We start from the raw sequence: 143523 nt of genomic DNA, 5'->3' as shown, positions 1-143523 counted from the left end.
AAGGCAACCTCCATCCCTGGCCCCATATACATTTCCCAACACTAGCTCTCTGAAAATCATCCTCTCCCAAACCACTGTGGAATTCTCCTTTGGGCAGTCTCCATCCAAACTGGTTAAAGGAGAGTAGCTTTTCTGTTCTGCCTCTTCTCTGTTCTCTGTGGGTAGTGTTCTTGCATCAGATGTCCTCACCCTCTGGCCTCGTAACCTGTGGCTTCTCCCAATATAATGCTTCATCTCTCAGCAGGTTCTCTGTAGGTACTTGAGTCTGGGTGATCAGATGTAGCCTCTTGCCCGGTTTTTGTGGCCCCAACACAGGAAGATATCCTGGAGCTAGGCTGATCTAAGTTTTTCCAAATTAGTTTATTCTTTGCACTTTGGAAATCTTTCATAAATTGCTTAATTTTGTTCAGCAACCAATCATATTCTGGGGGCTTTCATTTCTCCCTGAGACCAATTAGACATACCAATATCTCTAAAAGGTGTACTATAGCTTCCTCAGGTATTATTGCTCCTCTCTCTGTATCTCTTTCTGATACATTTGACTATCTACCAGAGTTACAACCTTTAGGGAGATCTATACATTTGACTATTGTCCAGAGTTACACCCGTCAGGGAGATCTATACATCTGACTATTGTCCAGAGTTAAAGCCTTTAGGGAGATCTATACATTTGACTATCTACCAGAGTTGCAACCTTTAAGACAGTGGTGGGGAGCCTGCAGCCTCAAGGCCACATGTGGCCTTCTAGGTCCTCGGGTGCAGCCTTTTGACTAAGTCTAAGTTTTATTAAGGGGATTTGTTCTGTGAAGTTTGGATTCAGTCAAAGGGCCACACTTGAGGACCTAGAAGGTCACATGTGGCCTCGAGGCCACAGGTTCCCCAACTTGCTTTAGGGCCCTTCTCCTTTTAATTGTATGGTAAACTGAATGAGCATGGGATATGCCAGTTCTGGTGTCCTACAATAGCCGTACTGCTTTTCTAGTCTCCACAGCTATTACTGGAGAGCCTAATACCAGCATCATATCAGTTCAGGTTTGATTTGGGACAAAATAAAGCACTTGAAGTCACTGAACAGTTAAGAAAAGGAGGTTTAATTTGCCCTAACAAAGCAAGGATATACCACAATGATACCCTGGTATTTGCTTCTCTAGATGCAGCCCCCTTGTTTCCATATAGAAATGTGTCTGGTCAGCAGGACAGGCTCACGTGGTCTTCAGATATCCACTGAGTCAGAAGGGCCCCAACTCCACATGGCTAGGATTTTTTATGCCTCTGGTACCCAGGAAGCAAGAGACCAATCAGGTCCCAGGGATACCTTTGTTGCCTTTTAGGAAAAAATAATCTCTGTTTCAGGGAAACAGGGGAACCCTGATCCTGTCATACTTGCCAATTTCAAGTGACTTCAGGACTTCACACTTGCAACATACACGTGACTTCCAATTTTGAAGTCTTTAGACTCTAAACAATTCTAAGAGCTGTTCCTCTAAGACCTATTAATAGCCTGCCTCTTTTTTCTACCTCAGATGCCTGCCTATACTATAATGTTTCAGTCACTTTACTGATGGAGACATCCTAGGCTTATTCTCCACAGGCACATGGCTCTTTTCCTGAGAAAAGTTCACTTTTAGACCTGGGGGCTCCACTGTGGTGCTACAACATACACTGCGCAGTATGGAAGTATGATTAACCTAGATAATGTGTCTCCACTGATTACCAGAGTCCCAACTCAATGCCGAATCCTCTCATCCTCTATGAGAGGCCCAATTTCCAAGTACTTCTAACTACCTACCTGGGACTTTAGAACAGTCCATATCCATCTTTGGGTTACTTACCAAAAATGGTCAGTGTGCTTTCATCTTCCTCATCTTGCTTGGTGAGTACTTTGCATGTGCCCCAAATTTCCATAAAGTCTTGCAAAATGCTCTCAGAATCCTTGTTTCTTAAGCCCTGTGGCACTCCTCCAACTAAGAGTCCTCCGTGTGGCTCCAGCCGTACTGCCATACACCAGTGCCCTAGGAATGCAATATCCACATCACTCATAGAAGCTACCATGCTTGTGATGGGTGCAATAATACAACAGATACTAATGCTTAAATATTCAGCTATGCTAAAGTTATCTCAGAAGAGACTTGTCTGATTGGTAAAGGAAACACCCCAGGTAAAAAGACTATCCAATTATAGTCTGGAACAGAAGAGAGAAAAAAATATATCAAATTTCTCTAGTGGATCCCTGCACAACTAAGGCATCCAAGAAGGAGAGTCTTGAGTAGGAAATATCTCCAGTGGGTTCCAGAAATTATAGATGGTACACCAAGAGATTCCAGAAGAGCCCCTACATCTACCAAGTAGTCCCTGGCTTTACTGTAATGGAGCCAGGTCAGTTATATTTCCCCCTCAATGTTCTCCTGAGGAGTTGGAATGTCTCCTCACTTCTGCTGCTTTGAGCCTCCATTCTGTTAGCTGTTAGCTGCCAGTGCCATTTAACTAATTAACATCAATTAGCTGCCAGTGTCATTTAACTAATTAATATCAATTAGCTTTTACAAAGGGCTATTTACTTCAAAGATGTAGCAAAAACAGAAGTACACCACTGCTTCTACTCTTAGGAAGTACACTCTCTCCTTTAACACCCTGGTCCCTAGGGAAGAATGAGCTTAGCCTTTAGTGTACTTTCTACAAGGATAAATGTAAGCATCACTGCTGAATGAGCCTGTGTCTCAGCTAACAATAGGCTTGCTCCTGGAGCTTGCTAAGTCAAAGCCAGACTGCTTAGCTGCAAACCCCAGCACAGGCTCCATTCCTGGTCCCATCAGTGGCTTGTTCTCTTGACCTCTTGAAGCTCACAAAGTCATAGTCCTTTCCAATCCCCTACACCTAACGTGAAAGAACAAATACCAAGACAAAGTACCAAGGCTCATATTCGTGGGCCATGTTGGGACTGAAATAGTGGGAGTTGAGGCCTCTCCCCTCACAAGATTGTTTCTCCTTTCACCAGAATACCAATAGACAAAAAGCCAAACCAAGAGAGGAAGAGAGGTCAACTAATGCCTTCTAAATACACCCTCAGCCAATTCAAGAGGTATCCTGTTCCCCACGTGGTTAGCAGACTGTAAGTAGTAACAGAATGTCCAGACATATTCCAGAGTCCACATGGGACTTTGCCAGGAACTCTGCACATCACTTGTCTTTGTTTTTTTTTTTAAACATTTTTCCCCATTAGTTGTGTTATGAAAGAAGAATCAGAACAAAAGGGAAAAACCACAAGAAAGAAAAAAAAAAGTGAAGGGGCAGCTAGGTGGTGCAGTGGATAGAGCACCGGCTATAGAGTTAGAAGGACCTGAGTTTAAATCTGGCCTCAGACACTTAATACTAGCTATGTGGCCCTGGGCAAGTCACTTAACCTCAACTGCCTCACCAAAAGTAAAACAAAACAAACAACAACAACAAAACACAATGAGCTTTTTCTCACCAAAAAGCAAAAAAAAAAAAAAGGAAAAAAAAGCGAAAATAGCATGTTTCTATCAGCAGCCAGACTCCATAGTTCTTTCTTGGAATGTGGATAGCACTTTCTATCATGAATCTTTTGGAATTGTCTTAGATCGTTGTATTGCTGAGAAGAGCTAAGTCTATCAAAGTTGGTCATTGTAAAATGTTGCTGTTACTATGTACAATGTTCTCCTGGTTCTGCTCACTTTACTCAGCATCAGTTCATGTAAGTCTTTCCAGGTTTTTCTGAAATCTGCCTGCTCATCATTTCTTATAACACAATAGTATTCCACTACATTCATATATCACAACTTGCTCGGTCATTCCCCAATTGATGGACATCCCCTCAATTTCCAATACTTTGGGCTTTATCAGAGTTGATTGCCAGCCTCAGGAACACCCACTCTTCCAAGCATATAAACTGTGAGCCCACTTCCATGATTTGTCTTTGGTCTAAGAGAGATAATTATTAATAAAATTATTCATTACCCAGAAACTATGTCTCTTGAACTTTTTAAATGTCACAGAGCCTGTGAGCTAAAGGGAAAATTACTTGTCCTAGGACAGAGTCTGGGGAAAGAGCTTGATATCTAAAATGAGAGCTTTGGTCCCTTGGCCCTTCCAGTAAACCTTGAGGCTTGAGAACAAAGATAAAGGGGCTGGAATCAGGTCCTTTCTTTCCAGAAAGCTGTTGCCTCTGGATGTTAACTTGACTCAACAAAGAATGTGTTTTTCAATTGTGATATGGTAAAGAGAACCAGCACACTTGAAGTCAGAGAACCTGGCTTAGAGATTGTATTCCCAGTGCCTAGCACAATGCTTGGCACATGGGGGGCACCTAATAAATACTTGTTGATTAACTGATATCTCTTCCACTTCCTAGCTCTGGGACCTGGAGATCCAGCCTGATGTAAGTGACTTATTCACAGAATCATTGATTTCAAGCTGAAATGGACCTTGGAGCACATTCAGTTCAACCCCCACATTTGACAGAGGAGAAGACTAAGGCCTAGAGAGAAAAAGGGACTTACCCAGGGTCATAGCAGTGGTAAGTAGAGGACCCATAACTTGAACCCAGATCTTATGAGTCCAAACCCAGTGCTCTTACCATCACACCACATAGTTTCCTCATTTGTTGAAGAAGTAGGGGGAGGGAAGGGGAGGAGGGGGAGGGGAGAAGGAGAGAGAGGAAGAAGAGGAGGAGGAGGTTAATAATTCCAGGGTGTTGGGGAGATAAAATTGGAGAACACATGGGAAGACATTAGGGATAATCTCTATAACCTCAGCGTAAATAGAGCTCCCTCATCCTTCAAGAGGTACAGATGAGAGGGAGTCACTTTAAAAGTTCTGCCAAAATGGCTTAATGAGGTCACAAATGGTCTCTTTCCCAAAAATCGCTGTACAGTTAATGAGTAACCTGGAGCTTATAGCTGCCTGATCCCTGACTCAAGGCCTCCCATGGCCTGACATCTAAAGTCCATGAAGACTCAAAAAGCCACTCCAGTGGTGGCCTATGCCCAGTCAGATGCCTAGCCAAGAATCTGCCTCTACTGCCTGCCTTTTCCTTCTGAGAGAGGTTCAGCTTTATGCTGGGAGGCAGAGAATCAGTCAGCTACATTCACCAGGAAGTCAAAGTCACCTAAATATCCAAAAACCACAGGAAAGGAATATGATTCTTGCCTTGGTATTAGCAAATGGCTTCCATTTCCACAACACTCATGCTCTTCTTGTGAATGCCTTCCCAAATCATCTTCCTTTTACTGCCAGATTTCTCCAAAGAGTAGCCTTGTACTCATTGTCTCCACCACCCTCAGGCCTTACTCTTTCCTTAACCCCTTTAATCTGGTCTCTGACCCCAGAAATCAGTTGAAAGCTCCCTCTTCAAGGCTCCTAACAATTTCCTCATTGTCAAATCCCACAGTTTTGGCTCAGTCCCTATTTATCTGACCACTCCCTTCTCCTGGATCCTCTCTCTTCCCTTGAGTTCCATGGCACTGCTCCATCCTCGCCCTCCTTGACACTCTCTTTCTGGGTCTCTTGCTGGCTCTTCTTCCTCCTCTTGCCCTCCAAATGGAGGTGTTCACCAAGGTCCTTTTCTCAGTTCTGATCTCATTTTCTCTCCCTTCTCTCCTTTGGTGGTCAGGCCCATAACTTCAGCATTCCCCTGGAGTTGGATGCCTTCTCAATTTTCAGACCTAACCTTTCCCTCAAATACCTTTCTTTCTTTTTTGAAATTGTTTTTCTTTTGCTTTTTGTTATGAAGAATTTGGAAAATAACAAACATACATGAGCATCTCTATATATAAAGAAGAGTAAGAGTATAAATGTAACCTTGACTTGTGTCTATGAGGTAGATTTATACAATAAGGCCTGAATTCACAGTGACCGTGCACTTAATTCTAAAATGGCTCCTGCTTATGCCCCCAGTTAACCACAGCCTGGGGGTTGAGTTCCCAGTCCTGTGCTAGGAAAGGTCCCTCTCTTCTGTGTGGTTCCCATTGTGACCCCTTGCAACAGACAAAGGGACAAACATAAGGACAGAGTTGACCACAGAAACTTATGAGAAATAATGCAAAATCCAGAAACTGTATTCTTTAATAGAATACATTTAAGAAAAACATAAATGAAAGTAAGGTTGGGGCAGGGTACAGCCTGCCCATTGTTCCTCTCTCCCAGGACCTGTTTCTCTTTGCACTCCTGCCATAGCTGGGTGGCTTTTTGGCAAGTAACTTAACCTCTGCCTGCCTCAATTTCTTCATTTGTAAAATGGGGATAATATAGCACCCACCTCCCAGGGTTGTGAGGATCAAATGAGATAATAATTGTAAAGTGCTTAGCACAGTCCTTGGCACACAGAAGACACTTCATAAACGATTATTCCCTTCCCTTCCCTATGCAAAGACCATCACTTCTCCCTTATTCTTTCCTCAAGAGTGCTCCGAACTCTCACCATTTCCATATGTGAAAAAACCTCTGTCCCATATCCCCCTTCTCCCCCCCTCACCCCATCCAAAGGCTGGTCCCAAGTTAGTTTATTCTCTTACCAAACTGGGAAGAACTATAAATCTCAAAGGGTTTGGTGACCAGGTAGCCCTTTGCCAAGGGTTGTTACATGTGAAATTGCAAATTGCATTATCTGTAACTTGTTTTTGGATTGAGGTTCTTAAAAACCCATCTACTCAATTCAGCATTTTTGTTTCAAGTCTGTTCTGCTTGTCTTTGTTTCATTCTGAGCCTCTTTCTGTTCTATTCTGGGTGTTTTTCTAAAGGCTAGTCTCCCTCTCCCCCCAAGTCCCAAAAAAACAACTTTCCTTTGTAACAAGTTTGCATCTAGGCATAGAGAAAAGACCCACCTATTGCCTGTGGTATATCTCATTTGGCACCAGTCAGAGGCAGAATGGGCCAACATCACCTCCCTTCCCAGAAGGGGGAAATGGGATTCATCACCAGCCTTTTGAGGTTGTAGCTAGACATTGCAATGATCAGAATTTCAAAGTTGTTTTACTTTACGATGTTGTAATCACTGTTTAACTGGTACTTCCTTTCTGGCTTGCCTAAGCAACTAGGCAACTCTTGTCTCTGTTCACCACTACTCAATATGCTAAGGGACTTGCATTTTTCCTGACATCTCTGGCCATGATGGCCGAACATCATTCAGGCTGTCCACCTGTCATAACACTTGGGGCAGGTCATGTAACTAGGCCAGCTTTTTCTATCATATTTTTCCTTGATGACAAACAACATTTATTCCTTTTATTCAAAGTTCCTTATTTGTTGTATGGCATAACTAGCTTATATCCCCACATACTTCTCAGAGACGAGTCCTTTAAACATGGGGTTTCACTAAAGAGTAAGCTAAAAAATTAATTGAAACAACAAAGTCAACAAAGGTACAGGATGTAAAATGATCAGCAAATGATCAGCATTCCTGTATATTAATAACCAAACCAGTAGACATAGAAATTCCATTCAAAAGAGTTATAGAATGTAAAAGTCCTTCTGCCAAGACACACGGGACTATTTGAATGCAGCTACCAAATACGCTTTACAGAAATACAGACCTAAATAACTGAGGAAAGATTATGAGAGAAGTGATTATTGTCAACTTTACCCAGAGGTTTGATCAAAAGAATAAACAGAATCAAGTTGTACACATGCTATATATGTGCTATTTATTCTCTTTAAGCCAGAGATGCATGATGAGAGGTCAGACTAATTCTGAACTCAACTAAAGCTTGCTGAAGGAGACTTTTATCCCCTTAGAGCAATCCCCCCTCCCTTCCTGACTCAGGATGCCTGTGTCAGCCAAAATTATAGTCTCCATATGTGTTAACCATAATATGAGAAAGGAATTTCTTAATAGGATAGATTCATAAAACAATAAGATAAGAGAGGTACCAAAGTATCAATTGAAATTATAGATCCAGGATGTCTGTGTTTCTTCTATCATAAACATAACATAACATAACAGTGCTCATAAACACAGGAAAAAGGGATGCCATTACTCAAGATAATGGCTAACAAGGGAGAGTCATAAAACAATAAGATAAGGGAAATGTCTGGTGGGCCAGGTCCTTGGCAAAAGAATGTTCCCAGTCAGCAAAATTCAGCAGGAGAGCTTGGGTTCACTCAGAGAGCAAAGCAAAGCATGTCTGCTATATCAACCAGGGTGCTTCTTCTGATTGGTTAGTCCAGGTTTGGGGCTTTTTCAGGTGATGATGGCTCAAGTTGGTTTGGGGCAGAGGGCAAACTGATTTACATTCCCCTCCTTTTGGCCAAAGGTGCGCCAAAGACACCACCTGCAGACCAAGGAAGGCATGGGGAAAACTTCACTCTACCTCACAGAGTAGGAAGGGTAGCTTCAGCAGCCTTTTGCAATGCCACCCAAAGCACGTTTCTGCAGGCCTAGTCCAGATTTTTGGGAAAGTCATCTACATCAGATGTCATCTCCTTCAGGCCCCTAAGGAACCAGAGGGCAAGGTCTCCTACGGGCTCAGATGTCCACTCATAGCGGGTGTCTTCAGATGATCCAGAGGTCCACACCCACAAGTTGGTAGCTGTGGGAGTAGTCAGAAGGACCTGGTAGGGGCTCTTAGAAGACATATGGGTTGACAACTGAGAAAAAACAGCCTAACATAGGTCCTTGGTTAAAGGCACGTAGAGATGATCCAGTTTCCCAGCCCAAAGAATTACTTTATAGAGTTAGGAAAAAGAATAACATAATTCATCTGAAGGAACAAAAGATCAAGAATCTCAAGGAAAATAATGACAAAAAAGTGGAAAGGGGGCCTGGCAGTGTCCAATCTTAGTCTAGTGATCCATAAAGCAGTAATAATAAAATTATTTGGATCTGGTCAAAAACTAGAGTGACCAAGCGGTAGAACAGTTTTGGAAACAGAGTGTTTGGGCAGCAAGGCCCAAGAGCCCAGCTAATGGGGAAAGGACTCATGGTTGGGACAAAAATCGTACTGACAGAAACTATGCATAGACTCAACATCTCACACTGTCTACCAGGATAAATGAACACATAATTTAGAAAATAAAGATGGCTCATAGCTAGTATTTATATAGGGTTTTATATATATCACATTTTTTCCTCACAACACTCAAGTCAACAAGCATTTATTGAACACTTACTATGTGCCAGACACTCTGCTAGGTGATGGGAATATGAAGACAAGCAAAAAGAAAGACAGTCCCTACCATTAAGAGCTTACATTCTATTGAGGAAAACTACACATAAAAAGGAAGCTACAAAGTAGGGGGAGGGGTGGGGCGTATATCACTTGGTAGAGAAAAAAGTCCAGAAAATATGAAGCAGAGCCTCAAGAGGAATAAAGGAGTAAACATGGCAATGGAGGTTCTGGGAAGAACTGACCAATTAGAGGAAGGGACCCCAGGGGCAGAGGTATCTGTGAGGAAGGTGTTACTATTATCTCCATTTTACAGGTGAGGAAACTGAGCCTGAGAAAGAGTAAGTGATTTGCCTAGGAGTACACAGCTAGTGTCTGAGGCAGGATTTATTTGAACTCAGGTCTTCTGACTCTAAACCCAGAGCTCTAAGCACTATATCATGTCACCTAGCTGCCTTAAAAAGTAACATCAAAATCAAATAAGCTTAGTAAGAGGGATAGTAGTTAGGGTTAGAGTTAGGGAGGGACAGTTTTTAAAACTAGATATTTTAGAATATTTTAGAACTAGACTTTAATCTGAAATTGACTCCTGACTAATGGCATCAGACAAGGAAGAGACAGGTCTGGAAAACTACATACTAGATTTTCTGTTAGCGATGGATTTTAAGTGTTAGATATGTGGTTCCTTCCCTAAGTTTGATAAGAGGCATGGAGACCTATTGAAGCACATGAGAAGATACCAAAAATAGACAGAAGCTTGCTTTTAGATGCACAAGGTACCTGGTAATAATATTCAGCACCAATAAAGAAAGATTGCAAGAAGAACCTTCAAGGGACTGTTCCATGCCTCAAGCTAAAACCAACAGCAGAGTTGGTAATCCCAACCATGCTAGCACCTATTGAGGGAGAAACTTCGCCTGCAAAGAGGTTTTGTATGCCCTGCCCTACCCCCATGCTAACTGAGCACCCTCCATCTCCCTGCATGTCTCTTCAGAAGGACCCCTACACAGCTGGGGAGGGTCAGCAGTCAAGAGCCATGAATTTAGTATTGCCCATTGAAAAGGCAGAAAACAATTTCAATGAGTTCATTCTTGGTCACAGTCCTAGCCAAGAGAGAATTGAAATAAACCAGAAGAGAAAGGAACTCAACACAGGACAGGTCCCTCCAGAAGTAGGAGGACCTAAGAGAATTAGCCATAAACCCATTATTTGGGATGTTCCTTGGACATTTGTAACTTAGGTAGCAGAAACACCATCAAACAGGGAAGCCGATAATAAAATCTGAAAGAGCAAAGTATGGAGATTAAAATCGTCCAATCTAAAATAAAAGAAACTTCAGGCAGAGATCTGAGCCAATGGCACTTTATTAAAGTGTCCTTGGTCCCCTTTAATGAAGGGGACCTCAGATCTTCCTCACAATATGAGATCCTTCCTTCTTCCGGGACCTTGTTTTCATAGTGTTTGATACCCAAAGACACAAAAGAAGTACAGTAAAATACAGGATCTCGTTGGTTGATAAACCTTGCTCCTTAGGGCCAAAAATGACATATTAGTAGGAAGTCTCAGGTTAGGTGAAGCATGGGGCATCTCCACTGACTAAGTGATCATAAGATGGCCATAAGATGGTCACTTGTTCATGGTGGACAAGAGAAAAAAGGTACAAAAGAGGTACAAAAATAAGTTGAGGGACTTTCCAAATCATTAAGACATCCCACCCATGCTGGGTTTGGACATGGAATTTGAACAAAACGGGATGGAGATATTTTTGGGAGCATTCTTGTGGTTGCACAAGTAAGCCTCACAACTTGGTAAACAAGTAGGGAACATTACATTAAAGTTTGAGGTACGTGATAAGAACCTAATTATCCCTACATGATTTATGTAAAATATCAAACTAATTAATACTGATTGGAATTGAGTAAGGGTCCAAATGAATTATTTCTCACAAAAACACCACCAAATAATCCTAGCAATCCACAGTTACAATTTCCAAAGAGAATGGACCAGACTTTCAAATAAGAATATCAGATATTATTAAGAAAGTGCAGGAGGATTTTAAGTGTAATGATACTGGGAAGAATTTTTACTGTAAAATATTAAATCCTGTGAAGAAGTAGCCTAGTTACAGAGACTCCCTAGGACAAATCACTCGGAAACCTTTCAGAAAATAACTCATGAGGCTTCACTGCTATGTCAAATCCCAACATGAATTTTATGTGAATTTTTTTGTTTTTTGTTTTTTTTCCACTTAATATTATTTTTTCCAATTACATGCAAAGATAGTTCTCAACATTCACTTTTATAAGATTTTGAGTTCTAAATTTTTTCTCCCTCCTCCCTCTCCTCACTCCCCAAGATGGCATGCAAGCTGATATAGGCTATACATGTACTATCATAGTAAACCTATTTCACCTTGTGAAAGAAAAATCAGAACAAAAGAGAAAAACTACGAGAAAAAAAGAGAAAATAATATGTTTCTATCAGCAGCCAGACTCCATAGTTCTTTCTTGGAATGTGGACAGCATTTTCTATCACCAATCTTTTGGAATTGTCTTAGATCACTGTATTGCTGAGAAGAGCTAAGTCTATCAAAGTTGGTCATTGTAAAATGTTGCTGTTACTATATACAATGTTCTCCTGGTTCTGCTCACTTCATTCAGCATCAGTTCATGTAAGTCTTTCCAGGTTTTTCTGAAACACACCTGCTTACCATTTCTTATAGAACAATAGTATTCCACCATATTCACATATCACAACTTCAGCCATTCCCCAACTGATGGGCATCTCCTCAATTTCCAATTCTTTGCCACCACAAAAAGAGTCGCTATAAGTATTTTTGTACGTGCAGATCCTTTTCCCTTTTTTAAGATCTCTTTGGGATACAGACCTAGTAGTGGTATCGCTGGATCAAAGGATATGCACAGTTTTATAGCTCTTTGGGCACAGTTCCAAATTGCTCTCTAGAATGGTTGGATCAGTTCACAGCTCCAACAATGCCTTAGTGTTCCAATTTTCCTACATCTTCTCCAACATTTATCATTTCTCTTTTCTGTCATATTAGCTAATCTGATACATAAGAGGTGGTACCTCAGAGTTGTTTTAATTTGCATATCTCTAATCAATAGTGATTTAGAGCATTTTTTCATATGACTATAGATAGCTTTAATTTCTTTCTCTGAAAACTGCCTGTTCATTTCCTTTAGCCGTTCTCTATATATTTTAGAAATGAGGCCTTTATCAGAGATATGGGCTGTAAAAATTGTTTCCCAGCTTTCTGCTTCCCTTCTAATCTTGGTTGCATTGGTTTGTGGAAAACTTTTTAATTTAATGTAATCAAAATTATCCATTTTGCATTTCATAATGTTCTCTATCTCTAGTTTGGTCATAAATTCTTCCCTTCTCCATAGACCTGACAGGTAAACTATTCCTTGCTCTCCTAATTTGCTCATGGTAGTCACCCTTTATGTCTAAATCATGTACCCATTTTGACCTTATCTTGGAATAGGGGGTGAGATGTTGGTCTATGCCTAGTTTCTGCCATACTATTTTCCAGTTTTCTCAGCAGTTTTTATCAAATAATGAGTTATTATCCCAGAAGCTGGAGTCTTTAGGTTTATCAAACAGTAGTAGATTACTATAGTCATTGACTACTGTGTCTTGTGTACCATAACCTATTCCACTGATCCACCATTCTATTTCTTAGCCAGTACCAAGTAGTTTTGATGATTGCTGCTTTATAATACAGTTTTAGATCTGTTATGGCTAGGCCACTTTCCCTTGCATTTCTTTTGATTAATTCCCTTGATATTCTTGACCTTTTGTTCTTCCAGATGAATTTTGTTATTATTTTTCTAGCTCTATAAAATAATTTTTGGTAGTTTGATTGGTATGGCACTGAATAAGTAAATTAGCTTAGGTAGAATTATCATTTTTATTATATTAGCTCAGCTTACCCGTGAGCAACTGGTGTTTTTCCAATTATTTAGATCTGACTTTATTTGTGTGAAAAGTGTTTTATAATTGTATTCATATAGTTCCTGGGTTTGCCTGGGCAGGTAAACACCCAAATATTTTATATTATCTGTAGTTATTTTTAATGAAATTTCTCTATCTCTTACTGCTGGGTTTTGTTAGTAATATATAGAAATGCTGGTGATTCATGTGGGTTTATTTTATATCCTGCAACTTTGCTAAAGTTATTAATTATTTCAAGTAGTTTTTAGCTGATTCTCTAGGATTCTCTATCATCTGCAAAGAGTGATAGCTTTGTTTCTTCTTTGCTTATTCTAATTCCTTCAATGTCTTTTTCTTTTCTTACTGCTAAAGCTAACATTACTAGTACAATATTGAATAACAGTAGTGATAATAGACATCCTTGTTTCACCCCTGATCTTATTGGGAATGATTCTAGCTTATCTCCATTACATATAATGCTTACTGGTGGTTTTAGATAGATGCTACTTACCATTTTAAGGAAGACTCCATTTATTCCTATGTTCTATAGTGTTTTTAACAGGAATGGGTGTTGTATTTTGTCAAAAGCCTTTTCTGCATCTATTGAGATAATCATATGATTTCTGTTAATTTTGTAACTGATATGGTCAATTACACTGATAGTTGGGGGTGGAGCCAAGATGGCGGAGGGAAAGCAGTGACTGTCTTGAGCTCTCTCCCAAAGCCCTCCAAATACCTAAAAAAATGGCTCTAAACAATTCTAGAGCAGCAGAACCCACAGAAGGACAGAGTGAAACAAATTTCCTGCCAACAACAGCCTGGATGGTTGATCAGAAAGGTATATCGTGTCGGAATGGGAGTGGAGCGCAGTTTGGCGTGGGTGCACAGGCCGCAGCGACCCTGGAGCAGGCATCAGAGGACTGAATCCCGGGCAGCAGTGGCGGTTTCCAGACTTCTCAACCCCTGAATGCCAAAGACAACGTAGAAGGTCAGTGGGAAAAGTCTGTGACTGCGGTGACAGAAGGAGCTAGGTCTCAGCCGCAAGTCCAGAGCGTGCCCTCTGGGCAGCAGCTGCTTCCTGAGCTCCTGGCCCACAGACTGAGGGGGATTCGAGTGGCTGATCAGAGGGGCATTACAGGGATCTCTTTGCTAGTACTGAGGCAGGAATCTCTTGCTTTACCAGTGCTTGGATCTGGGTCACAGTTCTGAGGGGCGGTCCTGGGGCGAGGAGGAGTGCTGGTGTGGTGGAGCTTGTTGTGGCTGTGAAGAGAAAACACTTTGCCCCTTATCACAGCACCTTGGAAGAACTGAAAATTTACAGGTCCCTAGAAGTACCTCTGAAAACAGCTGTACAAACCCCTGAAGCTTGGGACAGTACACTCTTCACATTGGAAGCAGACTTTTACCTTAACAAAGAGTTTAAAACTCAGGTAATTGGCCGGGATCATGAGTAAGCAATGCAAAAAGAGTCAGACTATATTATCTTACTTCGGTGACAAAGAAGATCAAAACATACAACCAGAAGAAGACAACAAAGCCAAAGCTCCTACATCCAAAGCCCCCAAGAAAAATGTGAATCAGTCCCAGGCCTTGGAAGAGCTCAAAAGGGATTTTGAGAAGCAAGTAAGAGAAGTAGAGGAAAAACTGAGAGTGATGCAAGAAAATCATGAAAAACAAGTCAACAGCTTGCTAAAAGAGACCCAGAAAAATACTGAAGAAAATAACACCTTAAAAAATAGCCTAACCCAAATGGCAAAAGAGGTCCAAAAAGCCAATAAGGAGAAAAACGCCCTAAAAAGCAAAACTGGCCAAATGGAAAAGGAAGTCCAAAAGCTTACTGAAGAAAATACTTCCTTAAAAATTAGAATAGAGCAATTGGAAGCTAGTGACTTTATGAGAAATCAAGATCTGTAAAACAAATCCAAAAGAATGAAAAATTAGAAAACAATGTGAAATATCTCATTGGAAAAACAACTGACCTGGAAAATAGATCCAGGACAGAGAATTTAAAAATTATTGGACTATCTGAAAGCCATGATCAAAAAAAGAGCCTAGACATCATCTTTCAAGAAATTATCAAGGAAAACTGCCCTGATATTTTAGAACCAGAGGGCAAAATAGAAATGGAAAGAATCCACTGATCTCCTCCTGAAAGAGATCTCCAAAGGAAAACTCCTAGGAATATTGTAGCCAAATTCCAGAGTTCCCAGGTCAAGGAGAAAATATTACAAGAAGCCAGAAAGAAACAATTCAAGTATTGTGGAAACACAATCAGGATAACACAAGATTGAGCTGCTTCTACATTAAGGGACTACAGGGCATGGAATATAATGTTCCGGAGAGCAAAGGAGATAGGATTACAACCAAGAATCACCTTCCCAGCAAAACTGAGTATAATCCTACAGGGGAAAAAATGGTTATTCAGTGAAATAGAGGACTTTCAAGCATTCTTGATGAAAAGACCAGAGTTGAATAGAAAATTTGATTTTCAAATACAAGACTCTAGTGGAACATGAAGAGGTAAACAGGAAAGAGAAAATCATAAGAGACTTACTAAGGTTGAACTGTTTACATTCCTGCATGAAAAGATGATATTTGTAACTCATGAGACCTTTATCAGTATTAGGGTAGTTGGAAGGGAAAAAATTATATGTACGTATATACAGATATAGATAGATAGATAGAGGACACAGGGTGAGTTGAAAATGAAGGGGTCATATCTGGAGAATAAAATTAAGGGGTGAGAGAGGAATATACTCGGAGAAGGAGAAAGGGAGAGGTAGAACAGGGTAAATTATCCCACAAAAAAAAAAACAAAAGAAAAGGCTCTTACAGTGGAGGGGAAACAGGGGAAGGTGAGAGGGAATGAGTGAATCTTATTCTCATAGGATTTGACTTAAGGAGGGAATAACATACACACTCAATTGGGTGTGGAAATCTGTCTCACCCTACAGGAAAATAGGGGAAGAAGGGGATAAGAGAGCAGGGGAATGATAGAGAGGAGGGCAGATTGGGAAAGGGAATAATCAGAAGCAAATACTTCTGAGGAGGGACAGGGTCAAAAGAAAGAATAGAATAAATGGGTGGGTGGGATAGGATTAAGGGAAATAGAGTTAGTTTATCACAGCATGTCTACTATGGAAGTGTTTTGCATAACTGCACATGTATAGCCTATACTGAGTTGCTTGCCTTATCAATGAGGGTGGGTGGGGAGGGAGGAAGGGAGAAAATTTGGAACCCAAAGTTTTAAAAACACATGTTTAAAAAAAAATGTTTTCACATGCAACTGGGAAATAAGAACTACAGGAAATGGGGTACAGAAATCCATCCTGCCCTACCGGAAAATTGAAGGGGAAGAGGATAAGAGAAGGGGGGGAGAGATAGAAGGGAAGGCAGACTAGGGTAAGGGGTATTCAGAATGCATGCCATCTTGGGGTGGGGGGAGGGGGGAGATGTGGTGAAAATTTGGAACTCAAAGTCTTGTGGAAGTAAATGTTGAAAACAAAAAAATAAATAAAAATTACCATTAAAAAAAATTACACTGATAGTTTTCCTAATATTGAACTAGCCCTGCATTCCTGGTACAAATCCCACCTGGTCCTAGTATATTATCCTGGTGATAAGTTGCTGTAATCTCTTTGCTAATAATTTATTTAAAATTTTTGCATCTATATTCATTAGAGAAACTGGTCTATAATTTTCTTTCCCTGTTCTGGCTTTTACTGGTGTAGGTATCAGCACCATATTTGTATCATAAAAAGAATTTGGTAGGATTCCTTCTTCACCTATTTTTCTAAATAGTTTATATAGTATTGGAATTAACTGTTCTTTAAATGTTTGGTAAAATTCACTTGTAAATCCATCTGCCCTGGATATTTTTTCCTAGAGAGTTCATTGATGGCTTATTCAATTTCTTTTTTCTGAAATGGGGTTATTTAAATATTTTATTTCCTCCTCTGTTAATCTGGGCAATTTACATTTTTGTAAATATTGATCCATTTCATTTAGATTGTCAGATTTATTGGCAATCAGTTGGGCAAAATAGCTCCTACTTATTGTTTTAATTTCCTCTTCATTGGTGGTAAATTCACCCTTTTCATTTTTGATGTGGGTAGTTTGGTTTTCTTTTTTCTTCAAATTAACCAAAGGTTTATCTATTTTATTGGTTTTTTCATAAAACCAGCTCTTAGTTTTATTGGTTAGTTCAATAATTTTCTTAATTTCAATTTTATTAATCTCTCCTTTGATTTTCAGAATTTCTAATTTAGTATTTAATTAGGGATTTTTAATTTGTTCTTTTTCTAGGTTTTCAGTTGCATGCCCAATTCATTGATCTCCTCTTTCTCTATTTTATTCATGTAAGCATTGAGAGATATAAAACTTCCCCTAAGAACCGCTTTCACTGCATCCCATAAGTTTTGGTATGTTGTCTCATTATTGTCATTCTCTTAGATGAAGTTATTGATTTTTTCTATGATTTGTTGTTTGACCCACTCATTCTTTAGGATTAGATTATTTAGTTTCCAATTAATTTTTAGTCTATCTTTCCACGGCCCTTTATTACATGTAATTTTAATTGCATCATGATATGGAAAGGATGCATTTAATATTTCTGCCTTTCTGCAATGGATCGTAAGGTTTTTATGCCCTAGTACATGGTCAATTTTTGTGTAGGTACCATGTACCACTGAGAAGAAGGTATATTCCTTTCTATCTCCATTCAATTTTCTCCAGAGGTCTACCATATCTAACTTTTCTAAAATTCTATTCACCTCCTTAACTTTTCCTGTTTATTTTGTGGTTAGATTTTATCTGGTTCTGAGAGGGGAAGGTTGAGATCCCCCACTAGTATAGTTTTGTTGTCTATTTCTTCCTGTAACTCACTTAGCTTCTCTAAGAACTTGGATGCTATACCATTTGGTGCATATATGTTTAGTATTGATATTATGTCATTATCTATGGTACCTTTTAGCAAGATGTAGTTTCCCTTCTTATCTCTTTTAATTAGATCTATTTTTGCTTTTGTTTTGTCTGAGATCAGGATTGCTAGTCCTGATTTTTTTAACTTCAGCTGAAGCATAATATATTCTGCTCCAGCCTTTTACCTTTACTCTGTGTCTATCTCTCTGCTTTAAATGTGTTTCTTATAAACAACATATTGTAGAATTATGGTTTTTAATCCACTTTGCTATCCACTTCCATTTGACGGGAGAGTTCATCCCATTCACATTCACAATTATGATTACTGTATCTTTCCATCTTATTTTCCCCCCATTTATACTTTTCTCTCTCCTTTCACTCTTTCCCTCCTCACCAATGTTTTGCTTCTAACATCCATCTCCCTTTATCTGACCTCCTTTCTATCAGCCCCCCTCCCTTTTCTTTCCCCTTTCTCCTACTACTTCTTTCCTCCCTTCTGCCCTCCCCTCTATCCACCCCCTCCCTTTTCTAACCCCTTTCTTCTCCTACTTCCCTATAGAGTAAGATAGATTTCTATAACCAACTGAATGTGTAAGTTATTCCCTCTTTGAGCCAAATCTGATGAGAGTAAGTTTTAAACAATGCTTGCCCTCCCTCCCATCTTGCCCTCTACTGTAATAGGTCTTTGTGCCTCTTCATGGGATATAATTTACCCCATTCTGCCTCCCCTTTTCCTCTTCTCTCAGTACAATCCTCTTTTTTTTTACCCCTTCATTATTTTTATCATCATATCAAAGTCAACTCGCACCCACACCCTCTGTCCATGTACATCCCTTCCAAATGCCGTAATAAAGATACAGTTCTCAGGAGTTAAAAGTATCATCTTCCCCTGTAAGGATGTAAACAGTTTAATCTTATTGAATAACATGTGTTTTTTCCTGTTTATCTTTTTTTTGCTTCTCTTGAGTCTTGTATTTGAAGATGAAATTTTCTGTTCAGCTCTGGTTTTTTCCTCAGGAATGATTGAAAGTCCCAGTCCCCTATTTCATTTAATGTCCATCTTTTCCCCTGAAAGACTATGCTCAGTTTCACTACATAGTTGATCCTTGGTTGTAATCCAAGCTCCTTTGCCTTACAAAATATCATATTCCAAGCTCTCCAATCTTTTAATGTAGAAGCTGCAAGGTCCTGCACAATCCCGACTGTGGTTCCATAATTTTTTTTTTCGTGAGGCAATTGGGGTTAAGTGACTTGCCCAAAGTCATACAGCTAGTGAGTGTTATGTGTCTGAGGCCAGATTTGAATTCATGTCCTTCTGACTCCAGGGCTGGTGCTCTATCCACTGTGCCACCTAGCTGCCCTGGTTCCATGATATTTAAATTGTTTATTTCTGGCTGCTTGTAGTATTTTCTCTTTGACCTGATAATTCTGGAATTTGGCTACAATATTCCTTGGAGTTTTCATTTTTGGATCTCTTTCAGGAGGTGATTGGTGGATTCTTTTGATGACTATTTTGCCCTCTGGTACTAGGATATCAGGGCAATTTTCCTTGATAATTTCTTGAAAGATTCTGTTCAGGCTCTTTTTTTGATCACAGCTTTCCATTAGTCCAATAATTCTTAAATTATCTCTCCTGGCTCTATTTTCTAGGTCAGTTGTTTTTCCAATGAGGTATTTTACATTTTCTTTTGTTTTTTCATTCTTTTGACTTTGACTGATTCTTGATGTCATTAGCTTCCACATGCCCAATTCTAATTTTTGAGGAATTATTTTCTCCAGTTAGCTTTTGTATTTCCTTTTCCATTTGGCCAATTCTATTTTTTAAGGAGTTGTTTTCTTCAATTTTTGTCCTTCCTTTTCCAAGCTGTTGACTCTCTCTTGAATACCTCTCATTTCTTTTCCCAATTTTTCTTCTACCTCTCTTATTTGACTTTTAAAATCCTTCTTGAGCTCTTCCAAGAAGGTTTTTTGGGCTTGAGATCAATTCATATTCCCCTTTGAGGTTTTGGATGCAGGTATATTGACAATGTTGTCTTCTTCTGAGTTTGTGTTTTGATCTTCCCTGTCACCATAGAAGCTCTCTATGCTCAATTTTCGCTTTTGCTTCTTTCTCATCTTGTTTGCCTATTTCCTGGCTTTTTAAAGTGGAGCTCTCCTGCTGGAGCACAGGGGGCACTAACTCAAGCTTCTTGTGTTGGTCACTGGCTTTGTGCACTGGGGCCTCAGGTGCTGGCAGCTAGAGACTGTAGGGTCTGGCAGCTTACCTGGTGCTGAGCTGGGGTCCGAGTGGTGGTGTCTTGTGTGTGCTAAGGCCAGGTAGGATTTTTCTGCATTTCCCCAGAAGCATGGGGAGTTCTGGCCACTGGAGGCCACCTACCCTCCTGTGGTTGCACTGAAGCACATGGAGGTCCTGCTATTGAAGGATGCTTGCCTGCCTGAGGCTGTACCAAAGCATGGGGAAGTCTGGCAGCTGTAGGATGACTGTCTACCCCAGGCTATGCTGAAGCACATAGAGGTCCAGCTTCTGGAAGACTCCTGCCTGCCCGGGGCTGTGCTGAAGCATATGGTGGTTCTCCAAGTTGAGACCTGCCAGTTCCCCTGTCTGTGCTAAGGCATGTGGGGGATCCTAGTGTTGGTGGTTACCGGCTCCATCATGCTGGGGCTCAGGATCTCCCACTGGTTTGCTGAAATGAGGCTTGCTGCTGGCTTGCTGGGATACTTCCTATCCTGCAATACATGCTCTCTTTTTACCTAAGTGAGATGGACCTTTTTTGCTGGTCCTCCAAGTCTCTCAGACTAAAAGACTGCTCCATTCCATCTTTCCTCTGGTGCCACTGTTCCAGGATTTGTTCTGGGGTGCTATTTTATGGTTGTTCCAATATGAGAAAGGGACAGCAATTTATTGCTTACTCTACCATCTTGGCTCCTGTAAGTCCCTTATGTAAATATTTTAAATGAGGATTTGTACTCATCAATTTAGTTCTATTGATATCAAACCATGACATGCTAGCTGATGTAGAAAATCCATCCCTAAAACCATTTACTCCTCCTGAAGCAGGGGCTCACCTGAGGCATTGCCATAACATAGTTCTTGGACCAGGTGGATATGGAAAACCTTGATCCAGAGGGGCATATTTCATATGCCAACTTCTCCACCAGGACTGTCCCATGGCAAATCAATGATCATTTCCCTCAGAATCATGGGTGGAAACAGGGCTCGTGTTACTGGAGCATCCTCTAGCAGTTCTTCAGATACAAAGGGTACCTACTTCCCTGGGATTTTGAACCCTCTACCAACCCCGACCACAGAGCATTCACATTACACTATGGAATTTGACTATTCTTCAAACAGTCCTACTCATGGATCTTACAGCTCTGAGCACTGACATTTATGCAGGGGTAAGTCAAAATGCTCACTTCAACCCCATAGTTTTATATTTAATTTATGGAAGTGATAATCCACATTCTAATGAAGACAGAGAAAGGCTATGAGCTATATGACAGGAGAACTAATGACTTGGCATATTTGGAAGATCTAGTCATAGTGACTGATACCTCGGATGGGTAGGTTACATTTTTATGGGATAAAATATGCATCCTTATTGATTGGTGGCCAAAGAAGAAGAGTACTCTTCACTCAATTCCAGGTTCAATACCAAGAATGTCATAGGAGAACACATATCTGTACCTCAGAATCCTTATGCAGTTCCACACTGCAAATGTGGTTAGTGATGAGATAATTAATATGACCTCTGATTTAGACTTCATAGACAGCTTGAAACCATTACCCTGGCAAAAACTAGATGTAGTAAATATTTTTGTTTTACCCTGCATCCTTTTTTAAATCTTAAGAATGGTATAGTCCCCAAAAGACCCTTCAGACTCTTGGATAGAATAATCAAAAAGAATAGTAAGAGATGGTTATAACTCCCTCAAAGAGCCAGCATTGAACTCTGCCCTATAAATTGAGTGGAGTGAATTTGCTGCCATCAATTGTGGCATTTGATATTAGATAAGGGGCTCATGGGGTGAGACTACTGGCCTGGGTTGGCTTTCTCACTGTTTCCTCAGTGATATGGTAAAGAAGAGAATTACACAAAGCACCCAGCCAGAGGACCTTGCCACTTATTTGAATGGCTCTCTGGAGGAGGAATTTGGCAATAAGAGCACAATCACATCAGACACCTGGTACCAACTGCAGGTAACTTCTCATCAGTTTTCCACAAAGATTTGAACACAGTGGAGGGCAGCCAAGAGCATTTTATCCCTATGACCTGATGATAGTTCTTTGGCCCAGAATTTTAAAGCAGTGTCCAGACAGTTTTATAAGCAATGGTCAATCAACAAACCAGATCAGAGTAAAGTGTCAGTTATCTATAGGCTCCAACTTAGAACAGATCCTTTACTGGGTGTGCAGCCTGGCATTTTGTCCACAGAGCCAGGTTAGAATGTGTTCTATTGAATGTGACCAGGAGACTTGGCTCTAGAAACAAATACTCTCAGTGGTATGGGACATCAAATGAAATGCTGTTCCATGCTCTTTGCCACTGCAAACCTCACTTAAGCCCAAATGAGTGAAGGCCATCAGAGCATCAGAACTACAGAGGTTTGGATGAATTTCACTGCTCCAGGGTTGGAGGAGACCCTTCAACCTGACTTAGCGATCCTCAATCACACAAACTATGCTGCCACTGGCATTGATATTACCGTGCCTTTTGCAAAGAGAGACTCAGCCTTTCAACCCATCAGAGCAGGCAACACTGAAAAATCTCAACTAGCATCTGGTTCAGGTAGTCTCCAGAATATATGGTGATGCAATGAGAATAGGGGCTGGGGGAGGCTGGGATCTGACCGGTGACTCTGAGATATAGATAGATGTAGATATAGATGACATAAAGAGGGAGGGAGAGAGAGGAAAAAAGAAAGAGAAGAAGAAGAAGAGAGGGAGGGAAGGAGGAAGAGATCATTTCAGTGGGGTGAGAAAGTATACAGAGTAAATATAAATTAAAGATTTTTAGTGTCATGGGAGAGGGGAAGGGGGCCAGCTAGGTGGCTCAGTGAACAGAGTGCCAGGATTGGAGTCAGAAAGATTCATTTTCCTGAATTCAAGTCTGACCTCAGACACTTAATATTCCAGACACTGGACAAGTCACTTCACCCTGTTTGTCTCAGTTTCCTCATCTATAAAATGAACTGGAGAAGGAAAGGGCAAGCCTCTCCAGTATCTCTGCCAAGAAAACCAACAAACAACAGTTTGGATACAACAAACAGTTGGATACAACTCAACAACAACAGTCTTTTTATTATTTTAATGGCCACAATAAAGTTTTATCCTCTTTTAATTCAAGAAGCAGGTGAGAGTTTTCCTTATAGTATAGGGTTGTTGTGTAAGTTGTTTTGTTTGTTGTTCTTTTATATAGAAACAGATATTGACAACATATGTATATGGACTTAAAATTTGTGTTGTCATGTTTTATCACTGACATCTATGTATTTATTCAGAAGTTTAAAGATGAATCATATCAGTGTAATACTTGTATATTTTAAATATTAATTGATTAAAGGAAAAATATCTAAAACTGCTACTATGAAAACAGAACAATGGTCAGTGATAGGAACTAATATAATCAACGTGAAGGCTAGCTGATCCAGCTGAGCTGCATTGTCTCTCTGCTGTGGTAGCCCGGGTGGGTTTCCTTTCAGCAAATGTAATTAGGCTGGCTGACTTTGATGACTTTAGGAAGTTTGGGACTGTTCAAAGAAGAATAAATTCTGGGTGAGTTTCAGGGACTTGGGAAGGGCTGCATTGTCTGGGTTTCCTGAAGAAAATATTCCTTGACATAGATATGTCCCTGTGTCTCTTCCCCCAGAGGCAGTAGCTGGCAGAGAAGGAGCTGGGGCAGAATGTGTGGTATATATGCACCAACACCCTCCTCCCCCCCCCACCACAGTGTCTAGTGACCTTTGAAAACATTTTTTCCCAGTCCTGGTGGCCAAGGAAGAAGAGCATCTTCAAAATGGCAGAGTAAAACAGCACAGCTCTCTCATACAATTTCTCCAGCAAGGAGAAAAAAAACAAAACACCAGACTGAGTAATGATGAAGAAATCAAAGGCGAAACTATAGCAAATGCATTTTCCAGCCCAGGTCCATGCAATGACACTAAGGAAAGGGTCCAGCCTGAAAAATCTGTCTCAAGGAGCTCAGCTCAGGGAAACTTTTCAGCACACAGACTAGGGGCGGGGGGGGGGGGGGCCCGCAAACAACCCAGGGAAAACCTCAAACTTCAGTCAGATAACTGAATGTAGGGAAATGGGAGCTTGGACACATGGAGCCTGCAGATGAGTCATTCTGATCTCAGACTGGGGGTCAGGAGCCTATGGGGCTCAAACAAGGGAGAATGAGGCACAATCATGCTACATCCTGCATCAGACCCCGCAGGCAAAACTCACTGGCCTAAGCTACCTCTGGGGTCCTTGAAGAACACAGCACTCAGGATCCAGAAGAAGCAGTGACAAGCCCCAGATCAAATAGATCAGAACCACCAAAGGGGCCACCTTTCCTTCCAGAAATGCAGAACCTGGTCCTGACACAAAGGAGTATATATAGACATAGAGCACAGGTGTGAGTTGAAATATGAAGGGATGATACCTAAAAAATAAAATTAAGGGTTGAGAGAGAGGAATGTACTGGGAGAAAGAAAAAGCAAGAGGTAGGATGGGGTAAATTATCTCACATAAAAAAGGCAAGAAAAGCTTTTCCAGTGGAGGGGAAGATGGGGGAGATGAGGGGGAATGAGTCAACCTTACTCTCATCAGAATTGGCTTAAAGAGGGAATAACATACACACAATTGGGTATAGAAATCTATCTTACCCGACAGTAAAGTAGGAGGGGAAAGGGAATAAGAGAAGGGGGGGACATGTGATAGAAGGGAGGGCAGATTGGGAGAGGGTGTAGTCAGAAGCAAAACACTTTTGAGGAGGGAAAGAGTGAAAGGAGAGAGAGAATAGAATAAACTGGGGGGGGGGATAGGATAGAGGGAAATACAGTTAGCAATAGTAACTGTGAAAAAAATTTTGAAGCAAGTTTCTCTGATAAAGGCCTCAGTTCTCAAACACAGAGAGAACTGAGTCAAATTTATAAAAATAAGAGCCATTCCTCAAATGATACATGATAAAAAGATATGATCAGTTTTCAGATGAAGTAATCAAAGCTATCTATAGCCATATGAAAAAATACTCTAGCTCACTATTGATTGGAGAAATGCAATAGGACAGAAAAGGTACATGACAAATGTTGGAGGGGATGTAGGAAAAGTGAGACTTTGATGCACTGTGGGTGGAGTTATGAACTTATTCAACCATTCTGTAGAGCAATTTGAACTATGCTCAGGGGGCTATAAAACCAAGCATACCCTTTGAGCTAGCAATACTACTACTAGGTCTGTATCCCAAAAGAGATAAAAACAAAAAGGAAAAGGACCTATATGGACAAAAATATTTAAAGCAGTTCTTTTCTGGGGGTAAAGAATTAAAAGTTGAGGGAATGCCCATCAATTGGGGAATAGCTGAACAAGTTGTGGTATGTGATTATGATGGAATCCTATTGTACTATAAGAAATGATGAGCAGGATGCTCTCAGAAAAACCTGGAAAGACTTGCATGGGCTGCTGCAAAGTGAAATGTACTGTGCAGGGAGTAACAGCAATGTTGTGACCAGCTGTGAATGACCTAGCTTTTCTCAGCAATACAATGATCCAAGACAACTCTGAAGGACTTATGATGAAAAATGCTATCCATCCCCAAAGAAAGAACTGATGGCATCTGAATACAGATTGAGCATACTTTTTTTTTTTTTACTTTTTTTTCTTGACAAAAAAAGTCTACGTTTTCTTTCACAACATGACTATTATGGATATGTTTTGCATGACTACACATGTATAATCTATATAGAATTGCTTGCCTTCTCAATGGGGGTGGGGTGGGAGGAAGGGAGAAAATTTTGAACTCAAAGTTTTAAAAACAAATATTAAAAATGGTTTTTACATGTAACTGGGGAAAGTAAAATACTAAATAAAAGGTAAAAAAAAAGATACTAAAAGAAAGTCAAAGGAGTGAAAAAAAATAGAGGAAAATGTGACATCCCATAGGAAAAACAACTGACCTAGAAAAGAGATTAAGGAGAGATAATTTAAAGATCATTGAACCATTTGAAAGTTGTTAACAAAAAAAGAACCTAAACTTCATATTTCAAGAATTCATAAAAGAAACTTGCCTAGATTTCTTAGCGCCTGAGAGAAAATTAGACATTGAAAGAAACCCCCAGTCACTTCATGAAAGAAATTCCAATACAAAAACTCCTAAGAATATTGCAGCAAAAATCCAGAGGTCCTAAATCAAACTAAAAAAAAAAATATTGCAAGCAGCTAGAAAGAAATTTGGCAACCACCCCTCAAAAGGAGCTGAAAATAAAATATCGGAATAAAATATTCCAGAAAGAGTCTAGACTTACAACCAAAAATAATTTATTCAACTAAACTGAATATAATGCTACAGGGGGGGAAATGATCTTTAATGAAATAGAAGACTTCCAAGCATTCCTTATAAAGACCAGAGCCAAAAAGAAAATTTGACATACAAATACAGGAGTCAAGAAAAGCACCCTCCTGATGTCATTGGTCCTCTTCAAGAACAAAGGACTAATGACAACAACAACAAAAAAAAGGTAAATACCTTTAACATAAAAAAGGTAAATAAGTGAGCTATCATAAAAGATTAAGGAAGGTTGAATTGTGCATAGTCTTATGTGGGAATGATGGGGTATGGGCCCAAGCTGATACCTTTGCCCCTCACCCCCAAAATAATTTGGGTCCCATTTGTCTATGGGCCCCAGATAAACCTTAAACTTTCTTTGACCTCACTCTGGTCTCAAAAGGTGCCTGAAGCTATACTCCATTCAACTGACTTTTCCTTATCTCTTTCTTATCTCTTTATTCTGATGGACCAACTCTCCTTATCTCCCTTTTAAATCCTAATGAAGCCTAGTCTTTGACCCCACCTTTGATCTTATCAACCTCTTCCTTCCAGTTCTTTTTTCCATTGTTCCATTCTCAGGTGATCCCATTCAGTCTCCCAGACATTCCCATTGGAATTCTCCCTAAACTCCCCCCAGCTTCAGGATCTTTCTCCCAGCCCCTCCTCTGGTTGCCCAAAATTACTTGAGTGTATATAAGATCCACCCTGGCCCCCATTTAAAGGCTGAGACTTCCTCATGCCCGCTCATTTTTATGGGCGTCACTAATGTTCAGATTCCTTAAGAGTCTGACCTGTATGGCCCATCTCTAATAAAACTCTGTCTCTGGCTGAAAGAGGATTTGGGTCGAATTCTTTTGGGCAGGACCCGTGTGTTGTGATCTTGGGGTTCCAGCACCCCTGAACCTCCAGACCTCATCATATGGTTCCCTGCACTGGGAATAACTGCCAAATCCCAACTCTTCTCCAGCCAAGACTGGAAGGTACGTGAGCCTCCCCCTCTCCCTGATCCCTGTTTTGTCCTGTGGCCAGGAGGGGGATTTCCAAGCACCTAGCTAGGCTTGGCGTGGAGGTGCTTTTCAGGCCTGACCTTTCAGATCCCTCCAGGTCAGAGAACTACAAGGCTGTCTCCAACTCCGCCTGACCTCTCAGGTTCTGTGTGAGCACATGGACCTGAGCACACCTTCCTCAGCATAGAGGACAGACTCCCTATCAGGAAGCGTGGGCCCAATCCTTTCAATTCTCTGGGCTCTAGGGAATTGGGAAAACTTTAGGTACCTTTTTTTCTTTTTTTTTCTTTTAAGTTTTTGTAAGTTTTTTGTATTGCTTTTTTTGTTTTGTTGTTTCCTGAGGCTTATTCAAGCCCCCATACCCGCAATGGGTCAATCCTCTTCAATTCCCAAGAATTCACCTTTGGGCTGTCTTTTACAAAATTGGAAAAAATGTAGCTTCTCTAAAGGACTTAAAAAGAAAAAGCTGGTATATTTTTGCAACACTGTTTGGCCTCAATATCACTTGGAAAATTATGAGGTGTGGCCCCTTTTTGGGACACTACAGCAAAAAACCCTCTCAGAATTAGAAAGATATTGTTGCAGAGAAAGAAAATGGGTAGAGATTTCCTACTTAATGGCTTTTGTTGAGCTTTCTCCTGACCCCATTCTCAGAAAAGATTGTAAGATGCTCATAGCTAGAGCTATCCCACTAATGGGGAATGGGGATCAAATGGACTTTTTGGATGATCCTCTTCTTATGGTTCCCAGGGTTATGGTACCCCTGTCTTCCCAGCCTCCATCAGCACCACTTCCCCAGCACCTATCTCCACCCCATTCTCCTCTGGCCTCTCCAGCTTGTGAGAAATGATCTCTCAGAAGTGAAGCCTCCTCAAAGGGTTAATAGTTCTTGTTAATAGTTCTCATAAAGGATAGCAATTAGGAGATCACTGGTCATTTGGAGAGAGCTGTCTCAGTTAAATGATAAGGTCAGAAGCCAGATAGTAAGAGGTTAAGAAGAGAGTGAAAGGAGAGAAATTGGAGGCACCTGTTGTAGTGGCCTTCTCAAGTAATTTAGTTGTATTGTTGAAACACACTCCCTTCTGACCTTGTCAAACCCCTCCTCCATCCTGTTTTTTTTTCAAGCACATAGCAGAAAGAATAGCTCTACCCCCAACCTAAATTGTTTACCCTTGCAAAACTTCCCACCTTTTTGTTGCCGGGGAAGATTTCTGTGAATAGATTGTGCCCCCTGAAGCCCAGCCAATGGGATAAGGGGAAGGGGGTTAGGGAGGAGGTGATGCTCGAGTTAGGGTATAAATAAGCCTTGCTTTCTGTAACCAACTCGTACCCCCTGGCTGTGCTCCCTGGCCGGTGCCATTAGTGGGACGAGGGGCAGTATCCTTTCTCATGAAAAAGCAATAAACTCCTTTCTGCTTTCAAGGTATCTAAGTCTTTGTCTTGATTTTGAGTAGTGGTCTCTGTCCCACACAAGTTAAGTGACTTGCCTAGGGTCACACAGCTAATAAGTGTCAAGTGTCTGAGGCTGGATTTGAACTCAGGTCCTCCCAACTCCAAGGCCAGGGCACTATCCATTGTACCACCTAGCTGCCCCAAGTCCCCCTACTTTTAAAAAAAATGGACAAATCTAATACCTAGAGAGGACAGCGAGGTGGTGCCATAGTGGATAGAACACCGGGCGTGGAGTCAGGAAGACTCATCTTCCTGAGTTCAAATCTGGCCTCAGACACTTACTAGCTGTGTGACCCTGGGCAAGTCACTTAATCCTGTTTGCCTCAATTTCCTTATCTGTAAAATGAGCTGGAGAAGGAAATGGCAAACCACTCCAGTATCTTTGCCAAGAAAACCCCAAATGAGGTTCACAAAGAGTTGGACATGACTCAACAACAACAAATAATAGTAATACGGAATTACATAAATTCTTTCAGATCCATCTGAACATTCGCTGACGTCTATCCATACGGCTGCCTAAATACAAAGGTTTTGGATACATTTTAGTACTAGGATTTGGACATGTTTAGTAACAGGCCTTTGATATGTTTTAGTAACTATCTTTGGATATGTTTTAGTGATCACTGATAAAGTCTTAGGTTGGATTGAGGTTCTCACATATAGAATTGTTTTTCATTGTCAAGAAACTTTTTATGGGGGCATGTGCCAGCCGCGCCGTGTACTCTCCTCCTATAAGGAGCAGGCTGCCAGAGTCATACTTACCAGTCTTCGGTCCCCAACTGGATAAACACAGAGACGAGCCTACCAGGAGGTGCCAACACCCGAGCTTTATTCAGAGGCCATCACAGCAAGGCCAAGCAGGAAGGCCAGAGCAACAGAGCAGGAGCAAAGACAGAGCGTGATCCGACCACGACCATTCCTTAAGTACCTACTTAGCCCCTCCTCCTCAGCCCGCCTACTAGTCAATGATTGTAGGGTCAGATACCGGAAGGGGATGTCTGAGTTTAGCGCACCAAGGGAGAGGAAGTGACGCAGGAGGCTAGGACTGGATACAGGAAGGAGACGTCTGGGATTAGTGCATAGACAAAGAGTAGGTGACCTAGGAAGTCAGGCCCAGATACCGGGAGGAGGCGTCTGGGGTCAGTGCTACACAAAGGGAAGGTACGTGACCCAGAAAGTCAGGAAGGACACAGGAAGGAGGCGTCTGGGGTTGACATTGCATATAGGGAGGGGACTAAGCAAAGGGAACTCGTCCTCTGCTGTCCCACTCCCACGTGTCACAGCCCCCTGCCTCAGGAGCACATGCTCTGGCTACTTCCTTGTATCCTGTTCCTTCCCCAGCTTATCGCAGCTCACATAGCACTGCCCACTGCCTCAGGACTTCTCCGTATCCAGCCCATCCCAGTTCACCACAATTCTGCCTACCACAGCCCCTGCCTCGGGAGCGTGAGCTCCGGTTACTTCCTAATACCCAGTTCCTACCCCAATCTTGCCACAACTCCCACTTGGCAGTAGCCAACATCAGACAGTCCCTCACAGGGGCAGCTAGGTGGCTCAGTGGATAGAGCACTGGCCTTGGAGTCAAGAGGACCTGAATTCAAATCTGGCCTCAGACACATAACACTCACTAGCTATGTGACTCTGGGCAAGTCACTTAACCCTAATTGCCTCACCAAAGAAAGAAAGAAAGAAAGAAAGAAAGAAAGAAAGAAAGAAAGAAAGAAAGAAAGAAAGAAAGAAAGAAAGAAAGAAAGAAAGAAACTTTTTACTACTACACCTGGAAGTATCCCCGATCAAATTATTTTACAAAGTCTGATTCTTCCTCTAGCCTATGGATGGTATTATCCATCGTAGCTCTGGTGCTTACAAGGTTTGAACTGACTTTCCTCATGTGAACTAATTACTGGAATGTAATTAGATTTTGACAATATCTACTGAATTATACTGTCTTATCACTAGCCTGCTTAATTGGCATTATTAGGGAACTTCTACAAGGGACTGGGACCTGGGAAGTGAATCTACTGAGAGGAATACCCCTTCAAAACTGCCCTAGGAGCAAGGTCCATTTCAGGTGTTGTTAACAAGGGACACTCCAGTTAAGGACTCCAGGATGTTGATTCAGGATGCATGTCTCTTAATGAGTCTAAATGACACAAAATTTCCAAAGGAAAATATTTCCCAGAAGTAGATGACTTCATGAGGTAGACAGTTAAACCCAAGACAACAGGATAAGAAATCTACTGTTTAAATGAACATTAATTAAAAGTTGCCCCTATGTGTCTGATCAAACCCTTAATATTTCCCCAGCACTTGAATTGCTTTGGGGAGCTAGGGAAGAATCTGAAGAAGCTTAAGGTTGGTTGCCAATAATGGGTTGGATCAAGGAAATGCTAATGATTGCTATTGTATTATTTTTGCTTTACTGTTATATTGAATGCTTCCCAATGCTTATATCTGTGGAAATGTTCATCAAAAAACTTAATGCATCCAAAGAGAAGTTTGATAGGTTGTACATGAATATGGCTGAGATACGCGTGTCAGGCAATCAATAACCAAAAGCGAGAGTGTGGTAAGAGAATATTTCTGTATTGGCTTTATGACCACCATTTCGTTAAGACAGCTAGCTTAGAAGTCAACTAGCTAGAGTCAGCAAAATCAAGCTGTGACATCAATTATAGCCTTGTTGCTATCTAATTAGTTCCTACTCCATCTGCAAATTCCAGTTAAATCCCCTAGTATTTGCTGATCCTTTTATTATTTTATCTGATGTAGAACTTCCCCTTTTATTATTTCTTTGATGTGCAAATCTTTACCTTCTCCTTTGCCCACTGTAAAATTCCAACTAGACTCAACTTGCTAACGTAATTAAAGACTATCTAGGGTTTCTGAAAATGCTATTCAGGATCCACTGGTTTTTGGGTACCATGGGACCATGCTATGAGCATGTAATAAACTGGTTACTAAAATGCCTTTGCATGTTGATCAGCAGAAGTTATTTATCAAAAAATCCCTGAATATTTTTATGTCACAGTCCAAGACCCAGACCTTGAACCCAAGAGCCTTGGGAATAGCCATGCTTCCAGCTTAGTGTCCTCAACCATCATCCTGAGAAGCAGCCTCCGTGGAGATGCAGCCTGGCCACTGTTCCTGCAGGAGCTGCAGCCACAGCTACTTAAGACTCAAAAAGGAAAGTACTTGTCACCAAAGTCCTTGGTCCTGGCCAATGGTTCCACACAAAAACTGATATTATGTTATCAATGGAAATAACATTAAAGAAGAGGTATTACCATTTGTTTGGCCATTGCACCCTAAGGCCCATGGGACTTTTCCGGCTGACTTGCAACTGAAACTTTCCTATGTGTTGTCTGCCCCATTATATTGTGAGCTCTTGGAGAGTTAGGGACTGGCTAACTTCTATTTACCACTGCTGAAATGCCTGCTTCTGGGAGAACTGTGAGGGCGCGTAATTGAGGGCGAGAGTAGAAGCGCGACTCGTCCCGGAGCCGGAGGGGCCCTCGGGTAGCCTGAGGAGCCCAACCCCCCCATTTGCCCCGGAGGAAACTGAAATGCAGGTAGGCCGAGAGCCCCAGGTTCACTGACCTCGAACTGGCAAGGTCTCTCGGGAGCCGCCTTCAAAGTCCCGTCCCAGATGAGCGGTTTCCGCCGGGGCGGGGGGATGACGTAGGAGGCGGGCCTGTGACGCCAGGGGGCGAGATGCGGCCAGGGCCCTGGGTCTCCTCAGGGCTCTCTCCAGACACCAGTGGCCCGGTATCCTCGCGAGAGGCGTGAGGCTAGACCCACGGTCCCCAGACTGAGCAGGCGCCATGGCGGCTGTGCCGCCCCCCCAGCCGCCGCCGCCGCCGTCGCCGCCGCAGCTGCCGCCGTCACTGCCAGCGGCCGAGGACGCGGGCGCGGGCGCGCGCTCCCCAGGCACCTACAGGCCTTTTGAGCCGCAGGCGCTGGGGCTGAGCCCGAGCTGGCGCCTGACGGGCTTTTCGGAGCTCAAGGGCTGAGGCTGCAAGGTCCCGCAGGAGGCGCTGCTCACGCTCCTGGCGGGACTGGCGCGGCCCCTTGTGGCTCCGGCGCCCGAGCTCTGCCCCGCGCCCGACGGTGGCGATGGCGGGGACGGGGCCGCGCCGGATGGCCCCGGCCCGGCTTCCCGGGCCCTTGGTGAGTGCAAGTGCGGGCAGTGTGAGAGGACAGGGGAGGGGGTAAGGGGGACCATGGAGGGGGGTCGGAGGGGGAGGGGGCGAGGGTGAGAGGAAGGAGGTGGGAGGCGGGAGGAAGAGGCTGGGGGGCAAAAGAGGAGAGGAAAGCAGAGGAAGGAGGTGGGAAGAGGGGGCGAGGGAGAGAGGTGGGGAGGGGAGGCTGCATCTCCAGAAGAGGTGGGCCAGGACCCAGAGGTTGGGGAACGGGAAAGAGAGAGAGCCCTCTGACACTCCCCCAAGCCTCCCCTCCCAGGCCTGGCGGGGAAGTGTTCAGGGTCGTACTGAGGGCTTGAGACTCTCAGAAAAGGTATCCCTGGTTTAGTTCAAAGTTCTGGAGCTCAATAGATTTACAGCTCTGAGGTCATAGAGACCAGTCCCCTTCATTTGACAGAAGGAAACTGAGGCCCTGGGAGGAGAAAAAATTACCTACAGTTACCCAGGGACTAGGTGGCAGAGCCTGGGATTTGAACCCAGGTTTTCCTGCACTCTCTTCCCTGGACCTTACTGACTTAAATTCTTATTAATTTATTTATTTATTTTTGAATTAATTTTTAGTTTTTAACGTTTACTTTCATAAACTTTGGAGTTTTAGATTTTCTCCCCCTCCCTCCCCAAGATGGCGTGCAATCAGATATAGGCTCTACATATACATTCCTATCAAACATTTTCACATTACTGACTTAAATTCTTAAAAGAGAATGTTTGCGATGATTGTGCTCTGGATTTTAGTCTCCTGTTGCCCCCAGGACTTCCGGTTGTTTTTTTTTTTGTGAGGCAATTGGGGTTAAATGACTTGCCCAGAGTCACACAGCTAGTGTTATGCGTTGAAGGTCGCATTTGAACTCAGGTCCTCCTGACTCTGGGGCCAGTGCTATATCCACTGCGCCACCTAGCTGTCCGTAGAACAGCCAACTTTGCCACCTAAACCTTTACATCAAGGATTACCCATTGTTTCCTAAGCTCTGAAAGGGGCGTTGGACTCCTCAGGATTCTAGCTATGCTGCGCTCCCCCATTCTGGCAAAGAGAAAGTAAATGACTTTTAGCCCCACAGCCCTTCTTTATCCAGCCTGGAAATGGAGAGGGAGGGTTGGGAAGAGGGAGGCCACCTTCATCCTAGAGATTGATCTTTTGCCCTGAATTCACGAGAACTGTCACAATACTAGAAGCTTCTTTGACATTGGGAAGGACTTATTTCTGAAAACTGTTTATGGAGTAGGGAGAATGGGCTAGAGCCTGGGAAGGATCTAATATCTTAGTCTTGGGAGCAAGCAGGATGTAGTTGAGAAGGGAATGCAGAAAATTTGGATTAGACCTGGGATGGCCAGCAGCCAGTGGGAGAGGTTTAGCTCTTGGCATTGAAATTGCTTGTCTCTCATGTAGGGATAGGAATGGATTCTTGTGTGATTCCCTTGAGACATGGAGGTCTCTCACTTGTGCAAACCACAGACTTCTTTTACCCTTTGGTTGAAGACCCTTACATGATGGTAAGTGTGAAGAGGAAAACAAACTTCTACCAGGTAGCCTGAAGGGGAGTGTCTCTAGCAGCCACACTGGCTGGGCCACAAATGGTCTTAGGCCAGAAACTCAAAGCCCCCTCCCTGTGCACTGTTCAGTTAGCTTGTTGCCCTCAGTGTAGCATGGAGTTCCAGATTCTCTCCTTCCCCCTTCTACCCATTGAGAAGGCAAGAATTACAATACCCATTCATTATACATGTGAAGTAATGTAAAACATTTCCACATTAGCCATGGGGGGGGCAGGGGGTAGAGGGGGAAGGGGCAGCAGGAAAAGCAAGAAAAATAAAAGAAAAAAAAAGTGCTTCAGTCTACACCCAGAGTCCATCAACTGTCTCTGGAGGTGGATTACATTTTTTTATATTTTTTTTTCATCATGAGTCCTTGGAAATCATCGTTGATCATTGTATTGATCAGAATGGCTAAGTCTTTGACAGTTGATCATTGTTACAATACTACTGTTACTGTGTATAGTTTTGCTTGTTTTGCTCTCTTCACTTTGCATCAGCTTATATGTCTTCCCAGGTTTTTCTGAAATCATCTTCTTCATCATTTCTTGTAGCATAATAGAATTCCATTACATTCATATAACAGCTTGTTTAGCCATTCCCCAATTGATGGCATCTTCTCAGTTTCCAATTCTTAGCTTCACAAAAAGAGCTGCTGTAAATATTTTTTTCCATATAGGTCCTTTTCCCTTTTCATTGATCTCTTTGGGATACAGACCTAGCAGTGGCATTGCTGGGCTAAAGGGTATGCAGTTTTATAGCCCTTTGGGCCTAGATCCAAGTTGTTCTCCAGAATGGTTAGATCAGGTCACAACTCCACCAGTACAACACAGATGTTTTTCAGGACCTTGCCTGCCTGCAACTCTGGGCCCACAAGCTGAGTGGTAGAGAGGGAAAAAACAAAAAACCAATGCAAGCCTGGTAATTGGGAGACCTGGGGCCTAGACTTGAGTAAACAGCCTACTGTCTGACCTGGGCTCTTTTTTCCTCTGTAAAACAAGGGTCAGCCTCAATGATTCTAAGGTTTGTTCTAGCTTTTGTGCCCATTACTGCCCCATAAAGGGCCAAGAGTTTGCAGGTCTAGCCCTGGGATTGAGAATTTTTTTTGTTAACAGGTCACCTTATGTAATGGGGCTCATCAGCTGCAGGTCATGTGCCATGGCTCCTGGCTGACTGGTTGTGTGCTTCCTTTTCTAGGGACGAATTGCCTGTGCCAACGTGCTCAGTGACCTCTATGCCATGGGCATTACTGACTGTGATAACATGCTGATGCTCCTCAGCATCAGCCAAAAGATGAACGAGGAGGTGAGGGGGGGGGGGAGGAAAGGGAGACTTTGAAGAAGTGGGCCAGGCTGAGGTCATGGGTCAGTACAAAGCAGTTCTTGGCTGTTTTAAGACCCACAAGGATACACTAGCTTGGGCTCATGTACTGAGTAGTTGATTTTCCTTTATAACTGTTAGGATCATACTGCTTTTAAGAAAAGACTCAAGAAATACTTTTTTAATGGAGAGAGAAGCCCTTTAAGTAAAACTGATTTTATAAGGTTCACGTTTTTTTTTAAAACTTTACTACTGGCTAAGGGATAGTAATGATTTAGGGGAGGCTGTGTGATACAGTGACCAGAGCTCTGGATTTGCTATCTCCTGATAGCAAAGACTTGGCTTTGAATCTCACCTGAGAAATTTACTAGCTGGGTGACCCTGGATAAATCACTTGACATGTCTGGGTTTTGGTTTCTTTATATGTAAAATGAGGTGGTTGGACCCTCTGATTTCCAAAGTCTCTTCCAGCTCTGTTTGTACTCCTATGATTTTTCAATGTGAAAGACATTTTCTTTTCCTACAATGTAAACTTGAATTGGTTTTCCCCACCCCTGTCCCCTATTTGATCTGTTCCACCCAAGTACTCATGCCAAAAATCTCAAGGAAGGTCCCTGAGAACTCTCTCATTCCTTTATTTTGTTTTAAATGTGACACCTTATACATTCACTGAGGTGCCAATGGAAAGGAAGCTCCTTGAGGGCATTGCTTTTCCCTTTTTCCTTTATCTCTACTACCTGTTACAGCCCATCAGCTTAGGGCTTTACCATTGTTCACTGTCTGTGGAAGGCCATGGCAGAGTCTGCCATCAGCTGTTTGGTAAATACCTTCTTTGTGGGAGGCCCCAGGCTATAACTGGGGAGAGACACAATCATGCAGAACAGAGAGAGGTTACTTACTTGTAGCACCTCTTGGTGCTTGTAAGCCTACTGGGGAGATGAGATGGATTCTGTCTCTATGAGAGAGACAGAATACAGTTCAATATACCAGGACATCTATCACCAGGCTGTGAGCAGTAGTGTCCAATGAGTGTCCTAGGATATACAGGAGGGAAATATCCCTGAGGCTTTGTGAAAGAGGCATTGCGGTGGAGCCAGATTTGGCTAGGAAGAGGAAAGGGAGAAGATATTCCATGTGGGAGGGTCAACCTGATGGACTTCTCTTCCAGGAACGAGAAAAGATCATGCCCCTGATGGTCAAAGGTTTTCGAGATGCTGCTGAAGAAGGAGGAACCTCAGTGACAGGGGGACATACTGTGATAAACCCTTGGATTATTATTGGAGGTGTTGCTACTGTGGTCTGTCAGCCTAATGAGTTCATCATGTGAGTAGACGTACAGAGAGCTAACAAACCAGAAATGTTTGTTTAATATAGAATTGAAAGCTGAAAGGGACTTTGGCAGTCATGTAGCCCAACTCCTTCGTTTTAGTTGAAGATGAAGGCTCAGCAGGGCCCCTCTCTCTCTTTATTTTTTAGGTTCTACTTTGTGTTACTTTTCTTTCTAGATGGATAACCACCTAAATAGAAAGAAGAAAGTGAATTCTTTACAAAAATTGATCTTCCTGGCTTTCTCATGGTACCTCCAAGACCTCTGAGGCCTATGGAGCCTTCCTCTTATGGTCCCTTTGCTTTATTTCAGTGAGAAGATATCATGGAGAGTACTAGACTTGGCATCAAGAACACCTGGATTCAGATTCTACCTCAGCAAGTTGTTTAGCTTCTGTCAGGTTCAGTTTCCTCATCCATAAAATGGAGATTATTATAATAGCAACTGCCTCACAGGGGTAATGTGAGGATCCAATGAGATCTTATCCATAAAGAGCTTCACAAACCTTCAGGTTCTTGAGAGATGTTGACCTCACAGGGTTGTTACCAGGAAACCCCTTTATAGACAAAGCCCTTTGACCTTTGTAGACATTATTGCTCTCAACCTTCTGGGGAGCAGCTAGCAGGCACCATAGTACACAGAGCTCAGGCCTAGAGTCAGGAAGATCTGAGTTCAAATCTGGCCTCAGATACTTACTAGCTGTGTGACTCACCTCTGTTTCTTCATTTGTAAAATGGGGATAATAACAGCACCTACCTCTCAGGTTTGTCGTGAAGATCAAATGAAATAGAAATTAGTTAGCATGGTGCCTGACACATAGTAGACACTATATAAATGTTAGCTATTATTTTGCCATTTCCAGCCTGTGTACCACTGGCCAGGGCAGGATAAGCTGGAGACTTTGGGATAAGGGCTACTTTTCCAAAGTCACGCTCATGGATCCTCCTTGGACTTTTTCATCATTACTGGAATTGAATTGACAAGAGCAAGCTAGAGCCTTGTGGGCCACTTTGTTGCCAGAGGCAGAAAGCAAGCAGGCAGTATTTAGTTGCCTTGCATGAAGAATCTAAGCCTTCTGGGGTTCAAGGCCCCTTGTCTCCTTTTCCTTTTGGTGCTTAGCTGCTTCTTTCTTTCTCTAGAGATTGCACTAAGCTCTGAGTTATCAAGGCATAGTCAGGGACTCATGGCCCATGTTCTATCCCCTCTGCTCCCTAAGGAACTCACCTAGTACATCTTTTGCTGATGGAGGGGGAGTCACAGGCACTCACCACCCAGATGCCAGCACTTGCACTCAGAGCTTGACCATGAATTAACCTAGGGACTCTGTAGATTCCTGAGAATCCATTCATTTGTTCACTTAGATATATCAATACAAAACACTGCATTAGCCTACCCACTGCAAGTATCCCTGGAACAAAGATGTACTCTGTAAGCAAACAGAAGTGCTTTCTTTTTCAGGCCAGACAGTGCAGTTCCTGGGGACGTGCTTGTGTTGACCAAACCATTAGGAACCCAGGTTGCTGTCAATGCCCACCAGTGGCTGGATAATGTAAGCATGGGGAACCCAAGCTGGTCTCATTGACAATAAGCTATTGTATTAACATCCAGGAGAACAAAAGTACAAAATCAAGCAAGGCATCTGTGAAGTTGTGAGCCATAAGTCTTTAGTAATGACATGACCATGGGAACGAAGCCAGACACAGAACACTTCCTGGAAGTTCAGAGATTGTTTAGTGAGAATAACAAGAAACTTGATGATTTCTTTTACGAAGCATTTGCTATGGGCCAGGCACTGGGCTAAGGGCTGGGAAATACAAAGAAAAAGCAAAAACAGACCTGTCCTCAAGGAGCACACCATGTTTTAATGTAATATAACCATTCTCACCTTTGTCCTCACGGTCAGAGAGTCAGGCCTGCTAAGGATTCACCAGCCCTGGAGCTGCTAACTCAGCAGATGCTTGTGATCAGACGTCATGAAGCTTCTTGTTACTCCCACTAAATAGTCTCTAAACTGTGCTATGTCTGGCTTTATTCCCATGGCTATGTCATTTACTAAAGGCTTAATGGCCCACAACTTCACAGAGAAAGAAAGAATCAAAGGCAATGGAGATGAAACCAGAGCCAGGGATTCAGCATCTTCTTGGCTTCTCTCAATTTATGCCAGTAAGAAACCCCTTCATTGGAAGAGGCCTGCTAACTTGACGGTAAACAAAAGGACAGGTGAAAAAACTCCACTCGGACTTTGGCCCAAGATTTCTGGCTTTCTCATTGGACTGTTTCAGCATCCCTACCCCTAAGGCTGAGGGACCTCAGCCTTCCTACCAATGAATTTGATCTGTTCGTCCTGAGAAGAGCAGAAGCAAGGCATACTCATATAAGTGATGAGCCAGAACCATTGCCACTGTAACAGTTGGCACAGGCTTTAGCACCCTGCTCTGCTCCCACCCTCACTTAAAATGAGGACAGACTATTGTTAGTTCTTAATCATTGGCACAAATGGAGAAAGAACAGGCATAAGTAATAGAAAACTTACTCTGATTTTGGAACTTTGGACCAATACACTGAAACTACTCATGGAATTGGAGTTAGCAACTGAGAAGCTTCCTGTGTAATATGCTTAGGCCTTCTTGGTCCTCGGGCCTTGCTGTTAGCCCAGCACCTAACTGGATAGCTAACAGCTCCTTGGATCCTAGCCTCATCTATATGCCTTACATGATTAAGAACATTGATCTCATTAAGAATAATGACCTCATTATTGGAAGCAGAGAAAGCCATTGTGGCTCATGGCATTGGGGAAATCAAATGCTTTCAGTCTGGGGATGATATTATCTTTCTTTTCTAGCCAGAAAGATGGAATAAAATAAAGCTGGTGGTGTCCAAAGAAGACGTCGAATTAGCCTATCAAGAAGCAATGTTTAGCATGGCTATGCTGAACAGAACTGGTAAGAGCCCTTAGAATTCTGTAACATCTCACATCTCCAAAGGAGTACTTTCCTTCCAGCCCTGTAAGGTACTGTTCAGTAGTACCGTCCCCATTTTATAGATGAGGCAACAGGCTCAGAGACATCTATGAAACTGGCCAACACACAGCTAAGGAGTGTTGGAACTGGAACTCATCCAGGTCTTCTAATGCTCTTTCTGCTGTTCCACATCAGAATCCTAATTCAGTATTGGAAAGCACTTCCTAAGTGTAGTTCAGTCACCTTTTTAGAGCTAGGAAAACAGATGAGACCCAGAGAGATCCCACTTGGGGGAACTGAGGCCCAGGGAAGGGAAGTGACTTGTCTGAGATCACTGACACAGCTCAGACTAGAAGCTCTGACTCACTAAGTCCTGTCATCTTTCCTTCCCCAAGGCCTAGTGAATAACTTCTTCCAAGAGGAAGCTACCTCACACTGTTAATAGCCATTGTACCTGTAGGACTTATATTTGAGGTGATATTAGCCTTTTTTTTTTTTTTAGCAGATTTTTTTTTCCAGTTCCAAATTCCCTTCCTCCCCCTACCCAATCCCCCACCCAGTGAAAAGGCAAAAAACCAAAATCTGTTGCAGATATGTATAGTCACTCAAAACAGGTGTCCACATGGGGGGGGGGGGGGCAGGGGGCAGGCAGGGCGTGGTAGGACAAGAGAAAGAAAGGAAAAAAAAACTGCTTCAGTCTGCCCTCCAAGTCCATCAGCTCTCTCTGGAGATGGGCGGCATGTTTCATCATAAGTCCTTTGGAATTGTGGTGGTTATTGTATTGATTAGAGGTACTAAGTCTTGTTAGCCTTTTTACTGATTCCTTTTGTTTGTATAAGTAATTTCAAACCCATTCTCCACCCCACCAATAGCACCAGGTTGACTTCCCTTGTGAGAGAGAAAAACAGTTAAGCAAAAACATTCAGTAGTGACCACATAGGATTTAAGTAAGTATCCACCATTCTGTCCCAGCAGTCCCCTGCTTCTGTTATGGAGGAAGAAGGAATGTTTATTTCACTATTTTCTCCAAAATCTACGTGGTTTTGTCATTACTTGAGTTTCATTTTAGTGATTTTTTTCCGTTTACATTATTGTCATTGTTTATATTTTCTTGGTTCTGTTTATTCTACTGTGCAACACCTCAGATCTTTGCATGTTTCTCTGAATCATTCATATTTGTCGTTTCTTACTACATTCATAAACCATCAGTTTTTCAGCCAATTCTTTTTTTTTCCCCCAGTTTTTTTCTACCACAAAAAGTATTGGTATGAATATTTTGGTGTATATTAGACCTGAATTTCTGTCTTTGACTTCCTTGGAATATATGCATAATGGTGAGATTGCTGGATCTGAGGGTATGGATAGTTGTCACTGTCTTGCTTAATTCCAAATTGACATCCAGAACAGCTGGACCACATCACAGTACCCCCAGCAACGTATCAGAGTGCTTACTCCTCCCACTGCCCTTCCAACATTAACTTCCCATCTTTTGGCATCTTTACCCATTTAACAGCTTAGGGATTTTGGAGTGTGTTTTCTTATGGTTACTTAGACTTTGTAATTCTTTTTGGGGGGAAACAGTATCTCTTGAACATTTGTCTATTAGGGAATGGCTGTCACTATTATGTATTTATGTCAATTTCCCATATATTTCAGATATTAGACTAATCAGTGATATTTGCTGCAGATTTTTTTAAGCTGGGAAGCAGTCATTACTTTTAAATGTTTCACTCCTAGTAAAGCATTTCAGTTCTTGGTCCAATGTTGACCTTGTAATTGAAGGCCTGGTTTTAGAGTGATAATGATAACTCACACTTCTGTAGGCCTTTATATACATTATAACCAAGGAAAATGTTCTTTTTCCTAGGATTTTGTTATTACTAGCTAGCATTTATATAGAGCTTTATGGTTTGCAGAGTCCTTTAGAGTGCTATCTTATTTAATCCTCACAATTCTGGGAGGCAGGTGCTCTGATAATCCCCATTTTACAGATGGGGAAACTGAGGCAGGTTGCGAGGTGAAGTGATTTGCCCAGGGTCACACAGCTAGTGAGTGTCTGAGGTGGGATTTGAACTCAGGACTTCCTGACTCCAAGTCCAGTACTCTCTGTTGTGCCACCTAGCTGCCTCTCAGGGATTTGAACATCAGGCATAAGATATTTCCAGGACTTTGATGAGACCATCTCCATTGCTGGAGATAACTCATAGGGTAGGAGGGTGGGGGAGTGGGGGAAATGGGAGGGAGGTTCTTCCAAAATAGCACATTAATATTAAATGGCAAAGCTGTTTTCCTTAATAAGTGAATAAAAGATATGAAAAGGTAGTTTCAAAAGAAGAAATGCAAGCTATGGGAAAAGACTCAAAATGACTAATTAGAGGAGTGCAAATTAAAACGGGTTATGCCTCATGTCATCACACCCTACTTATCCCAGTGATTCTGCACCTCCTGGCTGTCCTTGTACAAACTTCCCCTGTCCGCCTCATCCTGATACCCCCACCTCTCACCAAATCCCACTCCAAATCTACCCTCCTTCCACTGTGTGCTCTGGAATGCCTGCTTCATAGGTAACAATTGAGCTGTCATCTTAAACCTTTTCCTTCTCTTTCCATCTCTTCTAGCCCCCTGGCCATGCTTCCCAACACTGCTTGTGCTTTTCATTCGTAACTCCTGATTCGCTGGTCAGGGTAGGGGAGTTGGAATATTACTTGCTTCTCATGGCAGTAGAGGGAAAGAACCTGGAAGTGGCAATGGGGAGCAACTAGGATCCTAGTGCCAGCACGTCAGCTATACAAGTGGTCATATCTTTGACCTTGCAATCATCCACAAGTGTTCTGCTTCCGTGTTCGTGGACTCTGAAATTCCTTTATCTGATCATAATTTTTCCCTCTGCTGTAAAAACCCCTAACCCTGTTCTTTGCCTCTACCTCAACCTTTAATCCCTCAAGCCCTCAGTTCTCTGACAGAGAACTGGATGGAGAAGAGGAAATAGGCATTTATTAAGCACCTACTATGTGCCAAGCAGCTACTATTATCCCCATTTTACACTTGAGGAAACTGAAGCAGACAGACTCAGAATCACACAGCTAGTGAGTATCTGATGCAAGATTTGAACTCCCAGGTCTTCTGGACTCCAGATACAGTGCCCAGTCAGTTGTGCCACCTAGCTGTTCTGCCTCTCCTCCCCTCCTCTTGACCTCTGAGTGAACTAGATCAGTTCTATACTATCGCCTTCTCAAGTCCCTTGTCCAATTATCTCTCTCCCACTTGTAAAATTTCTTGTTTTAATTATTTTATATCACATATATTTATCTCTTTTTTTCCTTTTTTTTTTTTGGTCTGTATTTTTTTTTCCAGCCAAAGACAAGGTTTATTAGAACATCTGCCATATTGGCCAAACTCTTAAGGAATCTGAACATTACTGAGCTATTGGCTAGATTTTAATAATCTGAGCACCTTAATGGAAACAAGATGGATCTTATATACAGAAAGACTGGGAGGGATCTAGGAGTGGCCAGGTAGTCTGTGGGGACTGTGAGGTAATAGAACGCCTGGGACCTGGACCACCTGGCCAAGGGAGAAGGATTAAGGGTAGGAAGTGGGGGGTGGGGGGGCATAGGGAGGTAAGACAATGGAGGGCTAGGCTAGGTTAAGGGTTACAGAATTGGAAGATTGGATGTAGCCACAATGAAAGGCCAGTTGATGGGCTTATAGCCTCAGGCAAGCCCCAGAGATTTGGCTATGGAAATGTCCAGGGTTTTTCCTTCTGGGGTCCAGATCCCAACCCCATCATTCCTCCCCCAGACAAATGGGACCCAAATTCTTTTGGTGTAAGGGATAAAGGTCTCGGCTTCTGAAACTGCTTCCTGCTGGCAAGGGGCTCTAAGAAGAGGTTGACTGGAACCGAGCACAGACTGCATCCAGGGAATGATGGGGGGACCATTGGCTGGTACCCACTGTTTTCTATAAACTGTAGGTGAATGGCCTATAGCCTGGAAGACACAAATCTGACAGAAAAGATTGCAGGGCCCAAATTACAGGATAAAACATCTTTAGCTCTGTTTGGATTCAGATAACTCAGTTTTCCAATCATGCAGTATCAAATCCACCTCATAGCCAGACTTAGGAATAGCCAGGTGGGTAGCATTCCTTTTCAAAGCTAGGTGGCACAGTAGATAGAGCACCCAGCCCTGGATTCAGGAGGACCTGAGTTCAAATCCAGCCTCAGACACAGAACACTTACTAGCTGTGTGACCCTGAGCAAGTCACTTAACCCCATTGCCTAGCCAAAAAAAAAAAAAACTACAAACAAAATCAAAGGAACATAATGGGGAAACTGAGCCAGGAGGATCCCATCTTAGACTGAGGCTAAAATTGTCCTTTCGGCTTTTCCCAATGCTGACTTCTCACCAGTATCACATTCTCCAAGTAGCTTGTGGCATTTCTCTCAGATGGTGTATTTGATTATCGGATGGATTATTACATTCCATCAGACAACTCGAAATAAAATCCTATGAGCTTTTACCTCAAACAGCAAGTTTCACTAATCACAGCTTAGGAAAAACTTTTCCAGGATTTACATCTCAAATTTAAATTTGTCCTGGTGTAAAAAGCCAATCATTAGAGATTATTTTTATATACTTGCAAATTCTCAGCAAGACAAAACCAAACAAGCTTTTTGGCAAGTTTACACATTAAAACAATAACCAACAATAGCCAAATTATGAAAAGTTGCTTGACATAACTGATATAAAAAGTTCACCAATTTGAAACTTGAAACAAACCCATTACCAATCAGTTTTGTTAAATGCATTTCCAAATTACTTTGCACGGAGAATCAACATCTCATCATTAACCATTATAACTACAACTTTAAAAGAGCTTGCTTACCCAAGTTTAGAGGCCAGCTTCTTTAACTTGAGCAGGATGTACTAAACCTGGGTGATGCTTCCAAACAAAGGTTGCCCTACTGCCCAAGGCCGTTGCCAGTGGGGACCATGCTGTAGCTGCTGCCCCTCTCCCCTCCTTCCTTTCCCCAGGTGGGGGAAGGCAAAAATCAAAGGTGAGGGGGAAAGGGTGAACTCTCTTCTCCTATGGGAGAAGTTAACAGATACCCTCTTGACTCAAGGGAAGGGAGTGACCAGGGTTGTAAGGAGGTGTTTCAAAACTCCTTAATGATCAATCACCAAACCTCCAGAATCTGCCAAGATACTTTTAGCTGTTCTAACTTTTCCCTGTAACCTCCATGAAGGAGGATTCAGGGGTGTAGAGGGAAGGGAGTGAGTAAGCCTCAGGGAACCAAAAAGCAACTGCAGTTTTTCCAATTCTCTGGGGCCAAGAGAATTGACAGATTTGGGCATATGCTTCCGGATAGGGTGTCCATCCTTGTCCTCTATGCTGTGGAAGGTGTACCCAGGTCCATGGCCTCAAACTGACTCAGTGGACTGAGAGCCTGAGAGCCTCAGGCTGAGTGCAAGACAGCCTCATAACTGTCTGCCTGAAAAGCATCTCCAAGCCTTGGTGCTTGGAGAGCATCCCCAACTGCAGAGCAAGAAAGGGGGGGGGTGGAAGCTTACATAGTCTTGGCTGGAGAAGAACTTGGGGTTAGGCAGTTAGTATGGGCCACCAAAATGTTGAGGTTTAGGGGTGCTGGGACCCCAAAATCACAAATGGGTCCTGCCTGAAAGAATTCGACCCAAGCCACCTTTTAGCCAAAGACAAGGTTTATTAGAACATCCACCATATTGGCCAGACTCTTAAGAAATCTGAACATTACTGAGCTATTGGCTAGATTTTAATAATCTGAACCTGGTCTGTATTTTTTTTTAAATAATTTAACTTAATTTTCTTTTCAGCCTCAAATCCTCTCCCTCCTATCCCTCCCTCAACTACTGAAAAGGCAAAAAAAAAAAAAAAAAAACCCTGCTCATTACAAATATATATAATCATGCAAAACCCAATCTTGCCTTCCCCTACCCTGAAAAAAGGTAAAGAAAATATGCTTCAGTCTGTATCACTTCTCATTCAGGTGGTAGATAGTGTGTTTCATCATAAAGCCTTCAGAATTGTGGTTGGTTACTGTGTTGATCAGAGTTCTAAGACTCAAAGTTCATTGTACAATATTGTTGTTATTGTGTAAATGGTTCTCTTGATCCTACTCACTTCACTCTGCATTAGTTAATATAAATCTTCCCAGGTTTTCCTGAAACCATCCTTTTCATCATTTCTCATAGCACAGTAGTTGTGCTATGAGTTGTTCAGCCATTTTCCAGTTGATGGCCATCCCCATGGTTTCTAGTTCTTTGCCACCAGAAGAAGAATGGCTATAAATGTTTTTGTACACAGGGGTCCTTTACTTCTTTCTTTGTTTTTCGGTGAGGCAATTGGGGTTAAGTGACTTGCCCAGAGTCACCTAGCTAGTGAGTGTTATATATGTCTGAGGCCAGATTTGAATGAAGGTCCTCCTGACTCCAAGGCCAGTGCTCGATCCACTGTGCCACCTAGCTGCCCTCCCTCTTTCTTTGATCACTTTGGGGCAAAACCTAATAGCAGTATCGTTGGGCCAAAGGGTATACAGAGTTTAGTAGCCCTTTGAGCATAGTTCCAAATTGTTTTTCAAAGTGGTTGGACTAGTTCACAGCTTCCTTGTGTTGGTGTGCCTGTTTTCCCACAGCTCTGCCAGCATTTGTCATTTTCCTTTTCTGTCAACTTAACCAATACAATGAGTGTAAGGCAGTACCTCACAGTTCTTCCAAAATGACATTAATATTAAATTGCAAGGCTGTTTCTTAATAAGTGAATAAAAGATATGAAAAGGTACCTCAGAGTTGTTTTAATTTGTATTGCTCAGAGTTGTTTTAATTTGTATTGCTCTAATTATTAGTGAGTTAAGCATTTTTTCATATGAGATATTGTTGGAATCTCCTAATATTTTATTTTAAATGTATGTATTAATATTCATTAGGGAATTTGGTATATAGTGTTCTTTTTTTGTTTTGAGGAGACAACTAGATGGCACAATGAATGGATAGAGCACTGGGCCTGGAATCAGGAAGACCTGAGTTCAAATGTGGACTCAGACACTTACTGGCTTAGCTGTATGACCCTGGGCAAGTCTCTTAACCTCTGCTTGCCTCATTTTCCTTATCTGTAAAATGAGGACAATAAAAGCACCTGCCTGGTAGGGTTCTCCTGAGAATCAAATGAGATAATACTTGTAAAGTGCTTACTTAGCACAGTGCCTGGCACATAGTATGTGCTGTATGGTCATTATTATTATTTTGACTGTCCCTGATATGTTTGTGTCATAGAAGGAATTTGGTGGGATTCTTTTTGCCTACGTTTTCAAAAGTTCATGTAGTATAGATTAATTGTTCTTTAAATGGTTGGTAGAATTTGCTTGTAAATCCATCTAATCCTGAGGTTTTTTTTTAGCTCATTTGTGGTTTGTTCAGTTTCTTTTTTTGTTCTATTAATGGGTGAATTCATCCCATTCACAGATATGATTGCTTGTGTTTCCCAACATCCTATTTTCTTATACTTTTCCTTTTTTATTTCCTCCTCCCACTTAAAACTGTTTTGCTTTTGACTTCTGCCTTCCTTAATCTACTCCACTTCTTATTCTCCCCCTTTTCCCTTAACTCCTATCCCTTCTGCTTCCCTTTTGGGTAAGATATATTTTTTTAATTCAGTAAACATTTATTAAGTGCCTGATATATGCCAGGTACTGTGCTAAACACAAGGGATACAAAAAGGCAAAAGACAATCCCAGCCCTCAAGGGCTAATCTAATCTAATCACAATCTAATGAGAGACAATATGAAAAAAATATACAAAACAGACTGTATACAGGATGAAAAAGAGATAGTTCAAAGAGAGAAGGCACTGAAATTACTAGGGGTTGAGGAAGGCTTCTTGGAGAAGGTGGAATTTTAGTTGGGGCTTAAGGAAGCCAGAGAGGTAGGTAGAACACAAGAGAGAGAGTGTTCAGGCATGGGGGACAGCCAGAGAGAATAAAATGCCCAGAGCCAAGAGATGGAGGGTCTTGTTTGTGGAACAGCCAGGAGGCCAGTATCACTGGATTAAAGGATATGTGTCAAGAAGTAAAGTATAAGAAGACTGGAAAAGGAGGAGAGGGGGTTGGTTATGAAGGGCTTTGAATGCCAAACAGGATTTTGTATTGGCTCCTGGAGGCTATAGGAAGCTACTGGGGGGGGGGGGGGGGGGGGGGTGTGCGACATAATCATACCTACAACTTAGGAAAATCACTTGAGTGGCTGAATGGAGTACAGAAAGACTTGAGGCAGGCAGACACCCTCCCCTCCCCCAAAGCTGGCTATTAAAATAATCCAGGCATGAGATGATAAGAGCCTGTACCAGAGTAGGGGCAGTGTCAGAGAAGAGAAGGGGACCTATTTGAGAGGTGCAACAGAGGTGAGATGGGCAGGCTTTGGCAACAGTTGGATGTTGGGGGGGGCAGGTGAGAATGAAGAATCCTAGGTTATGAGTCTGAAGGACTGGGAGAATGGTGCTACCCTCTCTAGTAATAGGAAAGGTAGGAAGGGGGAAGGGTTTAGGGGAGAAGATAATAGTTCTGCAGATAGTAAAAGGCTTTTACAGAGGAGAGAAAATGGGGGAAGGTGAGAGGGAATGAGTGAATCTTATTCTCATAGGATTTGGCTTAAGGAGGGAATAACATATACACTCAATTGGGTATGGAAATCTATCTTACCCTACAGGAAAATGGGGGGGGGAAGGGGACAGGAAAGCAGGGGGATGATAAGAGTAGAGGGCAGATTGGGAGAGGGGGTAATCAGAAGCAAACACTTCTGAGGAGGGACTGGATCAAAAGAGAATGGAATAAATGGGGGGCGGGATAGGATTAAGGGAAATAGTTAGTTTTTCACAACATGACTACTATGGAAGTGTTGTGCATAACTACACATGTATAACCTGTGTCAAGTTGCTTGCCTTTTCAATGAGGGTGAGTGGAAAGAGAGGAAGGGAGAAAATTTGGAACCCAAAGTTTTAAAAACACGTTAAAAAAAATTGTTCTCACATACAACTGGGAAATAAGAAATACAGGAAATGGGGTATAGAACTCTATCCTGCCCTACAGGAAAAGAGAAGGGGAAGGGGATAAGAGAAGGGGGGAGAGATAGAAAGGAGGGCAGATTGGGGGAAGGGGTATTCAGAATGCATGCCATTTTGGGGTGGGGGAGGAGCAAGATGGGGAGAAAATTTGCAGCTCAAAATCTTGTGGAAGTGAATGCTGAAAACTAAAAAATAAATAAATTTTTTTAAAAAGGAAAAAAAAGATAATAGTTCTGTTTTGGACACAAGAGTTTCAGGTATCTACTAGACATCCAGTTCAAGATGTTTGAGAAGCAGTTGGAGATGTGAGATTGGAAGTCACCAGAGAGTTTGGGACAGGAATCATCAGCATAAAGAGAGTTATTCAATCCATGGGAACTGATGAGATCACCAAGTGAAGTAGTCTAGAGGGATAGAAGAGGGCCCAGGACAGAACCTGAGGGCATAATCTGGAAGAGGATCCAGTAAAGGAGACAGAAGGAGCAGACAGGTAGGAGGAGAACCAGGAGAGAGGAGTGTCCCAAAAAATCTAAACAGAAGACCTTATCAAGGGAGAGAGGAGTGATCAGCAGTGTCAGAGGCTGCAGAGAGGTCAAAGAGAATGAGGACTTCATGAAGACTTTGGACTTTATGTTAATGCTGAGCTGTGCTCATTTTGGGGAAGATGTCTCACCTAGGCTTCGGTCCTTTTATGACCTTCTACTGCTTTCATAACTGTCTAGGAGCCTCCAAGTTTTCAGTGCTCCCAAAGTGGTGTGATCCAGGGCAAGGTCTGTTCACTACCATCCTGGTTAGAGACCCAAGTCTGGGTCTGTTGGCTTGTGAGTGGTTGAATTTCAGGAGACAGTTGCTGGACTCAGTCACTGTCAACTCACTACGAGGTTCTGCAGGTTCAGAGAAATTTTATTACTAGTCCGGGAGTCTTACCCTGGTTATTCCACTGTAGTGTGTTGTGACTAAATGCTGGACTAGAGGCTGTAATTGCTGCTCTGCTTGTGGGCACACTGCTGCATTTCTGGAACTTGGTTTTTTGTTCAATACGCAGCTAGCATCCATGCTTGCTGTGACTGCTCTTCTTTGCTTGATGTGGGACCCAGAACTGGGTAGTGGGTAACATAGTTGCCAGATGGCACCCTTAGCACTAGTTCAGGTGTCCCTTTCTCCCTTGGTACTGTCTGCCCTGGTGCCTTATCTCAGCCTTCTTTCCATCCCTGGAATGTTCTTTACAGCCACCACACACATTCCTGGCCAGACCCCATACCCAGTGTCCATACACTTTTCTCCCTAAGCTGTCCTGGGCTGGAAAAATGAATTTTTCTTGTCTTTACCCATCAGAATTTGGACTGTTGTGTTTTCTAAACCATTGTGGAGAAGGGATGGCAAGCTTGGATCAATTGCTTCCTCTGCCATCTTGACTCTGCCTCTGTTCCATTATCCTATTAATGATCTGGTGCTACCATGCCCCATCCACCATCTGTTGCCTTCCATGCTATTCAAATGCTGCTGAAAAGAAGCTGGAGAACATCATAAAACCATGCTTTTTCCACTACAAATATGTTAGATAACTGCACCCTCACTGCTGCAAGGCAATCTAATTAACTCACTCCCATTCATCACAGCAGCTTTTCATCCCTCCTCAAACCTCCCTTGGCACCCTTGTCTCTCACCTTCTCAGCTGAGGACTTTTCCTCATACTTAAGAAAAAATTCTTCTCCCCTCCTCCTCGTCTCTGTTCTCCATGTACAAGTGATTCCATTCTGGCTTACCCTATCATCCCGTCTTCCACTAATCTTCAACCTCTCATCCACCAGCTGCTTCCTGCTGCCCACAAACATGCTCATGCCTCCCCCATCCTCAGAATTGTCCCGTTATCTCTCCTCTTTCATGGCAAAACTCCTTGAGAAGTCTAAAATAAGTGCCTCAACTTCCTTTCCTCTATCTTAACTCTCCAAAGTTTGGCTTCTAACTTAGTTCAACTGAAATTACTATCTCCAGAGTTACCAGTGATCTTTTTAACTGACAAATCTAATGGCCTTTTAGTCCTTATCTCTGACACTGTCAATCACACTTCTGGATGCTCTTTCCTTTTGTGGCATTGCTTTCTCTTGGTTCTCCTCCTGGAAACTGATTGCTTCTTCTAAATCCATTTGCTCACCATCCTGGTCACACCTGCTGATGTCTCAAGGCTGTCCTGGGCTCTTTTCCTTGATGATCTCATCAGCTTCCATGGATTCAGTTATCTCTTTGCAGTTGATTTTCAGATCTACTTAAACAGCTTCTCTCCTGACCTCCACAATCTTAGATCTCCAACTGGAATGTCTCATAGCCACCTTAATTGAACATATCTAAAACTCCCCTTAAGTCCTCTTTTAAAGTCTGCTCTTCTAAACTTCTGTTACTGTTAAGGGTACCCCCAGGTTCAAAACTTAGGTAGCATCCCCCATTCCTCACTTTCTTATCCAATTGATTGCCATCTCTCAGTTATATCTCCTCCTTTCCCCTGATACCACCACCCCCTTGGTGCAGGCCCTCATCACCTCCTGCCTGAATTATGGCAATATCTGCTGGAGGCTCTGCCTGTCTTGTCTCTCCGCACTCCATTCAGCCACCAAAGTGATTTTCCCAAAGTGCAGCTCTGACGAGGCCACCCCTTAGTTAATTTCAGTGGCTCCTTACCACCTCCAGGATCAAGTGGAAAATCCTGTTTGGCATTTAAAGCCCTCTGTAACCCAGCACCTTCCTACCTTTGCAATTTTCTTACACTGTTCTCTTTTCTACAACTTAGTGTTGTAGCCTCCTTAGCCTCCTTGCTAGTCCTTGAACAAAACACTCCCATCTTGTGATTTTTTTTTTTTTTTTGCATTTTTACTGTGTCCTCTATGCCTAGAATACTGTCCTTCCTTCTGCAAGAAGTCTCTCTCCCCTTCCCCCTGAGATCACTTCCAAGTCCTCTATATCAGGGGTGGCAAACTACAGCAATGGCCTAAAGTTTGGATTTGGCCCTCAGGCCTATTATATGGTTTCTACATGTTGATCTTGTTTCCCCTATTAGATTGGGAACTCTTAGAGCTCCTTTCTTTTTATCTCAAGCCTGGCACAAAGTAAACACTTAATAAAATGATTAATAAATCATTTTAATAAAATTAATAAATAATAAAATTCTTGATTTACACCCACTAAATTAGCAAAGATGACGAAAGAGGAAAATGGCTATTACTGAGGGAATCATAGATGTACAGTTGTAAGGGACCTCAAGCCATCTAATCCATGCCCTTCATTTTTCAGAGGATGAAAGAGCAGCCCAGGGAAGTTTTGACTTGCTCAGGGTCATACAGATTTAAGTATCAGAGAAATTTAAATTTAAAAGTGTTGTGAAGTGAGTTATATGACAACTATTTCCAAACATTTTTCTCCAAATTGCAATCTCTTCTATTGCAGCTGCAGGATTAATGCACACATTTAACGCCCATGCAGCCACTGATATTACTGGCTTTGGAATCCTGGGACACGCCCAGAACCTTGCAAAACAACAGAGGAGTGAAGTGTCCTTTGTCATTCATAATCTGCCCATTATTGCCAAGATGGCAGCTGTCAGTAAGGCCAGTGGGCGTTTTGGGCTTCTCCAAGGAACATCAGCAGAAACCTCAGGTGGGTGATAAAACAAAAACTCTTGTCTTTCATGCTATCAGTGTCAGGTATCACTACACCCTTTCCCCCCACCCCAACACAAAGTTCTTTAAAAATTTAGAACCTTCCTATCTCGAGCCTCTAAAGTATTTAAAAGCCCAGAGTACAAGGCACTGAAGCCCACATTGTCAGTTCCAGTAGGACAGATGCTTTATCACTTCTGCTACCTCTGGCATCAAATTAGACATCAATGATGGCCTCTCATGGGCAGAAGCCCAATGGCATCTGAATAGAAATCTTCAGGTGCAGTCCTAGAAGGCTGGATACACTGGCCATGGTGGGAAAAGCCTTTTTCCCTTCAAGGGCCTAGACCTGCACAAGAGCCATAGTGATGGCAGTTCTGAGTACAAGAAACATACTTGCCATTGAGGTCAAATGGTACTTCAGAAGAGCTTAGGTTAGAAGTGAGACTGAAACATTGTTTGGCTTTTAAGTAGAGAAGTCTTCTGTGTCTGAGGTCTTTTGTGATGTTGCCCTTTTACAGGGGGGCTGCTAATCTGTCTGCCTCGAGAACAAGCAGCCCGCTTCTGTGCTGAAATCAAGTCTCCAAAATATGGAGAGGGTCATCAAGCATGGATTATCGGCATTGTGGAAAAAGGCAACCATACTGCCAGGATCATTGACAAGCCACGCATTATTGAAGTGATGCCCCGGGGACATACTCTTCATCATGACAACTCCAATACCAGCCCAGAGCCTGCTTCATAAAATGGCCCTGTTGTTTGAACCTCGGGGACCTTTGGAAACAATCATGAATGACTTAACTACTTAATTACTTGTTTTGGGGAAGGGGAAATTTCCAAAGAAACCTGATCAAACAGTAAAATTACTGCTAGATTGAGCTACTTATTCTAATGAGACAATTAAGGAAAATAGCTGCTTTTACATGAGTTTCAAATGAATTCATCATATTTCACATTTTCTACTTTATGGCTAAGTCTAGCCCATATTTCCCCTTTCTAGAAGCAAGATGAGGCTGACTGTTGAAGGATTTTTCTCACAACTGGGTTCCTGGAGAGCTTATTTGGTTTAACAGATTTACATATAAGAAATGAGGTTATTTACTGAAGACAAGGGACACTTTGACAACCACTTAGATCATCAGGGAATAATGCTGAAACAAGAACTCTGCTAAACCTGTAGTGGGAGACATGGGGTGCTCAGGAATTATTTATGGGATTTTTTTCACCCGTAAAGCTTCTTCCTTGTTCTGGCCAAGAATTGAGCAACTTGTCCAGAAGTGGGGAATTAGGGCCCTGCACCAGCACAAGCCTTGGCTCTGTTTATGATGCTTCTCCCATTAAATTCCTTTGAGGGCTGGAAGAAGCTGAGCAGATTCCCAGAGCCCAAGCCTTGGCATTGCTAAATTCTTATCAATTCCTGGTGTCAATAAAAAAGGCTCATTTCTCAGGATCTGTTTGAATTCTATTCTTTCAGCATGGCCCTAGCACCTAAAAGTATACACTTGAAACAATAAAATTATAAACGTTAGCCACCATTGTTATTTAATGGTTTCCACAAATACAGTCGTTTTTTTCAGTAATCCACAGTAGTAGTTACTTAGGGGGAAGAAAAATTCAGTTGCAATGCAGTTCCTTCCTCTTTCCCTGTGTTCGGAGTATTTGCATTAAACCACTAAGTCACAGTGGCCAGGGATGTGGAGGGAGTGGGGGGAACCTACAAAGCAGCAAAGGCATCTCTAATTCATGAGAAGGCCACTGGGGTGGAGGTAGAAAAGTGGTCTGCAGTCAGGAGTTGAGCCAGGTTAGTAGAACCAGCATAAGAATACCCAGTGTGGAAACTTCACCAACAGAGATATCAACTCATCTGTGGTTGAGTCTTAGAGAGTTTCCAGAGCTGCTGAGAGGATTGTGAATTGCGTGCTAGAGGCAGAACAAGAACACAGCTGACTCCAGACCCAGCACTCTTATCACCACTGTCCCATACTGTCTCTCAGTTATAGTTACTGGAGATTGTGAGATTAAAAAAAAACCAAGCTCAATTTGACAAGGGGGGAAGAGGTGAAGGACCTAGCCATTTTAAAGCCAAAAGTAGTAAAAGAGGCCTCCTGAATTTATGAAAGGCTAGTTTAGTTTCCCCAATCCAATAGTATCTCAGTATTACACTTATAATTGGTGTTGCATTTATACTAAAGCTTGAAGTGAAGAAGACTGCTTTGACAAACTTAGCCAACAGGATTTGGCAGGGAAAAAGATAAATCAAGTCTAGCACAGGTAGAGTGAGCACTGTGTAGCTGAACCCAATCTCTAAACTGTAAGTTGGGGGAAAGAATGGCAAGTCTTTATATTCAGTAACTATACATTAGTTACTAGTATACTCAGTACAAGTTTTGAGCATCACAATCAGGATAAGAGGCAAGTTATGAAAGTCTGAATGTAGCAAGAAAACCAACCCAATGAACACAAAAGTGCTAGAATCCCAGTGGGGTATGATAGTGAATCTTTGCGGTATGATCTGAATCTTTGGTATTGACTGCCTATGTTTCCCAAGCATGGACTAAAGCATAACCAACTGATCTCCACCAAGGAGGGGGGTGGGTATGTGCTAGAATGCTAGACCTAAAGTCAGGAGAACCTGGGTCCAAATGTGAGGCCCTTAAGTCTCTTCACTTCTGAACTTCAGTTTCCCCATGTGTAAAATGGGAAGAAATAATACCTAAGCCTCAAGCGTATTGAAGGGCTCAAATGAGAGACAGCATGTAAAGCCTGGGTCAAACCTTAAAAGCACCATAGAAATGGCAACTAGTACAGGCTGACCCCAGGGGCACCTTAATGCTTGGACTTCTCTCCCCAAGAGCCAGGGACAAGGATCCCTCCCTGCCTACAGCAAGAATAGCCTAGGAGGGGCAGGCAGTAGCATCCCCTACTCTGCTCCAGCTGCCTCTCTGTTCCAACAGAAAGGTGACAAAACTGGGAGGCAGTGTAGGCTGGAGTCAATGGACCTGAATTTAAATGCTTTTAAATGCTATCTCTGATGGCTATTATTTGTGTAACGACCTCCATGGGCCTCAGGTTCTCCTCTGTAAAATGAAGGGAGGGATAGACTGGATGGCTTCCAGTTCTGGATCTTCAATCCTATGATGCTTCTGCTCCAGAAAGGACTTAACATATGTGGTACAGCAAGGCGGGCAAGCCAGGTCAGGCAAAGAGCAAACTAAATGAAGGAAGACCATTTCACCATCTCTTCTAAACTTACAATCAAATGGAAATCGCTAATGATTTATCATCAAGGGCTGGGCAAGTAAAAGCAAGCATGGGGTATTATGGCAGGGTGGGTTTGGTTATGCTGGGCCACACCGCTGTGTGGGAAAGGGATCACTCAATACATTCCATGACATGTATCTGCAGAGTATCAATATCTGGGGCCTGATACTGACATTTTGGACAACAAAAGTCTGGCTGTTCATCTGGAAGACTTCTCCTCTGGCCGGGTAGTATGGGATGAAAGGAGAGGTGATGATTGACAAGATGAGCTAAGAGAAGAAAACATCCATTAGTCATTGCCACCAAGTTACACACACACACACACACACACACACATATACATACATTTGGGGAGTTAGGGAAATGACAGCAAAGTACCCATGCCAAAAGGGAACATTTACCCCAGACCACTCTTATGACATGGGGCCCTAAACTTTTTGTGCTAAGTAGCTAGTCCCTTGACCCAAGTGGATGGCAATGTGGATAGAGGAGAAGGCCTGCCTCCTAGTGCTTCATACAAATTCCCAGACAAATTCTGCAGAGACAGAAAGTAGGGCCCAATCACCCAGTCTACAGGCCAGAAAGGATTCCCAGCTCTATTAGAGTGGGCCCTGCAGGTGCAGCCCCATTAGAACAACAGTAATGCAGCCCAAGTAGCTAATTTTCCTTGCTAAGCCGTGGCTTTCTGAACAGGAAACCTTTCCACCCCAACTTCTATACAATCACAACATTCTCGGCTAAAGGGTCTAGGGACTTGGGACTTACCTGGCTGGGGCAAAGCTGGCTGAGGGTTCTCTACATGCCGTTTTCTCATATCTTCAATACTTTGAAAGCAGAAAGTTGTGTTCATAGCCCTTGGCAAATAAACTAGTAAGTAGTTGTGTCCCTCCCACCCACCCACCCTACCCCACCCCAGGGTTGTGAAATCATTTCTCTCCTGTTTCTACTTCTTTACCACCTGTTTTCTCTGTAGTAGAAGCCAATGTGCTACAATTCCCCTGAAAACTCGCTGCAGGGCCAACTTTCTTTTCATCCAGCTGGATGTTAGCCATTCTGGCTTAGACTCAAACTGAAACCAACCAGCTATGCTTAATGAGGTATTCTGCTACCTCAAGCCCATCTACTTTTAGATTTATCAGAGTAACTAAATGGGCATGAGAGACAGGCTTTTAGAAAAGCCTTTGCCACAGCTTGGGCCTCTCCTGATTCTGCTCCAGCCAAGCCAGGCGACTTACCGGGTGGTTTCTTTCGAGTCGACCCTCAGTTTGTTATACTCCCTCTGGAGCTGCTCCAGCTGATCCTGCAGAAGTTCCTTCCGCTCTGCCAGTTTCTCCCGGGCTTGCCGCTCTGCCTGGAAATCAGCCTTGTAGATATCAGCCTGGAGGCAGAAGAATGGGGTCTTCTGAGTAGTCAGTCTGGATGACCACCCACATCCACTCCAAGCCCATCCCAGTGAGGTGTCTCTTGGAACTTAGAGTGGTCTGGCGCCAGGCCTGCTTGGTGGGAGCTGCCTGGGCTTGGGCCCTGCTGGCAGAGCCTTGGACAGGGTCCTGCCAGGCCGCCAAAAAACACTAACAGGTGCCTCCTGACTCAGTCCATTAACCCCCTCTTCGCACTCCTCTCTGCTGGCTGGCTGGCTGTCCTACGACAGACAGGAGCATCTGACCTGTGCCTTCAGGACCGGGATTGTCTCCATCACTGTCTTGTGTTGTTCAGCCTCCTCCTTGAGTTTGTCGATCAATTCCTGTTTTGCTACCAAGGCCTCTTCTGCCTGTTGCAACTGCTGATTCAGGTCTTCCAACTGAAGATCCATTCCCTAAGAGAAATCAAGAGGAGACTACTGAGTCCTCAGGATTACCTGCCACACTCAGCAAACCCCAAAATGTACCAAGGAACAGAAACTATCATGTTCTCTGCAGAGCATTCTCCATGGTAGCAATGAGACTGGCTTTGTAACAAATACACCAGAGTATGTGTCCCCTTGGGGCAGCTAGGTGGTGCTGCAGTGGATAGAGTGCCAGGCCTGAAGTCAGGAAGACCTGAGTTCAAATCCAGCCTCAGACACTTACTAGCTGTGTGACCCTGGGCAAGTCACTCTCTGCCTCAGTTTCCTCCTCTGTAAAATGAGCTGGAAAAGGAAATGCAAACCTCTCCAGTATCTCTGCCAAGAAGATCACAAATAGGGTCACAGAGAGCCAGAAACAACTTAACAACATGTGTCCCCTTAGGCTGCTCCAGTTCTAGAGCACTGGAGGGAGGACAATGACTCTCCTTTGAGAACTTCTTTCAAAGAAAGGATAGGGGTCACATGAAGGAAAACAGTCCCAATCCATTTTGGTCACACCCATTTATAACCCTTCTCCCTCAATTCCCTGGGTTTTAAGGGAAGAGGGGGAGGGGTTGTAATCCCTGACTCTCCTTTTTCAGTCCACTGTGGTTCCAGGCACTTCTGGAAATGCTCTCTGCACCCTTTCATAGTTTCTCCCTGGCACAACCTCTCCAGGTCACTTACTCACACTATGTCACTGACAAGCCCATAATCTAGCCAATATTACTAGAGAATTGGACCTCTGCTTACAACATTATTTCTATGTGACAACTCTTCCCAACTCTGCCACCTACTAGATGTGACCTTGGGTTGTTTTGTCATCCATAAAATGAGGAAAACCTGGACAAGATGAACCCTGGGACAACTCTAAATCTAGGCTCCTCAGACTTGCACGAAAGCAAGCTGAGGAGGGTACAAAGCTAGGAAAGACTGAAGAGTCAGATGAGAGAATTGAGATCCAAAAAGATCTCAACACTGGGCCACCTCTGACAGGAATAAAATGGAAAGCCCCCAAATATTCACTGCACAAATACAAGATGAGGAAGGCCTGGGTAGACAATAGTTCATGTGAAAAACAGCTGAGGGGGTCTGACTGGACTACAAACTTAATAGATGATGACACGGCAGCCCCACATCTCCCCAAAACCCTGTATTCGGCTGCATTAACAGCAGCCTAGTGGCCAAAGGAGAAAAGCCAGTGAGACCAGAATGGCCTATGAGGGCCCAGGATCCTCTGACCCAATCCTTCTCATGTCATACCTTCTCTTTTCATCCTGAAGAGACCTTTATTTTTTTTTACCTTTGCCCTTAGACAGGGTATCCCCAAAAGTCTTTAGACACCACAGTCTAAAGCTACATGTTCGATTTTGGGGACATTCTGTACATACCATCCCAGATTATATTACAATACTTGAAAAAAAGATTATATATTCTCAGTTTTTTGGAAACAAGCTGTGGGGAGCTCATAAGACAGGTACAGAGGCCTCCAGATTCCCAAGTCATTACTAGATTATCTTAACTTCTGCTTTTAGCACTGTTCCTAGAGTTGAATTCTTCCCACATTCTTCCCCAGATACAGCCCCAGCACTGAGAATCTGAGATAGTGCTTTCCACAGAGATGCACACAGCAGACGCTTAATAAATGTTTACTGACTGACTACCTCTCTGGGCTTCCACATGGAATTCTGCAAAATGGAAATGAGAATAGTAATTTCTTCCCAAGCTGTTGTGAGACTCAAATAAGAATGGAGAGAAAGTTTGCTGCAGCCCCTCTACCATCACTCTCTGAATGTCACTCTTACTTAGCCATGAGGTAGCCTGGGCCAGCATTTCTCTGTTCCCCAGATGACAGAATGCAGTTTGGAGCAATGAAGAGCTGAGAGACTGTGAAGGTCAGTCCTCTCCCCCTCCAACACACACCCCGTGTGGAAGGAGCCCTTCATCACTGACCAAAATGGAGATCAAGGCTCCAACAGCAATGGGAAAGAAAACAAGACAATCTTTGATTAAAGCTTCACAGTGCCCCAGCAAGTCTTCCCCTCACTGGGTCTCCATTGCCTCATCAATAAAACGGGTGTAAACCATGGCATACTTCCCATAAGCTGCTATATGTGAAAGCACTGGATAAATGGAGCTCTTGCATGCCAGCGAAGAAGGGGAAGGGGGGCCCTGGGCCGTGGGGAGGCCCCTTTCTGGTATGGCATTTCTAAGGCCCTAAAACTGGAGAAGGCCAGGGCAGAATGGGCCTGTCGTAGGCAGAGCAGCTGACTTTGTGTGTACTCACCCTACTGCGCTCACTGCTTGCTTGGCTGCTCTTGATGTGGTTGTCATACTCCTGAAAGAGCTGGTGGTAGGCTACTTGTAACTGAGCCAGCTTCCGCCTGAAAAGACCAGAAGCCCCATTTCAGAAGCACAACTCAGCTGCCTTAACTCCAATGTTCCCTGTTCACCATGTGAAGGAAAGAAAACATCTTCCTAGAAAACGACTCGATTCAATTTTCATCTACAAGACCAACCTCAAATGAGGGTCCTCTCCCATGTTGCTGCAAGAAAACAGGTAGGAGGCAGAGAATGCAATGCCAGGAGCTAGTACACACCTCTTCTACTTGGGCTGCCAGCCTCAGTCATTTTAACCTTTTTTGGGGGGTGTTAGGCAACTGGGGTTAAGTGACTTGCTCAGGGTCACACAGCTAGTTAAGTGTCAAGTGTCCAAGGCTAGATTTGAACTCAGGTCCTCCTGGCTCCAAGGCTGAGCTCTATCCTCTGCGCCACCTAGCTGCCCCTATTTTAACCCTTTTAAGACATCTCTCTAAAGCTGCCCTAAGAAGATATTTTCACTTGATTTCCCTGGGATAAAAATGTTCTGGAGAATCAAACCAGCAAAGATGCCAAAAGATGGAAATGGCCAATGTCAGAGAGACTACGGGAAAGCAGCAGGTTGTCAAAGACAGCACTTCCTCAAAATATCTGTAGCAGCGTTTTTTATGTCAGCAAAAAACTGGAAACAAAGTTAAGTGCCCATCAACTAGTGATTAAGTGCAAATTGGTAATGTAAATGTCCTGGAATTTTACTGCACTGTGGGACAGGGACAGAGACTAAACATGTGATTTCAATAATATAGGTAACTGCTAAGTGAGCAAACTCCCTCTCCCAATGCAGGATGGCACCTTCTCAGCAATGTGAAGTCTCACACAGCTATCTAAAACAACTGAACAGTCAGTGTATGGCAAAGGAAGGACAGAAGGAAACTACTTACTTCACAGAGACAACATGTTTCTAGTCAGTCTGTGGAAGGAAGGAACTTAAAGACAAAAGGGGCCCCAGGGATTTTCCCAAAAATCATTCAGGGTGACATCCCTTCCTTCCACAGACTGACTAGAAATATGCTGTCTCTGTGAAGTAAGTAGGCTATCACCAGGGAACTGAGTCATGTGAAGTGGGAAACTGGGAAGCCATTTCTTATTAGGCTCATTTGTTGCTCTGAGGTCTCCCCAAAAAAGGATAAGGTTAGGACCTTTGTCTAATGGTAAGATCGAACAAATTTCTTGCCTCTCCCAAAACACTTGATAGGATAGCATCTAAACAGACCTATGCCACATTCCTGATTTAACATCCATACTAAGCCACCACTCAGGCTGGTGGTCTACATGTCTTATTGGTTCAATTTGGGGCTATTATCAACCCTGCCCCGCCTCCGAGGTAAGCAATATTCCACCTCATGTCTTTATAGCAAGCACTAGGATGATAAGTCTTAGATCTTATGAAGGAAACTCAGAGGCCATCTAATTCAATCTCATTTTACAAAGGAGGAAACTGAGGCCCAGGGAGAAATAACCTTTTGCTAAAGGTCACAGAGGTGTCAGAAGTGGAATTTGAACCTAGAACCAATGCTCTTTCTTCTGTGACACACTGCCTCCAGATTTAATGATCCATTTTTCTTACAAGAACTAACTAGGAGCTAGGTAGTGCAAGTATCATTATCCCCATTTTATTGATGAGAAAAGTGAGCCTTGGGGGCAGCTAGGTGGTACAGTGGATAGAGCACCAGCCCTGGATTCAGGAGGACCCGAGTTCAAATCCAGCCTCAGAGACACAACACTTACTAGCTGTGTGACCCTGGGCAAGTCACTTAAACCCACTGCCTAGTCCAAAAAAAAAAAAAATGGGAAAAAAAAAAAGTGAGGCTTGAAGAAGCCCAATGTTTTGTTCAAGCTCACAAAAGGTGGTAGAGTCAAGTCTCCAATGGAGCCTTTTCTGGATCACACTCTCTACATGATGTAGTCTCATATGTTGCAGGGTATTCCCACCATACCCACCTCCCTTAAAGACAGGGTGGTGGGGAGCCCGGGAGGAGGCCAAAGGGAGAAAAAGAAGAACAAGGAATCCAAGAAGGAAGATGACAAGGAAGCAAAGGACAGCATGAAGGAGCTCATGGGGCTGGGTTCACATAAGCGAGGCCCTGGTTGACACAAGTGGAGCAGTATCCTGTGCTCACAACTGGCAGTATGCTGCTGCCTGCTCTGATCGGGGTCCTGGGGAAGCCTCAGAAACTGTATCCTGCCTCAGGGTACCGCCCTAGTCCCCTCCCCAATCTCTGCACCAGGGGCACCTAAATGGCAGATGGCACTCAAAACAATGCCCTGCTCACTTCTCCTCAGACGCAGCCTGCCGCTCCATCCGCAAGGCAGCCTCCACATTCTGGGTCTGCATGCGCAGCTGGTCCACCTGCACACTGTGTTGTTTGTGCAGCTGTTCATTCTCGCTCTCCAGCTGCTTGACCTTCTCACTGGCTGCCCGGGCTCTTGCACAGGAAGACAAGAGAGACAAAGTCAGTGAGGGGCCACGGGGGAAAGAGAGGCTTGGGTGAAGCCCCCTAAGCCGAGTAGGACGACAGTGAATGAGATGATCCCCAGCCAGGCCTGTGGGCTAAGGACAGATGGAGCTGCTGAGAAGGAAGCTGAGCCAGCTGCTGCTAATTAGCATACCCACACATAACTGGCCTGCTCCCACACCCACAGCGCCCAGCCCAACCTGAGAACTTCTGTTCTTCAGGTCTGCCCTTGATGGTCAGAGTCAAATGATCTTACCTGGACATGAGATGGGCTAGGGAAGATGGAGAGAAGCATAGAGGGCATGGCCCTAGGTCTTACCTCACAGAGAGATGGACTTATCAATGGGCCTAACATCTCATATTGTTCTGTTTTAAAAAATACTGGAAGAAAAATTTCCCAATTTGTACAATATGGGAGTAGTGATCACTATCTTGCCCCCAGCTCTAAGTGTGCCCAACAGTAACTGATTATAGCTCAAATCTAAAGAATGCTCTAACATTAGCAGAGAACATCCCTCTATCAATCCAAGTGCTACTGTAGAAGTGAGGACCTAGAGAGCCCAGTGAATTCTGCTCTGGCTCTTTAAATAACCAGTCTATAAGTGACTGTCATTTGGGGCCACCTGTCACAGTACAAAGAGCACATCCTGATTCCTAACTCAGTGGACCTGGGCTCTGATTCCACCTCTGGGATCTAAGACCTTTGTAAACTCACTCAATGCCCCTGGATTCCAAAGGCCTCCTCTGGAAAAGGAGAGGACGGGCCTGAGAGATCATCTACTCTAACCCAATTTTATGGAGGAGGAGGCTAGAATAAGAGAGAAATTAATTCCTTGCTCCAGGCCTCAGGGTGTTGTTTGAGGCATCACTCAGATCTCTCCTCACCTGCCACAGAAAAAAATGATTAAGTCAGAAATGAATGTCCTAAGGGAACTTGAAATTAATGTACTTTTGATGAATCTCCTATAAAGTAATTTTTTTATGAAGAAAATAATTATCCCCTAAATTCTCTTTGTTGGAAATCTACTTTGCTGTGAGGAATTTATCATTATGAATATGAATATATATATATATAATCAGCAATAATGCCCCAGTCTTATCTGACAGTTCTAAATTAGCTAAAATGGAGGCAGAGCTAAGAGGGCGGAGTGAAAGCAGTGACTTGCTTGAGCTCTCCCCCAAACCCCTCCAAATACTTATAAAAAATGGCTCTAAACAAATTCTAAAGCAGCAGAACCCACAAAAAGACAAAGTGAAACAAATTTCCAGCCAAAGACAGCATGGATGGTTGATCAGAAAGGTATATCACGCTGGGTGGGGAGAGGAGCGCAGTCTGGCGTGGGTGCGTAGGCCACAGTGACCCTAGAGCAGGCTTCAGAGGCCTGAATTGCGGGCAGTTACAAATGCCAAAAACAACTTGGAAGGTCAGTGGGAAAAGTCTGTGACTTTGGTGAGAGAGAAGCTAGGTCTCAACTGCAAGTCCTGAGCATGGGCCGCGGCTACCTCCTGAGCTTCCGGCCCACAGACTGAGGGGGAATTGAGTGGCTGATCAGAGGGAGATTGCAGGGATCTCTTTGCCAGTGCTGAGGCAGGAATCTCTTGCTTTACCAGTGCTTGAATCTGGGTCACAGTTCTGAGGGGCCATCCTGGGGCAAGGAGGAGCATTGGCTTGGTGGAGCTTGTTGTGGCGGTGGAGAGGAAACACCTCGCCCCTTATCATACCACCTTGGAAGAACTGAAAATTTCCAGGTCCCTAGAAGTATCTCTGAAAACAGCTGTAAAAACCCCCGAAGCTTGGGACAGTACATTCTCTACATTGGAAACAGACTCTTACCTTAACAAAGAGTTTAAAACTCAAGTAATTGGCCGGGATCATGAGTAAGCAGCGCAAAAAGAGTCAGACTATATTATCTTACTTTGGTGACAAAGAAGATCAAAACATACAAGCAGAAGATGACAACAAAGTCAAAGCTCCTACATACAAAGCCTCCAAGAAAAATATGAATCAGTCCCAGGCCTTGGAAGAGCTCAAAAGGGATTTTGAGAAGTAAGAGAAGTAGAGGAAAAACTGGGAAGAGAAATGAGAGTGATGCAAGAAAATCATGAAAAACAAGTCAACAGCTTGCTAAAGGAGACCCAAAAAAATATTGAAGAAAATAATACCTTAAAAAATAGCCTAACCCAAATGGCAAAAGAGGTCCAAAAAGCCAATAAGGAGAAAAACGCCCTAAAAAGCAAAACTGGCCAAATGGAAAAGGAAGTCCAAAAGCTTACTGAAGAAAATACTTCCTTAAAAATTAGAATAGAGCAATTGGAAGCTAGTGACTTTATGAGAAATCAAGATCTGTAAAACAAATCCAAAAGAATGAAAAATTAGAAAACAATGTGAAATATCTCATTGGAAAAACAACTGACCTGGAAAATAGATCCAGGACAGAGAATTTAAAAATTATTGGACTATCTGAAAGCCATGATCAAAAAAAGAGCCTAGACATCATCCTTCAAGAAATTATCCAGGAAAACTGTCCTGATATTTTAGAACCAGAGGGCAAAATAGAAATGGAAAGAACCCACTGATCTTCTCCTGAAAGAGATCCCCAAAGGAAAACTCCTAGGAATATTGTAGTCAAATTCCAGAGTTCCCAGGTCAAGGAGAAAATATAACAAGCAGCCAGAAAGAAACAATTCAAGTATTGTGGAAACACAATCAGGATAACACAAGATTTAGCAGCTTCTACATTAAGGGACTGGAGAGCATGGAATATAATATTCCAGAGGGCAAAGGAGATAGGATTACAACCAAGAGTCACCTACCCAGCAAAACTGAGTATAATCCTTCAGGGGAAAAAATGGTCATTCAGTGAAATAGAGGACTTTCAAGCATTCTTGTTGAAAAGACCAGAGCTGAATAGAAAATTTGACTTTCCGATACAAGACTCAAGTGGAACATGCAGAGGTAAACAGGAAAGAGAAATCATATTCAGGTTGAACTGTTTTACATTCCTGCATGAAAAGATGATATTTGTAACTCATGAGACCTTAATCAATATTAGGGTAGTTGGAGGGAAAAAATTATATATATGTATATATACATACAGATAGATAGAGGGCACAGGATGAGTTGAAGATGAAGAGGTCATATCTGGAGAATAAAATTAAGGGGTGAGAGAGGATTATACTAGGAGAAGGAGAAAGGGAGAGGTAGAATGGGGTAAATTATCCCACAAAAAAACAGAAAAGAAAAAGCTCTTACAGTGGAGGGGAAACAGGGGAAGGTGAGAGGGAATGAGTGAATCTTATTCTCATAGGATTTGACTTGAGGAGGGAATAATATACACACACTCAATTGGGTTTGGAAATCTGTCTTACCCTACAGGAAAATAGAGGGTAAAGGGGACAAGAGAGTAGGGGGATGATAGAGAGGAGGGCAGATTGGGAAAGGGGGTAATCAGAAGCAAATACTTCTGAGGAGGGACAGGGTCAAACGAAAGAATAGAATAAATGGGGGGCAGGATAGTATTAAGGGAAATAGAGTTAGTTTTTCACAGCATGTCTACTATGGAAGCGTTTTGCATAACTACACACGTATAACCTATATTGAGTTGCTTACCTTTTCAATGAGGGTGGATGGGGAGGGAGGAAGGGAGAAAATTTGGAACCCAAAGTTTTAAAAACACATTTTAAAACAAATGTTTTCACATGCAACTGGGAAATAAGAAATACAGGAAATAGGGTACAGAAATCTATCCTGCCCTACAGGAAAATAGAAGGGGAAGGGGATAAGAAAAGGAGGGGGGGAGAGATAGAACAGAAGGCAGACTAGGGGAAGGGGTATTCAGAATGCATGCCATCTTGGGGTGGGGGAGGGGCGAGATGGGGTGAAAATTTGAAACTCAAAATCTTGTGGAAGTAAATGTTGAAAACAAAATAAATAAGTTTATTAATATTAAAAAAAATGCTAACATCACTATAACAATATATTCTGATGATCAGTAGCAGTGGAACTATGACATCTGGATCCTAAGTCCTCAGTTTTTATTTTATTTAGGTCTTTTATTTATGACCTAATTTAAAAAAATTAATAAAAAAATATTACTTATAAGTTCATAATAGTTACTATAATAAAAATAATATTTAAAAACAAAAAAATATATAAATTAGCTAAAATGAAGAGGCCCTTGTAGCCCTGAAAGTATGCTAATCAATCAGTCAATAAACATTTATGAAGTACCTCCTATGTGCCAGGTGTTGTACTTAAGCCCTAGGGATACAAAAAAGATACAAAAGATAGGCCCTGCCCTCAAGGAGCTCTCAGTCTAATGTGGGAGACCACATGCAAACAAATAGATACAAGGAAAGCTTTGTAGAGAGAAATTAGAAATAATCAGCAGAGAGAAAGCACCAGAATTAGGGGTATGAGGAAAGGTTTTCTGTAGAAGGGGGAATTTTAGCTGGGCCTTGAAGGAAGCCTGGAAAGCCAGGAGGCAGAGGAGGGAGCATGTTCCAAGCAGGGGGGACAGACAGCCAGAAAAAAGCTCCAGGGTTGGGAAATGGAGGGTCTTGCTGCAAGAAAGCCAACTGCCACTGGATCAAAGAATACACAGGAGGGTGGACATGAGGTCTAAAACTGGTGCAACTTGTAGAAGGGTTTTGAATGCCAAACAGAACATTTTGTCTTTGATCCTGGAGGTACTAAGGAGCCACTGAAGTTTATGGGGTGGGGGGAGAGAAGGAGGGGATATGACAGGATTGGACCTGAGCTTTAGAAAAATCACCTTAGTGGCCGAATGGGACCCCCCAGCAGCTACTGCAGTAGCCTATGTGGGAGGTGATGAGGACCTACATTGGAGTGGGGGCCATGTTAGAGGGGAAAAAGGGGGCTATTCGAGAGATGCTACAGAGGTGAAACGGACAGGCCTCAGCAACAGATTAGCTATGGTGGCAGGGAGGGAGGGGGGCAGCAAAAGAGAATGAGGAGTCAAGGATGACACCTCAGTTAGGAGCCTGAGAGACTGGGAGGTGTTGCCCTCACCACTGATAGGAGGTAGGAAGGGTTCAGGGGAAAAGATAATGAGTTCTGCTTGAGATGCAGATGTCTACTGGACATCCAGTTCAAGATGTCTGAAAGGAGGCTGGAGATGCAAGACTGGAGGTGAGCAGAGAGGTTAGGGCAGGAAAGGGAGATTTGAGAATTATCAGTATAGAGATGGTCATTCAATCAGTGAGAGCCGATGAGATCCCCAAGTGAGAGCAGAAGGCAACCCTGGCCCAAGCCTGGTGTTCCCCTCCATACCTGTCCTCTAGGACTTGTTTATCCTTGTTTGAAACCTCCAGGCGGCCCTGGCTCTCCTGCAGCTCCCCAAGCAGTGAGGTTACCTGGGCTTTCACAGATCCTTTGTCTTCCGTCAGTTGCTGTGGAGAAAGATGGCTACTACATATCAGGCCTCTTGCTGTTCTTACGAGGCCTGTGTGTTAAACCAGAAGCAGGAATCCTAGCGTTCTGGCAATGAAATTCGACCACACCCTTACTTCCCCAAGTTCAGAATGAAAAAGTAAAAATGTAATTAGTACCCCCAAAATGAAAAGATGGGGCCAGATTTTAAAGGGCTTTCAATGTCAGAAGAGAATGTATGTCACCCATGAATTAACAGAGACCCCCTGGAGTTTGAGGCCAGATACAGGGATAGGGAACCTGTGGCCTCGAGGCCACATGTGGCCCTCTAGGTCCTCAAGTGTGGCCCTTTGACTGAATCCAAACTTCACAAAACAAATCCCCTTAATAAAAGGATTTGTTTTGTAAAACTTAGACTCCGTCAAAAGGTCGAACCCAAGAACCTAGAGGCCACATGTGGCCTTGAGGCCGTAGGTTCCCCACCCCTGGGTCAGGAGCAACATGGTCAGGTCTGCACTTTGGGATAACTGCTTTGGCAGCTGGACAAAGGATGGATGCTCAAGTAGGCCCTGTCCTAAGAAAATCTTCCGGCCCACCTCCCTGCCCCTTCCACCGAAAAGCAGCTCACTCTCACTGCTGGCTCTATTCCCTCTGCACCCAAGCATGAATCAACTCCTCACCATCTGGTGTCTAGCCCCCACACAACTCAGCCCCGATCCACTATTGGGAGCCTTTTCTCAATTCTCGACCTCCTGGACTTCTGGGCAGCCTTTGGAGCTGGTCACTGCTCCCCTTCTTCCACTTAATATTTGCTCCTCTCTTGGTGGCAAGAACACTGTCTTCTTGTTCTAACCCTAACTCTCTGCCCGTTTCTTCTCAATTCAACAAAACATGTATTCAACAAACATTAGGGGCTTATTGTGGATGGATCCCTAAAGATTGGAAGAGATACAACGTTTAGATTAGAGTCCTGCCCTCATGGAGCTCAAAGTCTGGCAAAGTTTATGATGCTAACAGAAAATGACTTCCTTCTCTGGAATTCAGCTCCCTTTAATACAGACATCCCCCAAAGCTCAGTCCTCATGTTTCTGCCTCCCTGGGCTTTGTTGACCACCTCTACATGGATGACTCCCAGAGTTTCCAGGCCTGTACTCTCCCTAAGCCCTAGATTCTCATCTCAGCTCCCTCCTGGCTAGCTCCCCACAGCAGGCATCCTGCCCACACCTGGAGTTCAACATGACTAAATGGGGTCTCCCCCTTCCAGCCAGGCCCAGCCCCCTTTCTCTGCATGGCAGCACCAGAAGCCTGACAGACACTGGGGAGGGGGCTCTCAATCAACACCCCCCCCACCCTCCCTCGGGGCCACCTCAGACAATCCTCTTTCCTATCAGCCCTCCTCTTGCTTGTGCTGCCATTAGGAACACAAACTCTCTCTCTGCCTCCAGTTGGCTCCCCTCCAAGTTGATTTACACACAAATGCCAGACACTATCATTCTCCTTCCTCAAAAAACTTTCAATGCCACCACCCCTCCCCACACTGCTTCTCAAATAACATCCAAATATGTGAGTCTGAGCATTCAAGGCCCTCCACAATCAGCCTCCAACCTACTTTTCCAGCTGGAGGCACCACAGTGCACAGAGCAGCAGACCCAGACATATCCTAGCTGGGTGACCCTGGGCAAATCACTTAACCTATGCCTTCCTCAATAAACTCATCTGTAAAATGGTAGTCATAATAGCACCTCGCTCCCAGAGTTGTTTTGCTAATCTTAGAGTACAATATAAATATTATTGTTATTTCTCCCGGCTTCTTTTCATGTACTCAAGGCCCCAGTTACAGTGTAGCCTGCATGAATTCTTGTCTTGTTTTATGGTTACTTGTAAATATTTCTCATCTTCCTGTTTAGGGTCAAAGGTACAGCAGGGCAGGGATCAAGTTTTATTGATCTTTTTGTCTCCCCTGACATGTCAGGAAGGTTAAGAAATATCTGCTGAATGAAATACCTCTTATCTCATCCTTACCTGGCACCATGGAGCTCTCCCCTCCAGGCCCATCCTTCAAGGCTCCAGCTTGAGGAGGCCCACCATCCACATGGGCAGCTCCTGGAACCCTCACTGATTCAGCCCCAAATCTACACTGCTTTATCTGCCTAGTGAGCTCTTCAGGCATATGCCTGGCTCTGCATTTCAAGAGTGTGAGCTTCAAGACAGTACAAAGTCTTCAACCTGTGCAGCCCCCAGAGCAACAGGCCCTGGTCTTCCACACAGGAGGCTCTTGGGGAATGTGTGGATGTGATGAAATGCTGGGACTTAGGGCCAAAAAGGCCCTTGGAGATCATCAGTTAACATGTCAGGAAACTGAGGCCCAGTCAGAAGAGCTGGGTTCAGATCTTCACTGTGCTACTTACTATCCAGACGACTATAGGCAAGCCCCTTCCCTCTCTGGGTTTCAATGACCTCATCTATAGTAGTATTCAACGAGAGCACTTCTACACTCCAAATCTATAATCCTGGAAAGTCATTGAATCAAGGTCAGAGACAGAATTCAAACCCAGGTTCTGTGATGCTAAATCCAGCATTGCTGCTGCCATCCCATCATGCTGCCCCTCTGACCAGGCCAGGTGCCCCAGAACCGCTGCCTCTCCCTCCCCTCTGACCAGGCCGGGCGTCCCAGAACCGCTGCCTCTCCTTCCCCTCTGACCAGGCCAGGCGTCCCAGAACCGCTGCCTCTCCCTCCCCTCTGACCAGGCCAGGAGTCCCAGAACCGCTGCCTCTCCCTCCCCTCTGACCAGGCCGGGCGTCCCAGAACCGCTGCCTCTCCCTCCTCTCTCTCTTCCCTTCTTCCCCTTCTCCCTGCCCCAAGGCACTAAGTGTTCTAGTGCCACTGAGCCTAGGCAGCCCTGAGACCCTTAGTTCAGGTGCCAATCAGAGTTCTTCCTCCTCACCTCCACCTGCCTCTTCAGGGCCTGTAACTGCTGCTCGGCCCTCCTCTCCACATCTTTTTCCCTCACTGCCAACTGGGCCACCTTGCCCTGCAGGGACGCCAGCTCCTGTTTCAGCACCGTGTTCCTAGAAAAGGCAATCCCTGGCTGTCCCCTGCTCAGCAGTGAGTCAAGGTGTCCTGAGGCTGGCCTAGAACTCTGCTGGCCTACACCATGACAAGGACTGCTGGGCATGATGTGGCAAAAGGTACCAGGGGATCCAAGACCAAAGAGGGAGGGCAGGGCAGGAGAGGGCAGGGCAGAGGTGTCTTTTAGACCCAGTACAGGTGACTGTCCCACTGAACGGGTAAAAACCTCTGGAGCTTTTGTACCAACAACTCACTCATTCTCAACATCCTGCATCTTCTTCTTCAGCAAGTCGTTTGAATCTTCACTCCTACCACTAAAAGAAAAATACAAGAAGGAAAAGCTGTTATGAGCCCTGTATGGTTGGAATTCCTCTCAGAAAAGGGGGTAGGGGGAGAGGGAGAAACAAACATTTATTTAAACACCTACTATGTGACAGGTACTATGCTAAGCACTTTACAATATCCTCACATTTGATCCTCCCAAAAACCCTGTGAGGGAAATGCTATAATTATTCCCATTTTTACAGACAGGGAAACTGAAGCAGTCAGAAGTGAAGTGACTTGCCCAGGGTCACACAGCTAGTCAGTGTCTGAAGTCATATCTGAACTCAGGTCTTCTGACTCCAGGCCCAGAGATCTGTGCACTGTGGTGCCCCCCAGGTGCCCCTGAGGCAATGAAGTCCTGGCAAAAGAAGCAGGACCCAACCCAGCTTTCTGCTGCCAGGAGCTGAGCTGGCTCACCCACCCCTTTCAAGAGGAGAGGTGCTAGAGGGGTCTTTCCTCTAGCCCCAAGCCCCACCTAGGACCAATGGGAAACAGCCAATAGCCTGAATGTGAAAAGGGTTTCAGGGGTGCCAGTGGCCCTTCCACTAATTCCCCAAACCTGGGACTTCTGGACCTCACCTATGTTCTGCTCTTACCTCTGCTGGAAGTTTCCATGTCCCCCATATAATTATCAAATGAGATATTGTTTGTGAAACATTTAGCACAGTGCCTGGCCCATACTTAGGCACTTAATGCTTATTCCATTTCATGCTTGGATTCTCTGTTTCTAGGTTTCTCAAAGTGGCCAATCCCTCGCATTTCCCCACCAGCCTTACATTGGTTTCTGACTTTCTACCTTCTCTTACTTCTTTGCGGAGGTAGGGGACTATGGATATGGAATACTGCACATAACATCCAACTTTTTCAATATGCTGACTAGTTTTGTGTAACTGACTTTATTCTCCTTATCCCTTGTTATAAGGGACAGCTCTCACAAAAAGGGAGGAGTGACATCAGAAAATGTAGGTGATTTAAAACCAAAAACATATCAATTAAAATGAAAATTATTTTTATCTAAAGCCACAGCCTTTAATGGCCTCAGAGAGCTACCTGGATAGGAAAAAAATGACTCCAGCATCTGCACAAGACCACTGTCCACTCACCTGAGACAAACTGAGAATTTGACAGCACCTACCATGGCTCCCCCCCCGCCCCCCCCAGCCCTTAGCTGAAAACCTTGCTTCATATTTATTGAAAAAAATCAAGACTGTTCACCATGATCTCCCTCTTCCTCTCTCATTTTCTCATCTCCTATCACTCAGGTGCCTTCTGTCCCTTTTTCCTCCATCATCTATCTCACATGATGAGGTAGCCTTACTCCTTACCAAGGTCAAACCCTCTACTTGCTCAAGTGATCCTATTCCATCTTGTCTCCTCCAACAGACCGTTCCCTCTTAGCATCTCCACTCTCATCTTCAATCTCTCCCTGTCTACTCCTACTGCCTACAAATATGTCTATGTCTCCCCATCCAGAAAAAACCCTCCCTTGATCAATCCATCCGTTCCTCTTATCCTATTTCTCTTCTGCCCTTTAGGGCTAAACATTTTGAAAAGACCATCTACGATAAGAGCCTCTAACTTCTCTTCTCTCGTTCTCTTCTTAACACCTTACAATCTCACTTCCAACCACATCATTCTACTGAAACTGCCCTCTCCAAAGTTACTCATGATCTTGGTTGCCAAATCCAATGGCCTTTCCTCAATCCCCATTCTTCTTGACCTCTCTGACGCCTTGGACACTGTTGATCACCCTCTCCTCCTGGACACTCTCTTCTCTCTAGGTCTCGGGGACACCCCTCTCTCCTAGTTCTCCTCCCACCCCTCTGACCAATCCTGCTGTCTCCTCCTCCAGATCACACCCTTTAACCATAGGCGTCCCTCAAGTTCTGCCCTGGACCCTTTTCTCTCCTCCCTCTATCCTACTTCACTTGGGGATCTCATTGGCTCCCATGGATTGAATGACCACCAGATCTACCTGTCCTGCCCTAATCTCTCTGCTGACCTCAAATCTCCCATCTTCAACTGCCTCTCAGACACCTCAATCTGGATGTCCAATAGACATCTGAAACTCAACATGTCCCAAACAGAAATCATTATCTTCCCCCCCTATCCTCCTCCCCTCCCTATTACTGTAGAGGGCAGCACCATGCTTCCAGTCCTTCAGGCTCACAACTTCATTCATCCTAGACTCTTCACTCCCCCCCACAATATATCCAAGCTCCTACCAAGGCCTGCCAATGTTACCTCTGCCGTATCTCTCAAATATACCCTCTTCTCTCCTCTGATACTGCTGCTTATCTAGTGCAGGGCCCTCATCACCCTCACCCCAAGACTGCCTGCCTCAAGCCTCCCCCTCCCTCTAGCCCAGGTTCTATTCAGCCACTAAAGTGATTTTCCTAAAGTTCAGGTCTGATCAAGTCACCACTCTGCCCCGCCTTATTCAATAAACTCCAGTGGCTCCCTATCACTTACAGGATCAAATACAAAACACTCTGTTTGGCATTCAAAGCCCTCATAACTTAGCCCCCTCCTCCCTTTAGTCTCCCTTATATGTATTCTCTGCTCCAGTGACACTGGACTCTCAGCCACTGCACGAACAAGACACTTCATCTCTCAGCTCCGGACATTTTCCCTGGCTCACCCCCACACAGACTCCCCCTTCCTCCTCTATGATTACTGACCTCTATGACTTCCTTTAACTTCCCCAACCCCTTCTAGTGCCTTCCCTCTGTTAATTTTTACCTATTTACCATGTACATAGCTTGTTTTCTATCTATTTGCTTGCATGCCGTTTCCCCCATTAGATTGTAAGCTCCTTGGAGGAAGGGACTCTCTTTTGTCTCTTTCTGTAGCCCCAATCTGGCACATAGTAAGCACTTAATAAAAATTTATTAAGCAAATTGAATGAATGAGACTAATTTGGGTGTGCCAACTCCAGGTAACCAGTAATGCCATCCCCCAATCCCATTCCTACTATGGCCCAAAGTGGACTGGGTTACAGCAACGTCTGCCACCTTCAGGCAACTGAGCCCAGGAAGTACATTTTTGCCCTGAATCCCTTTTCCCTCATTGCCCCTTTCCATCCCCCTCCCTGCTGTCTTGTTTGAAATCTGAAGCCTCTCCTTAGGAGAATTATGTTTGCTATAATAAAGCCCTGCTGTTCTACTGTGAAACCCCTTCCAAGTCCCAGAAACAGGCTGTGCCAGGTCACTTTGGAGCCGATTCCAATCAAAAAACAATATGAAAGAAAGCAGACGACCCTAAAACGCAGGAATGCTAACCTGCCGCTTGCCCCTTGCAGAGATTCTGTCTCCAGCAGTCTTTGTGGTTGGATCCCACTGTCCTGAAATGCCAAAGAGAAAACCAGGCTTCACACAAGTAGGCACGCACACATGGTAAGCAATGTCTGAGGGATGTGCAGATCCGGTCTCCCTCTCACAGAACCAGATCTACCCCTGGCTGAAAGAGACTCTGTGCAGAGCAAGTACCATGGCTGTTCCTAGTGACCAAAGGAGGGAGTCTTCTCTGAGTCTGGGGACAAGCCTGACACTGCATGGACATAAGCTAACTCCTACGAAGCTCTCAGACAGGATCCCTATTCTATCAGGAATCACTCCCTCCCTCCTCTTTCCCAGAGTAACTCAGATCACTTTTTAAGCAATGGCTTAGATAAAGTCATAGATAGTGTGCACTCCTTAAATCTGCAGATGACACCCAACACACTGGCTTACAGGGTCAGGATCCAAAAGGACCACAGCAGGCCAGAGGGCTCAGCCAAATCTAATAAGTGAAATGCAACAGGGATAAACATAAAGTCTTGTCCATTGACTTTCCAGGCAGAAGAAGGGGGAGGCATAGAAAGACAGCTACTATTGTGAAAGGGGCCAAGGGGTGTTATAGGGGACCACCAACTTAGTGTGAGTCAACTGGGACAGCCACAAAGAGCTAAGTGCATCCTGGGCCACTGCATTATTAAGAAGAGACTGAGATTCCAGAACAGGGAGGGGATAATGCCACCGGCCCTGGCCCTTGTCAGATCTCATCCGAAGTTCAGCAGCTAGAAATGAACTAGAAGAGGGCTACCAGGCCTTAAGTCCCTCACCTAGCTGTATTTAGTCTGGAGAAGGAAGGCTCAGAGGGACATAAGAGCAGGGGCCAAGTATTTGAAGGGCCATTCCGTGGAGAAAGGACTAGACTTGTTCTGTCTGGCTCTAAACAGGGCCAGGAACGATTATGGGGGTGTGGGAGGAAGGGATGTCCAATTTAGGCTTGATGTAGGAAAAACTGCCTAACAAATGTAGTTGTTACAAAGCAGAACAGCTTGTCTCAAGAGATGCTGTGTTGTCCTATCTGGAGGTCCTGGAGCACAGGCTGGAAAACCACTCGGTAAGCGTGTTATAGGGCATTGTAAGCGTATGGGTGGGACTAGGTAGTCACTGAGGTCCTTTCCAACTCTCTGATTCTGACTGGATTCGGAGTTGCACCACTCTAGCTACAGTTTATCTGTCTGACAGCGGAACGAATAGTATCTTTACAATTATGGGACGGTCAATATGAAGGGTCAGCAAATTAGGGCCCAAGGACCAAATTCTCCCACCTAAGAATGGCTTTTACATTTGTAAATCAAGTTTTATTGTATTTATAACTGTAAAATGTATCAGGGGGCTCAACAAGCCCAGCACTGGCCTAGATGATCATTGAACTAAATTCTGTGAATTTATACAAGAACCCTAGAATCCCAAAGCAGGAAGGAAACCTGGAGATCACCTAGTTCAACACCATTCCTTCTCTAAGAGGAGAGGTGAAAACTCACCCAAGGTCACCAGCTGGTGAGAGGCAGAGCCAAAGCTAGAACTCTAGGCTCCTGCCACCCAGGTCAGCATCACTCCCAGAGGAAGAAGGAGCAATTGGGCCCTCCTCAGCCCCACGTGCTCAAAAGTTACCTTTGTCTTCAGCTGGGTCTCCCCAGTTTGGCCTTGAGCTGCTTTCTTCCTCAGTTCCTGGTTCTCCAGAAGAAGGACTTGTTTCTCCTTCTGGAGGCTTTCATTGGCTTCTTGAAAGTGTTGCAAACGCTCTTCAAGCTGCTCCTTCAGGGTCCTCAAAGCCTCTCTTTCCGTCTCACCTGGGATCTGACCCTCATAAAACCAGAAACTCTGAATTAGATGGGACTTCAGGGTTACCTTTGAAAGGCCTGCTGCTCTCAAGATGCTCGGGCAAGATACTAGTTGAAATGCTAACCAGGCCCAATTCCATTTCACGGCCAAGATTTGCCAAGACTAGACATGCTGATGATGGTGTAGAGAGTTTAACCAGGACATTGCTGTGCCCATTTATTCTGACAGGCCATGCTAGAGAGCCCAGGCTGCACTGATAGACTTTTGTGAATCCCAGAGAAAGCAAAGACCATCGCCCAGGGTTCTTTCCATACACCTCTCATTCTCTGGGCAAAAATGGTCAATAGTTCCCACTAGTCATAACACAAGCCCAAGTCCCTTGGCCTGGTATGTGAAGCCCTCCACAATCTGATCCCACCTTATTTACTATTACTCAGAAATTGTTATTAACTAGAATGAGTAGACTTCAGGGCAAAATGCCTGGGCAGACTCCCAGCTCCAACATGCCTACACTAGGAAAACCCTGAAATTTGTACCAGATTGAACTAGATTTGACAAAGATCTAGAAAATGTACCAGTCTGGATTCTGATTAGAGAAAGCCCAGAAAAAAATCACAGTGAGTCACTTCTCCAGCCTAGGGCAGCCTAGGAAGCTAGATGGAGAAGCCTGAGAGATCTGTGGACACTGGGGCAGGTGCTGGTCAGGAGCACAGCCCAGCAACAGTTGCAGCAAGCATTCCAGTGTCCAGGGACTGACAGGTCTGAGGGCCCTGACAGGACACCAGGGCAGGAAGCATCAAGACAGGAACAGGGACCATCGAGCACCTCTATAGCCACCACCCAATTCCAGGTGTCAGATCCAAGGCAGAGAGGAGCGGTCATGAGTGTGGGCATCAGCTGTGTACTGAGCAAGGAGCATGTTGCAGAAATGTACCTGTGTGGCTCTGATCCCAGGGGCAGAGCAGCAACTCATTTCTAGCCTTTCACCCAGTACCATAAGCCTGCAGTGGGATAACCAGGGCAGGAGTCCCAGACCAAAGGGGAGCCTCCCAGCATGCCAGTAGTGACTGAGTCCAGCAACTATCTGCTGAAATTCCCAACCAGGGACAAGTCAATAGACTCAAGCCTGGGTCAGGAACTTGCAGAGCACAGACTAGGAGGGCAGTGAACAGACCTCACCCCAGATCTCACCAGAGCTATGAAAGCAGCAGAAGGATGGAAGAGGACAGAAGCCCAGGCGAGACATTCCCCCCAGCCCCCACTGAAGTGCACAGAGTCTAGCTCTAACACCAAGTCCAAAGTCAGGAAGGACGCTGGAAGAATGAGCAAACAACAAAAAAAGAACCTGACCATAAAGAGCTATTACAGTAATAGGGAAACTCAAGACAGAAGAAGACAATGAATTAGGAATATGAACAAGTAAAGGCCCAAAGAAAATATAGCTGGGACACTAGTCTAACAAAAATTCCTTAAAGACTTTTTCAAAAGAGCAAAAAAATTATTTTAAAAATCAAATAAGAGCAGTAGAGGGGAAAATGGAAAAAGAAATGAGAGCTATGGAAGAAAGTTATAAAAAGAGAATTAACAGCTTTGTAAAAGAGGTACAGAATATTATTGGAGAAAATAACTCCATAAAATCAGAATTGGCCAAATGGTAAAAGAGGTACAAAAACATTACCAAAGAAAATAGCGCCTTAAAAATTAATGTATGTTACAAGGGGTTGAGGGGAAGGAATTAGCAGTAATGATGCAAAAAAAAGAGAGCCACTGAAATATTTTTTTTAATGCACAGAAGAGAACAGAAGGAAGCAGATAGGCCAAAAAGTTTTGAAAGTAACGTGAATTTTTTTATATACACACATACATATTTTAAAGTAATCAGTATGAAATGGAGATTCATGGTTTCACACACAATCAGTCCTCTTTTTTGCATTCTACTGGGTATATGGAAAATGCTGCTTTTTTGGTGTTTAAGTTCAGAATAAAAATCTAAAACTAAAAAATAAATAACTGGAAGGGGCTTTATGCTCATCTAGTGTAATCCCTTCACAGATAAAATGGGCCCAGAGAGAGGGGACTTGCCCAAGATGATGCAAATAGTGGCAAGTAGCTAGGCCTAAAACCCAGGAAGAACCCAGCTCCATAATGAGAACTAGCACTTCTATGGCACTTTAAAGTTTGCAACGCACTTTACCAATCTTATCTCATTTGATCCTCACAACAACCCTGGGATGTAGATGCTGTTATTATCCTCATTTTACAGATGGAGAAACTGAGACAAAGAAGGGTTAAGTGACTTTCACAGAGTCCCATGGCAGGAAGTGTCTGAGGCCGATTTGACCTTAGGTCTTCCTGAGTCCAGACCTACAGGCACTCTGTGTACTGTGGTGCCCCCTAGTGGCCTCTCTGTACAGCAATATTGAGCCCCTTTGTCCTTATATGGTACCTAGCAGATGCTACCTTGGTACAGCTAGACCTTGCTGTGTCTCCTAGGTCTGGTCTAATGCCAGGACTACAGTCTTCTACCTCTCTGTGTCCCAGGACCAGGGCCCTATACCCAGAGGCACCTAATGAGAATTTGTGGATAATGCTGCAGCCCTGGTCTCCACCCACAAGGCCTGTTCAGAAGAATAGGGGTGCTTACCTCCTCACATAAAGCTGGTCCATTCTTAGAGCAGTGCGCTAGAAAGGACAACGCGGGAAGAAGAGTCTACAAAGCTCTACCTTAATGCTTAAAAACATCAGAAAGGTCAGTGGGCCATCATCAAAGCCTAGGCCACTCACAGGGGGTAGTCACCCTCCACACCAAGGCCCCATGACTTTGAGCAAGCCTCTTCACCTCCCTTGGCTTCAGTTCTCCCATCTATAAAATGGGAGGAGGGGAGGTGGTAACCATAAGATTTAGAGAAAGAAGGGACCCCCCCATCTGTAAATTTCCTTCCTGGGTTGCAGAAATTACTTTAAATCAAATAGCCTATCAAAAATGTCGCATCCCTGAATGGATCTAAACCTTCAATTCAGTAGACATTTTTAAGCATCTAAGTTACTATGCTGGGCCTTGTTAATAAATAACAACAACCATCACCCAACTTTCAATCTTGTGACCTCGGCACCTTGGAGAACTCCACCAATGCAAATTTGCAACTCCCCAGTAAGTGTCACAAAAGAGAGAGTCACCTAGGGTACTGAGAGGCACAAATGGAAGATCCAGGACTAGAACCCAAGTCTTCCTGACTTAATGCTGCCTCAAAGTAGCCTTGGACAATAGATCACCACCCTCTGGGCAGGTGACTCCTTACTAAGCACATCTAGAAGCCATTCCAGATCAACACTAACTAAATGGAGCACTCACTATCTGAATGCTGGGGTTTACCAACCTGAAAAGATCGGATGATTAATCAGAGGTATCAGTGATCCCCTCCTAGGAAAAGGCACTAAAAACACCCCACACTCCCCTTAGCATTTAATTTCCTAAGTACAAATAAATCTTTCAGCAAAAACAAAAAGCAAGCCCCACTGCCTGGTTAACAAGAACGAATGGGAAGGTTTACAAAAAACCATGCCCTCCCAGGTCAGACTCCATGCCCCAAATCACCATCTCTGCTCCAAAGCCTTCCAGAGAGCCCTGGACCCCACTCCTCACCTAGGCCTAGCCCCTCGCAATGTCCTTACCACTTCAGGGAGCATCCTGAAGATCCTTGGCAGGGTTCTCCCCATTCCCCTCATGTTTAGCACCACACTGAGAAGAATCAGAATGCTCCAAGGACAATAGTTCCTTCATGACCATAAGAGGAGGGGGGGCATTTGGCCTAGAGCCAAGGCCAAGTTTATTGAGCTGATTCTGGATTCCATGGATGGGTTGGGGTAGGGGGTGCCTCAGACTTTCCTTTAAGAGACCAGATCTCCCCCTCCCAGCACCTCTGTACCTGCTCGCTTTCCTGCAGTGCCTTCTCCTTCTGTCTCTTCAGCTCCAGCTTCTCCATGTTTAGCTTCTCCACCAGTTTCCTAGCCTCCTGAAATTTTCTCATGAGAAACTCCTTCTCTTCCTTCTGGTTGGCTTGGAAGTTCAGGAACTCTTGATAACGCTGTCGGAGCATGTGGTTGCTCTGTCGTAAGGCATCTGCCAACACCACAGATCATAAAATCAAAAAATCAGAACTAAAAGGAAGGTGATGTGGTTTCAAGGAAAGGATGATGAATTTGGAATCAAGAGGACCTGGGTTCAAATTCTGGCTCTGGCACTTACTAGCTGCATTACCTTGGACAAATCACTTGAACTGTCTGAACTTCAGTTTCCTTATCCATGAAATGAGGGGTGAATTTGGATGGCCCCTAAGGTACCTCCCAGCTCTAGAGCTAAGATCCTAGGAGTGCTGGCCTCTCCAGCCCTGCCTCATATTAGTCTCCTCCCTGAATGTTATACTATGCTCCAGACAAACTGGAACTACCTCTCTTCATTTACTGAATTCCAATTCATCTTTTAAAGCCCAATTCAATTGTCAACTCTTCCAGAAAACCTTCCTTGATTCCCCACATCTGCAAAATGAGCAAGCTTCCAATTCAACACCTGGGGTCCTGTGGTATAGAATATGGCAATGAGCTTCCCCCTTGGACCCTGTCATAGCACTTTATTTTGTAATTTTCCAATGCACTTAATGGACTGGGGATTGTCAATAGTGGGCAAGAATTAGATGCAGAGTCAGGAAGACCTAGGTTCAAATCCTACCTCTGATATTTCCTAGTTGTGTGATTATGAGCATGTGACTTTCTTTTCTCAGTTGCCTATTCTGTAAAATGAAGATACTTACCTTATAGGGTTATTGTAAAGCTCAAATGAGATAATATATATAAAGCAAAGCATCACATACGTTAGTTATTATTATTTCTATTGATTTATTTCCCCATTAGACTGCAAATTCACTAAAGACAGAGGCCATGTCTTATTCAAATTTTGTACCTCTCTTAGGGCACAGAGGCCCTTGAATCAAATTCTCTTTGGAGGGTGCCGAGTGGTGCAAGAATACACAGAGCACTGGGCCTGGAGTCAGGAAGACCTGAATTCAAATCCCACCTCAGATACTTACTAGCTGTGTGACCTCAGGAAGTCACTTCATCTGTCTGCATCCTTCTCTCAACTGTAAAATAGGGATGATAACAGCGCCTACTCCCAGGGTCATAAGGATCAAATGAGATAATTGTAAATCACTTGGCATAGTGCTGAGTGCATCTAAAGCACTATATAGATGTTAGTCATTATTATTACTAGTTATTGTTATCATGTCCTGCTGCAGTTTTCACAGCTCAAAGTACAGTGATACCAGGTGAGGTCTGTTCACTGCCCCCCTAGTCTGTGCTCTGCAAGTTCCTGACCCACGTTTGAGTCTATTGACTTGTCCCTGGTTGGGAATTTCAGCAGATAGTTGCTGGACTCAGTCACTACTGGCATGCTGGGAGGCTCCCCTTTGGTCTGGGACTCCTGACCTGGTTATCCCACTACAGGTTTATGGTACTGGGTGAAAGGCTAGAAATGAGTTGCTGCTCTGCCCCTGGGATCAGAGCCACACAGGTACACTTCTTTTTCTTTTTTTAAAAATGTACTTATTTTTAGTTTTCAACATTTACTTCCACAAGATTTTGAGTTCCAAATTTTCACCCCATCTCACCCCTTCCCCCACCCCAAGATGGCATGCATTCTGAATACCCCTTTCCCTAGTCTGACACAGGTACATTTCTGCAACATGTTCCTTGCTCAGTACACAGCTGATGCCCACACTCATGACCGCTCCTCTCTGCCTTGGATCTGACACCTGGAACTGGGTGGTGGCTATAGAGGTGTTAGATGGTCCCTGTTCCTGCACCCAGTGCTAGTTCAGGGACCCCCTGGGATCTTTTTCTGTCTTGATGCTTCCTGCCCTGGTGTCCTGTCTGGGTCCTCATGCCCATCAGTCCCTGGACACTGAATGCTTGCTGCAACTGTTGCTGGGCTGTGCTCCTGACCAGTCCCTGCCCCAGTGTCCACAGACCTCTCAGACTTCTCCATCTAGCTTCCTAGGCTGCCCTGCGCTGGAAAAGTGACTGTGATTTTTTTTCTGGGCTTTCTCTAATCAGAATCCAGACTGGTATATTTTCTAGATTTTTGTCAAGGTAGAGCTGGTTGAACTGGACTAAAATGCTTCCTCTCACTCAACCATCTTGACTCTGCCTCCAGGAGCAAGGTTTCACTAGCTGTCTGACACAACTCCTTCCCTTTACAGATCACAGATTCACTTCCAGATCATCGAAGGAATTTGCCCAAGGTCTCACCATTAGACAATGGCAGCAGTCTGTACTAGGACCCAAGTCTCCTGATTCCCATTCCCTGAGTCTTGCCTCCATACCATATCACTACTCTTTCCTAGTTTCCGAAAACTTCAGGAGGGTTCCTCCCCTCAATTTTAATATTCCACAACTGGGTAAAGAAGCCCAAAGTTCTTTCACCCTTTGCATTCCTCCCATAAAAACTTGTCTTTATAAACTCATATCATCTCTCAGCATTCATCATCCCAGGAGAAAGTTTGTCTTTTTAAACTGTGTTTCAAAGAAATTACAAAGAGTCATCACCCAAAAGACAAAGAAGAGTTTTCAAAAGAAATGCAAACTATCAATAATGAATTTGAAAATGCTCCTAATCGTCAATAAGAGAAATGCACATGAAACTAACCCTGAAGTTTCACCTCTCACTCATCAAATTGACCAGCATAATTTAAAAAAACAGGAAAAGTTAATGGGGGTGAGTTCATGGGAAGACAGGCACAATAACGCACTGTTAATGGAGTCAAGAATTGGTTGAACCGTTCCAGAAAGCAATTTGGAATTATGACAGGAAAGTCACTAAATGGATCGATCACCCTCTGTGACTCAGTGATTCTGCTGTGGACCATACATACCCAACGAGGTCAAAGACAAAAAGGAAGTATCCATATATACTAAGATGTCTGTAACACAACTATTTCTGGTAGTAAACAAGTGAAAACAAAGTGGATCAGAGAATGATCAAAAGAACTACAGAACAGGGATGTAAAACAGTGGCATCTTAGATAGGGAGGGGAGAGGATAGATTCCAAGTTGGTACAATCAAGCTTGTCAAAATTATCCCGGAAAATCCCTTAAATTGTCCATCAGGTTCAATACAGTTTCTTTAAACAATTGTAGTTGAAAAGGGCCCAGGGTCTCTTTAAATTTCAAAGTTTAAAAGAAGGCACCCTAAATCAAGAGGACAAATCCATCTGAGACTGTTGCTGCAGCAATAACTGAATGAAAATATTATTTTTTCCCTATGTCCAACTAAACTGAAAGAGATTGGAACCAAAACTTACTTTCAAACGGAACACCAAAACAGGTCAAGACATAGTAGCTGGCAGGAAAACTAATGAGGGGAAACAATACTTTTGGAAAGGCTTCAGAAGGAAATGTGCATAAGGGTTGTTAGAGAATGATCACCCTAGCCCCAAAAGTCATTATTTCTTCTTCCTGCTTTACCAAGGGGCCAAGAGAGGACACAAGATCAATGGAACTTAGCAGGGGACTTCTTGCTGACCAGGACAAAGGCCATCCCTCTCTTTAACCCTACCAGCCTAAACTATCCAAATGATTTTCCTAAAGCATAAATATGAGCATGCCACAGCACCTACTCAAAACCCAGCTGACTCCTTAGAGCTCCTTCAAGATCAAATAACAACTCATCTTTTTAGTATTTCAAGCTGAAGTCTACCTTTCTAGCCTTATTACACAATGCTCTGTGACCTAGCCCAAGCAGCCTTCTTCTTGCTCCTCACACATGACACTCCATCTCCCCTCCCTATAGTACCTGGAATGTACTCTTTCTCCATCTGTGTCTTGTGGAAGCCCTGGTTTCTTTCAATGCTCAGCTCAAGTTCCACCCCTTAGCCAGTACTATCTTCCCCTTCCCACATCCCCGGTATCTCTCCCAACACCTTTCTCTTATCACATGGTGTTTTGTATGTTGTATACACACACATATATAGATACACATAGATACATATGCATATGTGTCTATGAATATGAATGCCATTTCCACTCTTGGAATACTGGCTCCTGCCACCCACCCCACCCCATTTCATTTGACCTTTGTACCCCCAGTGACTCACACAATGCCTAGGCACACAGCAGGTAGTTAGTTAATGCACAATGACTGACTGAAGAGATTGCCTATGGCTATGATGGAGAGGAGGTCCTAGAATCAGTCACTGGGGCAAGAGGTTGTGAAAGACTCATAGGGCCTGAGCTCCAACTGTGGGAATAAAAGATTCAGTCTCCCATCTCAGGCTCATTCTAGAGTATACACTCAACAGGTTCAATGAGAGACCTTCCACCTACATCATGTCAACTGTAATTTTCTTTTATTTTCTGCTTGGCATGTAGAGTTGAATTCAGGTCAATTAAATGTGAATATGATGGATTCCACTGTAATGGAATACTACTAAATCATAAGAAACTACAAATGTGAGGAATCTGAAAAACATGGGAAGATGTGTATGATTATTAACTCATGAGCAAAGAGCAAAGTAAACAGAGCCACGAGAACAACAGACATCATGACTACAATCAAGAAAGTGAAAGTAACACAAAGAGGCAGCTGAACTTACAGCTGAAATACAATGAGAGAAGAGAAGGTGAAACATACCTCCTTCCTTCCCATAGAGAAATGGAGGACTAGAGGGGCAAAATGGGTTCAATAGTTGAAGTATCCATCACGTTTTCAACAAGGCAACATTCAATGGAGATATTTGGGAGGACAGAAAGGACATGTAAATCAAGAAATGACTGGTATAAAACAAACAGGCATCAGTCACCAATAAAGCTTTTTGAAGAAGGCAATTCCACCCACTAACTCAGAGGTCCCTAAATAGTCAATTATATTTCAATGTGGTTGGCCACAGGAGCTAGAGCAAGAAAGTGACTCTCACCCTTCTTTTCTATCCCAGACTCTGTTAGCAGTCTGGTGAAGCCTATAGACTCTCGAAAAATAAATGCATAAAATAAAATGCAAAAGATTTTAAGAGAAACCAACTGCATCGAAATGCATTTATCAAAATATTAAAAAAAAAAAAAAAAGCAAGTTTACAGGTTCCTAACTCCTACTGGAAAGGGAACAGAGATATGGCCAGGCCCCATCCTGGACTTTTCTCTGGCATCCCCACCTCAGTCTCATAGATCCCAAGGCTTCACTTGCATAGACTAGCTCCTCCATGCAAAAACATCGAGGACCTTGACCCTAAGCCATCAGGCACTCACCTCTGAGCTCTTGGTTCTCCTCCAAGAAGCGCTGGAGGGCCTCCGGAGAGACTTGGTTGGAAGGGAGATGCAGCATGGCTGACTTCCCCAGGGAAGACCCTTCACCAAGGGTCTCGTAATCTCCTGATGGACCCCCGTTGGGCTGTACCATCTCACTAGGCTGACTCTTGCAATGATGCCCGTTCATTCAATTAGTTCAGTGCCTGAAAGAAAAAATCCAGGGCATAAGATCTATATTATGATTCATGGGAAACCTGACAGGTATTATTGTACATATCTGAAAAAGAATTTTCTTACTGTACCCAATCCCGGGTTCATTTGAAAAAGAATAAGAACAGGGGGGCAGAGCCAAGATGGCCGAGTAAAAGCAGTGACCTGCTTGAGCTCTCCCCCAAACCCCTCTAGACATCTGTAAAAAATGACTCTAAACAAATTCTAGAGTAGCAGAATGCACAAAAAGACAGAGTGAAACAAATTTCCAGCCCAAGACAACCTGCATGGTTGACAGGAAAGATCTGTTGTGCCAGGCTGGGAGAGGGGCACAGTTCAGCATGGGCTGTGCAGGCAAAGATAGAGTAGGTATCAGCAAACCTGGAGCAAGTCTCAGGGGACTGAATCACTAGCAGTTATAGTGGTTTCCAGACTTCTCAACTCACAAATGCCAAAGACAACTTAGAAGGTCAGTAGGAAAGGTCTGTCGGACCTGGGTGAGAAAAGAGAGTGGTCCAGCCCCAGTCCTGGTGCAGCCCCAGGGCAGCAGCTGTTTCCAGAGCTCTCAACCCACAGATGGTAGAGGGGATCAAGTGGCTGATTAGAGGGGGATTGCAGGGATCTCTCTGCTGGTGCTGAGGCAGGATTTTCTTGCTCTGCCTGCGGCTTGCATCCGGGTCACAGTCTTAGGTGGAGGTCCTGGGGCGAGAAGGAGTGTTGGCGTAGTGGAGCTTGTGGCAACGGTGGAAAGGGAATCCTCCTCACAGTTCCAAGGCAGAAAAGAGTGCTTGTGCTCACACAGACCAGAGCACAGGTCAGGAAAGGAGTAAACACCTCACCTTTGATCAGACCACCTTGGAAAAACTGAAAATTTACAGGTCCCTAGAAGTCTCTCTGAAAACAGCTGCACAAAACTCCTGAAGCTTGGGACAGTACATTCTCCACACTGGAAGCAGACCCCTACCTTAACAAAGCGTTTAAAACTCAAGTAATTGGCTGGGAACATTAGCAAACAGCGCCAAAAAAAAAAAAAAAAACCTTCAGACTATAGAATCTTTCTTTGGTGGCAAAGAAGATCAAAACATACGACCAGAAGAAGACAACAAAGTCAAAGCTCCTACATACAAAGCCTCCAAGAAAAATATGAAATCAGTCCCACGCCATGGAATAGATTAAAAAGGATTCTGAGAAGCAAGTAAGAGAAGTAGAGAAAAGACTGGGAAGAGAAACTGAGAGTGATTCAAGAAAATTATGAAAAATAAGTCAACAACTTGCTAAAGGAAACCCAAAAAAATACTGAAGAAAATAACACCTTAAAAAATAGACTAACCCAAATGGCAAAAGAGGTCCAAAAAGCCAATGAGGAAAAGAACACCTTAAAAAGCAGAACTGACCAAATGGAAAAGGAAGCCCAAAAGCTCACTGAAGAAAATACTTCCTTAAAAATTAGAATGGAATAAAGCTCTGGTCTTAAAGTCAAGAGGACCTGAGTTCAAATTCGACCTCAGACACTTGACACTTAACTAGCTGTGTGACCCTGGGCAAGTCACTTAACCCCAATTGCCTCACACCAAAAAAAAAAAAAAATTAGAATGGAGCAAATGGAAGCTGATGACTTTGAGAAATCAAGAAATTATAAAACAAAACCAAAAGAATGAAAAAATAGAAAACAATGTGAACTATCTCACTGGAAAAACAACTGACCTGGAAAATGGATCCAGGAGAGATAATTTAAAAATCATTGGACTACCTGACATCCATGATAAAAAAAAGAACCCAGACATCATCTTTCAAGAAATTGTCAAGGAAAACTGCCCTGATATTCTAGAACCAGAAGGTAAAACAGAAATGGAAAGAATCCACTGATCACCTCCTGAAAGAGATCCTCAAAGGAAAACTCCTAGGAATATTATAGCCAAATTCCAGAGTTCCCAGGTCAAGGAGAAAATAATGCAAGCAGCCAGAAAGAAACAATTCAAGTACTGTGGATAATCAGGATAACACAAGATTTAGCAGCTTCTGCATTAAGGGATCCTCCAGAGAGCTTGGAATATGATATTCCAGAGGGCAAAGGAGCTAGGATTAAAACCAAGAATCACCTACCCAGCAAAATTGAGTATAATCCTTCAGGGGAAAAAATGGACATTCAGTGAGATAGGGGATTTTCAAGCATTCTTGATGAAAATCCTGGAGTTGAATAGAAAATTTGACTTTCAAATACATAACTCAAGAGAAGCACGAAAAGGTAAACAAGAAAGAGAAATCATAAGAGACTTATTATCTCACATAAAACAGACAAGAAAAAGCTTTTACAATGGAGGGGAAGTGGTGGAAGGTGAGAAGGAATGAGTGAATCTTACTCTCATCGGATTTGGCTTAAGGAGAGAATAACATACACACTCAATTGGGTATGGAAATCTATCTTACCCTACAGGAAAACAAGAAGAAAGGGGATGGGGCCGGTGATAAAAGGAAGGGCAGATTGGGGAAGGGAGTAATCAGAAGCAAACACTTTTGAGGAGGGACAGGGTCAAAGGAGAGAACAGAATAAACGGAGGGTGGGATAGGATGAAGGGAAATATAGTTAGTTTTTTACAACATGACTACTATGGAAGTGTTTTGCATGACTACACATGTATAACCTGTATCAAGTTGCTTGCCTTCTCAATGACGGCGGGTGGGGAGGGAGGAAGAAAGAGAATTTGGAACTCAAAGTTTTAAAAACAAATGTTAAAAATTGTTTTTACATGCAACTGGGAAATAAGATATACAGGCAACGAGGTATAAAAATCTGTCCTGCCCTATAAGAAAATAGAAGGGGAAGGGGATTGGGGGGGAGTGATAAAAGAAAAGGCCATATTGGGGGAAGGGGTATTCAGGATGCATGCCATCTTGGGGTGGGGAAGGGGAGAGATGGGGAGAAAATTTGGAACTCAAAATCTTGTGGAAGTGAATGTAGAAAACTAAAAATAAATAAATTTATTTTAAAAAATAATAAAAAATTAAAAAAAAAAAAGGAATAAGAACAAACCAGGCTATGTCTCAAGACATATTCCTGCAAACTCCTTGAGTGGGTACTGTTTTTCATTTTGTGTTTATATTCCTAGTACCTCGCATAGTGTCCAGTATATCGAAGGTGCTCAATTAATGCTTACTGGATTGGGTTGGATTAGAGGAGGAAGATTAATAATAATAATGACAATAATAATAGTAATAATGATATTAACAACAACATTTAGATAGCACTCACTACATGCCAGGTACTAAATGCTTTACAAATATGATCCCATTTGATCCTCACAACAACCCTGGGACACAGGTACTATTACTATCTCCATTTTACAGATGAGGAAACTGAGGCAAACCTGGGTCACACAGCCAGTAAGTATCTGAAGCCACATATGAACACAAGTCTTCTTTATTCCAGCTCCACTGCTCTATCCACTGGGCCCCCTAGTTGCCTCAATCATCAGAATGATGAGAGGTTTAAAAAAAAAACAAAAAAAAACCTGTTATATGAAAAGAAGTGAGAAGAGGTCTAGATAAAAACAGACCTGGAAATACTATATTACACAGGATGGCTCTCTGGGAGGGAGAGGGATACTGGGGGAAAGTGTGGTGATGATAACAACAAAAGATATCAATTAAAATTTATTTTAAAAAAAGAGAAAGAAAGAAAAGACGACTTAGGAGGACAGTCATTTGAAGGATATATAGGAGAAGGATACTTGTTTTGTGTTGCTTGAGGTGTCATTAGGTAGGACTTAGAAGGGGAGGTCAGAGGCTCTTCATAGTTGGAAAGAACTTTACAAGGCATCAGACTCTGAACACCTCCTCCAATATTCCACTGATGAGACAAAAACTTTCTAATTAGAGCTGCCCAGTAGTGGACCAGGCTATTACTTAACACAATGAACTCTCAAGCCACCTGTCTAGGCTATCCAGCATGAACATTTTTGAAAGGCACTATAACCTATTGAAAAGGGTAAGCCTGAAGTCAAAAGTCTGGTTCTGAATCTCACTACAAACAACAGCTATGTGACACCCCTGGGCAAGACACTTTAACTCTAGAGTCTGGTTTCCTTATTTGTAAAATGAGGGTGATAATCCCTAGAGTACCTGCATCATAGGAGTCTTGTGAAAAAAATCCTTTGCAAACCTTAAAGCCCTATATAAATGTGAGTTATTTCAAGGTGGGAGCTTGGATCAGATCACTTCTAAGGTTCCTTCCAACACAAAGATCCTATAACTCTTTAATTATATGTATACCTGACATTCTATAAGACATGTTCCTAGGGAAAGAACTGGGCACAAATCAAATTGTAAATGCACTTAAGGAGTTCGTGATTAAAAAGAACTCTGTGGAAAATCCTTTTTTAAAGGAGACAATCCTCTGGTGATAAATCATCATCCCCCACACTTTATCTGTTTCATGAGAATACGGATTTGTTTATTAAATTCTCTGCAAATGATTAAGCCAGAGCTCAAAAAGACTGTTTGGGGACTACGTAGTAAAAACACAAAATCCTGTGACCTCAGAGGGTCAAGGGATCCTCCAACCTCTGAAGCCATCAAGTCTAAGCTCCTCTCATTTCACAGACTAGAAAACAGGCCCAGGAAAGTCAAATGATTCCCTTCAGGTTGTACAACTAGTGAGTTGCTCAGAGAGGACATGTTTAAGCTGGCACTGACTACAGAGCCAGTAGGCCACCTCCTGGGCATGCAGTCCAGGATCCCACCTGTATGATATCCTTTCCTGTCTCTGCTTGAACAATATCCAAACTATGCCTCCACTTCCTCTGCTCTCACTTCTCAACCCTTTGCCATCTGGCTTGTGACATCATAGTCAACTGAAACTGCTCTTTCCAAAGTTCCAATGATCTCTAAATTGCCAAATCCCATAGTCAGTTGGCATTCCTCACTCTTCATGACCTCTCTGTTGCCTTAGACACTGTAGATCACCCTCTCCTCCTGGATTCTTTCTGCCCTCTCTGGGTTTTTACACCACTGCTCTCACTGGGTTCTTCCTCTACCTGTCAAATCATTCCTTCTCAATCTCCTTCGTGACCCCTACCTGTGGCTGCTCCCCAACTTTATGCCAAGGGTTTCTTCTCTTATCTCTACATGGTGACCCCAACAGCCCCCAAGACTTGAATTATCTCTATGCAGATGACTCCAAGATCTTAATAACCAGTCGTATTCACTCTCCTGAGCTCCAGTCCCACCTTGCAAGCTGGATTTTAACTATCTCAAAGGTATCTTGAACTAAAATGTCAAAGCAACTACCTTCTCATCTTTCTTATTCAGTAGATGTGACACGTGGCTCCAGAGTCCTAAGATCTTTGCAGACCCTAATTCTCTCATCCAGCATATTGGTTCACCTTAGCCTTAAGCCAATGCACTGGGGTTTGGGTTGTTCTTCTTGGCTCAGCTTCCTGCATTAGGCAGCATTCTGCAAGAAGCCTCAGGAGAAGGTCAAAGGTACAGGAGAAGGGAGAGAGGGGGCAGCACTGCAGAAGATATACTTGTGAGGAAATGCAGAGACCAGAGGGACAAACATAGTGGACAATATTTGTGTGAAGACCAAAAGAACAGAAGCAATTTTGTAATCCAAGACCACCTGGACAGAAAGGAGCTAGAGAAGGGGTTTGGGAAACAGAGTACGTGGTGGTACACAGCACAAGAGTAATTGGATATTCCAATCACCCAAACATCTGCTGGGGACCCTCTCTGCCAAAAGCAGGGCAGCAAATAACTTCCTGACTTCACTTAATAATTTCAAAAGGTAGAGGAGCCAAAAAGAGGAAAGTCTCTAGTGGACTTCATTATTATACTGAACTCATTATCTTTCCCCCCAGCCATTCCCCACCCCTTCTCCTAACCACTCTTACTGTCGAGGGCATCTGTCCTGCTGGCTTCTAACCTTGAAGTCATCCCTGACTCCTCACTCTTTCTCACTCCCCACATCCAAGCTGGTGCCAAGGCTTACTTCAATAAATACGTATTAAGCACCTACCATGCACCAGGCACTGTGCTAAGCGCTGAGGGTACAAAGAAAGGCAAAAAACAGCCCCTGTCCTCAAGGAGCTCACAATTAAGGCCTGGTGATTTCACCTCTGCAGCATCTCTCCTACATGCCCCTTTCTATCCTCTGATACTACCCCTACCCTTGTTCAGGCCCTCATCACCTCACACCTGGACTATTGCAATAGCCTGGTTGGGGATGGGGGGTCTGCCTGACTCATATCTCTCCCTAATCCACTCTAACCCCCACCCAGCCACTAAATTGATTTTCCTTAAGCTCAGATCTATGTCACCCCGCCCCCCCCCCCCAAAATGGATAAAACTCCAGTGGCTCTCTATTGCCTCCAGGATTAAAGACAAAATGATCTGTTTGCCATTCAAAGCTCTTCATAACCTGCCCCCTCCTACCTTTCCAGTCTTCTTATACCTTACTCCCCAATATGTATTCTTTGATCCAGTGACACTGGTCTCCTGGCTTTTCCATGAACAAGGCCTTCCATCTCTGGGTTTCAGGCATTCTTCTCGACTGTTTCCCCTGACTGGAACACTTTCTGCCCTCTACTCTGACTACTAACCTCTCTGGTTTTCTTTAAGTCTCAAGTAAAATCCCACCTTCCCACAGGAAGCCTCTCCCAACCCCACTTAATGCCAGTGCTTTCCCTCTGTTATTTTCTATTAATCTTGTATATAACTTGATTGTACATATCTGTTTTTATGTTGTCTCCCCATTAGACTGTGAGCTCCTAGAGGGCAGGGATTATCTTTTGCCTCTTTTTGTAACCCTAGCACTTAGTACTGTGTCTGGCACACAGTAGGAACTTAATAGTAATAGCTACAACTGGTTGTTGGGGTGGAAATGACAGAAACCTTGGGCATAAGTAGACAGTCTCTCCTAAAGTCTGTGCTAGAGAAGTAAAGTCCAACACAGGCTAGCATGCACTTAGATTTTAGGAAAGGAACCCTTAGGAAAGGATTCAGAGAAAGAAGATGTAGGATCCCATAAATTAAATTTCAACAGGGGAACTCCATGGAAGCAGAATGGGAAATTCTAGACATATAGGGAAACAATTCCAATAAGGAGGAAAAATTGAGAGTTGTCTGAAGAGGCCAATGTGAATGAACTCATCAACTAAGTTAGATTTTTTTTCCAAAGATATGTACGAAAGATAGAAGCAGGGGGAAGTAACAAAATGAATATGTGTGGCAGAATCCTCTAAAAAGTACCTAGAGTGCTAGAACTCATAATGAGGTTGGTGAGGTAAGCAAGGGGTGACAAAAAGGCCTTTTTAGCTCTACTGGGGAAAGAGGAAGATAAGACTGCTGCTTCAGGTGAATGGGACATTACAGACCAGGGGCATCAAACCCAGTAGGTCCTGCAACACTCCCAGCAGGAAAACAGATTTACATGTCATTGGGACATGTTTAACAAAATAAATAAAAATACAATCAAACATAGATAATGTGAATGTGTGGTTTTCTCCTTTGAGCTGCTGCCGCTGCCCCACCCTGCCTCTGAAAAGAGGAGAAGGCAGAGCTGCCAAATTCTTAGTTTGTTCTGGTTTTCTCTGGAAATGACAGTGACAAAACCAGCTACCAGGGAGTGAAAAGGAGCATAGTTATCCCCAATGAAGTCATCACCTGGTCCACATCAATCATAAGAACAGAAAGATGTGGTTGCTAAAATGCTATCCATGAAGTCTGAAAGAGCATAGAAAATGGAAGAAGCATTGCATAACTGAAGAAAGGCAAATGTCCCAATCTTCCAAAAAGGTAAGAGAACAAAACATGCAAATAACATGCCAGTGAACTTGACTCCCATTCCTGTGGAAATTCTCCCACAGGTCTCTAAAGAGAGGCTTAGTGAACATCTACACATGGCATGGGCGGGGGGACAAAAAGCCAACATCAAGGCCTTTTTTGACAGTTATGAGACTGCTTGATCAGGAGTATACTAAAACCATCTCCAGCTATTCTTGTGGAAAAGATGGAGCTACATGAATTAGATGACAATAAAAGAGGAAAGATTTGGAACTGGCTCAATGAGGAGACTCAGTCTAGTGAAGTTGATGCCAACTTGGCAGGCTATCAAGCAGTAGAGTGGGCCAGAACTGTGTTTGGCCTGTGTTGTTGAACTAAATGTTAAGCCCCTAGGTGGCACAGGGTATAAAGCATTGGATTTGGAGTCAGGGAAGACCCAAGTTGGAATTCCATGATGATTCCTTAGCTGTGTGATCTCAGGCATGTCACTTACGCTGGATTTCCAACTTCTCAGTTTCCTCACCTGTAAAATGGAGTTAATAACAGCACCTGCCTCCAAGGACTGTGTGAAGATCAAATCAGATAATATGTGTAAAGTGCTTTGCAAACTTTAAAAATGTTAGCTATTGGGGCAATTAGGTGGCTCAGTAGACCCGGGTTCAAATCCGGCCTCAGACCAAACACTTGACACTTACTAGCTGTGTGACCCTGGGCAAGTCACTTAACCCCAATTGCCCAAAAATTTTAAAAAAATTAAAAAAAAAATATTAGCCATGATTATTATTATCAATGACTTAGATAAAAGATGGCATGTGCATGAAATGTACAAATCACTCCAAGGAGAATTGCATTGGGGGCACCTATTTAAAATGAACATTATTAAGATGGAAGGCAATGAGGATGATGAAAGGCCTAGGTCTCCCCATCATATAAGGATAGTCTGAAAGAATTAGGAATGCTTAGCCTGAAGGAAAAAAGCCTGAGGAGCAGAGAGGCAGGGAAGATAGCTGAGCTCAAGAAGAGAGATTCTACTGAGCTTTATTTGGCCCTACAGGGCAGAAGCAGGCTCGGTGTCAGGAAAAATTTCCTATCACTTAGAGCTGCCCCAGGAAGTCAACAAGTATTTATTAAATGCCTATGTGCCTGGCCCCGTGCTAAGTGTCCGAAGTGGTGGGTTTCCCCTCACTGGAGGTCTTCAAACTGAGGGTGGATGACCACTTCTCAACTATATTAGATTGAGGATTTCTACTGGATAGGGGCCAAACTAGATGGCTCCTGAGGCCCCTTCCAACTGTCAAATTCTGTGGGCAAACTTATGCAGATTGAGTCCAAAGCATACTTAAATTATACTGCCAGTCATTTTCTTTTCTTTCTTTCTTTTTTTTTTTTTAGGCAATTGGGGTTAAGTGACTTGCCCAGGGTCACAGAGCTAGTAAGTGTCAAGTGTTTGGTCTGAGGCCAGATTTGAACTCAGGTCCTCCTGATTTCAGGGCCAGTACTCTATCCACTGTGCCACCTAGCTGCCATGCCAGTCATTTTCAATCAATTAATCAATAAACATTTATTAATCACCTACTATACGCCAAGTACATAATATGTGGAAGCAGCGAGGTGGCTCAGTGCATAGAGTGCTGGGTCTAGAGTCAAGAAACCTTTTGTTCAGTAAGTTTTCAGTCATGTCCAACTCTCCATAACCCAATTTGGGGTTTTCTTGGCAAAGATACTAGGGTGGTTTGCCATTTCCTTCTCCAGCTCATTTTACAGATGAGGAAAGGGAGGCAAGTCACTTAACTTCTGTTTGTCTTAATCCACTGGAGAAAGAAATGGCAAACCATTCCAGTATCCTTGCCAAGAAAACCCCATGAAGAAGAATAGGACATAAGTGAACAACAATGAGCCAGGCACCATGATACAAAGAGAAGCAAAAGACAGTCTCTGCCCTCAAGGACCTTGTAGTCTAGCGGGGAAGGTCCTTTCCAGCTCTAAACCTGTATTAGTGTGGAAAGATGAAGTGGAAAGGGTAATAATTAATAGCAGCTAACATTTTTATTGTGCTTACTATATTCAGGTCACTGTACTAAGTGCTTTACAATTATTATCTCCTTTGATCTTCACCTCATTTTACAGACGAGGCAAACGGAAGTTAAATGACCTGCCGTGAGTCACATACTAACAAGCGTCTAGGGAGGAATTTGAACTCAGGTTTTCCAGACTCTCCAGGTCCAGTGCCACTTTGATGACTCCAGAGAAGGGTGCCCCAGCTCCATCCCCTCATTACGGTCAGTAATAATAAGAGCTAACATTTACATAAAGCTTTACACATATTGTGGCATCTGAGCTTCAAAACAAACTTGGGAGGTAGGGCCCGTTATTGTCATACCCATTTTACAGATGAGAAAGGTAAAATAGAAGAGGTTCATGAACCTGCCTGGACTCACACAACTAAGAAGTGTAGGAGAAGGATTTGTCCTTAGGGTACTTCTAACTCTAATCCCAGAACTCTATCCACTCTACTGTTAAATGGGAATCCCCTCAGAAATCTAAAAAAGATGGTGGCAAAAAGAAACTCACGCTTTTGCTTTTCCTCCACATTCTCCTTCCCCCACAATTACGAATAATGACAACCTCCGGGCGGGGTAGAAAAAAGGAGAGGCACTGGGGCAAAGGGGAGTGAATCAGTCATGCCGGGGGCATTCGCAAAACCTCGGACAGGAGCCGAGGTTCAGAGGTAGTGAGTGAGGCTGAACACGCCCGAACAGCATGAAGGCGAAGGCGCCTGGAAGGGTGAGCCAGGCCACCAAGGCAGCCGCGGAAGAGGCCAGAGGGAGAAGAGGGGCGGGGCGGAGAGGGAAGGGGCGGGGCGGGTCCGCCGGAGACCCAGGGGCGGGGCCAAGGGTCCGGACTCACCCCGAGGCCTGAGACTTGGGCCCTCAGGCTTCAACTTCGGCCCCACCAGGGCCCGGGGAGCCCGCGGCCTCTCCGGGCTCCAGGCCCGGCCGGGCCGAGCCTGAGTCCACGCCACGGACGCAGCGGCGGAGACAACACCGAAGGCAGCGACGGAGGCCCCACCAGCAATCGCCAGCTCAAGTCCTAGCCGACGGCTCCGAAGTGGGACTCCTCCCCACGCAACACCCACTTCCGGGTTGTGCCGCGGGATGCGGCAACCCGGAAGCGCAAAAGTGATAACTTCGGAATCCCTCAGTCTGTCTCCGCCCTTTCTCTGGATGTCTCCAATCCCCAGGAGCGAGGACTGAACCAATAATGCCTTTGACCGGGGGGGAGGAAATTTACCCTACGCTTCCCGTTCCAGGGGCCCATTATGTCGTAGAAGAAATCCCACGCACTAAGCTATCTTATAAAGCATCTACTTCTTCCTCCTTCTATATTCGGTATGATCTCTTCCGTCACCTTAGAGTGGACTGTGCACTTTACCAGCTCCTCCCTCCCCCCAGTCCGGCATCAGGAAAGGAGGAGTCAAGAGGAGGCTAGGAGGAGTGAGTGGGACGAGGGCGGAGTTCTTGGAAAAAATAAATAAATAACCGAAGGGGCGGAGCTTCCGGCTGGAGGTGGGGGGACCTTGACTTGGAGAGAAGAACCGGGAGGTGTGGCTTAAGAGTGTGGCCTGAGAGGGGCGTGACCTTCGACGGCGCAGGAGGCGTGGCCACGTTGCAGGCGGAAGCTGCGAGCCCGGTAAGGCCACGTGGGGGTGGTAGCGTGCGACCTGGCTGAGGAGGCGGGCTGGCCCCGGGCTGAAACGCTGAGGTGCAGTCCCCGAGGTCTGGATCGGAGCCAAATCCGGGTCAAGGCGGAGGCGGAGCCTGGGCCCAGCGGGCGGGCTCCCAGACCGGCGGGGCCGGGTCAGGCCGAGCCAGGGGGCGGAGATGGGGAGTCGGGCGGCTGGAGCCGATCTGTGCTCGGGCAGACGAGGCTTTAACCCGAGTACAGCCGAGGGCCCCGTCGTCGCCCTTCCTCTACCGGATCAGCAGCAGACCGAGGACCCAGAGGCGAACACTGGTGAGGAAGCCACCCTCCCCCCCAAGGGGCCACCGCTGAGCCCCAACCTCCTCCATCCTCAGCCGCTCCCGCCGCCGCCCTGCATCCTGGCCCCAATCCTGAGCTCTCCATCCTTTTTCTTGAGTCTCTCTGAAGTTCCCACCTTCCCCTTAGTCAGGGCCTCACTATCCCCAGGCTCTTTGATCTTCTTTCCCCAAGCATCCTCCCTCATCTCTTTCCTCCGGAACTCTGTTCAGGAGGCTGTTTCTGCATTGATTGATTGCCTTCCTGTTCAGATAAGGTACTATACTCCTTCCCATCTCAACCCTGGCCTGTCTTTTCTGTCCCCTGTAATTTGTCTCAGGGGGTCTGGATCTAAAGGAAAGCTTCGTCTATATCCCTTGGGGACTTTAGCTTAGTGATGTGATCATCCTGACTCTTGAAAATACTTAGCCTTCTCTTCCTGCTTTCTGCTTCTCCTACCTACCACGGAGAAACTCTAACTCTTCAGAGCCATCTGCTGAGGTAGATCAGATTCCACTAAGGTCCTAACAAAGTTGAAGCAAGCCCCAACAGGTAGCAACAATGGAACCTGTGTCAGGGGGCAGGCTGAACTGCAGCTAACTGTATTCGGACCCTGGTGGTGGCATAACCCCTTGCAGAGAAGGTTGTCTTTTTGCTCTGGGTTCTCCCTTGAGACCTCTTTTTAAAAACAAAACAATCACACACATGAATATTCTTCTTCCACTGGCCAGTGCCATGCTGATAAAGATGCAAGATAATGTTGCATCCAGAGAATTTTCCAAAGTAGTGACTGTGGGGACTAGGACAGGCCGGTTTTAGAAATAGGAGAGGCATCAGAAAAGGCCAAGGAGAAATAACATTTTGTGCTTAGTTATACTGGTCATATGGCAAGAAATATCCAAGCTGGATGGAAATTTACAGATTAGCCAGTCTAGCTACCTTAGAAGGGAAGCAACTTTAGACTCCAAGAGAAATAAACTTGTTCAGGGTCACAGACAGTGACTAAGTCAGGACTGGGACCCATCATCTTCAAAGCCAGAGGATAAAGGAGCTAATTAGCATTCTACTCTGAGACTGGGACCTATTATCTTCAAAGCAGAAGATCAGTGAATTAATTAATGTTCCTTCTTAGGTCCCGATTTTCTAGTCTATATTAACCCACACCTGTGCTCCTGCCCTCCAATTTAGGAAGACCTTGAACTAGAATCACCAGATTGGAGGCTCCAGCTTGAATTCATTCTCCAAACATCCACTTTGGAAAAGAGGAAGAGACAGGTAGAGACCAATTCAATCCCCAGGCTTGGCCCTTGAGTTTCTTGACCAAACCTAGGATATTTAAAATGGGCTTAATCGGCACAAAATATCACTGCTGGAAAGACTCCTCAGATGCTGTCAAGGCATCAAAAACCTAAGTTTTTTTATCCTTGAAAAAATCTGAGGGAACTCTTCTCCTAATCGCCAAACTGGTAATTGTTTCCTGTAGACACCACTTGAAACCTGGACAGTCAGGGGAGTTCACTTGTCCCTCTTAGGGGGAGGGGCAATGACCTTCCAACTATCTCTTACTCTCAGAGTAAGAGCTCCCTCTCAATCCTGCCTTCCTTCTTTCATTCCTCTAGAAAACAGCATGTCGGAGCAAGTAGCCTTGAGCCGGACTGAGGTGTGTGGGATTCTCCGGGAAGAGCTGTACCAGGGTGATGCCTTCCACCAGTCAGACACACACATATTCATCATTATGGGAGCCTCGGTGAGTCTAGAATCCTCACATCACCCTCCCACCTCTTGCCTGGACACAAAATGGCATATGTAACATAAATGTGGCCTTTCAAAACAGGAAGGAACCTTAGAGGTCATCTGGACAGATCATTTAGTCACTCTGGGCTTTAGTTTCCTCATCTGTAATATGAAGGAGCTTGGACTAACCCACATCCAACTCCGAATTCTGTGATCCTAGTCTGAGCTTTTTAGAAGCCCAGAGAGGTGAGGTAACATTCTCCCAGTGACTCCAAAGGCCCAGTTCCTCCTGTTCTTCAGGCCTTCTGCTCAGGGTTATTTCTATGCTACCTTGTTTCTCCAGATTTCTTGTCCTGGGATCAGGGCAGTGATTATCACCCTCATTTTATAGACGAGGAAAATAAAACCCAAAGAGCTAAAGTGATTCCCACCCCCCCTCACCCCCCAGTGTCAGGAGCAAGTTAGTGGTAGTCAAGTTTCCAGCTTTCCAGGCTAGAGCTTTTCTTTTTTTCCTCCCTCAAAATCAGGGTGGAGAGTGCAGCCTGTAGGAAGGCTGATAAAGGGGAAGAAGGGAGGACCACTCCCTAAGGCTGGTGAGAATTTCTTAAGAACGAATAGGGTAGGAAAAGTCATGGGTCTTTCTTGCTTATCTGCTGATTGGTTATCTTTCTTATCTTTTTTATTTCTTTATCTAACCTACTCAGTCATCTCCAGGCCTGGTTTGAATAGACTGATAAGGGGCTTCTTTGGGCCCCTTAGAGTTACCAAATACTCCACTATTTCCCTCTGACTGAGCCCTGTGGCCCCAGGGATGTTTGAAGCCCTTCAAGGGAATGTCATCAAAGGCAAGACTATACCATGGTTTTCAAATCACAGTTGGTTTCGATTTCAGTTTTGGTTGGTTGTTGGTTTATTTCTGGGGTGCTGGAAGGAATAGCCTTCTAAATTACCTGATTTGACACTTGGAAGGAAAGCCTCACCCCTGCTCCAGAGGTTAGAGGCCCCTGTCCCCCAGTGCCCTCTTAACCAAGTGCAGCCTGGCTAAGTTTCATTTAGAATTCAGGGTTTGGACCTAAACTTGTACTTAGCAGCCCAGACCTGCTCTAGGATCATTTGCTCTTCAAGTTTGGTAATGCCAGTTGGCATTTGGAGAGTGCTACAAGGTTTGCCAAGCGCTGTTCTACCTTTGGCAGTGCTCCTGTGGGCCTCCTAACAATGCTGGCATTTCTGGTTGAGAAGGGAGCCTCAACTCTGATCCCAGAGCTAAGCTAGTAAGGGCCTGAGGTGGAATTCAAACTCAGCTTTTCCCAACCCTAATCCTTCCTTTACAAATGCTGGGTCTCTTCAGCTCTGCCAATCTCCCAGGGACATTGGATCAGATGTAGAGAGTGTTTTGCCAGCCTTCAAGCATTATAGATATGAGAGCTCTTCACTTGATCAGGCACACTTGAGCAAATCACTTCTCAATGGCTTCCATTTCTGCATCTGTCCAGAGGAAGGGCCTAGACTAAATGCAGTTGAGTCCAGTTGTTGGGTGCTTGCCACGTATGGCTCACCTGCTCCCCACACGATGATGCAGCAGAATGCTGGGAGTCAGCCAGGGTGTTGGGGATTTTATACTCTAAATGACAGAGTGGCCTGAGGAATGGTGCTTCCTGAGGGCCATCTGTAGCTTATGGAGGGTACAGAGGGTGGAATGAGTTAGCAGAAGAGGGCAAGAGCAAAGAAAAGTCTTTCCTTCTCTCTCCCTGGCTTTCACCACACCCTTCTTGGCTTCAAGCACCTCCTTTCAGATAGGTCACTGTTTCCCAACCTTTGTAAGCCCAGGATCTTGCTATCTACTGGCCCATTTCATATAAGTAAAATAACATTGTGTAGAGGGGAACCTCTGTAGTCCCAAAGGAATCCACTGAAAGCTCTCTGAGCAGCCCCAAAAGATCTCTCAAAGTCTATGCCCACAACTTTCCACTCCCAGGAGTGCTTTCATTCAAGACTGCTTCAATTCTTCAGTCAACCAAGCAGTTATTAAGAGCCTACAGGATGCCAGACATATACGGAATACAAGGGCAAAAGAGAACCAGTTCCTGTTCCCAAGGAGTTTAGGTGTGGGAAGACTCTCTGTGTGTGTGTGTATGTGTGTGTGTGTGTGTGTGTGTGTGTACTGAATAAATACAAGGCATTATAGGAAGGGGGGACCCTAACAGTTGTGCGGATCAAGAAAGGACTCATGTAGAAGATGGTGTTTGGGCTGAGGCTTAAAGGAAGTAGAGAGAGTTCAACACAAAATATCTCCAAGTCATTATTGAGAAGGTGTGCCCAGGGCTAATATGATTGAAGGAGGGGTCCAGGGGACACCATGGAAGGGGAGAAAAAAGGAGACTAGAGACAGACATAGAAAGGATGGAACTCAAATGGATGATAGGAAGGAACTGAGAGTACCTTGATAAACCTCAGGCTTGGAATCCCAGGATTCTGAGGCTTTACCTTTCTGTGTGGATGCCTTGTCCCTCCTTTTTGTCTCTGTAAACCCAGCATCTCTGATTATCAATCCCTAAGCAAAAACTAGAAAGTGAGGTAGCAGTCCCTGGTTCTGCAGAGTAGCTGAGGCAAGGATCAGTGACATCCTTACTAAATCTTGTTTTAAAAACATTTTGATTAGGAAGTGGGTGATCTGGTTTCCCAGTCTTCATCAGTGATTAGACCCAGAAAATTACAAGTGGGGAAAGAGGCTGCTAGAGAGAGGGAGGAAACAGAAAGTGGATATACTTTTGGTAAAACAGAGCTCCATGGGACTCAGTAGCTGGGATAGCAGTCTGCATTCTGGGCCAGGAAGGTCATGGATATTCAGCCACCATTATTGTCACTAAGAAGTTAGGTTAGATTTGGCATCCTCTGAGAAATCTGTGTGGGCAGCTAGGTGACTCAGTGGATAGAATGCCAGGCCTGGAGTCAGGAAGACCTGAGTTCAAATCCGGCCTCAGATACTTACTAGCTGTGTGACCCTGGGCATGTCACTTGACCCTGTTTGCCTCAATTTCTTCATCTGTAAAATGATCTGGAGAAGGAGATAGCAAACTACTCCAGTATCTCTGCCAAGAAAATCCTAAATGGGGTTGTTGTGGTTTGGGGTGATCGGAACCCTCAAATACAAGGATATAGGGTGGGTCTGCCTCAAAAGAATTCAACCACTCAAGCCTTCCAGTCAAAGTAGTGAGTTTATTGTGACACCAATAGAAGCGAGTGAGATTCTAAGATTCTTCACTATTTAAGGGGTGTAAAATTGGTACTTTTATACAGAAAAAGACTGTGAGAAGATCTGGATGGGATTAAGGAATGGCAAGAAGCCTGGGGTGGGCCAGGTGCAGACAATGAAAGGAATTAAGTGGTCTGGGCCACAAATGAAAGGACAGTTAAAAGGATTATTGAGTGTCTAGGTAGAAATGTGTGGAAAAGTTCAGGGGCAAAGACATGGTCTTTTCCTTTTAGAGGTACAGGTCCCACTCCACTTCAGGGTCACATAGAGTCAGGCATGAATGAACAAAGTCTAAGAAGTCAGGGGGCTGGAGTCATTACAGAAAGATTTCCCTCCAAAGGAAGTCATAAGGTTTTGTGCTTGCAAAAATAAACCTTGCTCCAGACTCTTGGCCCCCAGAAACTCTGGATTCAGGTCTTTGGGCAATAAGACCTGGGTCCAGAGGTGAACAGTCAGGAAACAAGGTCTAGCAGGGAGCTAAGATGAAGCCTTAATGGGGTGCCCACCCTTCTGGCCCCAGGTGAGGACCCAGGAGTGGACCTCCAAAGGAATACACCTTAGCCTAATTGGAAATGAGCATAGAAATACCTGAAACCTCTCTGGAGAAGGGGCGGGCAACCCAGTGACCAGGGAAAGTTCTCACTCTCACTAGCTGTGGGGCTGAGGCAAATCCCTCCCTTTCCCTCTCTGGCCTTTAGTTTCTTCCTCCATAAAGTACCTTCTTTGGGCTAAGTGATCCCCCAGGTCCCCCAAGGCCTGCTCCAGCTTGCAGTCCTGCAGTGGGGTAACCACACTTTGGAACAATCAGCAGGTGGGGGTGCTCTCTGTATTTCTGCAACTAAGAAGGTCCTGTCAGGGTGGGGCAGCTTTTTAAAGCACTGGCCAAAACCCAAGCCGAGTGGGGGCTGGGTAGAAGAGGATGGCTTCCTCTTCCCTCCTCACCAGGCTTTTCAGTGGTTTACAGATTTTGACTTCTCTACCTCCCATCTGGGGAGATCTGCTGGCTCACATGCCCACCCTGGGAGCTCCAAGGCAGAAAACCTGTTCTTGACCTCCTGGAGGTCACATTTAGAGGCTTCCCAAGAGGAAGTTTGGCCACCCTACAAATCTACTGGCATTGAAGTGCCTGTTGCATGTGAGGCATTGAGACAATGATGAATTGAATGAAACAATCCCTACTTCCATTGTAACGAAGGAGACAAGAATTTACACAAGCATACTCTACAGCTTAAATGTAAAGAGATAAATATATAGTAGTCAAATGGGGGGGATGGGGGCTGGAGGGAAGGCACAAGCATTTGGGGAGAACCAGAAAAGCTCTCTGCACGAAGGTGGCATTCTAGCTGCTTGGCGAAGAGAGAAGGGGTCCATGGATAGAGGTGAGGTAGCACAGGCGAGTCACCATGATGGGAAGTGCCCGGGCCAGAAGTCTGGCTGGATCACTGGGCAGCAGTGTGAAGAATGAGCTGGAAGGGCAGAGAAAGGCAGAGGAAGGCAGGCCTGGGAGACCAACTAGCAGCTTGTTGGAATATGTAAGTGAAGAGAACCAGTGGGAGGGAAGAGACATTCAGGAGTTAGCAAAGGCAAAATTTGGCAACTGCTTGGCTGTGTGGGGGTTAGGGAGGCAAGGATGACCCTGAGATTGTGAACCTGGCAGACCAAAGGGAGGGGAAAGAAGGGGAATAAGCATTTATATTAGCACTTACTGTGTGCCAGGCTCTGTGCTAAGCACCTTTCATAAAGAGGACTCGTTTGGTAAGAATGGAAGGATGATGGTGCTGTGAAAAGAATGAGAGAAACTCAGAAGAGGGGAGGGCACAGGAGAAAAGATGAGTTCTCTTTTGGACGGGGTACACTGCCAAGAAGAGTGCCTTCGATCGGATGTTTATTTTTTACTTTCTATGATGTTTATGCTGTATATTTGCCCTAGTGCCCCACATCTCATTGATCTCCACAGCTCTCTGAGGGAGGGACAATGTGGGCACGTGTGTGGGTAGTATTACCCCGTTAGACAGAGGAAGATTAAGTGACTTGCCCACGAGTCATTGGCCGGCCCTGACAGAAAACAGACTCCTTCAGACCCAGGCTCCCTGGCCCCAAGTGTACAGCTCTTTCACCTATATCAATACTCTTAGTAAGTAAAGTAAACTGATGGCGCCATGGGCTTTGCTAACAGGCAGGCAGGCAGTCATTTCTGGAGCATGGGGGTGAGGAGAGTGGGGTAGGGGGAAATCTTGCTTTCTGGTCCTTGGTGGAGCAGGTCTGTTGGGTTGCTGATGGGCCAGCCCCAGGGTGTGGATGGGGAGGGCGTGGTCACCAAGCCCCAGAGGAGCCAGGCTTGAGCCTTCCCCCTTCCCTTCCCTCTCCCTCCTTTGGCCTGTCTCCTTCCCCAAGGAGCTGTCCCAGGCTAACTCCACCTAGCCCCAGTTCATCTGGCTGCATCTCTGCTTGATACAGATAGGCCTCATCCTTCTTCCAAGGGCCCCCCAAGAATATGGGTGACAGTAGTGGGGCGGCCTGCCATCCAGGAAGTTACCTCTCCCTTCTGTTCCTCTTTCCCCTCACCCTGCTTGGGCAATCCTAAATGGTCTACTCTGGCCCTTGGGCAGTCTGCTGTACTTCTTCCTTGCCCGAGGTTCTAGGTCTCCAGTGCCCCAGACTTGGTCAAGAGTCAGAAAGGGCCGATTTTTTTTTTTTAGCTCACAGATTAATGGTTCACAGATTTTTTTTTTTTTTAGCTCACATAGAAAGCTCACAGAGGGACCTTAGAGGGTGAGTCTCAGCTGCAAAATGAAGGGGCTAGACTCACCCTCTAAGGTCCCTCTGTGAGCTTTCTATGTGACTGCCCAGACCAGAAGGGAGAAGACCTTTCTTGGCTATGTGACTTTGGACAAGCTATTTCCTCTCTGGGCCATGGGAGGTTTTAGACCAGCTTCTCCTGAAAGATCCTTCTAGCTCTCAGTCTGAGCTCACAATTCTTGCCCACCACCTCACCCCCTGCACTCCCTAGCCCCTTTGCTGAAGTCATTTCTGCTTTGTCATGGTGACACTGAGGTAACTCTCCCGACTTGCCATGACTCACCTTTCTCCACTCTTAAGTCTTCGGCCCTGAGCTTGCTGAGGGAGGTGCCTCTGTTGTTTTCTTTTAGCAAATCCCGCCCTCTCCCCAGTCCCCAGCATTCAAAGCTGGCCTGCTCAGGAGAGAGGCCAGCTGAGCCTTAGCCAAGTCTGCTCTGTGCAAACAATTCAGCAGAATCCCCACCCACCCGATCACCAGGCAGAGCTCCTACTGGGCCCCACAAAGGTTGGCTGAGGTCACCTCATTGGAAGAGGTCTGCCCCTTGCCCCCACCCCCTCATCCCCCCAGAGTTGGCTGTCATGTCAAGGATACCCTAGAGAGAACAGAAGTCTGAAGCTGATCTTCCCCTGGGTTGCTGAACCCCAATGGGCTAGCGCCCCTGCCCAACAGTTTCTCATGCAAAGAGTACAAGTCAAGAGAGGTCATGAGGGGGAGAGCAAGAACGAGAACTGGTCCCCGCAATCCTCGTCTGGAAGGGACCTTTAGAGAGCGATCACCTGATCCAATTCCCTCATTTGACAGATGGGGAAAACAGAGGCTTAGGTTACTGCCATCATAGCCTTCTGCCTCTCTCCCCAATAGGAGGAACTGCAGCCCTTTGAAGTGGGCCTGGTGGAATAGAAACCCAATATATTGTGAAGACAGCTGTATTAGGGCATTTCCTAGAGGGAGGGAGTTCCAGGGTCCGGGCAGAATTTGATTGTAATTGAATACTTCCTGGGACTGGGAAGATTTCCTCTACCTGATTTGGAGGCCTGTCCCCATGAGGCTGGATATAGGATGCCAGTGCAGGGAAGGGCTGCCTATCCCTATGGATCCAGCTACCAACCAAGGGAAGATCATCATCTACCTTTCAGAGCCTACACCTTTTACCCTTCACTTAAGACTTGCTTTCAGTGGGAGATTCAGAAGGGTGCTAAGGAGAGATCTTGGTAGTCCCTTACTGAGTATGGTCACAAGCAGGTATAAATGGGAGGAAGGAGTTAAGCACAGGGTTTGAAAAGGTCAACCCCAAAGACCAACCTGGCCCTGCTACTTCCATGTCATAGCGTGAAGAATGAAGACTGTGGACAAGAGAAGACTGCCCTAAATACTCTGAAGTCTGTGGGCTGAACCATTCCCAGGGTATGAGGAACTGCATTGTGAGGTCCAGTTGAGTGGAAGAGGGGGAAGAGGAAGTGACCAGGTTTGAGGCATTCATAGCACTTCCCACTCTGGTCCCCCAGGCCCTGCCATGCAACTTCTTCTCCTGGGCTTTCAGCTCTCCCTTCTGTAAAATGAGGACACTGGCGGAGAATGGGCCCTAGAGCTCCTGATGTTTCCTCCCCCTACAGCCGGGTGCTGCTCCCTGTGTTTGCACATAGTGGTTTCTGTTGCTCAAGGTTGTCCTTGACAATGTTCACTCTAACCTGACTTTTTTTGGTGGGGCTACCCATCCTGCAATTTCATCAATATAAAGAGCTCTCAGTTCTTACCCCAAGAAGAGTAACTCTTGCTCCCAGTGCGCATCAGCCCTTGCTCTGTAACTTCTGGCCTGTGGTGACTTGGCCAGGGTCACACGGCCTAGACATGTTTGGGCAGGCCTTGAATATAAGTCTCTAGCCTCTACCCGGTGCTGCCTGTCACCAGAAGGCACCGTGGTGGCCAGGCTGTAACATGCTGTAATTTCCCTGAAGCACAAAGTTCTGCTGAGGCCATCCAGACCTGGTCAGGAGTCCCCTCCCTCTAAAGCATTTTCACCAAGTGGCTCTCTAGCCTCTGCTTGGAGCCCTTCAACAAAAGGGAGCCCACCACCCCTGCCATTGTTGAATAGCTTGGATAACTAGGAAGTCTTTTCCTTCCATGGGCTCAATCAACCTGTCAACAACTGTGCCCCCCACCCCAGCTGCGTCCTCTGAGCCTGTGCAGAACAAGTCCAATCCCTCCTGCCAGTTCCCACGTGCCAGCCCTCCCAGTACCCAGAGGTTGTTCCCCTGGGCCACTACCACCCATCTGCCATGAAAGCCTGGTCCCCTCCCCATCACAGAGCCTAATAGAGGGGTTTGTGGGCACCAGCTGCCACTAGTTCCCATCTCTGAGATTTTAGGACCCTGGGACTCCTTTACCCTCCCCATTCACACACACTACTGGGTATCAGGCTCGGGCTGCCTTTCTTACGAGAGAAGGTGAGTGCCCATACCACTGTGGGCTGCCAGATCTGGCACTAGACCCTTGAGTTCCTGACTTTTGGGGGTCTTCCCCATGGCAAACCCCGCCCCTAGCACAGTGCTTGGCACACCAGATAGATTCTCAAGAGAAACTTGTTGATTGCCCTAAAAATCTTTCTATGACACTGTGTTCTGGAGTAGTCAGCTCTGGGGCCAGAGGCCCTGAATTCAAATTCTGGCGGCCATCACCTGTATGACCTGTGAGAAGTTTCTTCACCTCACTTGTCTGGGCCTTGGCTTCCTCATCTGTAACATGAAAGGACAGCTAGTCCATGGTTCTCCAAGGTCTCTGCCAGCTCCATTTCCTCAGGACTTCCCCTTAAGGCATGGCAGATACCCAGTGGGTAGCATAGACAGAATGAGGTCCTGGCATGGCCAAGAGCCTCAGCTAACAGAGAAAACAAGACTGGGACACTGGATCATAGTGGCCTTCTGGGGAATAAACAACTGAGTTGGCAGCTGCTAGGCCTCACTTAGAAAAGAAGGAAGGACTCCCATTTTGCTGTAGCCCTCCCTGACCAGTCCCATCTCCTCTTTTCTTTAGGGTGACTTAGCCAAGAAGAAAATCTATCCTACGATCTGGTAAGTTTTCTCTGTGCCAACTCTCTGAGCTTGAGGCAGAGGAGGGTAAGACTGGGCAGTTGGGGGAGGGCTAGGCCAGCCTAGCCCTGCCAATCCCCAGCCTGAGCCCTTTCTTCTAGGTGGCTGTTCCGTGATGGGCTCCTCCCCGAAGATACCTTCATTGTGGGCTATGCCCGCTCAAACCTCACTGTGGATGACATCCAAAAGCAAAGCGAGCCCTATTTTAAGGTAGGGGTCCTAGGCCTGGGAGTCACTGTCCATCTCGGGCAAGTCACTTCCCCGTCTGAGGCCTCAGTTTCCTTCTCTGGAAAATGAGGAGCTTAGATTCAATATAGCCTCATTAAGTCCCTTCCAGCCCGGTCAGTGATCTTCTAACCTGGAATCTGTGGCCCCCCCCATTAGTTCTCCTCTTCCAGCTCACTGCCCCGTCCTTTCGTGCCCTTTTCCTTCTTGTACTCTTAGCACCATCTGGGTCTTGGGTGAATTCCTTCTGGAGGAGTGTGACGTTACAATAGTTAGATGATGGAGCATGGTGGAAAGAGCTCCTCCCCCAGTTCCATCCCCACCCTCCTGGGTTCCCCTTTCTGGGCTGAGCTTGATACCCTGAATCTCTCTGACAAAGGTGAGTGCCATGATTTCCTGTCTTTGTGTTCCCCAGGCCACTCCAGATGAGAAGCTGAAGCTGGAGGAGTTCTTCTCTCGAAATTCCTATGTGGCAGGCCAATATGATGAGCCAGCCTCCTTTCATCGTCTCAATTCACACATGAACTCCCTGCATCATGGGCCACAGGCCAACCGCCTCTTCTACCTAGCCTTGCCACCCACTGTCTATGAAGCTGTCACTAAGAACATCAAAGAGATTTGCATGAGCCAGGTGTAAGAGTCCCCCATGTCTCCCCAGGCACAGCCACCACCTCCCCTCAAGGCAGCAGAATGCCTCTTTCGGGAGAAGAGTCATGTCCCATTGCCCTATGGAAGGGTCTGTGGGAAGGCCCACAGACAGAGTTGAACACTAGGCACTGATAGGCAAGCAAGAAGAACAAGGAGGTGGGGAATGGAATTCAGCACGGGTAAAAAAATGAGTCTCCCCAGTTTCCCTGAAGAGAGACAGCCCCTAAACTTCTTGTTCTTGTTGTTCCGTCATTTCAGTCATGACCCCATTTGGGATTTTTTTGGTAGAGGTATTGGAGCGGTTTGTATCTCCTTCTCCAACTCATTTTACAGATGAGCAAACTGAGGCAGACAGGGTTAAGTGACTTGCCCAGGGTCACACAGCTAGTGAGTGTCTGAGGCTGGATTTGAGCTCAGGATGATGAGTCTTCTGACTTCAGGCTTGGTGCCGTATCCACTATAGCACCACCTAGCTGCCCCTCTAAACTTCTAGCTTTGTCCTTACTAGACCTAGCCTGGCCTAGGAGGTTCTCACCCCACCCCCTACTTTTGGGGAAGTAGTCCATTTCTGAGAAAGAGCCCTGGATTTGAATCCAGGCCCCGTTCTCCCTATTATTCACTGGCCATGGGACCGTGGACAAATCTCTCCCCATCTCTGGGCCTCAGTTTTCTCCTTTGTGACATGAGGGAGATGACCACTGAAGGCCCTTCCAGCTTTTGAGTCCAGGACTTCACAAGCCAAAGTCCCTCCTGCTTTAGGAGGTCATTTCTAAGCCAGAAAGATGCTCAAGGGTGGGGAGTTTACTGGGTGCACACCTCCAAGGGGATGAGTGGCCTTGGGCTCTGGTTCTCTTTCTTCCTGACCAGAGGCTGGAACCGGGTCATCGTGGAGAAGCCTTTTGGAAAGGATCTTCAGAGCTCTGACAAGCTGTCAAACCACATTTCCTCGCTCTTCTATGAGGACCAGATCTACCGGATTGATCACTACCTGGGCAAGGAGATGGTACAGAACCTCATGGTGCTAAGGTGAGTAGACATCCCAGCCCAGCAGGGCTAGGCCCAGGAGAAACCCTGCCTGGCTCTGGTTCCCCTCCTCTGGTGAAAGGCCCCAAGCATCAAGGTTCAGTAATGGCTGAGGGATGAGGCCAAGGCCATGGCTGGCCTGGCACTCGTCCCTGCAGCTCACTCTCTTCTTCCTTCTCTCCCCAGATTTGGTAACAGGATCTTTGGACCAATCTGGAATCGAGACAACATTGCCTGTGTCATCCTCACCTTCAAGGAGCCCTTTGGCACTCTTGGCCGAGGGGGTTATTTTGATGAGTTTGGGATCATTCGGTGAGCGCCAAGGGCAGGGCAGGGCCTCCCTGGAGGATGCGGCGGCTGCTGCTTTTCTTTTGGGAACTCCCTCAGAGAGAAGGGCACCTCCTCCAGCTTTCTTCCCCTGGGCTCTTTGTCCTTTGCATGAGGATCTGAGTTTGCTCTGCTTGGTCCCAGGGGGCAAAAGAGGAGCCACAAATGCAAGTTACAAAGATGCCAGTTTTCCTTCATGTAAGGGGAGGGAGTGGGATGTGCCAGAGTCAGAAAGGCCCGTATTTCAAATCGTGCCTCTACCCCTTCCACCACCCACTCTCCTCTGTAAAATGAGAGGGTGACTCTCGGGGACCTTTCTTGCCCTAAATCTGTGATCCTAAGGCCCCTCCCAACCCCCAATGGAGTGTCTGGTCACTTCTGCCTAACAACAGATCCTAGAATGGCTAGCTAGTGTGCTCCCCATCCCAGCAAGTGTTCCAACAGAGGCTGTCTGAGGAACTGAAAAAGAGATTCCTTCCTGTGCAGAGCAGAAAGTTGGAGACCAGCTAACCTTCAAGGTCTCTTCCAATCAGCTTTGGGATTCTTAAAGCAAGAGATTAGGGCTAGCCTTGGACTCCTGGATTTAAGTTCTGCCTCCGACACATACAGGCTGTGGGACATGCCCTAAGCAGCTAATACCCATAGACTGGAAGTTACAGGCAGTTGTTTGTTCATTGGCAAAGGGAGTTGGCACATCAGGAGTTCCCTGTACAGTTGAAAATCACAGGTCTGGCAGCAGCTAGGTGGCATAGTGGATAAAGCACCAGCCCTGAAGTCAGGAGGACCTGAGTTCAAATCCAGCCTCAGACCAAATACTTGACACTTACTAGCTGTGTGACCCTGGGCAAGTCACTTAACCCCAATTACCTAAAAAAAAAAAAGAAAAGAAAATCACAAGTCTAAACCCAGAGACAGGAGGAAAGAATCTTGGGAGATATCCTGAGGGAAGATCCGTAGAGATGGCGGAGAGGCCAACAGGGCCTGCAGGAGAAGAGGTTGGGATCTTCCGGCCTTAAGAAGGCACGGGGTGGGAGGAGGTTGGTAACAACAGGCTTCTGAGATTCAAGGTATGCGAGATTCTACACAGGGTTCCTGTGCCCAACTAGGAACACCTTTCCCAAGAACAGAGCAGAGAGGAAAGTGCTCTAAACTACACTTGTTACAATTGCACTTGAATAGCAGGACAGGACAGAGGGTGGTTGGAGTAACTTCTGCAGTCCCATTCATGCTTCTGTGGTCCAGGAGCTCTTTGGAATTTAGTTGAGTCCATGGGGAAGCTGCCCAGCTTTGGGGGTTGGGGAGCAGGCAAGATTCGTGAGAGCAAGTGGGCAGGAAGTGGGCCTTAATGAATTACAGGGACTTCAGTGGCCATCTAGTTGAACCCATCTTCAAAAAGGAATACCTACTCTAGTGTATTCATCAAGTGGCCACCTTCAGGCCTTGGCCTGAAGACCTCTCATATCCCATCCCATCCCCCTCTGCCCCCTGCTTCCTGAAGCAGCCCATTCCCCTGGAGGGTGGCTCTTACCAGTGGGAAGGTTTTCCTTCCAGCAAGTTGCCTTAGCACCTTCTCCTGCTTCTATCTTCTGGTGCCAAGCAGACTGAGGCTCATCCCTCTTCCACAAAAGAGCCTGAAGGTAGCTCTCCCATTTCCTCTGAGCCTTCTCTACGCTATATGTGCCCAGTTTCTTCACCTTATGTGGTATAGTTGCCCTGCTTGCCCTTCTTGAATTCTTTCTCTCCTTGCTCCACATGTCCAGTCCTGGAGGTTTGGGTCTGAGATTCACACTTGACCTCCTCTCTGTCCCCACAGAGACGTGATGCAGAACCACCTCTTGCAGATGCTTTGCCTAGTGGCCATGGAAAAGCCTGCCTCCACCAACTCTGATGACGTCCGGGATGAAAAGGTCTCCCCTTGCTTCAAAGCTGCCCAGGGTGGCTCACCTGAGTGGGTTCTGGGGGTGCTAACTCCTAGGCTGAGTTAGGCTGGAGAGATGGGCCACACTTGGGATGGATGCCAGGAATATTACCCATAGGAAGAAATTTGTGCCTCCTGGTCGTGGGCTGGTCCCAAGAGGAGCAGGCTTTTCCAGCTGGGGAGAAAAAAATCTGACAGTTTACTGCCTCTGAGAAGAGTGGGGCATGGACAACACCATCACCCCGCCTCCCTGGGCCTCAGTTTACTCCTAAATTAGAGGCTTGGCGTAGATGAGCTCTAAGGTTCTATCTCTCTATGATCCTATGGCTAAAGTACCCTGTGGCATTTGAATTAGTGAGGTGGCAGGCTGACTTCCTCTTGTGACACTGAGCTGGAAGGAAGCATCATGTGTCTAACAGCAGAGGCCTGCAGAGCCAGGGTCATGGAGTGGGGGTGGGGGTGGGGTGAGGTAGCCTCCTGTATGCCACCCAGGGCTCTCATGCCTATTGATTCAGCTGGCCTCCAGACTGGAGAGCCAGGCTTCTGGGAAAAGTTGGGTTTGCCCAGAGTACCCAGCATCCCCTTGAGCTCTAGTGTCCTCTGTGTCCCTTGTCCCAGCTCTCATCATGCTTTGGCCTTTGCCTCCCACCTTGGGTCTGGTTTATGGCCAACTCAGCTCACCACCCCTTCCCTCTACTTTCCCAGGTAAAGGTCCTGAAGTGTATCTCAGAGGTGAGAACAACTGATGTGGTCTTGGGCCAGTATGTGGGGAACCCAGATGGAGAAGGGGAAGCCACCAAAGGCTATCTGGATGACCCCACAGTGCCCCAGGGCTCCACCACTGCCACCTTTGCTGCTGTGGTCCTCTATGTGGAAAATGAAAGATGGGACGGTAGGTTCTGTTCTCTGATTTTATGATCCACAACAAACATTTATAGAGTAGCTACTGTGCCTTGGACCTTAGAGGTCACGGTTACCTCTATCTCTGTGAGCTTATGGTTCCATTTTTTCATCTGCCCTACTTTCACCTGGTCTTTCTGGGATTCCAAGTTGGGCCAGTGGCTTCCCTTACCATAATCCTGTGAGCCCTACCCAAGATGCAAACAAGTCTCCTTCTCCCCTTGGCTGAGTTGAGGCAAAATCAAAATGTGTCCAGAAGTTTTCCTTAAGAAACTAGGGGGAAAGAGCATGTCATTTTTTTGGAGCATTTTTAAAAAATTGATTTAGTATTTTATTTTTTCCCAATTACATGTTAAAACAATTTTTAACATTTGTTTTTAAAACTTTAAGTTCCAAATTCTCTCCCTTCCTCCCTCCCCACCCATCTCATTGAGAAGGCAAGCGATTTGATATGGGTTATACATGTGTAGTCATGCAAAACACTTCCAAAATAGTCATGTTGTAAAAGAAAACATAGACCAAAAAAAAACTCAAGAAAGTTAAAAAAAAGTATGCTTCAATCTGCATTCAGACACAATCAGTTCTTTGTCTGGGGATGGATAGCATTTTTCATCATGGGTCCTTCAGAGTTGTCTTAGATCATTGTATTGCTGAGAATAGCTAAGTCATTCACAGCTGATCATCTCATAATATTGCTGTTACTTTGTACATGGTACATTTCACTTTGGAGCAACCCATGCAAGTCTTTCCAGGTTTTTCTGAGAGGATCCTGCTAATCAGTAGTATTCCATCATAATCACATGCAACAACTTGTTCAGCTATTCCCCAATTGATGGGCATTCCCTCAACTTCTAATTCTTTACCCCCAGAAAAGAGCTGCTATAAATATTTTTGTACAAATAGGTCCTTTTCCTTTTTTTTTGATCTCTTGGGATATAGACCTTGTAGTGGTATTGCTAGGTCAAAGAGTATGCACAGTTTTATAGCTCTTTGGGCATAGTTCCAAATTGCTGTAAAGAATAATTGAAACAGTTCACACCTCCACCAACAGTTTATTAATGTATCATTTTTCCCACATCCCCTCCAACATTTGTCATTCTCTTTTTTTATCCTATTAACCAATCAAATAGGTATGAGGTAGTACCTCAGAATTGTTTCAATTTGCATTTCTCCAATCAATAGCAATTTAGAGCACCTTCTCATATGGCTATAGATAGCTTTGATCACTTCATTTAAAAACTGTTCATATCTCTTGATCATTTAGCAATTGGGGAATGGCTCCTATTTTTATAAATTTGACTTAGTTCTCTATATATTTGAGAAATTAGGCCTATGTCAGAGAAACTTGAAGAGCATGTCATTTTAAAGATAGAAACAGAATGCAGATTTTCTCTCCTTATGTAACTAAGCTTTGGCCACAGATGGCCTCATAGCCTAACCTACTTCCTGTTCCTCTCTCAGCCCCGCCCAGGGGCCCTTTCCTTAAACTATTCCCCTTTCAGTCGTTGGCCCATGTGACAAAGTGAATCAGCACTTCTTAATATCTTTCAAGCAGACATGTTCCAATTCCACATAAAAAAAATTAATCATTTTTTAAAATTTGAGTTCCAAATTCTCTCCCCACTCCAGAAGGCAAGCAGTTTGATATGGATTATAGATGTGAAGTCATCTGCATGATATTCTGATGAATTTGCCCTTTCCCTCCCCAGAAAACCAAACCTGTCCCTGCCTAGAGGGCAGTGATGGAGAGATCCCCAAACATGCTGCTCCTTAGCTGTGGGTCCCTTCTCTCTCACTTAAGGAGGTTGAATTAGATGATCATTCAAGATACTAACACCCAGTTGAATGGAAGCTCCCTGAGGCTAGGGACTGGTTCATTTTTTATATTTGCATACCCAGCACCTAGCATGCAGTAGGCATTTAATTAATGTTTGTTGAACTTCATCACATGCCTGTTGTGCTAGGCAATGAGAATACAGAGGGTCCTGACCCTCCTACCTAGGAGATGGCCCAGCTCGCCAGACCTGCCAACAACTCTGGGAAGGCCATAGAGAACAGCTGACGATCAGTGTGACGGTGGAAACCACTCTGAAAAGCAGTTGATCCTGCCAGATTCAATATCCTCCTTTTCTCTGTCTCTGCTCTCTGGCCCAGGAGTCCCATTTATCCTCCGCTGCGGAAAGGCCCTGAATGAACGCAAAGCAGAGGTGCGGCTACAGTTCCAGGATGTGGCTGGTGACATCTTCCAGCGCCAGTGTAAACGAAATGAGCTGGTGATCCGCGTGCAGCCCAATGAGGCTGTCTACACCAAGATGATGACCAAGAAGCCAGGAATGTTCTTCAACCCCGAAGAGTCTGAGCTGGACCTGACCTATGGCAACAGATATAAAGTGAGCTGATCCTGAGCTGCCCAGCTTGGGGCCAGGTGTAGGGGGGAGCTGGCCAGGAACCCAAGCATTGGCCTAGCAACCACTGTGGGCCAAATGTGTGACAAGGATGAGGATGACTCTGGGATGAGGGAGAGTGATACAAGTGCCAAGGAGAGGGCTAGGCCAAGTGCTCTTAGATGTTTAAGGAGGGAGAAGATGATAGAGCCTCTGAATTGAACCTTGAAGAAAAGGTATTTCAGCAGTGTTCCAGTTTGGTTTTTAGTGGGGAATAGTGAGATGAAGCTAAAAGTAGGCTATCACCAGATTGGGAAAGTCCTTGAGTGCCAGAGTTGAGAGGTTGGGCACTCAGTAGACACTGACACGTTTTGTTTGTTTTTTAAGAGGAGTGAGGGGACCCTAATGGTATGTAAGGGAGTTGACTTGGTCTTCAGCATGGAGCATGGCGGGATGAACAGTTAGGAGGCTCTTGATGGAACTGAACTAAGGTGGTCATGGTGTGAATATAGAGGAGAGTGGGGCATAGGGTGTTCAGGAGGACTAGTACCCCTGGTGTGAAGCCCTTTTCAGGGCTGCTCATCCACTTTCAGTATCCACCTGGCACCCAACCCTCACCTGTGGCTCCAAGAAGCTGTAGCACGTGCAGTGGCCACACCCATACAAAACTATCTCAGCAGATGGGTAAACCAGGTTGAGGGTAACTGATGGGCCTCAAACCTGTCAATGAGTTAGAGGGCTTCTACCCCAAGCATGTAATGACTTCCCCTAGAAGAATGAGTGGATGAGAACAGTTTGTTCCAATAGGCCATGAAGGTGGCTAAAGCAGGCACTGTGGAGTGCTTAGAGCTTGGTTAGATATCTAAGACACCAAGGGCATCTACTGCATCCTGAGCTATCACCAGTGATCTTGACCTTTGTCTTGCCACTGGACTTCAATGACTCTAGAAAAGAGAGTGAGGACAATGACTTTGTGCAGCACTGCCTCTCTTAAATCCAATTCACACACAAATCAAGACATCACCCAATGTGATGTCATTGGTCCTTCTTTGAAAACAAAGGACAAATAACAGTAGAGGAGATATCAGAGACAGCAGGAGAAGGAACAGCAAATAGGACATGGCAGCTTGGTAGCAAGAGAGAGAGGAGTCAGGTATGGCTATTGTTACAGTCAGAATTAAAGTAAACTGAGGCACAAAGTTCTAAGCACTTTCAACATATTGGTAAGGCTAGCAGTTACCAATAAAAGCAGTCTTTAGCTCCTCAGCAAGAAGCCAAAAGACCAAGAATGAGGGCAGACAGATCATTTTTACAGACAAAAGGAAGAGCATCCAAAAACTAGATAGGAAAACAATATAATTGGTCCCAAAGCTTGTAGCATCATAGGCATGAGGAACAATATTATTGGCTGGAAATTGGTAATGAGGGGCTAGCAACAACCCCTCCTTCCATCCTGTCACTAAGAAATATTCATCATTGGAGTCTACCTGCAAGAACAATTTAGAAGTAGTGGACCAAACTGCCTGGCATCCATCTTCATCTGTCAAGGACAACAGATTTCCTTGACATGAGAATAGAACAGTGATTAGCAGGAGAACTGAAATTTTGAACTTGGGTCAGAGACGATGAGTAATATCTAAGGAAGCTGAATTTCCAAACTAAACTCAGACAAATGAAACATGACTGTGGCAGTTACAAAAATGTTGGCAGTGCTACAAGATAGAATCCATTTGATTTTCCCAATTTTTACTCTGAGGTTACCAGCCTGGGCTATTGGTGCGCTTAGTAGAACTGTGGAGGAAGGGAAAGGCAAAGATTGGAAAGAAGGAGATGTTCTTGGGCCAGCTGAGGGGGAGGGGGTGACAATGAAAGTCAGCCAACAAGCAGAGCACAAGGATGGCCAGGCAGCTGCAAGAGCTGAGCCTAGCTGAGATTAGCTGCCAAAATGTGGCAGGGCTTCCCAACAGCATGATTCCAGAGCTTACTCCAGCATCATCCAGAAACTAAAGCAGAGGAAGGAAGTCAAGCCAGATGGTAGGAGTTACCCAGGGGGAAAGGATTGCAAGGGAGACATGGCAGAAAGTCAGAAGCTAATTGAGGCGCAAAAGTGGAGGATGGGGAGCAGCATTCACAGAGCCTGACCAAAAAGCTCTAGCTCAGGCAGGGCAGACAGGGAAGCCAGAACCAATGTCACATAGGTTGGGAGGAACCCAGGGCACACAGGCAGTGATGCTGAGGGCCAGAGAGGGAGGGACGAAGATAGGAGGAAGGAGGCAAGGAGGAAAGGCAACTTGCCTGAGACTCGGCAGTCCTTGTGTGGACTAGCTTGGTACCTCACCCCCACAGTACTTAAGTAATAAATGTGTGTGGAATGAATGAAAAAAATGGATAAAGGAATGGAAGGAATGGGGGGAGCAAGGGAACCAAAGCAGGCTTGGCTTCTCCCTGCCTGGCCTCTCCATTGTAGTACCTTCTTTCATCTTCTTTACCCCTCCTGGCCTTGCAGGATGTGAAGCTGCCCGATGCTTATGAGCGCCTTATCCTGGACGTCTTCTGTGGGAACCAGATGCACTTTGTGCGCAGGTGAGGGATGCCTTGAAGCGGTGGGGGCCTGGACCACTGCTGCTCCCTATTCTCCTCCAGGGCAGAAAGGAAAGTGGCTGGATTTGGGACTGAAGGATTTGGATTCAAATCCCACCTGTGGGACCTGGAACAAGTCACTTGCCTGCTCTGGATCTGGGTCCTCCTCTTAGATGGCCTCTAGAATCCCATGATCCTTCGGTAGCCTCATCCTGGAAAGCCTTAAGGCCTAGTGAGGGAAGAGCGAGAGAAAGATGACCTTGCCTAATTCCCCCTCCCATGGAATGGCAGGACCTACCCCAGGTCTCAGGGGCTTTGTTTCCCAGCTAGAGAGATTTGGCCAAGCTGCTGCTTAACAAGCATCCCTCCCTTCTCCCTCAAATCTGAAGGTTGGCAGGGGTTGTTTGGCGTGTTTTGGCTTGGAGGGTAGCAGAGGGCCAGTTTCTACACTAGCAAGGCCTGGGGATTGGAGGAGACTACAGAAAGACTTTTCTCTTGCCTCTGTCTCTTCTTTCTCCCTTCTCTCTGCCATCTCCTCCATGCCCCAGAGGAGTAGGAGACCTGAATTCTCCTAATGGTTCTGCCATCACTAACCCACTGTGTGACCTTGATCTTGTGAACCCTTTGTCTCTCTGGGCCTCAGTTTTCTACTTTGTAAAAATGTCCACAGCTTGCCCCTCTCCTCCCCTGGCCTTCCTCCCCCTCTCCTGCTCCTCACTGCCATTTCTTTCTCTTGCCCTCCATGATCCCTGGCCTTATGGGGAGTTTCAGCAGCTGCTGCCTCTTAGGTGCCCAAGTTTCCTGAGTCCCCTTCTAGAGCTTATCCGGCTTTGCACCCCACATGATGAGGCCCACCTAGGTGCCTCCACTCTCTCTCTCCCTCCAGTGACGAGCTTCGGGAAGCCTGGAGGATCTTTACACCCCTGCTGCACCACATCGAGAGGGAGAAAACCCAGCCCATTGCCTATGTCTATGGCAGGTGAGATGGGTGTTTCCAGGAGTGTCCAGAACGCTCCTCACAGCTGAGGGCACAGTCCCATTTTGCCCTTGTGTTTGTTTAACAGCCGAGGCCCTCCCGAAGCGGATGAACTGATGAAGAGAGTGGGTTTCCAGTACGAGGGCACCTACAAGTGGGTAAACCCCCACAAGCTCTGAGGCAGCCTGGCAGTCTGCTAGCTGCCTCCCCCTTGTTCCCCATCCCCAGTCTCCATGCTCATCGTCTCAGCACATTGGCCTCGCTTCGGGTCTGTCTGTCCTCTCTCTGCCCATCCCCTGTTTATGTTCTACTCACCTACCAACTCTTGGAACCACGGGACCATGGGACCAGGAGCCCGGCCCTGGGGGAGAGGGAGGGCCCCACTGAGAGATTCCTTGGCCCTCTCTACTCCCAGCAGCCTGGGGAACCCAGCCACCACCTCCTCAGCCAGCCCTGTTTACAGCTGCATTGGATCTGCTATTCAGCAGCTACCAGACATGCTTCCACCTGCTTGAGCTCCCAAAGCCAGTTACATTCCAATAGCAGCCGCTGAAGGTGGCCTTTGTTTCCCTTCAAGACTGCAGCTTTATGAATACAGAGAATTACCAGTCTCCCTGTGTGCATGGTGTGACTGCTTCTGTGTCCATCCTGTGCGTTGAGAGAGCAGAAGCCCAAAGCTGCCTTAGCTTCATCTTGGGCTTTACGCTACAGAAAACCTAAGCATCCCACCTTTCTCATGCAGAAGAGGGGATTGCTAACAGATATACATGAAGCCCCTCCTGGCTTCTCTCCATTGGCTATTTAGGATTCGTGGCACCATCTTTGAGAATGGACCATTTACCATTCCCACCCTGGAGTGAGATGGGCAGCCCACTCCGTTCAAGTGTGGGAATGCCTTGGGTCCCAGTGAATGGATCCTCCGGCTGTGGAGGCTAGCTGCCTCCTAGTAGTTTACCTCCTGTGGATCTCATCACCCTGTGTGAGGGACAGGACTGACAAAAGCTAACAGAGAGCCCATAGAAGGAAGACTTACTCCCAGTCACAAGTCCTTGGGGCTTGAAAGAAGACAATCCAAAGCTATCTTGCTTTTTGCAGTGGGGATTGGCCATGCAGGGCTTGGCAGGTTCCCCCCTCATCTCAGGCTCTAGGGCCAGAAAGCAAGGACTTGAGTCGAGAATGGAGATGCCATGTGCACATAACTCTCTTAAAAAGGTTAGAAAGGCAGGACAGCTGATAGGAGCTGGATGGGCTGGCTCAAGGAAAGGCTTTTTGGAAGTAGAAGCCCTTATTTCCCCACTAGAAAGAGCCAGGGTTGAAGGAGAGAGTGAATGAAAGAAAAAGCATCATCTTACGTGCCAAGCACCATGCTAAGCTTCTAGGGACATAGGAATTGAGACAATCCCTGTTCTCCAGATGCTCTGATCTAATGAGAGATTAAACAGGCAGAGCCCAGTGGTGTGGAGCACCCAGCTGCAGGGTGACTAACCACCAGGCTAACAACGTTCAGAGGGGGACACAGCCCAGCAGATGCATGGAGAGGGGATGGGTGCCAGCATCAAGGCTCCTGGAATAATGAGGAGTGCAGGGAGAGGAAGAAATAGTAGCAGAGAGTAGGAAAAGAGAAGTAAGGAAGGAGCAGACATGGCATGTTTCATTCTGGATGGCTTCAATCTTCAGGAAACAGTCTGGGTCATTTGTTCTCAATATAGTGTTTGAAAGAGAAAAAAATGTGGAATAGGTGTCATGGAGAAATAAGATTAAGAGTTGCTAAGTATTGTGCAGTGAAAAGAATGTGGTATTTGTAATGAGAGGAGCTGGGTTTGAATCCTGGCTCGGCAATACAGCTTGGACCTAGTCTCTTTGTCAAATTGAGGGAGTTGAAACAGAACCTCAGAAGCCCCTTTGCCCTCAGAGCTCTCTGTTGCCCCTCCCTTTCTGCAGGACCACTTGATCTAATTCCTCCCATTTTTCCTCTCCCCCCCCCAACACACACACACATACACAGCACAAGTGACAAATAGCCTTCTATGCCCAATATGTAAGAGATGCAGTAAGCCCATTCTAATGACTTTCTCCCTTGTGGCCCTGGAGTAGAAATGAAGAAATCAGATGTTGGGGAGGTGGTCACTGCTAAGTAAGGAGCTTGTCAGGCACAGGGAAATTGACCAGTAAGGAACTCTGAGTGATAGTTTTACACAGAACACAAAAGTAGGTGAAGCCAGGGACAGAGACACCTGAGGAAGGGCTGAGGGGTCAGAGGACAAAAGATGACAGGGTAAAGAGTAGGAAGGGTAGAAAGCCATGGCTTTGTGGTGGGAGAGCAGATCTTCCATGTTGAACATTTTGGTCAGATGCAGGGACAATGCACATTGTGTGTCCTTGGGGCCCTAGCTCCAAGGGAGCCTTTCTCCCTTCTGCCTGGTCAATTCCATCCAGTTCAATTAAGCTAATGTGTCTACTGGGTAAAAGGCACAGTTACCTAACAACTTTGCACTCTGAGCAGGAGGGATAGGGACGGGAGAGACAATCTCCTACTCTGGTCCATTCCAACTTGAGGTTGTCCCCAAAGTAACCTGGGGAGGCACATCTGGGCAGAAGATCACTTCCCATAGTTTCCTTTAGAAGCTTACTATTCAGATCCAGGGCTGTTGCCCTTCTGGAACCAGAGGAATGGTTGAGAGGAACCCTTCTCCCTCAGTGCTGGCCTTTCTAGAGCCACAGAGACAAAATTTTCCCTACTCTCATCTCTCAATGTCCAGTAAAGAACAGGACTAACGTGCTGAGACCTCCAGCATACAGACATACCCCTCATTCAAACTTGGTAACCAGCCCGTGATGTCCATGAGAACAAAGGTGACAGTGGATTTCAACCAGGCATTTAACAGGTGAACTGTCTTTGACATTCCTTATTATATCAGAGTAGTAACCCTGCCCCCCACCAAAAAAAAAAGAGAGAGAGAAATGACTTCTATTTGGCGGTTTTGTCAGGTCTCTCCCTACCCCATCTGGGGCCTTTTCCCCACCTGAGTTCCTCCAGAGCTTTAGGGTTTTTCAAAATGCTTTGTATATGTTGGGTTTAGCAGCTGTTAGCCTTTTTCAGATGAAACAAATCAGAGGGGAGATTCACGGTTCTGGGGCCAAGGCCAAGCTGCTTTTCACATGTGCTTCTTCAACCCCAGATGTGGATGCTCCATGCTTGGCCCAGCTCCTATTTGGCAAAAGCTTGTTGTAAATGTCTACTACCTCCTAGAGAAGCACCAGCCTGGCTGGAAGAATGGAGACAGCTACTTAAAGGAACTGGAAGTGTTCCATCCTGCTCTTCCATGAAATGGGACACAAGGTGGGGTGGAGGGGAGGGGACGACGACATATGAACCGCTAGGGAGCAAAGTGCCACGAGCCCTAGCCCAAAGAGTCATTGGGTCTGAAGTCTAGCCCCAGCTTAGCTGAGACTTAGCTGCAATGTTGGACAACATCCTTCTGTGATCTGGACCTCCCTCCATTTTATCATCTAGAATGGTGGTGCTCTCAGAGTGGGGGAGTAGATACAGATCAGATCTACAAGATAAAGAGAAGAATTACTGAGTATTTTGTTCACTAGGTTCTCCATTTTAATGTCAGAAGACATTACTCGGCCAGGTTACTGATGTGTCTGGGATCACACCCGTGTCTGAGGACAGAGTTAAACTCAGTCCACTTCGGCACAAATGGTCTAACAGTTAAGACTACCCCTCTTTAAAGCGGAGAATATTTGTAAAGCAAGGCATCACTGCCCAGACTAGTGGTTCTTTGCCCCGTGAACTTTTCCTTAAATATTTTGATAACTATCAATATAATTGGTTTCCTTTATAATCTGTTACTTATGCATGTACAAAATTATCCTAAGAAAGTCTCCATAAGCTTCCCAAGACACTGCCAAATGGATCCAAAGCACCATATCCTCCTAGTGCTCTGGCCTCTGAGCACACAAAAAGATGAAGACCCTTCACAATCTAATGCCTTGTTTTCCTCAAATTGTATTTTCATAGCACAGGTTTTCCTTGAAATAGCAACCACTAATGGGCTGTGTGATAGTGAGAGAGGAAGGGGTAAAGGCTGCATTGACCTCAGCAGCACCCTTGGGGTTATTTGGCATCAACGAGTGACCTGCATAAAGGTATCAGATCTGCAGATGACATACTGGTTAACAGACCAGGGTGATGAATCAAAACAAAGCAGAAGGCATTTCAAAGAAAAGTGAACCACTACACTTAGGTTCAGAAAAGCTACTGCCGGGCTCCTAGCTGGATGAAGGGCATCTATAAACCTGCTCCAGGACTGAAAAAAGGCTCTGGTGATTGAGAGGATGGCCTCGGGGTGAGGGAACTAGCATGGGATTTTAGAATCTAAGGATTAGAGTGCTAGGAATGGAAGCCAAATGACAGGAGTTTGGGTGGGCACATCCTACCAAGTTGGATGATTTAGAACTGCAGGGAAGTCTGGGACCCCAGAAGCTACTTAGGGGTAGGGAAAGCTTTTTAAAGGGGTCTCTGCCAGCTCCATACCCAGTTCTTACAGTTTTCACCCCGGGGGGTCCCCAGCAGAATCAGAGGATTATATATGCAGAGCTGGAAGGCACATCAAAGGCCACCAATTCAATCCTTTCCTTATGTAAGTGAGGGAAGTGAATGAAGTGTCTGGCATTGGATCGTAGTCCTGCAAAGGGTTTTGAAGGGGAAAGGGTTTGCCTAAGGTCAGTAAGTTGTTGGTAGAGGCCAAGTTTCTAGGCCTCACTGTCCAGGGTCCTTACTACTATTTAATAAAAGGTAAAACTGAGGACGGAAATTAATCCCCTCCATCACCGTACATATACTAAATGAGGGTAAAGAGAGTAAGGTACAGAAAAAAAGACCACAATGCTGTTGGAGTTAGAGGACCACCTGCATTCAAATTCTGACACAGAATTTGTGTGAAGCCTCTGTGAACTTGGGCATGTCAAGGTCTCAGTTTCTTCATCTGTCAAATGAGGGTATTGCATAGATGACCTTGGTGGTCCTTTCCATCTCTAAATCTGTGGTTCTAAGAGAAATGCCTCACTTCCCCCTCCCCGCTTGTAGGTTAGTGTGGGACCAACTGATGGGCCATCAATGTTGTTGGTGCTGTCTACAAAGAAAGAGTAGAGTCCACTGCACAAAGCCCTAGACCAGGAGCCTGAGATCCTACCCAGGTCAACATGGTGCACGTAGATTGAGGCTGAGAGTAGAGAATATTAATATAATTAGAAGATCATGACATCTGACATGGGGCCTGATTACAGGAGTGAATGAGTGAGTGACTATTTTACATAAAACCAATGGCAAAGGAGAGAAAAGAAGTTAGACAAGGGGAAGTAGACTAAGAGAAGTAGTTTTTGTTTATTTATTTAGACTAGGGGAGACCTGAAAGTGTGTGTGGAAAAAATGTATAGAAAGATCAAAGGAATAAGGGTTAGGATTAAGATCATAGGTTCATGAATTGAGAGTAAAGGGAGAGGGCAAAGTCAAGATGGTGGAATGAAAGATCATAGTTGCCCAATTCCCCTACAAAATGACCACAATAAACACTAAAACAATTCTGAGCAGGAAAGCTGCCCCCCCCCCCCCCAAAAAAAAGTCACAGTCATTTTCTAGCTCAGGACAGCCTAGGAAGACAAAAAGATCTGCAGCCACTGAGGTGAAAGCTAGCCAAAAGCGCAACAGAAGGGGCATTGAATAGTTTAGCAGCAATGGTACCTGTGCACAGGGACAGTAAGGAAACTGAACACCTGGTCGGAGAGACCCCAGGGGACCCCAGTGCTAGAACTGGGTACAGGATTGGGTACCATTTGGTAGGTCTGTTGCCCATTACCCAGTTCTGGGTCTCAATTCCAGGGCAGAAAGGAGTGGTATCAGTCTTAAAGAAGCAGGGAACCTACCTGGGAAAGTAGCAGAGGGTAGCCCGGGAGGGCAAATACCAGACCTCTCTCTAGTTCACACCACTTTGGAGACACCAAAAACCTACAGGCCCCCAGACTGAGCTGTGAAAGCAGAAGGACATAATAGAAGTTCAGAGCAGTCATGCTCCCTGTCCAGAGGTGAGCAAAGCCCAAATCTAGCATAAAGCTAAAGTCAAGAAATAGGTTGGAAAAATGAGAAGAAGAAAATAAGAACCTGACCATAAAGTGCTACTATGGTGACAGAGAAGCTCAAGACACAAACTCAGAAGCAAACAATAACTTTAAAACATCTAGGGGCAGCTAGGTGGCACAGTGGATGTCAGGCCTTGGAGTCAGGAGGACCTGAGTTCAAATCTAGCCTCAGACACTTGACACTTACTAGCTGTGTGACACTGGGCAAGTCACTTAACCCTGATTACCTCACCAAAAAACAAAAAACAAAAAACAACCGTCTATAAGCAAAGCCTTAAAGGGAGAAAAATGCAGATTGGGAAACAAGCCCTAAAAAAATTATGAGAAGATTTGATAAAAGTGATTTTTGAAGAAGGAAAAAAGATTTTAAAAAATCAAATACAAGCAGTAGAGGAAAAATTTGGAAAAGAAATGAGAGGAATACAAGCAAATTATGAAAATAGAATTAGCAAGTTGTTAAAAGAGTCACAAAAAATACTGAATAATAACTGCTTAAAAATCAGAATCAGCCAAATGGCAAAAAAAAAAAAAGGAGGGGGTTTACAAAACTTCACTGAAGAAAATAAATTAAAAATTAGATTTGGTCAAGTGGAAGCTAATGACTCAATGATACATCAAGAAACAATAAAATAAAGTTAAAAGAATGGAAAAAAAATAGAAGAAAATGTGAAATATCTCATAGGAAAAATGACTGACCTGGAAAACAGATCAAGGAGAGATCATTTAAGAATTATTAGACTATCTGAAAGCCACAATCACAAAAGAAGCCTAGACAATGTGTTTTAAGGAATTATAAAGGAAAATTGCCCAGATATCTTAGAACCAGAGGACAAAGTAGAAATTGAAAGATCCACTGGGTCACCTCCTGGAAGAGATTCCAAAATGAAAACTTCCAGGAATATTATAGTCAAATTCCAGAGCTCTAAGGTCAAGGAGAAAATATTTCAAGCAGCTAGAAAGAAACCACTTAAATATCAGGGTTCCATAGGCAATATTACACAAAATTTAGGAGCTTCCACATTTTAAAAAGTGATTATAAATAAAATACATTAATATTTTAAAATAAAAATATGATATTCTAGAAGGCAAAGGAGCTAAGATTACAGCCAAGAATAACATACCCAGCAAAACAGTATAATCCTTCAGGGGGAAAAATGAATATTTAATGAAATAGAGAACTTTCAAGCATTCCTGATAAAAAGACTAGAGCTAAATATTAAATGACATTCAAACACAAAACTTGAGAGGCATAAAAAGGTAAAGTTTGAGAAATTAGTGAGAAATCATGATTTAACAAGGTTAAACTTTACAGTTCCACATGAGAAGATGATACATGTAACCCCTGACAACATTATTATTAGGTCATTTAGAAGGAATCTAGAATGCATTGCTAGTGGCCTATTATGTTGGGATGATCTCAAAAGAAAAAATGGAAGAATGAGAAAGAGGGATGCAATGGGAGAAAGGAGAAGAAGAATGGAGAAAATTATTTAAAAAATGCACAAGGAAGTTTTTACAAAGGAGGGGGAAAAGGGTGGGGTGGAGAGCAGGTTACACTTGAACCTTACTCTCATTGGAATTGGTTCAAATTGGGAAGAGTATATATATATAGATAGATAGATAGATAGATAGATATACACACAGTTAAGTACAGATAATCATCTTGCCCAACAGGGAAGTAGGAGGGTAGATTAAGAGAGATAGCGTTCAAAAGCAAAACAAACTTTTGAGGAGGGGACAGGGTAAAAAAAGAGAAGGATAAATAGAAGAAAACAGGATGGAGGGAAATACACAGTTAGCAATCATAAATATGAATGGGATGAACTCACCCATAAAATAAAAGAGGATAGCACAATGGATTAGAAACCAGAATCCACCAATATGTTGGATACAAAATACATACTTGAAACAGAAAGACACACACTGGGCAGCTAGGTGACACAGTGGATAAAGCACCAGCCCTGGATTCAGGAGGACCTAAGTTCAAATCTGACCTCAGACACATAACACTTACTAGCTGTGTCACCCTGGGCAAGTCACTTAACCCCACTGCCTAGCCAAGAAAAGAAAAGAAAGACACATGGAGAGTTAAGGTAATGGGCTAGAGCAGAATCTATTATGGTTCAGATAAAGTAAAAAAGTCAGGGGTAACAATCTTGATGTCAGACGAAGCAAAAATAAATCTAATTGAAAGATAATCAGGTAACCTACATTTTGCTCAAAGGTACCATAGACAATGAATGAATTAAAATAAATGTTGAGAGGCAGCTAGGTGGCACAGTGGATAGAGCACCGACCTTGGATTCAGGAGGACCTGTGTTCAAATCTGGCCTCAGACACATAACACTAGCTGTGTGACCCTGGGCAAGTCACTTAACCCCATTGCCTAGCCCCCCCAAAAAAAAACCCTCCTTTTGGGGCAGCTAGGTGGCGCAGTGGATAGAGTACCAGCCCTGGAGTCAGGAGGACCTGAGTTCAAATCTAGCCTCAGACATTTGACACTTACTAGCTGTGTGACCCCAGCAAGTCATTTAACCCCAATTGCCTAGAAAAAAAAATAAAATAAATGTTGAATATATATGCACAAAATGACATAGTATCCAAATTCTAGAAGGAAAAGTTAAATGAGTTACAGGAGGAAATCATAAAACTCTGCTAGTAGGGGACCTCAATTTACCACTTTTGAAAACAGATAAATCTGACCATAAAATAAAAAAGACATTAAGGAGACATGTGGACTTTTAGAAAAATTAGATATGATAGTCTTCTGGAGAAAATGGAAAGAAAATAGAATGGAATGTACCTTTGTCTCAGCTGTGCATGGCACCTTCACAAAATTCAGTCATGTACAAGGGCATAAAAACCTCACAGATAAATGCAGAAAAGCAGGAATATTAAATGCACCCCTTTCAGATCATAATACAATAAAAATTACATTGAATAAAAGGCTTTGAAGCATAAATTAAAAATTAATTGGGAACTAAATAATCTAATCCTAAAGACTGAGTGGGTCAAAAAACAAATCATAGAAACAATAATTTCATTAAAGATAATAATATTACAGATGATATGATGATATACTTAGATAATCAAGTAAAAAACTACCTGAAATAATAAACAACTTTAGCAAAGTTGCAGGAAATAAAATAAACCCACATAAATCATCAACATTTCTATATATTACTAACAAAGCCCAACAGCAAGAGATAGAGAAATTCCATTTTAAGTTACTGTAGACGTTATAAAATATTTAGGAGTCTACCTGCCAAAACAAACCAGAAACCATATGAACACAATTACAAAACATTTTTCACACAAATAAAATCAGATCTAGATAATTGGAAAAACATCAGTTGCTCATGAGTAGGCCAAGCTAATATAATAAAAATGACAACTCTGCCTAAATTAATTTACCTATTCAGTGCCATATCAATCAAACTACCAATAATTATTTTCTAGAACTAGAAAAAATAATAACAATTCATCTGGAAGAACAAAAGGTCCAGAATATCAAGGGAATTAATGAAAAGACATATAGGTGGCCTAGCTATACCTGATCTTAAATTGTGTTATAAAGCAGTAATCATCAAAACTACTTGGCACTGGCTAAGAAAAAGAGTGGTGGATCAGTGGAATAGGTTAGGTACATAAGACATAGTAGTCAATGACTATAGTAATCTACTGTTTGATAAACCCAAAGACCCCAGCTTCTGGGATAAGAACTCACTATTTGACAAAAACTTCAGGGAAAACTGGAAAATAGCATGGCAGAAACAGGGCATACACTAACATCTTACACCATATACCAAAATAAAGCCAAAATGGATACACAATTTAGATATAAAGGCTGATACTATAAGCAAACTGGGAGAGCAGGGAATAGTTTACCTGTCAGATTTATGGAGAATGGAAGAATTTGTGACCAAACAAGAGCTAGAAAACGTTATGAAATGCAAAATGGATAATTACATTAAATTGAAAAGTTTTTGCACAAAGAAAACCAATGCAAACAAGATTAGGAGGGAAGCAGAAAATTGCAAAAGAATTTTTACAACCAGTGTCTCTGACAAAGGCCTCATTTCTAAAATATATAGAGAACTGAATCAAATTTTAAGAATACAGGTCATTCTTCAATTGATAAATGGTGAAAAGATATGAATAGGCAATTTTCAGATGAAGAAATTAAAGTTATCTATAATCATATGAAAAAATGCTCCAAATCACTATTGATTAGAGAAATGCAAATCAAAACAACTCTGAGGTACCACATCACACCTATCAGATTGGCTAACATGACAAAACAGGAAAATGATAAATGTTGGAGAAGATATGAGAAAATTGGAACACTAATGCATTGTTGGTGGTGTTTTGAACTGATCCAACCATTCTGGAGAGCAGTTTGGAACTATGCCCAAAGGGCTATAAAAATGTGCATACCCTTTGACTCAGCAATACCACTTCTAGGGCTGTATCCCAAAGAGATCTTAAAAATGGGAAAAAGACCCACATATACAAAAATATTTATAGCAGCTCCTTTTGTTGTGGCCAAGAATTGGAAATTGAGGGGATGCCCATCAATTGGGGAATGGCTGAACAAGTTGTGGTATATGAATGGAATGGAATGAAATAGAATACTATTGTGCTATAAGAAATGATGAGCAGGCAGACTTCAGAAAAACCTGGAAAGACTTATATGAACTGATGCTGAGGGAAGTGGGAAGAACCAGGAGAACATTGTACACAGTAACAGCCACACTGTGAGATGACTAACTTTGATAGACTCTTCTCGGACAATGCAAGGATCAAAGACAACTCCAAAAGACTCATGGTGGAAAATGCTATCCACATCCAGAGAAAGAACTATGGAGTCTGAATGCAGATCAAAGCATATGATTTTCTCTCTCTCTTTTTTTTTCTTTCTTTTTTTTTTTTGATTTTGTTTCTTCTTTCTTGTGGTTCCTCCCATTCACTCTAATTCTTCTTTCCAACATAACTAATGTGAAAATATGTTTAATAAGAATGTGTATATAGAGCCTATATCAGATTGCATGCCATTTTGGGGAGGGGGCAGGGGAGGGAGGTGGAGAAAATTTAAAACTCAAAAGCTTATAAAAGTAAATGTTGAAAACTAAAAATAATTAATTTTTAAAAACATAATAAAAACAATGAGACAACATACCCATGTTTGTGAGATGCAGCCAAGCAATACTTAAAGGAAATTTTCTATGTTTAAACACATCAATAAAAGAGAGAAACAACAGATAAAGGAATTGAGCATGCAACTTAAAAAAAAAACCTAGAAAAATAATAAATGAAAAATTCCTAATTAAACACCAAAATAAAAGTCTTGACAATCGAAGGAGAAATAAATAAAATTGAAAGCAAAAATACCATCGAACTAGTAAATAAAACTAGGAGCTAGTTTTATGAAAAAAAATAGATAAATATTTGGTTAATTTGATTTAAAAAATAAAACCAAATTACCAGCATTGAAAATAAAAGGGTGAATACACAACCAATGAAGATGAAATTAAATCAATTATTAAGAGCTATTTTGTATAGTTATATGCCAATATAACTGACAATCTAAATAAAATGGATGAATGTTTACAAAAATATAAATTGCCCAGATTAACAGAAGAGGAATTAGAATGCTTAAATAACTCTATCTTAGGAAAAAGAAATTGAACAAGCCAAAAATGTGCTCCCTAAGAAAAAATCCCCAGGACCAGGTAGATTTATATGCGAATTCTACCATTTAAAGAACAACTCCAATACTATATAAACTGTTTAAAAAAAAAAAAACAGGTAAAGAAGGAGTCCTACCAAATTCCTTCTATAATACAAATATGGTTTTGATATCTAAACCAGAGAGAGCAAAAACAGAAAAAGAAAATTATAAACCAATTTCCCTAATGAATATTGATGTGAACATTTTAAATAAAAAAAAATAGCAAGGAGATTATGGTAATATATCACAAAGATCATACACTATGAGCAGGTAGGATTTATACCAGGAATCCAGGGCTGGTTCACTATTAGGAAAGCTATCAGTGTAATTGATCATATCAATGACAAAACCAGTAAAAAAATCATGATTATGTCAACATATGTAGAAAAGGCTTTTGACAAAATGCAATAACAATATCTATGAAAAACACTAAAAAGCACAGAAATAGATGGAGCTTTTCTTGAAATGATAAGTGATATTTATATAAAACTTAGAACCAACATTTTCTATAATGGTGATAAATAAGATAAGGGGTGAAGCAAAGATGTCCATTATCACCATTACCATTTAATATCATACTAGAAATACTAGCTATAGAAATAAGGGGAAAATGGTATTAAAAGAATAAGAATAGTCAAAAAGAAAAGAAAATTGTCACTTTTTGCTGATGATATGATAATATACTTAGAGAATGCTAGAGTCAACTAAGAAACTAGTCAAGACAATTACTTCAGTAAAGTTGCAGGATATAAAATAAATCTGCATAAATCATCAGCATTTCTATATATTACCAACAAAACCCAAGAGAAAGAGAGAAAAATTCCATTTAAAATAACAGCAAATTGTATAAAATGCTCGGAAGTCTACCTGCCAAGACACACACAGGAACACAATTAAAAAACGCTTTTCACACAAATAAAGACATCCAAAAAATTGGAGAAATACTCATTGCTCATGAGTAAGCTGAGCCAATATTTAAAAAATTATACCACTCCCTAATTTAATTTACTTATTCAGTGCCATACCAATCAAACTACCAAAGAATTTACTTTATAGAGCTGGAATGACAGCAGCCAGGGGGCTCAGTGGATAGAGCACCAGACCTGGAGTCAGGAAGACCTGAGTCAAATCTGGCCTCAAACACTTACTAGCTGTGTGACACTGGGCAAATCACTTTACTTCTCTTTACCTCAGTTTCCTCAACTGTAAAATAGGGATAACAACAGCACCTCCCTCCCAGAATAATTGTGAGGATCAAATGAGTTAATTATTGTAAAGCACTTAATACATTGGTACATAGCAAGCTCTATATAAGTGTTAGTTATAATTATAAGAAAAAAAATAGTTTGTGGTAGTAGTATTTAGAGTATAGCGTGGAGCCAGTATCTCCCAAAATCACGCTGTCCCACTCATCTACCCACCATCCAGTCCTTTACCCACTACTCAGCCCCATGCTTTTTCCTCTCTCCCCTCTCCCTGTATGCTTTCCAGCCAATTGGCCTGCAGCAGACGTGTCTGAGAGTCCTGAGTACACATCCTTCTTACCATCATGGCCACTTCAGCCACCATGGTCTTCAGCACTTTTGCTGGCTTATAGCCGAGCAAAAAATGGCACTGTTATTGCAGCCACCAGTCACACAAATTGAGCTGATCATGAAGACAATCATTCCTATTGTCATGTCTGGTATCATCATTGCTATCTATGGTCTGGTGGTTCTCATTGCTAACTCCCTAAGGTCAGGAATTGCCCTGTGGAAGAGTTCCCTTCAGCTGGAGGCAGGCCTCAGAATGGGTCTGAGTGGGCTGGCAGCTAGCTGGCTTTGCCGTTGGTGATGCTGGTATTCAGAAGACAGCACAGCAGCTCTCACTATTCATGGGGATGATCCCAAGCACCCTCTCATGTGGCCCTCGTTCTCTCTACAAAGTAGACCCTATTCTTTCCCCTTCTTCCCAGTGCCCCACAAAATTTTCACCTCTGCAGTCACAAAATATGATGTGAAGACCTATCTTGAACCAGCCCATCTCTCCCACTTGACTCCAGAATTAATGTCCTGACATTTGGTGCAGCTATCCAGTCAGTAGTTGGTCTTAAGTAGGTGGTCAGTTGTAAATCCATAATGTCTTAGTGACTCTTCTGTCTGTGTTGCTCTGCACTTGAATGAAAGGCCTCTGAACTAGGCCCAGCTGAGGCATCCTGAGACCAGCTGGGCAGCCAGGTCATCTCCCTACTCATTTGCTGTTAGAATTCTATGTATAAAGATGAATTTGAATTGTAATTTTTCTCTTCACTGGGTGTTTATTTATAAAGATTTGGCATGTTCATAAGGTTTATGGAGCAAGAATTTTCCATTTCCCATGCTATAATTTTATATATAGGTATATTATTGTACTGTGGGATTAAATGTCAAGTGCAGAGAACTCTTTGGACGTGATCATTTGAAATTCAAGATTGCTAGAGTGTCCTGGTATTAGTAAGAATTGTATGATTTGGGAACATGTTGAACATGTATTTCCAGTGATGCTATGGCACTGGACCAGGGCTCACAGTGATATTTCCAAAAAAATTCTGATTAAAAAAATAACAAAATTCATCTGGAGGAACAAAAGGTCAAGAATATCAAGGTAATCAGTGAAAAACATGTGAAGGAAGGTGGCCTTGCAGTACCAGATTTCAAACTATATTACAAAGCAGTAATCATCAAAACAATCTGGTACTGGCTAAGAAACAGAGTGGTAAATCAGTGGAATACATGAGGTACACAATATACGGAAAGAAATGAACACAGTAACCTAGTGTTTGATAAACCCAAAGATCTAAGCTACTGGAGCAAGAACTCACTATTTGAGAAAAACTTCAAAGTGGTCAGGGAGAAATTAGGCACCAACATCTCACACTGTATATCAAGATAAACTCAAAATAGGTACATGATTTAGACATTAAAGGGTAATATCATAAGTAAATTAGGGGAGCATGGAAAAAATTACCTATCAGAACTATGGATAGTGAAAGAGTACATGACTAAACTAGAGATAGAGAGGATCATAGAGGTAAAATGGATCATTTTGATTACATGAAATTAAAAAGATTTTCCACAAACAAAACCAATGCAGCCAAAATTAAGAGGAAAGTGGGAAACTGGAGTGGGGGGGTAGGGATTTACAGCAAGTTTCTCTGATATGATAAAGGCCTCATTTCTCAAATATATAGGGAACTGAGCAAATTTATAAAAATAAGAGCTATTCCCCAATTGATAAATGGCCAAAGGATACAAACAAGCAGTTTTCAGAAGAAGAAATCAAATCAATAATCATATGGGAAAATGCTCTAAATCATGAATAATTAGAGAAGTGCAAATTAAAACAACTCTGAGGTACTATCTCACACCCATCAGATTGGCTAACATGACAGAAAAGGAAAAGGACAAATTGTGGAAGGGATGTGCAAAAACAGGAACACTAATGCACTAATGATGGAGTTGCAAACTCTTCCAACCATTCTGGAGAACAATTTGGAACTGTGCCCAAATGGCTATTAAACTACGCATAACCTTTGACACAGCAATACCACTACTAGGTCTGTGTCCCAAAGAGATAATAAAAAGGGAAAAGGACCCACATGTACAAAAATATTTAGAGTAGCTATTTTTGTGGTGGCAAAGAATTGGAAATTGAGGGAATGCCCATCAATTGGGGAATGGCTGAACAAATTGTGGTATATGAATGTGATGAAACACTACTGTGCTGTAAAAAATGATAAGGGGGATAGTTTTGGAAAAACCTGGGAAAACTTAAATGAACTGATGCACAATGAAATGAGCAGAACTAAGAGAACAACGTACCCAGTAACAGCAATACTGTAAGGATAATCAACTATGAAAGACTTAGTCTAATCAATGATCCACAACAATTTCAAAGGACTCATGATAAAAAATAATATCTACTTGCAGAGAGAGAACTGTGTTTCATTAAAAATTAACATTAATGACTCCATTTTGCTTTTGTCCACCATTTTGTGAAGTTAATTTTCAAGTCCATGTAAATCACCTGATTTAGGAGGTTTCACAAGAGTATTCCTCCTCCCCACTGTCACCTCACTTAAAGAATGTCACAAGAATACCCCCGTCCCTCTCACCTCACTGTCTCCCAACTCCCCTCCACCAATGAGAAACCAGAAGTCTCAATCCCTATAATCTTGTGTTTCCTGTTTTTCACTCCCTGCACATTGTATATCAACTGTGAGAAACTAAGCTTCTGGGTTCTTGGCAACCAAGAGCCTTGGACCCGGCTTGTTTTGCAACCATATGTACTGCCAAATAAATCGTTGCCTGGACATAATTACTCCATTTCTTTATTCCACTGTAATAGTTTTGGTGACCATGAAGGGATTGAGACTTCAAGACTCTGTGTGACAACCAAAAGAACAAAAGAACACCCTAAGTTCTCTTGTAATATTTCTACTAATAGACTTTCTCAATGAAGGACTACACATCTTTGGACCTCCAAGTCCTCTCCAACAAACAAGTGGTCCCTGATAAGGGAGCCATGGGAATTGGCTCTAGTAAGTGACAGATAATCCCTTAGGGAAGTTTGGCCCAGGGAAAAGGCATGACTAAGAATAGTACTCTCAAATTATGCAAAGATTGGGAGGCATAGCCATGATGACCAAGAAAAACCTCTAAACACCTTTAAATACTACTCTAAAACAAATTTCAGAGTGGCAGAACACAGAAAAGGGATGAGTAAAAACAATTTTCCAGTCCAAGACAATTTGGAAGGTCAGCAGGAAAGGTTGCTTGCACCCAAGTGAGAGTGGAGTGTAGCGCCAGCACAGACCGGGCCCCAGCAAACCAGGAGTAAACCTTGGGAGTGTCTGAATCAGTGGCAGTTTCCAGACCTCTCAGCTCACAAATGGTAAGAGGGTCAGACAACTGGTCAGAAGGAGGTTACAGGGGCAGCTAGGTTGCACAGCAGATAGAGCTCTGACCTTGGAGTCAGGAGGAACTGAGTTCAAATCCAGTCTCAGACACATGATACTTACTAGACCATGGGCAAATCACTTAACCCTGATTGCCTCACCAAAAAGCAAAAAACAAAAAAAAAAAGAGGTTACAGAGGTCCCTTTGCTGGTACCATGGGCAGGACTCTGTTGCATTGCCCATACTTGGACCTGGCTGGCAGTCCTGGGTCTCAGTCTCAGGGTGAACAGCACTAGCACACCAGCTCTTGCAGCTGCAGAGGAGCTGGGAACCTGGTCATAGTTCCAGGGTGGAAAAGAGTGCTTGTGGTTGTTCACAGACCAGTGCACAGTACAGGATAGTAGTAAACACACCTCTCCCTAGATCATACCACCTCAGAAGAACTAAAAACTTACGGGTCCCCAAAATTACCTCTGAAAACAACTGCACAAAGAACCTGAAAGTTGGGGTGGTGCCCCCTCCACTCCAGAAGCAGAGCCCCACTTTAGCAGAGAATGAAAAATAAAGAAATAGGCTGGGAAATGAGCAAACAGCGGGAAAAGATCCTGAGTATACAAAGTTATTATAGTGACAAGGAAGATCAAAACACAAACTCAGAAGAAGACAACAAAGCCAAAACTCCTATATCCAAAGGCTCAAAGAAAAATATTAATTGGCCCCAGGCCACGGAAAAGCTCAAAAAGGATTTTAAAAATCAAGTGAGTGAGGTAGAGGAAAAATTGAGAAGAGAAATGAGAGTGATACAAGAAAATCATGAAAAGAGAGTCAATAGCTTGGTAAAGGAGGCACAAAAAATACTGAAGAAAACAACACCTTAAAAAACAGAATAGGCCAAATGGTAAAAGAGGCACAAAAATCCAATGAAGAGAAGAATGCCTTGAAAAGCAGAATTGACCAAATTAGGGGGGAAAAAATTCACTGAAGAGAACTCCTTAAAAAGTAGAATTGGTGGGTATGGAAATCTATCTTACCCTACAGGAAAATAGGGGGAGAAGGGGACAAGAGAGCAGGAAGATGATAGAGGGGAGGGTAGATTAGGGGAGGGGGTAATCAGAAGCAAACAATTCTAAGGACGGACAGGGTCAAAACAGAGAATAGAATAAATGGGTGGCAGGATAGGATGAAGGGAAAAATACTTAGTTTTTCACAACATGACTACTATGGAAGTGTTTTGCATGACTACACATGTATAACCTGTATCGAGTCACTTGTCCTCTCAATGAGGGTGGGTGGGGAGGCAGGAAGGGAGAAAATTTGGAACCCAAAGTTTTAAAAACAAAAGTTAAAAAAAATTATTTTCACATGCAACTGGGAAATAAGATATACAGGAAATGGGTTATAGAAATCTATCCTGCCCTACAGGAAAATTGAAGGGGAAGGGGATAAGAGAAGGGGGGCGGAGATAGAAGGGAGGGCAAATTAGGAGAAGGGGTATTCAGAATGCATGCCATCTTGGGGTGGAGGGAGGGACAAGATGGGGAGAAAATTTGGAACTCAAAATCTTGTGGAAGTGAATGTTGAAAACTAAAAATTAATCAATTAATTAAAAAAAGTAGAATTGGTCATATGGAAAAGGAAGTACAAAAGCTCACTGAAGAAAATAATTCCTTAAAAATTAGAATTGGGCAAGTGGAAGCTAATGACTTTAGGGGACATCAAGAACCAATAAAACAAAACCAAAAGGATGAAAAAGTAGAAGAAAATGTGAAATATCTCACCGGGATAAAACAACTGACCTGGAAAATAGATCCAGGAGAGAGAATTTAAGAATTATTGGACTACCTGAAAGCCATAATCAAAAAAAGAGCCTAGATATCATCTTTCAAGAAATTATCAAGTAAAACTGCCCTGATATTCTAGAACCAGAGGATAAAATAGAAATTGAAAGAAACTACCCATCACATCCTGAAAGAAATCACAAAATGAAAACTCCCAGGAATATTACAGCCAAATTCCAGAGCTCTCAGGTCAAGGAGAAAATAATATTGCAAGCAGCCAAAAAGAAACAATTCAAATATCATGGAGCCACAGTCAGGATAGCACAAGATTTAGCAGCTTCTACATTAAAGGATCGGAGGGCTTGGAATATGATATTCCAGAGGGCAAAGGAGCTAGGATTAAAACCAAGAATCACCTACCCAGCAAAACTGAGCATAATCCTTCAGGGGGAAAAATGGACACTCAATGAAATTGAGGACTTTCAAGCATTCCTGATGAAACGACCAAAGCTGACTAGATATTTTTTTGTAAGAGTCAAAAGAAGCATAAAAAGGTAAACAGGAAAGAGAAATCATAAGGGATTCAATAAAGTTAAACTGTTTACATTCTTCCATGGGAAAATGATACTTGCAACTCCTAAAAACTTTCTCATTATTATGGCAATTAGAAAGAGTATACATATTTATTTAGTTAGTTTTGCTTTTTGGTGAGGCAATCGGGGTTAAGTGACTTTCCCAGGGTCACACAGCTAGTAAGTGTCAAGTGTTTGATCTGAGGCTGGATTTGAACTCAGGTCTTCCTGACTCTATTCTGTATTCCTGGCTCTATATTCTTCCACAGCTCTATTCACTGCGCCACCTAGCTGCCCCTTTTATTTTACTTATTTATTTATTTTAGAAAGAGTATACATAGACATAGAGGGCACAGGTGTGAGGTGAATATAATGGGATATCTAAAAGAATAAAAAATAAGGGGTAAGAAAGAGGAATGCACTGGGAGAAGGGGAAAGGAAGAGGTAGAATGGGCTAAATTACCTGACATAAAAGAGGCTGAAAGAGATTTTACAGTGGAGGGGAAGATGGGGGAAGTGGGGGGGGGGGAGCATGTGAACCTTACTCTCATTGGAATTAGCTCAAAGAGGGAATAACATACACACTGAGTTGGGTGTAGAAATATATCTTACCCTACAGGGAAGTAGGAGGGGAAGGAGATAAGAGTAGGAGAGGGTGCTGATAGAAGGAAGGGCAGATTGGAGGAGGTGATGGTCAGAAACAAAATATTTTTAAGGAGGGACAGGGTGAAAAGAGAGAGAAAGTAGGATAAACAGGGAGGAAATAGGATGGAGGTAAATACATGGTTGGTAATCATTACTGTGAAAAAAATTATTACAGCAAGTTTCTCTGATAAAGACCTCATTTCTCAAATATATAAAAAACTGGGTGAAATTTATAGAAATAAGAGCCACTCCTCAATTGATAAATGGTCAAAGGATATCAACATGCAATTTTCAGACAAAGTAATCAAAGCTATCTACAGTCATATGAAAAAATTCTCTAAATCAGTATTGATTAGAGAAATACAAATTAAAACAACTCTGAGCTACCATCACACACCTATCAGATTGGCTAATATGACAGAAAAGCAAAATGATAAATGTTGGAGGGGGTGTGGGAAAATTTAAACACTAATGCACTGTTGGTGAAGTTGTATACTGATTCAACCACTCTGGAAAGCAATTTGGAGCTATGCCCAAAGGGCAACCAAACTGGACATACCCTTTGAACCACTCCTAGGTCTATATCCCAAAGACATAAAAAACAAAAATATGTACAAAAATATTTATAGCAGCTCTTTCTGTGGTGGCAAAGAATTGGAAATTGAAGGGATGCCCAGCAATTGGGGAATGGCTGAACAAGTTGTTGTATGATTGGGATGGAATACTATTGTGCTATAAGAAATGATGAGCAGGATGCTTTCAGAAAAACCTAGAAAGACCTACATGAACTCATGCAAAGTGAAATGAGCAGAACCAGAAGAACATTGTATACAGTAACAGTAATATTTTTTTTTACTTTCTTTTTTAAAATGTATTTATTTAATTATTTCCCCCAGTTACGTATAAAAACAATTTTTAACATTTGTTTATAAAACTTTGAGTTATAAATTCTCTCACTTCCCTCCCCTTTTCCTTATTGAGAAGGCAAGCAGTTCAATATAGGTTATACATGTGTAGTCATGCAAAACATATCCATAATAGCCATGTTTTGAAAGAAAACAGAAATGACAAAAACCTCAAGAAAAACAAAATAAAAAAAGTATGCTTCAATCTGCATTCAGACACAGTCAGTTCTTTGTCTGGGGATGGATAGCATTTTTCGTCCTTCAGAGTTGTCTTGGATCATTGTATTGCTGAGAATAGCTGTCATTCACAGCCGGTCATCTTACAATATTGCGATAATATCAATATTGTAAGATGATCTATTGTGAATGACTTAGCTACTCCCAGCAATACAATGATCCAAGACAATTTTGAAGGACTTATGATGAAAGGTGTTATCCACTTCCAGAGAAAGAACTGGTGGAGCCTGAATGCAGATTGATGATACTTTTTCTTTACTTACTTTATTGGGGGGGGGAGGTGTTTTTGTCTGTGTTTTTCATAGCATGATTTACATGGAAATGTATTTTGTGTGACTACACATGTATAACCTATGTCATATGTCAATTGCTTGCCTTTTCAATGGGGGAGGGGGAGGGGGAGGGAAAGAGGGACAGAATTTGGAACTCAAAATTTGAGAAAGAATGTTAAAATTGTTTTACATGTAATTGGGAGAAAAAACAAAATATTAGTTTTTTTAATTATACAAAGATTCTTCTAAAAATATATAAAAATCTCAATGGATCCCAAATTTGGCCTAAAGAAGGGGCTTTTAATTACTTTAAATTAAAGGCTTTAAGATTGCTTTTAGAAAATTGTGTGCACTGACTTTTCTATTAAAACTTCCTTCTATGTATCTCTTGTATTGTCTGTGTTTTTATGTGGCCTAATCAGCCAAAAGAAAAAGGAATATAAATAGTGAAAACCTTTCTGAGGAAACTTTTGTGAGTCTTCAGAAAGTTTCTCTATGCCTTCCTAACTGGCCAATTTAGGGATGTTCAGTCGTGTCCAACTCTTCATGACCCTGGATGGGATTTTCTTGGCCAAAAGTATGGTTTGCCATTTCCTTCTTCAGCTCATTTTGTAGATGAGGAAACTGAGGCAAACAGGGTGAAATGACTTCCCCAAAGTCACACAGCTAGTAAGTGTCTGAGGCCAAATTTGAATTTAGGTCTTCCTGATCCCAGGCCTGGCACTCTATCCACTGTGCCACCTAGCTTCTCTGTTTTAACATTTATAGAAACATTCAAGCCTCAATTGGGAAATTTATAGTAGAGAAAACAAATTTAGTGTCTAATTCTACAATGCCATACATTGGGGACAAAGATTCCCTTCCTTCTTATCTGTGTCTCTTGTCTGTCCCTAGGAAAAGTTGAAGGGATGACTTTAGCATAGGCTGAGGTAGGATCCTCTTGACTCAGTTTCCCACAGTACTCTTTACTTTCTGAACTCAAAATTTTTCCACCTGGTTAATTCTGATCCAGTTTTTGATACTCTGTGAATAAATATGGAACTGTGCTGCATGATTGGCTGTCAGATATGATTCTAGCCTGGAATCAAACAGAGCTAAGAGAGTTTTTCCTTGTTATGGCTTACGTCAAGTCAGTCTTTGCCCTTGAAGGGACAGTTCTGATATCATCATAACCATGTCCCTCCTTTTCCTTTCCTAGCAAGTTTCTACAATCAGAGCAGGTGAGCTATAGAAGTTTGTATTGTACTGAGTTGTACTGGCAGATTCTAGCAGAATTACCTAGTGATCTCTGCAAATGACTTGGAACCAGAGAAGCAGATCTACAAGAAACCCTCTTCAGAGCTGCCCTGAGAAGATCTATTCCAGAATGTCCAGGGGAAGATGTTTCCAGGGATCAGGCAACTACCTGAGACATCTGGGACTCAAGATGAAATGTGGGGGCAGCTAGGTGGCACAGTAGATAGAGCACTGGCCCTGAAGTCAAGAGGACCTGAATTCAAACCCGGCCTCAGACCAAACACTTGACACTAGCTGTGTGACCTTGGGCGGGTCACTTAACCCCAATTGCCTAAAAATAAAAAATAAATAAATAATTTTTTTAAAAAGATGAAATGTGCTGATTAAATGGACATTGGGAGTAGGTTACCAAGTTACAAAGAGACTTGATGTTATTTCATGGTGTTTATGCTTGCTGAATTTTCTTGGTTAACTTGGTGACATGTAAATCTCCTTTCTCAAATTAGTCCATAATAGAGGCAGTTAGATGGCGTAGTGGTTAAAGCACCGGCTCTGGAGTCAGGAGAACCTGAGTTCAAATCCAGTCTCAGACACCTGACACTAGCTGTGTGACCCTGGGCAAGTCACTTAAACCCATTGCCTAGCAAAAAAAATAATAATAATAATAATAATAAAGTACTAAAAAAAAAATTAGGCCATGATAAGCCCTCTAAGTAGTTTGATCTGTAGCCTGACTTAGAGTGTATTTAACAAGATTTGTCTTCTTAGGGGGTATATAGTATCATGACTCTGCTTGCACTATATCTCAGGCCCCACTTTTTGGTGCCTCTCAAGGTAGACTCTCACTCCATTAAGAAGTCCCTAATAAAGCATTTAAATAAATGATCCTGGTGGGGTGAGAACCTCAGGGTCAATGAGGGGAATGTTACATTAAAAATTAACATTAATGACTCCATTTTGCTTTTGTCCACCATTTTGTGAAGTTAATTTTCAACTCCATGTAAATCATCTGATTTAGGAGATTTCACAAGAGTATTCCTCCTCCCCA

At 43.8% G+C, this 143523-nt stretch overlaps 3 protein-coding genes across 9 annotated transcripts; 2 read left to right on the top strand and 1 right to left on the bottom strand.

Annotated features, from left to right (window-relative positions):
* The first annotated feature begins 32795 nt into the window (after positions 1 to 32795).
* Positions 32796 to 54511, top strand: LOC114025497 (selenide, water dikinase 2). Of its 2 annotated transcripts, XM_027838926.1 has the most exons (8): positions 33064 to 33156; positions 34576 to 34679; positions 35913 to 36020; positions 37204 to 37358; positions 38821 to 38911; positions 40205 to 40304; positions 52850 to 53059; positions 53583 to 54511. In XM_027838926.1, exons 2-8 carry the CDS (start codon positions 34584 to 34586, stop codon positions 53804 to 53806), a joined length of 984 nt encoding a protein of 327 aa, XP_027694727.1. In that variant the 5' UTR covers positions 33064 to 33156; positions 34576 to 34583; the 3' UTR covers positions 53807 to 54511. The 2 variants fall into 2 exon arrangements, with proteins under 2 accessions (XP_027694726.1, XP_027694727.1); XM_027838925.1 differs by lacking the exon at positions 53583 to 54511 and having other exon boundaries at positions 32796 to 33156; positions 52850 to 53541.
* A 71-nt stretch (positions 54512 to 54582) lies between these two features.
* IKBKG (inhibitor of nuclear factor kappa B kinase subunit gamma) lies at positions 54583 to 97160 on the bottom strand. 5 transcript variants are annotated; one of them, XM_027838920.1, is made up of 14 exons: positions 97076 to 97160; positions 86177 to 86379; positions 80809 to 81002; positions 76712 to 76903; positions 75050 to 75111; positions 71699 to 71758; positions 71320 to 71443; positions 68276 to 68394; positions 62800 to 62952; positions 60435 to 60531; positions 57989 to 58138; positions 57558 to 57700; positions 57088 to 57176; positions 54583 to 56591 (listed from the first exon to the last, which is right to left on the bottom strand). In XM_027838920.1, exons 2-14 carry the CDS (start codon positions 86361 to 86363, stop codon positions 56434 to 56436), a joined length of 1728 nt encoding a protein of 575 aa, XP_027694721.1. In that variant the 5' UTR covers positions 86364 to 86379; positions 97076 to 97160; the 3' UTR covers positions 54583 to 56433. The 5 variants fall into 5 exon arrangements, with proteins under 5 accessions (XP_027694721.1, XP_027694725.1, XP_027694724.1 ...); XM_027838924.1 differs by having other exon boundaries at positions 57088 to 57146; XM_027838923.1 differs by having other exon boundaries at positions 76712 to 76897.
* Positions 97161 to 98039: 879 nt separating this feature from the next.
* G6PD (glucose-6-phosphate dehydrogenase) lies at positions 98040 to 120650 on the top strand. 2 transcript variants are annotated; one of them, XM_027838918.1, is made up of 14 exons: positions 98097 to 98182; positions 99374 to 99460; positions 99805 to 99932; positions 109003 to 109040; positions 109160 to 109268; positions 109699 to 109916; positions 110799 to 110957; positions 111141 to 111266; positions 113095 to 113188; positions 113905 to 114091; positions 116254 to 116489; positions 118990 to 119066; positions 119950 to 120042; positions 120128 to 120650. In XM_027838918.1, the coding sequence occupies exons 3-14, from the start codon at positions 99813 to 99815 to the stop codon at positions 120216 to 120218; spliced, it is 1548 nt and encodes a 515-aa protein (XP_027694719.1). In that variant the 5' UTR covers positions 98097 to 98182; positions 99374 to 99460; positions 99805 to 99812; the 3' UTR covers positions 120219 to 120650. The 2 variants fall into 2 exon arrangements, with proteins under 2 accessions (XP_027694718.1, XP_027694719.1); XM_027838917.1 differs by lacking the exon at positions 99374 to 99460 and having other exon boundaries at positions 98040 to 98182.
* The last annotated feature ends 22873 nt before the right edge of the window (positions 120651 to 143523 follow it).

This window comes from Vombatus ursinus, unplaced genomic scaffold, assembly GCF_900497805.2.
Source record: "Vombatus ursinus unplaced genomic scaffold, bare-nosed wombat genome assembly UNPS02014831.1, whole genome shotgun sequence".
Taxonomy (NCBI): domain Eukaryota; kingdom Metazoa; phylum Chordata; class Mammalia; order Diprotodontia; family Vombatidae; genus Vombatus; species Vombatus ursinus.
This window is presented reverse-complemented; position numbering and strand designations above follow the sequence as displayed.

Coding starts and splice junctions, on each gene's coding strand:
- IKBKG (XM_027838920.1), bottom strand. CDS start 86,363: ATGAACGGGCATCATTGCAAGAGTCAGCCTAGTGAGATGGTACAGCCC. Junction 71,759..75,049: donor CTGCAAGGGGCAAGCGGCAG/GTTAGCATTCCT, acceptor TTTTTCTTTTAG/TGGTAGGAGTGAAGATTCAA. Junction 58,139..60,434: donor CAAGCAGTGAGCGCAGTAGG/GTGAGTACACAC, acceptor GATTTCTCTTAG/GGAATGGATCTTCAGTTGGA.
- LOC114025497 (XM_027838926.1), top strand. CDS start 34,584: ATGGATTCTTGTGTGATTCCCTTGAGACATGGAGGTCTCTCACTTGTG. Junction 36,021..37,203: donor GCCAAAAGATGAACGAGGAG/GTGAGGGGGGGG, acceptor CTTCTCTTCCAG/GAACGAGAAAAGATCATGCC. Junction 40,305..52,849: donor GGCTATGCTGAACAGAACTG/GTAAGAGCCCTT, acceptor CTTCTATTGCAG/CTGCAGGATTAATGCACACA.
- G6PD (XM_027838917.1), top strand. CDS start 98,050: ATGGGGAGTCGGGCGGCTGGAGCCGATCTGTGCTCGGGCAGACGAGGC. Junction 114,092..116,253: donor GGAAAATGAAAGATGGGACG/GTAGGTTCTGTT, acceptor TCTCTGGCCCAG/GAGTCCCATTTATCCTCCGC. Junction 120,043..120,127: donor ATTGCCTATGTCTATGGCAG/GTGAGATGGGTG, acceptor TTTGTTTAACAG/CCGAGGCCCTCCCGAAGCGG.